Source organism: Mugil cephalus, chromosome 14, assembly GCF_022458985.1.
Source record: "Mugil cephalus isolate CIBA_MC_2020 chromosome 14, CIBA_Mcephalus_1.1, whole genome shotgun sequence".
Lineage (NCBI taxonomy): Eukaryota > Metazoa > Chordata > Actinopteri > Mugiliformes > Mugilidae > Mugil > Mugil cephalus.
In genome coordinates, this window is record NC_061783.1 from 18,539,788 (window position 1) to 18,683,966 (window position 144,179).

Sequence of the window (144,179 nt, forward strand, 5' to 3'; positions counted from 1 at the left end):
TTTTACGTGCTCGTGTTTTATCCATTTGCACATGTTTTGCTAGAGTTCCTGAGTTTAAGAGCTGTGTTGGCTGATCAGGGTCAGTAAAATCGTTGGTTATGATTTTCAAAGATGCAACCACCAAATTTTCAGTTCTTCCAATGAGTGCTGGGTTGATATTCACTCTCTTAACCCTCATACCTGATTTTACCAACATGTTGTTTGCTAAAAAATAAAATGTTACTGTTTCCCTACTGTGATTTGCAGCTCCCAAGTTTGTTATGACAAAGAGATGACGTTGTTAGGTCATGAGGACGAGTGGGTTAATAGTGATCTCTGCATTGACCTGGGTGCCTGCCTGAGTGTGTGTTTGCATGTATGCATGTGTGTGTTTAATTGAGGGTTTTTCAACTATATTTTTTTATCCTGTAACTTGAAAGAAAGAGAGAATGAGTCTGAATGTGAAAAGAGCCAAAGTGCAGCTTGCAAGAGCAGTTTCAAGTGGTTTTCAATGGGTTTTAATGGGAGTGATTTTTTTGAATCACACACTACAAATAAATAAATAAATAAAAACGCATCAAAATCAGTGTTGCTACTAATCATTGACACGTCCAAGACTCTAATAATCCCCCCTAGAAAAATCCACTTTGCATTTAGATTATTGAAAATATTCCAATTTTTGTGGAGTTTTTTTGTATGTTTTTTTGTTGTTTTTTTTTTTTGAAAAAAATTAGATGCCATCACAAACATTGTCATATAAAGAGTTAAAAGTCAGAAAATAATCAAACTTTTGGTATTTGTGTTTAGTACTGAAGTGGATACAAAAATACTCACATATGCTATTTTTAGGGTGTTTTTAAAGAGGACACTTTTGTCCCTTAATGGTAAGAGCGCAACTATTTTTGTAAATCAGGTACTACAAAAAAAAGGAAAATCCATCAACCGGCCCCCAGGAAAAATCCACCTTCAATTTATATTATTGAAAATATGTGTGTTTTTGCCAAACAATTTGTGATTCCATCACAAACACTGAACCCCATAATGGCAGTGGTGGGATTTGAACCCACGCCTCCATAGAGACTGGAGCCTAAATCCAGCGCCTTAGACCGCTCGGCCACACTACCAATAGATACCAATAAAAGGGTCAAGCTAATATTACCATGGTCTAATTATGGTTAAAAATGTCCAAAAAAAGGGCACGCATTCTTACCTAAATCAGCCACGTCCTAAATTATCAGCCTGAGTTGTGTAAACAACCATCCAAAAGCAACACAAATGTTACATAAATCAGTTTTTAAGTGAGTAAACGAAAAAATTAGCCATCCTGAACTGCCATATTCCTGCCCGCAGTGGGAATCTCATCCCATCAGCTTCTATTGCAAATTTGTGTGTTGAGAATCTCTCAACATGAATATATAACCACGTACAAGTATGTATTGTTGCCAGGACTCACAATTATTGTAATCCAGTTGTCTTTCTGGCTCCATTCATAGGTTAAATTATATCTTTCTGGTTATATTTTGACAAAAAATAAAAATAAATTATAAAAAAATCAACCTCTGTGGCTCAGAATTATATGATATACGGTAGATTTTGTTGCACTTGTGAGCAGAATCAGTTTATTATTATTAATGTGTTTTCTTTGGATTGTTTTGGTCCCAATAACAAACGTCCTGGATGTTTACAGACTTTCTGTTTGCGGCCTCCAGAGGTTTGGAGGTGTATGTGATTGACTGGCTGCCTGACAGTGAGACGTTGGTTTCTCCTTGAAGTCAGGCTTTGAAACGGTCTCCTCAGAAACCGGTTGTTGTTTTAGTTTTGTGATCTATATTTAAGCTTCTGCTCTTAGACTAAAAGTGAAAAAAAGGGGGGGGGGGGGTGATTCAGTTATAGCACAACAAAACAAAACCTCCAGATTTCTCTTGGCAGCTCCCGCCGTTCAGGAAAAGATGACGGTCTGAGCGGCTTCCAGCTCGGCTCACGGACCGCCGCTGAGGTTCTCGGCCTGTGACGAGGTTCAAAGATGAAAACCTTTCATACCTCAGAGGCTGAGTCACCCTCCATCTGATGTCCTGCTCTGGTCTGCCTGACTCATAGCGGCTCAAACCCAAACATGCTCACACTGAGTCACCCTCTCTTTCTCTCTCTCTGACTGGCTGCCGTCCACGTCGGCTTTTAAAGCGCCGTGACCCCGGGGTCAGGCCCCTGCATGCCTTCCCCTTTAGCTCAGCACACATCAAGACAATACTTTAAATTCTGGAGGCTTGGGCACTGGGGCAACTCTGCTAAACATATCAAATAGTAAAGCGGGGTGTTTTATGTGAAGACTTTCTCTATTCGCGCACACATACACACACACACAAAAAAAAATATTTTCCAACCCAGTTTTAGCCCCTGGTATGCTACCTCAAGGCCAAACTGGCCCACTTTGCCCAATGTGTGTTTCTAATACTCTCAGAGGGAGACTGTAAAAGCCTGGTATGCCTCGTCCTTTGTGTGCGTTTCCATTATGTCTTCGAGCTCTGGCCGAGGCGTCCGTGGGCGCTTTGTGCTCTCCGCCGCTGAAAGACACAGAGGGTCTGTAAGGTAGCGAGCGGCCACCAGAGACTCAGGTAACGCAGATGGGAAGAAGCAGCCATCCCTGCCAAAGGCCTCCCCCCTTCCTCCTCATTTGCAGCTCCACCGCCGAACTGTGACCCATCAAGCCGCTCGGCCAAGTTGCGCAACGACCCCCGCACCTCAGCGACCACCGCATGCATACAAATAAAGGGGAAAAGGGGAGATGAGAGGGAGGGCATCTGTTGTACATCTGAACCCTCATGAAATGTTTAAAGGGAACATAAAAGAAGCAGGAGGAGAGAAAACACGGATTCTGACATTCTCGTTTTTCCTCCGGAGAAAGTTGTTTTGACCGACAGCCAGTTCAGACACTATTACTTCTCGGGCAGCTTAGGAGAGCAGACAGGAAATGCTTTGTAAACGCAAGATTAAACTGGATCGTCTGCCTCGGGGTCACAAAAAAATTAGATAATCTTCTTATTCTTGAATAACAAACTGATACGCCGAGTTAAAATGGGACACGGCTAATCCGTGCTTTTTGAAAGTTTTGTCACAACAAAACCTTCATGGTTTTAAATTCACATTCAGGAAGAATAAGTCTGTAGCTTCTTCTATAATCGTGGCCTGCGGGGATAATATTTTTTAAACTGCACTGGATTTTTTCTGTTGCAATATCACAAGTGACCACTAGGATGTTCAGGGTTTAAAGGCGCGCACTCATTATGCTGCAGCATATTGTGTGCAATAATGTTTCTGTTGCAGCTACATTGCAACAGCAAATTGTTCAAGTCATGTATCACTTAATGTAGTGTAAGTTTCCTGCTGAGTCAACATTAGAGGGAACTGACTGATTGTTTTTTTTTTGTGTTTATGGGAAAGATTGTAGTTTGTCATAGTGCAGAAAAAGTCCACACAGTTTAGACACACAAACAAGTTTGTTTAAACAAAAACACAGTCTACTCTTAACGAGGGCTGGTTATCGTTGCTCATTTCCTGATTCAATCCAATTCCTCTATCAGATATTTCTGTTTTTAAACAATTTTCCCTCAAAACTAAAACTAATGTCGTCACTGGTTTGGTTGTCACACAGTTTTCAGGCTTGACAGTACTCCCAGGGTTTTTGATCTCCCTCACATGTGGACTAATCCCCTTTCAAGGTGTCACAACATTTATTTTGCGATATCAGTTTTATGAGATTTCCTTACGAGAAGATGCAGGAAATTGTTTTACAGCAGATTTCTCTCCAGTGAAGATCGACCAACCCTATTCTAACCCCCATTACTTTTGTAGCCTATCGACAGTCATTTGCTTTGAGTGCCCTCCATCCACCCCGAGCACCTCCTGCCGATTCCTGTTAATAAATGCACCATTCATTCATTTAAAAAAAAAAAAAGCTAAAAGATGGATGTAGAAATCCAGCCCGCTAATAAACAGCCAAAATCTTTTTTTTTTTTTTCTGCCTGTTTATTAAACATCAGGGGACGAGTCGCCATAAAACAACAAACCTCTGAGAGATTGTTGATGAGAGCAGTTGTGGAAACTGTAACCTAAGCACTCAAACATTTCGGAGAAGTGCTCTCTTAATCACACATGGCCTGCGCCACATGTTAAGCTATGAGGCTACTCCCACACTAAAGGAAATTGACACATATGTTACTGCTACTTTCCATCTGTTATGAAACACTCAGGCATCTATTTATAGCATCCGAGGCTCCTTTTTAACTAATAATAGCGTTTTTCCAAGTGCAGTTTCTTATTTTTATTGTCATACACTGAATCGGCGTCGGCGTTCATTCATTCAGCTTCACAAATCTTCTCTGTCCTCTCGACTGTTTGTTGCAGGTATTGGGTAATTCCAGGGTTAGCCGTCTTATGCAATGGAGCTCGTGCAGCGGCCTTATATGGAGCTAACTTGGTAGGAGTGTTTGTCCACTTAGTACTTGTACCCTCGAGCGCTGAATGGAGATTCTGGTAACAAAAGGGCCACTGTAGTAAGTTTTATTGTCCTTAAATACGCACTCAGACCTCATGAAATACGGCCAGGACAGTGTAATTTGAGCTCAGAAGGAGACACCACAACAAACAAAATAACCTCAAAAGCATCCATTCACTGTGTGCTCCCATTAGTTTGTAAGTTTAGATGTCTTTTTTTGTGATTTGTGAGATCGACTCGGATTTAAAAGGCACCATAACTCAGTCTACTTTCAGTTCTGACATCTTCTGGTAAATCATTACCCGCGTCCACACCTTCGCTGCTCCCTTCTGTTCTCTTGAATTGTCCTTAATAATTAATAGTGCTGCTTTCTTTATTCCTGCTGCGAGCAAATCCTTGTCTCACCTGAAATGAGTCTCTGCCTGCACCTGCCCCGACATTCCCCTTTTGATTAAACCGCCCAGGCATGAAAATGATCACACGTCTGCACGGGAAATTAAATCATTCGAGTGAAAATTTCACTGCCAGCACATCTGTTTAGATCTGACTCTTTTAAAGATAAATGGTCAGTCTGGAGCGGATAGGAGGAGGAGGAGGAGGAGGAGGAGGAGGTGTTGTTTAACCTGAGCTAAAAACTTCCATTCTTCTATGTGTGTGTTCTTGATGTCTTCCTAATTTGGAGAATTTCTTTCACATTGGTGTAAACACATGCTGGATTTTTTTCTAGCCACAACTCTCAATTGGAAAGGGACTTTTGCTTTCACATTTGCAAAAATTTAGCTGTAGCTAAGGAGCTATAGATAGATAGATAGATAGATAGATAGATAGATAGATAGATTAATGTAAATAAATAAATATATGGTAAATATATGGTAAGTATGTAAGGATATAGGCTTCATGCAATATACAAGGATATGAAAATAGGGTGTAAATATGAGGTAAATTTGCATGTTCCACCTATACAGTATACAGTGATTCAAAAATATAGAACAAATAGGCTATACAAATGTATAGTATGTAGCTAGTTTAAGCTAATGCTAACGGTACAGAGCTGTTAGCCGTTGTTTCTACCTGATAAACAACTTTGTTTTTAACCTGTAAAACAGTTTTAAACAGGTGGCGATAAAGCTAAAAAGCTAAAGCTAAGGCTAACGTCTAAACTAATGATCCATTTAGAAGCCATTAGAAAGGATTTTTTTTTTTTTTTATCACAGAGTTTGGCATACTTACTGTAATAAAGGCCTATTTACTGGAAGATTTGAAAGTTTATTGGTAGGTAAAGTAATAAAGCGTTAGAGAATAAAGAATGGCTGATGCAAGCTTGTGCTGGACTTGCTTCAGTGTTTAATTCCGCCTCAAAATGGGCTCATGTTTATCACTTTCAAAAGAAGAGACCATGTGAACATATGAGCCTCCTGTATTATTCAGAGTTCCCATCTCCTGAAATGATAAGCTGTAATTTATTTGAATTTCTTCTATTCCCAGTTAGACTCCGCATTTCCCAAATAAAGTTAGCTGGTCATTAGCTCGCTGACGTAGCGACAGTTGCCCGGCAACAGTGTTTTTATGACTTAACCCTTTATAGGGCACTCAGTGAAGAACTTTGTTACTTTTGTGAAAGTTTTCATTCTTTTTACATTTTCATGGAGAAAATCAAGATTAATATATTGAGACCATTAGAATATAAAGTGCTGTTTCTGGCACTTATGTTGTTATATTATCTCATTAGACAATGTTAGGCCACATCTTCATTTTACCTAATTAAACAGGTATGTTCCGTGATCATGTAGAGATGGACCTGGGAGACCACATTACACCCTGATGTGACCTTTAATATGTGTGCTGAAGTTACCAAATATAGTTCCTTGCCCCATAAAGGGTTAAAACTCAGAAGCACCAATCATTTTCCCGTTTTGTGTCACAAAAAAACTACTAAAAGTAACAAACTAGCATCTTATTGCAGTTCCATAACCTTTAACTCCATAAAACAAACATGTCCTACTGACATTCATAAACAGCTTAGTTGCATAAGAGCAGATAAACTCACAGTTAAATCATTTTGTTTAATACGTTTGGTCTTTGCCCCGTTTTCTTTCCTATTCTTTTTTTTTTTTTTTCTTATGACAGCCTTGGAAGAGACACCATCTGATAACTCCTCAGCCTTTCTGTTATTGGTCGTTCTTGTTGGCTGGCAGGTCGGTTACTGATGCAAAGTTATGACTGAGGGCTGAGGTTATCAAACATGGTTTTAACTGCTGTTCAGCTGGATTTTTACAGGAGTGAAGCCAAGAGGCGTTCAGGTAAAGTGAATCCATGTGTAGTTTGGGAATGTAGGGTCATTATGGGAATAGTGGACCAGAAATAGCTCTGTGGCTTCATGTCTCCACCAGTGACATCAGCTCAGTGTACGTCTTGTTTAGTCTCAGCGCTGCTGAATTTGTGGATGACTCACCCTGGGTTTCGTGACTTAATGAATTCGGAGGAAAACCTACAGTGCGTCCGAGTATAAACATTTGCATGGAGTCATACATTTTACTCCGACTGGATGAGCTACACACCCATAGCACGTATCATTACTCCACCTCTTGGTGGAAAAGCCAGACCAGATGTTGTCTCACGGAGTCTTGCTTTCTCTGACAGGCTTATCGGCGAAGACGGCATCTAGAGACGAGTGGCTCCGTCAAAACATGTCACATTGCTGATGAAAGATACAACTAAATGTCTCACTTCACCTGAATTAAAACAGATTATAGTATATTATTACACAAATGTGGAATTGTTTCATTTGGAACAAAAAAATCTTCTTTAGCTGTTTTTGATCGTCTGTGACGTGTTTTCTTTTCGTGATATAGCGGGCTGAACACCTCGGTGTATATTCAGTTTGTTTTTAATTCACAGCTATGCACATCCTAACCTAAATAAATACAGTGTCCATACATGTATTAGAAACATATGATCACTCTACACTTGGTGAACACTGAAAATGACAGAGTAAACGGTGGAAAACACCAACAAAGAGTTTTAAACATAAATAAAACTGGGGTGTTTTTCTAAATATTTAAATTCCAGTTGCCTCTCCAGTTACATAAAACTCTTGGTTGATGTGGTTTGATTTTTTTTTTTTTTTTTTTAGAAACAAACATGTCCCATGAACGGTGTTATTATTCAGTCTGTTTACCGTTTGGTGCAGAATAAAACATAGAAACAGATTGCTGTGTAATTAGAAATGTTATATTCATGCTCCCCACTGGATGAGATGTAATAACTAATTATCTTCTGACATTTCATATAGCTGCACCTTTATTCTCTAGTAATGAAGCATCTGTCTGTGGTGGAGAACATCAGCTAGACTCAAATTGCGAAGTTTTTATTTAATTGCAAAAGTAGATACTCCAAAGGCTGCAGATATATTCATTCATCTCTAATTTACAATCTAAAATTGTTTTTCTGAATATTTTCTATAATTTCAGTGGTTATGTGCATGTTAATATGTTTATTTTGCAACACATGTTCGCATGATAGTAACTTTTTTTCTGCAGCCGCTGCATATTGAAGACTGGCTGCACATTTCTGTTGAGATGAATGAAACAAAACTGCCAGCAGCGATGTGGCATACATGGCTATCACTAATGGTCATTCATCAATACCATGTCTGTGAACTTCGTACTTGACGTGAAGTTCGATACTGAAGTACAGATTCTGGAGGACGAGACGACGCTGGTCATTCTGTAATTGGAACAGCAGCTTAGCTGATGACACCCGGGAAATACATTCTGTAATAGTTGGCCGCACCACGTCCAAACAACTTACTTCCAGATGTATCCTCGATTCACAACTGGGCAGGGGCGCTGCTAGGAATTTTGGGGGAAAAAGTCACATTGGGCCTCATTGTAAAGGTTGAAGGGTCAGTCTGTGTACCATTCGTTCCTTTGAATTTCAATTTGGAAAATTAATAAAAAAAATGGACATATCAAGACTTTTTCAAAAGATTTAATTTTCATGTAGAGAATCATAGTTGCTTGACCTTATGTGACCTTGACCCACTAAGTCCAAGATTCTGTATTCAAGAAATACACAAAAAAACACATAGAAGGTCAAAGTTAAATGTATTTTATAACATTAAAACATAACTTTTTGAACATCCAACAGCTACGGACTTCTGGCTGCGCAACCGATGCGCTAAGGCAGGAACAAACCATTTCATGCAGAATCACGGGGGTGGTAGGTCATTATTATTTACCTTTTGATTAGTGGATATTTAACTTTTACTGACAAAATCAAGTGAAAACAAAGAGACCACTTATTTTACTATTATATTTTATTATTATTTTACAAAATTATATTTTTATGATGATGTTTTTTTTCTCTTTTTTTTGTTTACCTATCTTTTGGGGCCCCCGAGGGACCCTTGGAATTGTCTTAAGTTTTCCCCCTATAAGGCGCCTCTACAACCAGGTATTTGAGCTATAGTTGGTCAGATGGTACGTTGAGTTAGGAACCAAACTTGGGCAACGACTGATGATTGATAAACACCTCATGTAAGTGAGCTGCAGCAACGATAGACAGGAAAGTCTTTGGCGCAGAAAGTTGTTCCCAAGTTGTTCTAATTTCAACTTTAAGGTGACGCAGTTAAGGCCACAAGTATACGGAGCAACTCATAACAATTGACTGACACAAACACTCCAATTCACCGCAACTCTTTCCACAACTTTGCCTTTCCTACCATCAAATTCATTGTGGTGATAGACGTCCTGGAGGGTTGGGTGAACCCAGGTGGTGTTGTTGATGGTCCTTTCAATTTGAGAGCAGAGCAGAAAAGAAGATTGTATGTCAGCTTCTGTTTATTCTGCTTGTTTCACTCTGAAACATTTAAGTGTGGGAAACATACAAGAGGTACACCAAGTACCTCTACCATCGCTTTATACGCGGACTGTACTCAATGTGCTTCCAAAAAATGTGTTTTTCTGCATAAACCGAGCACCCAAATATCTGAGAGACACTTGAGAAACTCGTAGCCTAGATTAGAAGCTTATGCTGGTGACTGAGAAATTTCAGTTTTTCTTGTGTACAACAGGCGAACACAAAGGCATCACAGGTCTCACAATGCCCCCTAAGTCCCTGTGTTTGTCTAGTGTCCATTGAGTCTATTCAGTTGCTACGACTGACACATTCTTAGCCTGTGATACGGGTGCTGCTGAGGTATTTGTCCTCCAAATCACGCCCATCCCTTGTCTACGGCCCCTTCAACAAAAACACGAGGACTCTTATCTCGGCGGAGGTCTCTGCTGGTAATTCAAGAGCTTTTTGTCACAAACTGTAGATTCGTAATCAGCGGAAACTATAAATGCCTCGTAGTCGTCTGTTGAGGCTGCTCCCGTTAAGCCGACATGGGCCGCTGCATTTCATAGTTTTACCTGGACTTTGAAAGGAACTGTGGTGGAAACAGGCCAGGATCCTGATAGTCTGAGAGTAATCTACACAGCAGGTTTATACGGGCCATTGTATCCCCAACCCCCCCACCCCCCTCCTCCTCCTGCAGGAGGATCTGATACCAGACACTGATAGGACTGTTGGGACTAGATGGTCCTTGCTGCTTGACTGACTCAAAACGTGCCGGGAACATTTATGCTTCTGGAAAGTTTGGTGTTAAGCTTGTCTGCAGCAGCCACATACCGCTGGCATCTATTCCCCCACCTCCTCACTCCAGACAAGTTATAGTGGCCCCAGGATGGATACAGGCCTCATGGGGGGAGTTAAGTTAAAATAAGTGAAGTTTCAGATTTTGGCTGCTTCTTCTTTGTATGCTGCACTGCGGTTTACAGCCTCCTTTTAAAACATGCTGCTTTTACTAAACCGTGCTGGTCTCTTGTATTTAAATTTTGTGGTGCATTTGTCATACTTTTTGATGTGTCACAGCGAATCTTTGTGCAAAGATTTAAGTTCCACAAAGGTTCAATTCTACTTACGTTGATCATATCTAGATTTTAATGGTGCCACCGGGGTGATTTCATCCTTTGGTTTGGAGTGAAGTGTCTCTTTGATAACATGTAAAAACTACTATGGTTAAATAATTAAGTGTGGTCCAACCCTCACCTATGGTCGCGAACTTTTATCATTTGGTTCGGTTCTGCTTTCACACTGCAATTTCTGAAGCGCACCAAAGTTTCTGACCAACGTCACGTGGCTGAAAGGGGCGCTCGTTAAGTGGTCAATGTAGGAGGTACAAACAGCAAACATGGAGCAGCATATGAAGCAAGCTCTCTTGGGTATTGTGTCTCTTTTCTTTATTTATCAAATGTGACCAATAACTGATAAGTAACATTACCACTACAACAAATACTTTAAAACCAAAAGTTACATAGGTGCTTCACAAAATACAAGTGGGGGCTTTTCTAGAGTGGAGGTTAGCCATTAGCAAGTCATATTGTAGCTTCAATGCAACGGCCGTCAGTTGTTAACGCCACATGAGACGCACTGCTTATTGTGTCGCTTCCTGCTTTATGGTCCTGTGTTTACCACACCTGAGTTCACTTGCAGGAGACAGGATGAGGAGCTGGGACATCCAGAGGTAGTTTTGAAATAGAGCTGCTCTATTGTGGCCAATTGAGGTGGTTCAGATAACTGGTGGGGATCCCTCTTGGGTGCCTGGGCATGACCAGCTGGGAGGAGACTCTGGGTATAAACCTAGAAGTATAACTATATGTGCCGTCCAGCCTGCAGGACACCCCAGGATCCCCTGGGAAGACCCAACCTCAGATAAGCAGAAGAACCTGGATGACGGTCCTCAGAGATTTTATCCTAATAACTTCTTGGATTCTCCCACCTTCTGTCCAGCACCACTTTTGTCCTCACGAGTCCCCGTTGACCTGCCCAGTTTGAAATCTGTGAGCGTGAGAGTTCAAAATTTGTGCAGGATCTGATGCAGGAGAATTAAAGGACAGCAACCTCACATTCATTTGGAGCATCAGTATTACCAGGAAACCTCTTCTACTTGGCAGCCTTTAAAAAAAAAAAAAAAAGACGTGTCTTTTTAATAACAGACTCTGTTGTAACCTCCAGGATGGAAAAGCTTAAGTAAACTAACTTAATCATTAACTTATATTAAATGTTCAGTTTTTGCTTCTTCTTCTTCTTCTTCTTTTTTTTTTTTTGATTTACACTAAACACTTGCTCCTTATGCTACCACAACAGCGCGGTTGTGTTGTTCTTTTTGCAATAAAACCCCATCAAAGTGAAAAAGTTATTAATGAGGACAAGTAAATTACACTTCTCCAGTAGTGATTAACTCCCTGTTTTGACATTGACCAAAGCAGAAAGTCTGTGCCCTGAGGGAGAGTTTCCTCAATGAGAGACCAGATCCGCCCACGTGCTGAACATGAAGCAGCCTGTCCTCTGTAATGACTCACCCACTGCTAATGTTAGCTAAACATTTCTAGCCAGTAGTGAAGGTCTGGTTGTCTTTCATCAGAATTACGTTGCTTGAAGCAATGAGGATCTCGGCCCCAGTTTCCCACAGTTGAAAAGCCTCATTGCTGGTCATTCAACACTTTTTTGATGTAACCCTTCAAAGAGACATGATCCCTCTAATCACATAAACCCTGGCTTCAACCGCTCGCTGCAATGAGATGACATCCTCTAATACATAGCTGTTAATCAATTGTGTCGTTTCCCAGAATAAAAACGCAACTGAAACTATCTCAAACGCAGTGGTTCCATTTAAAAAGTAAACAGCGCACAACTTCACAACTTTATAAGGAGATTTCATGAGAGGATAAATAGCAGACGAGATGAAGTCAGCTGTGTCCTCGGGGTACATTTTGTCAGATACAGGTGTAGCTGTTGGTTGTGGTCAACCACCCGACCTCTCAGGTGCAGCTATTTTCATGTAGAGCCAAATAGAGATCAAACCGTCATGCGTTCCCCCGATATAACTCGTGCCACTTCAAACGGAGTCGGTGTTTAAACTGCGATTGTGAACACCTGCCTTTAGAGCGTCATCAAAGGTGAGCTACAATAACCCGGCTTGTGATCCTCCGGGAGCTCCTTGTTCTCACTACAAAGGGAATCGGAGAACCTGGCCCGCTGAACTCTGGTTGACTTCGCGTTTGTGTACCGGTACGGTGCTGCTGAACAATACAGATGGTTTTCTTTACTTTTCATAAGCGTACAGTTTTATACTATGCTGATGCTCATTCATTAGGACTCGTAAGATGGTAGATCCAAAACTAAAAAGAAGAATCGAGGTGTTATGTAATGATACTGACACATGCATCGTAGAAAAAACACAAAAAGAGAAAATAGAGTGTACAGCCCTTTAATAAGGGCAGAGGATGCTGAATGCAGCACAAACATTAAAAAGTATGCATTTGTTGCTGCTAACGTTTGATCCCTCTAACTTATGAAACAACTTTCCACTTCTCTTGTACACTTGCTGTCTGTGTTGTGGCTGCGTGAACTGTCTGTACATTTACACAATGCAAACAAGCAAATGCAAAAACCATGAACTGGATTTAACTGAAGGTTTACAAATTAGCCGCTGTAATTCATTGTCACAAGGCGTGAAAGCTCAGTGAGGTGCAAATCTGCGTCACAGTGCGTGACGTTTTGAGAGACTTGGTTAGATGGGAAGATGTTTCATCCTAGTTAAAACCTAGCTTAGCATGAATCTGCGGTAAACAACTAGCTTAGCTCTGTTGAGAGGTGGCAAAAACCGAGCGTTAACATTGGCACCATGGTTTGTAGTGTTAAAATCAGCTTAGCATTGTGTCAACAAGCGTTTAAAGCTCATGCATTGACACTTTGTTGTCTTCGTTTATTGTGTTTGGTTGGAAAAACATAACTTGGAAAAGACTTCTTAAAGAAAGCTGTGAGTTTGATGAGAAGATTGATGCCACTTTTATAGCGGTAATTAGCGGTAATTAAAGCTCATGCATCAAGACTTTGTTGTCTTTGTTTATTATGTTTGGTTGCAAAAACTTGAAATCAAAAGAACTGCTTACCAAGAAAAAGGCTGGGTATGATGAATAAAAATCACAACATCTTGAGATGCACTTGGAGCATGAAACAAACATGAGCTTTTCCCTTCTGCCATGGAATTGGGGCGTTTGCCGTGCTGGCAGTTTTTTGCAGTCTGCATCTATGCATGAAAAACATTGCAACCAAGAACTGGCCTTTTGGTCAAATATTGTTATTATGCTAAACCTAGCTTAGCATGAATCTGGGGTAAACAAGTAGCTTAGCTCTGTTGAAAGGTGGCAAAAAAACACCCACTTCTTAAAGAAAACTGCGAGTTCAGTGAGAAGATTGGTAGCACTTTTATGGCGGTAAATAATAAGCTAACATCTCATCCTAGTTAGACTTAGCTTAGCATTGAGTCAACTAGCGTTTAAAGCTCATGCATTGACACTTTGTTGTCTTTGTTTATTGTGTTTGTTTGTAAAAACATGAATTTGAAAAGTCTTTTTAAAGAAAGCTGTGAGTTCAGTGTGAAGATTGGTAGCATTTTTATAGCAGTAAATAATAAGCTAACATTTCATTCTAGTTAAACTTAGCTTAGCATTGAGTCAACTAGCGTTTAAAGCTCATAACACTTTGTTTGTTATGTTTGTTATGTTTGGTTGCAAAAACTTAAAAATCAAAACAACTACCTAACAAGAGAAAGTCTGGGTATGACGAATAAAAATCAAAACATCTTGAGATGCACTTGGAGCATGAAACAAACCTCAACTTTCTTCCTTCTGGCGTGGAATAGGAACGTTTGGCGTGCCGGCAGTTTGGAGTTGGACCGTATCCATACATGAAAAACATTGCAACCAAGAACTGGCCTTTTGGTCAAATATTATTATTATATGTCGTCATATGGGCGTACACGGCATAAGAGATACAAGACATTCACTCCAAAGGAATAGTTTTACATTTTGAGATTCGTATTTGCTTACTTGTCAACAGAGGATTCGCACCTCTTTTATACAACGCCAACTTTACCTCCTAGCTTAAACCTAGCTTAGCTTAGCATGAAATCTAGAAACCGGGGCAAGCAGCCTGTCTGGCTATGTCCAAAAGAAGTTAAATCCACCCACTAACACTGCTAAAGCTCACCCATTAACAGATTAAATCACTTATATACAAATAAAACAGTTTAAGATTGTTGGATAAGTTCTTGGCATTAGCGTCTTCTCTCTGCTTGTACAAGCGTGCCTTTTGTTTCCTGTAACTAAAACAGATAGAGCAACAAATAAGATAGTTCAGATGCAGATGCTGGTAGGCCTGCTAAGCTAAGTTCTTCTCCTGGCTCCCACTACAGAGACAACCTATACAGTATACTATAATACACTTTATATTTTTAACCTGTTCCCACTTGTCTTAAATTACCCCTTGAGGTATCTCATCAGGTCTCAGGAATTAATCTGAATTTTAATTTTTTTTTTCTATGAATTCAAGGATGTTTTACCTAAAAGAGAAAACAGCTGGAAGACAATTGCATGTCTAATCGTAAAGCAGCCGTACTTTGACTCATCTCACAGCCAGTTGGCTCCAGTTAATCTCCTCGCTGTGACAGGGATGTTAACCAGATGAAGGGGCTTTTACCAGTGACTCACCTGAGTCAAGGCCATCATCTGCCCCAGGGGGGATACAAAAACTAAAAAAAAAAAAAAAAACAAGAATAGAAAAACACGTTGAGAGAAAGAATGGCAGAAAACCCGCAAAAGAATAGGTTCAAGGAGATGCGAGAGGAGATATCTCACCTTGCAGATTCAGTTACAGAGAGGCAAAAACGAGCACAATGGGCTGAATGCACTTGAGGTCAAAAAAGCTGTGGGTGAGAGGTCCAAAATGCTGCGGGTCCTCACAGAACCTCGGGCCGAATGAATGAATCTGTCTGGGATACAGTGACATCTCACGTTGCCTCCAAAAAAATCCCCATCTGACAAAGCCCCTGGAGTAAAAAGGGGATTCATATAACCTCTGCATATTACTCCTCACTTTTCAAAAGCAGGGGCCGGCATTTCAAAGATATTCAGTGACAGTCGTCGGGGGGAAAAACAGTGACAGTGAAAAACCAAACACGGTCAGGTTTACGTCCTTCTGACCCACTAACCTTTTGGGATATTTGCTCTGTGGATATCTACGCATGGACACGGCTGCTGGAAGGGAAAAGCTCAGTTATGGAAAACTACCAGGACGGGAAAAATGGAGGAAGGAATCCACCTACTGGCCAAGTGGAGGTATCAAACACTCTGATCAAAGCCAGCGGTTTTCTAATTGGGATAATATTTCAAAGAGGGGAGATGTTTAACGTGACATTTTAATCTGCCCTCTGCCTTATTCAGTGAGGATCATTAATCATGTTTCTGACCTGATTCTTTGCCTGACCTTCATTCTTGCATCCAGCCACCACTTCATTAAACCCGCACACTGCATTTGATATGTTAATAACATGTTAGTTTTCCACGTGATCCTTTCAGTAAACAAAATTACATTTTCATGGGAATAAAACTTGATTATATTTGTTTTTTTTTTTTAGACAGGAAACCAAAAGATGAGAGAGTTTTTCCTTCATGCACAGAGAAAGATGAAGAAGGTGTGGGAGGGTCAAAGGACTCTTTCATCCCACGACCACCGATGGGTCCGCTCACATTTCAACCCCCCCCCACGCTGACCCTCCGTGGTGGTCGACGGAAAAAGCATGAGTGATGCAAATATTTAACAGAAACCTAACAAAAAAATAACTATAAAGTAGAAATAAAGTAGAAAAGTAGACTAAGTAAACCCTTTTCCACTCGGCTTACAAACCGGATCACACGTCACTGGTGGAATATAACTAAGTACATTTACTTAAGTACTGTACTTAATCCTGTAACTTCAAGCCGTACCTGTTATGAAAATCCACCGTTTTTGTTAATAGTACCAGAGAGTCAACAATTCAATAAAGATCTTATTAAAGTGGTTACTTATCTATTGCATCAAATTTGACAGAATTGCAGCCGAAGCCTTTTACAAACAGGTCTAAGATCATAAATGTTCCTCTTTGTCATAGGGCTGCTGTTTATCCTCTGAGAGTGTACATAGAGGGAGGCAAGTACAAAGAGTGATTATTGATTTTATGGCTTCATATTTACAGTATCACTAAATCGTCTCTAGACGCTCTCCAAACCCAACGACTGAACCGCCGTAGCATAGAAAGACTCCCTTTTAACAGGAAGAAGCAGGAAAAAAAAAAGTGAGATAAACACTTTTTTCTCCACTAAATTTAAGGGTATTTTTAATAAATCTCCAGTGGTGAGACCAGGTGGAAAGCTGGTGAAGATTGTTATTGCCACCACCAGGTCACTCACTGATCTCTATATAGTAGTGATGGTGTTTTAAATGTATTTTTGGCTTTGAGACAATCTGACTGACTGTTCACATTTGTTCGTTCATTCACTGAGCTGTTTAAAATGACCCAGAACAACACATGAGCACTACCACTGAGCGTTTTTCTGAGGTTAAATGAAAACTGTAACGGGTAAACAGCCTTTCTGAAGAACCCTTCGGTGGAAAAATGTGCACTGGTGGTTAATTCTGTTTGGAAAGTCAAGCGTCTACCGCTAACAAAGGCTGACATTTGCTCTGCAAACCAAACGTTGTCCTCATTGACTCCGTCTCCTCCGTCTCTTCCTCCGAAGCGAAGCAGCGCTGAGTTCAGAATAACGTATTTAACAATGTAATGCCACACATTCCACAGCTTCTTCAGGGTCTTTGAATCTATAAATATATTTGCTGGGAAGAGCTGATGAGTAGCTGATGACTGAATCACAATATGTGGGAAAGGATTTATGATGTGTGAATCATAGTTACAGTATGGGCCTCTAATGACCACATGGAGGGACGGGTGATACATCTAAAAAGACACCACCAATGATTTAAAGCTCCGAGGAAGCAGAAAACCCACACTATGTTGTTTGTTCTCCTTTAAGCATCTCGTCTGAGCTTTCTTCTCAGACTTCAGGCCCCAAGGGTAAAGAAAGATGCAAGAGGATATAGAAGACAAGTGTGACAAATGCAGGAAGAATGTACTGGAAATGTTTCACCAACACTCATCTTATTATTTTAGGGATACAAGCATGTATGCATGAGTTGGAATGATAATGGCTGTTAACAGATCCCATTAAAACACCCCACCATGGTTAACCCTCATGCCAATCACTTCAAGGACTTAAATGTACCTTAAATACATCCATTAGATTTTGTTAGTTTTCTATATAGTTATTTTACTTTGCAAAATACAGATAAAATCAGATACATCCTCTCTAGCCGAACATTTGAGCATGTATTCCCCCAAGATCCTCCAGCCTATTACTTTGTCAACCCTCTTTGCATTTAGAGAAAAACCTACAGACTCCAAAGATGTCAAATGTCAAACGTTTCCTCGCCCTCATACCTCTGAACTGGGACAGTTCTTCTTAAAATACTGCGCTCCTCAGAGAAATGTGCCAGAACATTCAGCGTCTGCATAACACCCCAGGTTCCCCCGCCTGCCTTCGCATTTCTTTAATTATTACTTTTAACACTTCATTGTGTGAGAAAAAGATGCCAGACTTGTGTTGAGGTTTTAAATAGCTTTCATCTGTTCTCAGATTTGGATGGATAAACTGTTTATCTTATTTAAGTTTTAAAATGATTTATTTTGCATTAAGGCTTATTGTGTTTCATTTACCTTCTTACCTATGTAATTTTTTTTCTTTTTTTTTTTCTGATAAACCTTACACCAGTACTCACTAGTGCTTTGCTCACATCTCACATCCACCTTTATTATTTATTATTATATCAGGCGTTTTTGGGGTGACGTGCTAGGAGCCAATCAGAGCCAAGCACACCTCTTACGTCGGTCTGTCGTCATGGGCAACGCCCTAGTAGTAGCTACGTTATTTTTTTATTTTAATATTTTAAAATAATAACAGTAAAAAAATAAATAAAACACAAGCACGTCAATATAAATAACATAAATACTAATTTCATGAAAAATAATAGTAAAAAAAATAATAATGTATATTTCGCGTTGCTCAGTTATGATGAGCCACCTGCGCCAACAGTGTGTCGCCTAGCAACCACGTTGTTTGGCTACTGGTTAGCAAGTAGCTAAAAAATAATAAAACAATAAAATTAAGCTTTTTTGTATTAGTCAAGAGAATTAACCTTTTGATTTTAGCTATATGTATGTTTCTTTTTGATTATTGCTATTTAATTTAAAGCCTAATATTAGTTTTAGTTGACGTGATTACGTTGCTAGCCGGAGGATTACGCGTATTTTCTGCGCAAACGCCACCGGTCCCGTCTTTTGTTCCCATTCATAAAGCCACTTGAGGAGCCCGGAGACGCGCCGCCGTAAAAACGGTTCACACTCCCTCTGCTCAGCGAAAGGACTGCTGGCCCTTTAAGGGTTATGTAGCAGGGGCCAGCCGATGTAGGACGAGCCGAGCCGACCGTGCGTCTCTGCCTGTCCGCTGCCATCCCCATCATGGCCTCCACACAGCCGCCACCGACGCCACCGAGGATGCACCGAGCAGCCAGCGGCCCTTCCCTTCCCGCAGCGGAGACGGACGTCAAGCCGAAGCAGAGGCACCGGTAGAGGCGAGCCGCGCCGGGGAGAGCCGCCTCACGACCATCCCATGCCACCCCGGTCTCCTCCATGCCTTCGTCTAAAGCCAAGTACAGCTATTCGATAAAGACGGGTGCGAACCCGGGCGGCGGCGGAGGAGGCGGCGGCGGCAGCGGCAGCAGAAACATGACAACGAGCAGGGATTATTCTGTAAATCTGTCGGTGCAGCAAGTGCTTAGCCTTTGGGTGCAGGGAACGACGCTGCAGGACTTCACAGGTATGCGTAATGAAAGGTGTCCTGTTATTCTGCTGTTTTCATGTGTTCAGTGGAGAAGTCATCACCATCACCACCACCACCACCACCATCATCATCACAGCAGCAGCAGCAGCATGCAACCTCACTAGAGTTGCATTTAAAGACCTGTGCTGCCATTTTAAAGCACAAATAAACGTAGTTATTTGATAGAGATGTGATGCTGAGGAGGGGATCTATGCCACCTCGCCCTCTTCCATCAGCTGGTGTGTAATTACTGGTGATGCTGGGCCATAACAAAAAAATAAATAAATAAATAAATAAAATGCCACTCCTCTGTTGACAGAGTCAGTGTCATGACACGGAAATAATCCCAACATGCGGTTAATTAATCTTTCTGTTCCATAAATGCTAGTAAATGAGTGTTGTCCTTCCTCTCCTCCGCCTCCTCTCTTTGTCTTGCAGTCCAGTAATCAAGGGGCAATTAAAGCAATGCATTTAGACTCAAGGGGTAGGGAGCACGAGATAAAAATCCACTGTTTTCTTAATGTGCCTTTGAATGGTACAACCAGGATATGCTATGGTTGCTTGATCATGCAACACAGAGCTGCTAATAAGTGGTTGAAATATGAAGTGTGACTCGCTGACGGAGATGATACAACTTCCTTTGGACGTACTTCATGTTATAACGAGGTTTGCAACAAGCTCAAACAAGTTCCGGTGGAATAAAATGTGCTTTGGGGAACAAGAAAATCAGCCTGCATGCATTTTATCGCTTCCTTCGCAGGCAGACTTAACTTCCCCAACAAATACTTGATACAGTTTTTTTTTTTTGGCCGCCATCTGTTTAAAAACATTTCTTCTTAAACGAAGGGAAATTGTAGCTGCAGACAAAAAACGACAGGATTGTTCTGTGAGGCTGAGGTGGAAATGTGGTCATAGCCGACTTGGCACAGACCCCGTTTTTTCTGAAATGCAGCTGACATGGTGTGTCACAAGAGAGAAGAAAAGAGCAGAACGCATCAGAGTCAGAGCGAAAGAGAAGTAGTTAATGGTGCTGACTCAGCAGGAAGCCGCTCTGCATGTACAAGTTTGCGGAAGCCGAGCTGCAGCGGAGAGCTGCCACCCGATCTGCCCCGGCTATACCAACCCCACAGTTCACCAACCAGGTGAAAAAAGAACCTCCCGAGACATTAGATAAGGTCAAAGCAGAGGGTGCACGAGCCCTGAACAGCAAGAGTGGCAACCTCCAGGAGCAGATGCAAACTTTTATGATGCATCACCCCCCCTTTTGACTTTATCTGAGGCCCCGGGGAGCAGCTTAAACAAATTGGTTTCCTGTTTATGAGATGTGTGCTGCAGCAGTTTCACTTCAACAAACCGAGCAGAAGAACATATTCAAATTAAACGGCTATTGTTGGAGACACACTTGAAGTTCACTTTCCGACAGGTCAACTTTAACGTCCACCCTGTTCAATCAAATTAAGAAAAGATAAATAGATAAATTGTTGTATCCCAGGATACATGATTGTCCTCTCTAATATTCGTGATCTTTATGGAAACATTGTCCTCATTAACCTGGTAACACAAAGACCTCACTATGAACAGCAGTCACAGTTGTCAAAATGATCCATAATGTCCCAAATCTGGAAGACCAGAATAAATAACTCAACCTAAGAACAGTCGAGTTGCTGATACTGAACCAGTATCTGGCTCAAATTCAGGTCACTACTTGTGGTCTGTCTGATTACACCTACTTCCATTGACTGTGTCAACCACAGGCTTCCAGGTTTCCTACCAGAACATTGCATTTATAACGAGATGATCACGTTACGACTGATCGGTGCATAAACATGGACAAACCCTCCATGACTCCACTCGTAGGATTCATGAATAGTTATTTTGAAGCTCAGTGGGGTTGGCTGCAATGGGTGCCATCTTGCCAGTGGATGACGACTTCTAGCTGATTCAAAACTGGGCAAAAAGGTGGAGTGTGAATGGCGCTCATGCAGCTGGTTAGCAACCTGAGACGCTCACCCCCTTAAAGATCAACAACTTTAAGTCTTGATATAATTCAGTCTTTAAAGTTGAGTCTATGGTGATTGACCTGCTTCTTGCTATTTGAGAAAACGGCACCACGTTGGTTTTTCCCTTCGACAAAACCTTCCCCAAAACTGTCCGCCATTATTAGACCGCCGACTCAGCGGCCCTACCTGGGTCTTGGATTTTCCTAGTCCTTATTTCGAACCATTTCTTCTACTGACAATGTTTGCTAAAGGCATGAAAGAAAGAGTACGCCATTGATTTTTTTATTTTTTTTTTCTGTAAGCACTACAGCATTGTCAGACTCAACAATTGACTGTTTAAAGAAAGGGCAGAAAAAAAATCAATGCAGCTAAAATGGACGTCTCTTCCACTCGTAGCTCAATCATGTGCAGACAGTGGAGATTCAGTTGTGTTTTGCTGCTAGCTGCTATTTTTGCCTCAAACTGCTGGCTACATCTGGAGATGCTGAATGCGCATTTTTTATATTTCTTACTCCTCAAACAGATGGTGAATTGCAACATTGGTGAACTTTCCCTTCAGATGTACATCCTGCTTTTTGGTCTTTTTTATCCTTTAACGAAATATTGGCCAACTGTTCACTTTCCCTGAAGCGTAAAACAGCGTTTTATTGCCTTTAAGCTCACTCTTTTGGGTGTACAGACAATAACGTTCCTGTTTTTTCGTCAGCTTTGCTGCTCCTTTTCAGTAAAAGACACAAATGTACCATCCCATCATGAAACATATAGCAGCTAAAGTGCTAAAATAACTGGTGTCGATGTTTTTACAGTTTGCCGCTTTGCCCCCTAGTGGCCAAAAAGCAATAACCGCATGCTTTGATTTAATAGTAAATCGTGCCAGAGTAGAAACAACATTGAGAGGAACAAAGTAACAAAGAACAAAGTCAAGACAGTAGCCTCTCTCTCTTCACACCGGGACAAATCCATCATTCTTCATCCTGAGAGGTGAGCTCAGCAGCCTGCAGAGCTCCTGCTATTCAGATGCTGCAGCTTTGAGTCGTTCTGCAGCAGCCTGTGTGCTCCTCGCTTCTTATCAGGCTCCAAAAAACATGATCCCCTACTCGTTTTCTATTTTTTTTATTTTTTTTTTTAAATCTCTAAAGCTGCCGTGCTGACAAAGACCTCGTCCTGTAGTTGCGGATTAGCAGAAGTTAATGCCCCGGGCTTTGACTGCGTTCGCTCGTATCTCTGAACGTGACACAGCACTTCGGCTGCCCTCATCTCTCACCCTGTAGGTGCATGGCCACCTGCGCCGCCGTCCCCTGAAATTAAGTGTGCACCTCAACCTTCCAGCATCTGCTCAGCTGCAAAAACAAAAAAAAAAAAAAGAGCTGCCGAGAATAATTTCTTTCAACCGGAGTAAATAACGAGCCCCGTGTCTCGAACTGAAACAGCTCATCCTGGCGCCCTGCGCTTTCTCTGTAGCTGTTAATTAAGATCTCCCTTTAACCAAATGATGCCCATTACCGATTTATCTGCCAAAGACAGATTTTACTGACATCAGCAGGTGTCGGTGTCAGACTCCGGCTGTCAGTGTTTGAGCTGAAGGACGTTGGAAGGAGCTCTCAGATTACTTGGAGACGAGATGACGCCGTGAAAATTACATTTAAAAGTCAGCAAAATGTAAAAAGTAAAAGAACCAACTGTGTAGTGTGTGGAAAAAAGGTTTTTCTGCACCTGTCAGCCACAACATTATGACCACAGGAGACGGGAGGTCTGCTGGGTTTGGACCTGTCATTGGACATGTAGCACCCACCCAGACCAGACCGGGACGCCCTCAGAAGGCCCGTGTCCATTCCCTACGCCTGTTTTCGAGACGGTTTAGACGGTAGATGTTTTGTGTTGAGTTTAGTGTTGCGTTTATAAGCTCTTCCTGAAGCCTCTCTCGTGTCTTCTCGCCTTTTCCGTTTAAAGATGGCTGGATAATTCTAGATAATGAAAATGTGAAATGCACTGGAAAGCGGCCACTGTTTCCTCGTACCTCTTACATCTCATCTCCCTCGTGTCCTCGTCCCCGCCGCAGATATCGCCCTCTCCTCTCGCCAGACGCTCGTAGCCTGAGTGATTGGATGGCGTGATTTAACTGTGCCCAGTCATGCGGGACAAAGAGCCATTGTGTTACCGCGCTGTCACATCTCTCTCCGCCTGCCTCGACACCACGGCCCGCCGGATCAATAAGTAGACGCAGGCGCTCGGTCGACCGTGGGGCCGCCGGCTCAGATGGATACGCTAAAGAGGCCGAGCTCTGAGAAATACTCGAGGTGTTTACACCGCACACAACAATGTCACGTTTCCTGTTTACATCGCATCGTCCAAACAAAAACAGGCCCAGATCTTCGCAGGGGGATTCATGTGGTTTGGATCGGTCGTCCTTCCTTCACTCTTTTCTTCTGTGGTAATCTCACGGCCAGCTGGCTTCTGCCGACTCCCACGGTGCCAGTGGTCTGAAGAAAAGAGATGAGGCCAGAGCTCTTTATGCAAAGCCGGCATGTGACAGAGAAACGGAACGATGAGGAAGAGGGAGGCTTTGAATGATGTTTACTTTATAGTTTTTTAGGGGAATTGGCCATTAAGGCAGCACAGTCTGATCCTTCCACGCTGTGTTTTTTTTTTTTCTTTTAAACAACTCTTGCGTTTGCAGGAAATTAATCAGATAATTTGTTGGCGTTTTGGGAGTCGAGCGAATTCAGCGTTCTTTGTTTTGAATCCGAGGAGCTCTGCAGAGTTAGCACCTTATTAAAAGCCTTTTATTATTGCTGTGATCTCGTCTTTAAGCACCCAGCTCCGCAAAACTGTGGATGGCGGTTGCGATGCTTTAGACATGTTTCAAATGCAGTGCAGCTGAAGACGCTCACACTAGGAGGCGGTGAGCTGTTGTTTTGCAAAGAGATTTTCCATTTACTTCCTCGTCCTCGTCTGAAATGTCACTCTGAGGGGTTATAGACATCGTCACCTCAGGTCCATTACCGTGGTCGGCTGCGCCCTCGATGGGCCCTGACTTCCACGGTGGCTGCCGCATATTGAAATCCTCCTTGTTCTCATAGACGTGCGGCTCCACCAGTATCTCTGCGTTATCAAACGAGCGCTGTAATGTATATGTACAGCAGCAGGAAGTCTGCCACATAACAGGATGACATTTTCCCCAGAGTAGTGACTCCAGGCATTTATGGAAAAAAAACAAAACAAAAGACAAACAGGATCTGAAAAACACCACAAGATATTCTCTTTGCAGGATTAAGACGAGCAGCAAACTCTCGTTTATGGTGCACAATTCCTTAAAGTGATAATCAACCGACATATGCAGCGCATGCACTTAAAAGTGAAGTGTGACTCTAAACTGTTAAATGACTCTGTCTTGTGTCCCTGACAGAGATGTGGTACTGGGTGTTCCTGTGGTGTCTCTTCTCCTCGCTCTTTGTCCACGGTGCGGTGGGGCTGCTCATGCTAGTCATGCTGCAGCGCCACAAGCGGGGCCGCCTCATCACGCTGGTGCTGGTCAGCGTGGGTTTCCTGGCCTCCCTGTCCGGAGGCGCCGTCACCAGTAAGTCCCATTATTCCGCTTTTGTTTTTTGTTTTTTTATTCTTTCCTCGTGGAGCGACCTCGGTCCGCCCCGTTCGGCGCGCAGCGAGCCAGAAGAAGACGGGAGGTGACAGGAAGGGGGAAAGAGAGCGGGGCGACGGCGGGACTCAGCGTTAACTGAACCAGAGGAAGACGGGAGCTGACGGAGAGGAAGGTTTCCGACTCCGACTCCGCCATCAATCTTTTAGCTCATCTGTTTGTGACGTGCTAGCTTCAACGTCACAGTGTTCTCGGGTCTATTTAAAACTTTAGTGACGAAAATATCATTTAGTATTCATGAAGAATAGAAAGACTGGAAATCTGCTTCTTCTTCAACATTTTTTCAGACCAAGGACCCACAAACTGGTGGAGAGATTAAATAGGGACCCACTAACATCTATATGTGTTCTATATTAAACCAGCGCTATTTATAAATCTACAATATTACTATCATTTTGAATGAAGCTACTCAAATAATAAGGTTACAAACAGGTACACAGTAGGCTCCGCCCCTATATAATTATGTCTGTGAAAGTACTTTTGGTCTAATAGCAAATACCTTTTATAATTTCAGAAGTTCAGAAAGTGTTCATCCTCGTGTCACCCCTTGAATTTGACTCTAGCCAGATGAGGTGGTCACGACTTAAGACATAAGAGAATGTTTATTTATCCCACGTATGGGAAACTACCTTGTCACAGAATTACGTAAGAAATATATACAAAAAAACAATAAAAGACAATATAAAATTTGAAAGAATGCACAAAATATACACAAGTATAACAGCACTGTAACGTCCAGTATATACAGTGTGGACTGGGCAAAGATGTTAAAAATATTTGCTTCCTCTTTTCTGTGTTCTTTCCCTGCTTCCTCTCTCCTTACCTTCCCCTCACTGTGCCGGAGTGTGAGCATGAGTTGTGTAAATAGACCTGAATGTATCTTAGCGTAGGGCAGGAGCTCTGCAGGGCTCCCTGGATGAATCACTCTCCACCACAGATGCAAGCTGGCCAACCCCCTTTATTATTAATGTGCAGCAATCAGGGTGAGCAGACTATTGACTACTTGATCCCACATGTGTAGGAAAGCCAGACTGTGAGTTAAAGTGTGTTTGGTGACGACTGATGGTCTAAGCCGAGTAGAAACACAGGAAGGGACGGGCAGAAGAGGAAGCGTCAGCCTTTTAAAAGCTAAGAATATCAGCCAAACCGGCCCCGTTAAACATGCACAATTAAATGTTACCGCTTCCTGTTTGCTTAACTAATAACTAATGATTAATAATTTAATCCTGAGGACGATAATGAGTCTCGGGAAAGTTCCACAGCTATAAAAAGCACTAATCTGATATATATGTTTATTCACAGTGAACACTGGGCGAAGGTGTCGAAATTACATTGAAGACACTCCTATTTCATGGTTTCACAGTTTTACTCAGAATTGTGAACACAAAACAATAATGAGACCTAGAAGTGAATTGAAAATGCACTTTCACTTTAGAAATGTCCACATCTTTTGTAAAAGTGCGCTTCATTACTCCTTTGCACTAAAACAAAGGGGAACATTTATCCTTATTTATGGGTTAATAGGCTGTTGTGAAACTGGTCCGGCCCCCTAGAGATCAAACTGGGCTGTGTGGCCCCTGAACTACAATGAGTTTGACGCCCCTGCGTCACGGGAACATAATCTATTAATGAGTTTGTTTATTTTGGTGCGAAGTAGCTTTAGCATGATTTGCCCTTGAAATATGCAGGAGATGAGACTAAAAACAAATGGTTTGCATTTAGGGTTTGTATCGTCAGAGCCTCCCTCTACCACCTGAGCAACAGAAACAGAATTAAAATATTGTTCTGCTGAACTCTAACTCATTTATCTCCTAAATCAGGCATAAAATGTCTGATTAATGTAGGTAATGTAATGAGAAAACACACTAAGCTGCCGGTTTATTAGGTTCACTCAGCTGAAACTACTGCAGTCTGATGGAAGCTGTGCTATAACTCATGTCAGATTATTCTGTTCGTTTTTTTTGTTGTCGAGTCAACTCTGGGATCATTTTGTTTCGTGGTTTTCGTTGAACTCTGTGAAAGGTGCAGCTGATAAACACAGCGCACACCTTCAGGGGCTTTAAATCCATATTTTTTATCTCTTTGTTTGGTTTTAAATTAAAAAAAAAAAAAAAAAATCAGACCACTCTGTTCTGGGATTAGAGATCCATTAAAAGGTCCTCTGTCGCTGTGCGTTTCCATGGCGGCGGTCCAAGCAGCACATTGTGACGATAGGCCTGAAAAAAGTCACACATGCTTTTAAATCTCAACAACTAACTCAACGGCTTCTGAGTCCTGATGGTGGAGCTGCACTGATTCATGGGGAAAGATGAGGAGGGAGGTGTTTGTGCTCATGGTTGTGACTAGAGACCGACCGATATGGATTTTTTTAGGGCCGATACCAATTTTTTTTTTCTTTTTTTACATCAGCATTGGCCGACGGCTGATACATGTTGTGATTTTTCTGAGCCGATATTTGGAGCTGATTCTGTTTTTTCTGCCTCCATTTACTTGATAAAATGATACAATGACAACAAAAAGTCTCTGCTTAACCAAAAACATAAACATTTATTGAACTCAGAGAATCTTTAATGCTGTTATGCATACACGCACTTTGCTAGCGGGGGAGGGGGAATGTATGGGCTGCACGGGTCCACAGCGCCTCCAGCGGCATAGAGTTGCCTGTGGATGCGCCTGTCTGTAAAACTTGCTGAAAAAAAAAGTATATATACATGTATTGGCGAACGCACCCAAGTATCCGCCAGTAAAAAATGCAAATATCGGCCTGATACATTGGTCGATCTCTGGTTGTGAGCAGTAATGGTGACAGGCCGGGACAGACAGCCGTGTTCGCATGTGTATTAACCGTGTGTTTTGTTTGTTGTTTCTTCCTCAGGCGCGGCGGTGGCCGGCGTTTACCGCGTGGCGGGGAAGGACATGGCGCCGCTGCAGGCTCTGGTGTTCGGCGTGGGCCAGACCGCCCTCTCCGTCATCATATCCTTCTCACGCGTCCTGGCCACTCTGTGAAGACGAGCCCACGGCGAGGTGAAAAGACGGGACGCCGACAGACACGCGAGAGCAGAGACTCAAAAGCCCGCTCACCGCGGCCTGCTGTTTGTGGAAGCAGAGGAGGGAAGGGAGGCAGAGATGCTCCGGACCTTTGGCGCTGGATGCGGGACAGAGCGCCTCCCAGTGTCTCTGTACTCTTACTGCCACAATCACGCTGCAGTTCAGGAGCAAAGAGCATCGCCAGGCAGAGACTCGTCCTCGGCTTCTGGACCTGAAAGCCATGCCTCTGTGTTTCATGTCACTTCTTTGTGCCAAAAGCCTTCTTCCTCCGGGACAACCAGATGCCTCTGCAGCCACTGACTCTTGAAGGCTTTGTGTTGCGCTCGTTGGAGGGGGGAGGAAAAAAATATATAATAATCTATTTTTAAAAAGTGACGACCCCGTAATCATGATCCGATCTGGTGATCAATGACGACGTTTGTGTCAAGGGAGCGACGACCCAACAGTGTTCATCAGCAAACCTCTTTCATCAGTGTCAAACAGCCGCCTCGTCTCTTGGGCCTACGTACAGATTATCACACAGTCGCTCCTTCTCTGATGTGAAATGACTTCAAAGCTGCAGCGTCCAACTCCGGGAGCGAGGTCAAGCTTTGAATTTTGCACCTTGTAAAGAGAGACGTTGTGAAGACGGTGGAGGTGGAGGAGAAAAACCAGCATCAGTGCGACGTTTTGCGTTGTCTTGTGTCGATTTGTCGAGTGCCAACAAGAAACTCTGAGGAGGGAGACGAGAGGACCACTGTGATGTCTCTGTACTCTGAATATGAAGACAGTTAGCTTAGCATAAAGACCGGAAACGAGGAGGAACAGCTAGCCTATGCTAAGCACCCACCAACCACCAGTAAACATCAGTTTATCAGATTTAAAAATCCATATAAAAATATATTACATACTGTTTCCAGTCTTTATGCTAAGCTAAGCTAAGCTAAGCTAATCATCTTCCAGCTCCAGCTTCATATTCACAGTAGACATCAGGGCTTCAGGGCCCCAATTTCTTGTCAAAATGTTCTATCAAACTAGACGGAGCAAGATCCTGACGATCCCTCAGTTAGAGATCCGATGTTTTTTTTTTTTAATTTGCTTTGATTCAAGATTCAAGCTTAAAAAAAGTTGTGCTTTTGTTGTTTTGCCGCTTGAGGTTTAGCTCTGACATATTTCCAAACATACTATCCTGTGAGGGTTTTCCGTCTGCACTGCTACTGCTACATCCCCCAAACCCTGTGGGAAGCCGGCCGTCACCCTCTCCTCCATGGTTCCATCTGTCAACCCATGTTCCTTAAGTTTAACTTTGCACGTTGCACTGGATTTAATCAGCCTTAGTTTTTAGCACGGTGTGCATTGATTCTGCTCTGGTGTGACTCAGTCCTGTAAACAAAGTCATTACACACGGAAAAAGGTGAAAACAGGAGAGTAGAAGAATGTGCTTGAAGTTACTGTATTTCCTCACCACTGATAGTTTCAAGTTTAATGCTCATCACTTCTTCTCCTCGAGAGTTAACGCAGGGTGAGAGGAGTGAGGTTGAAATGCCAAAGTATCGCTCACATTTTTAGCTTTATTCATCCTGTTGTGTTTATTCAGTCGTTTGATTCAGTTTTTAGGAACATTTGCACTTTGGTATCCGGACAGTTACAATGGTGTTTGCGTGTTTTAAAGGTAAATTATGTAATGGACACAGCTCACCGTCAGTACCAGCTTAGCACACATGAGGGCGATATTGCACTTAAATGGAAGTGGCAGCAGGAGCCTGGATGCCTGAGAGATGATTGTGGATTTGCAAAGTGTTTTAATTTAATGATTTAAAGAGAAAAATAAAGTAAAATTAATATTTGTAAGGGGAAAAAAAATAAATAAATAAGAAGTCACGCGCCACTGTCGTTTTAATCCACTGGATGGTCGAATGTTTCAGCTCTATTTTCAGGGACCAAACTTGAGCCGCTGCTTATGACTCACCTGCTGTCATAGCAATGAAATCTGTGTGAAGCATTTTTTTTTTTTTTTGGGATTGGGGGGTCAGTTTCTGCATGTTTGTACGTTTGACTCATAGGAGACGTGAGTGGTGTTGTTGTTGTTTGGTTGTGCATGTGCGTAGTAACGGCATCCCCTCACTGTAAGGGTGTCGCTAAAGGACGAGGACCTAATTAATAGGTGGGAGACTAATAAAAATGTGTTTTTATTTTCGCCAATAAAACTGCAAGAACTGGACTCGAGTTGTTAGGTCGGTGCATCCTCTGTAAATAGTCGCGCTTCAACCAGGAGAGTGTGAACAAACTAACCACTGAACAGTGTTTTAATTAATCCACGTATTCACACCCACGATCAGTCATGATGAATATTACTACTCCCTGCTCCAGGTTCTGTGACTCAGACGTGGCTGTGTGAGCGTGTACCACCACATCTAAAGAGACAACAAATAAGATGCCTGTAGACTTAAAAAAAAAAACAACAACAGAAAAACGCCGTCGCTCTTCGGCGAGACACCCAGCTTAGTAATAATCCTGTCCAAACGCCACATATTCAACCCCCCGGACAAATACTGTGTATCGGCCGAGTCTGCAGCTCACGTGATGACGTGTGAATGGATACATACATGGACAATCCAACCAGAGACAATGATGTACAAAAAAAAAGAAACAACCCAAAGTGGCACTTGTAGATAATGTACAAAATGTTCTTTTTTTTAATTTTGTACCAGCCAAACTGCTGATATTTATAACTATTGACTATTTATGTACAAACTGTCCTGTACATACTCAACAGTCGGTTGAAATAAAAATCTTTTGCAATATAAACGCTCAGTTGTTGTGGTGGTGTTTCTACTTTTTAATGCTTTCACAGATCTGCCTTTCCCAATTTGGACTAAAGGCAGCAAGATTTGTGTGCTGACCGTTACATTAAGTCAACCTAAAAGCTGCAGATTTCAAGCTTTAGCTTATTTCTATCTACTATGGTTTTGTAATTAAATCCAGTTTTAGAAGCAGAGAACCCATGAACCACCTTATTTACACATTCTCTTGTTACAGGGAAACATTATCAGTCACTCATATTCATGTTTCTACTGCCTGATAACTTAAAGTCCAGTATTTCATCTCTTTTTGACCCCCCACCAGCTCTGAAGGGAAATATTTGTCCTGTGGTGTTTATAGCTTCTTCTCTCCAAACAAAAAAAATATCATATAAAATTGATAAAAGCTCTGAAAATTGTGTCCAGTAAACGAATGAGATCTGCGTTCATTTTGTAAATAAAGCATTTACGACACTTCAAGGCATTTAACGGTATGTTAAGTGTGGTGTAATTCACATGTTGTCCGCTGTGGGGCGCCAACCCATTACCCAATATTAATTACAAATTCAACAGAAATGCTTCTCAGCGTGTAAATTGGCTCAATTATCGGCTAAAATTTATTTTGAGTTGTTTTTAAATATGGGAGTTTGAACAAATCATACACAGAGTTTTTTTTATTATTATTATTTTATAGCCAGAGAGTTAAGTTAAATCCTAAAGATGGCGCCTTGTTGGACTCCATGATATCTGGTTTAAAGTAGTTAAAAAAAAAGCAACAACAAACAGGCGGTTTATCTGAAGGAGGCGATTTTTATTTTGCTTTTTAAGAAGAAACCGAGGCTACTCTTTGTAGGATAATGGATGTGGAGATGTTTTTCTGCCAGATGCTAACTGGCTACAAGCTACAAATGAACCGTTGGTTTTGAGGCCACCTGGACTTAATGTGGACCCTTTACCTGGACTGGAACCAGACCAGGAACTGAACCAAGGCCTCTGTGGTTCATACTTACATCAGGTACATCAGGTAAGGTAATGTTTGCTTTTAAAGTGTTTGTTTATGTTGATTCTGGCAACTGGAGGTGATAGCACAGTTTAATTTATAGATGGGTTGTCAAATAAAATGAATAAAACTGTAAATATACTCTGGAGTTCCAGTTTTGAGCAGGCACAATTATAAGAATCTACAAACTTATTTATTTATTTTTTTAACCAATGCTAAATATAATTTACTATCACATCAACAACTATTAGTGAAAATTTCTGATTTTAAATGTGACTGTACTTGAGTCTTCATCCAAAGTTAATGATGTTTTGACCTTAAATGGGTCTCCACATAAAGATTTTACACTTACAACTGTCACTCTAACCTAGTGATGGAGACACAGAGACGTTTGTAGGTCTAAATTCACCCAAGTTTCCTCGACCCACCGAGTCAGAGCCTGTCTGTATGAGAGTATATTTAATTTTACAAGCGTCTTCTTCACCAGTAACCGTACATATACACAGTTTGGTATTAAATAGGTTCATGTCCGTGAAGGTTCTCAGTCATGTGGGTCATGGTTTATCCCAGCAGTGTTTAACAAGGCAGACTTGTAGAGTTTCTTGAAGACGTTTCATCCGAGTAGTTTCTAAGAGACTGGTGGGAAATTTGAAAACTCAGTGGGTCATAAACTTGTCTGACTTCTATAAGAACCAGAGATTGGTACAGTTAATGTCCATTAATGACTGTTGGTCCCTTGACCTTTTCTCTATGGATGGTGCTGTGAATGGAGGCTCAGTGTGAAGGGTGAATAAGGTTGAAACTTTTTTGGGGACAGAAGTTGGGGTTGGACTGTATTGTAAACCACCTCCTCTGTTTAGAGATGGCTTCCTTCACTCCTCTTTCAAACCACCTGTCTACTCTGATTCGTTAGGAGCTGACTCTCCTGTGCTGGGACATGTGTTTGTGGATGCGTTGTTTGGTTTCCTCACTGCACTCACTCTGCTTATTTTCCTGGATGTTTTGTCTTTGGTTGTCGACCAGTTTTTACCTAAGTGTGTTATTCGCTCAGTTCTAAGGTTTATTTCAACCCCTTAGAGCTGAAGAAGATACTAGGACGAGTGGTGAAAAGTCTTCTCTTTATTAAATAGGTTTGTAAAGTCTTAAAGAAATACTCCCAAAATCTGTCTCTCTGTCTGTAAATATTAAGCTTTAACGTGGTCCTGTGAGTGCAGAGGCAGCATCATGGCGGCATACGAGCATCGGGAATGTCTCATTGTTTGTCTTTCTCTTCCAGTCAAGACTCTCACGCCGTACGTGCCCTCCTGCAGCAGCCGTTTTTAGACGAGCTAAAGTTTTGTTTTGTCTGCGGGGCCAGAGGAAGCCGTCTGTTTTCATTTGGTGGTATGATGCCCAAAAAAAAGCTTCCAGTACGTGATGCCTCCTCCTGGTTGGAAAGACTCTTTCTGATTACTGCGGCCAAAGCTCCCGACACACAATGACCCTCCCTCCTATCTGATTTGACATTTGGTTGCTATTCCAGCCGTGTGTGTGATGTGCTTTCCCCTTCAGGTTGAAAGGAATTTTCTTTTCTCTACAGACAGTTGCCACTGGGCGTGATGTATTTCTAATAAGGCGAAGGAGGAGGGCTATGAATAACTGGGAAGGAATTTAATCAGCGTTCTTGCGGTTTCAAAAGGACAAAGGTCTCGAGCTGTTATCACCCTGTTTTTTGTTATTTTATTCTTTAATGACGGAGAACAGAGGCTGCGGCCGCGGCTCGGTGTTTGTGGAGGCTACCACTTTTATGGCCAATCAGAGAGAAAGGCTGAGCCGAGCTGATAAGAGGTCGACGACTTCTTAGAAGAGGGGAAGCGTTTCATAAGCGTCCAGGGAATGTGGCTTTGGTATTTATGAATGTTTGATGGATGTTTGAGTAAATGTTACAGCAGGAACAATGATGAATGCTCTTAAATGACTTTACCGTACACTGAAACGACACCGTACATTAAACCTGTGTCAGCACGTCAGCTCATGACACTTGCAAAAACATGAAACTGGGACAGTAAAAATGTGAGATAATGGCACTATAGCTTATTTAATCTTTTATTTTCTTGTGTTTCATACTTTCTCTCATTCTTTCATAGTTTACGGCTATAACAAATCATTTGAAACATATTAACAATTTATCAAATTTCCATTATCTTTACATTTTCTTGTTAAAGTTGTACAGCTGTGACCAGGGTTGTCGTGATTTATAATTGTGGTATTAAAAAATTAAATGTTAAAAATGAACATATGACAATACTGTCTTCAACAGGGGGTCCACGACCCCTAGTGGGTCCGCGGAGGTACTGCAGAGGGGTCGCAAAATCTTTGGTTGATTAGACATTTTTTAAACTTTTTTTTTTTTAATTTTCCTTAAATATACATTAACTTGAATCCAACATATTTTAGTAAAAGGATAAATGGAGGCAGAAGATGTCATCTTTCAGTCATCACTTCACTCATTCAGCGATACAGGAGCTGTCTCACCAGCGCACCGTTTCACACAGTACCACACTAGACCTGTCAATCAAAGCCTCCTGTACACAGTAGGCCACGCCCCAATTGCTGCTGATCCAATCACAAGCCTGCATAGTACACTGTGTCTCTGTCAGGTTCTCCACTATTGGCCGAGAGCCTTTTCAGCCCCAAGGTGAAATCCCAGTCGCACGCTGCAAAATTAGCAGAAGAGAAGCTAACAGTGCAGCTAAATGAATATTTAAACCTGTGTACTATTTTTACGGCTTAATATATTTATTAATATTCGTAAACAGCTCTTGGCTGAGCTACAGATAGTAGGTAGAGGGTCCCTATTTCATCTTTGGCCTGAATAACATTGAAGACTTCTGGTGTAAATGATCTGGCGCCACTTGAACACAGTGTGTGTTTTACATCTGTCTATGTTTTCTTGCATTCTACTATTATTTTGAGTGTAATTCTTTTCCTAATAGAGAGTAACAAACATAAATAAAGTTAAAGATGCATTTCCTGGATTTCGCTATTATTATGTAACTTTTTTTGTAGATATCATGATCGTGCCATGTTTTTGTCCACGATAATCGTGAAGTGGAAATCTGACATGGTGGCAGCCCTGGTTGTGACTCGTCTTTGGTGAAATTTCAGTCGCCATTGTTGAAAGCGAAGCAGGAAGTAGAAACAAAAATGAACCCGATTGTCAAAAAAGACACAGCGCCGACTAGTGTCTGGGTGGAGGTGTTACAGAGCGAGTGCACAAGTATGAAAGTCTTCTGATGATGGCTCAGTGCAGTGGTACGGCGGACGCCATCTTGGCTCCATGGATCATTCAGAACTGGTCAACGGTGTAACCGACAACCTCCTTTTTATCACTGCCCTTGGCTAATTAACAGAAACACCTTTTTAGCAGCACCACAGACTATTTCCTCCACAATGATCGTACCGTATTAACATCATCCTGAAACATGAACTGAGCATTATAATGGTCTTGAGGGTGGATTTAGCGCAGGACTGTTCAGTCGTTTTCACTTGAGCGTACCTAATGTTTTGAATGTATAGGCAGAAAATTGCAAACACGCCGGATGCCACGGTGTTGTTTACACTGCGTCACGGCTACTTTGCACATCAAATAACTCGACGATGAAGCCAAACCGCCTCCCTCTCTCGCGGGCCGCCGAGCCACTTGCTGCTATTGTCTTATTGTTTCCTCCACAGGAAATACTCAAGAGTTGAGCGTGAGTGCAGACAAGGAGGATTGCATGCTTGCTTTGAAAAAAAAAAACAACACGCCTCCCACAATGGCTGGCGGCAGACCAAGTCCTTTGACCCAGCTGATCACTTCACTTTATTGACCTTGCCTTTGTGCTCGTTGACTCGACTCCGCTTGCTCATAATGTACAGTATATAAAGCGCAGACAACAGACAAACAGGCGGAGAGGCCAGTCTCCATCGGAGGCCAGGCCCTCGCTGTCAGAGCAGCGCCGGGCGTCTGGACCAAGCTGTGATCTCCGTCTGGGTTTGGCCCGTCGAGCTGTAATATCCTAAACGTGGAACATATTCTCCTGCAGTGACAACACAATGAAATCTGAGTCAGGATGGGGAGTGTTTACCATCAAAACAATGACAAAAATGTCCTTTATTGCTTCATAGTTCTGCAGTCATTTATATATTTAGGTTTCGTTCATTCACAGTTTTCTATCCCTGATAATGATCCCTTTGATGGAGTCATCAATGTAGATGATGATGGATTAAAAATGGAAAAGTGGAAACTGAAATAGAAGAACTTAAAGACGGTAAAACACAGGTTAAAATGGAAGAAAATGAGGCTGACTTTAAAGTTTAAGCTTTAATTTTAGTTAATTTTAGTTTAGGAGGAAAATTGTTCATTAAACATTTGAAATCAGCTTTGAAAGAATTAGAGATGGAAGCAGATGAAGCGTCAGTGACTGTGTAATGTTGTTACCTGTGGTTAATTGTGTGTAAAACGAAGGGAGTTCTGCCTTTTGTGACAGACTTATTTTTAATCTGAACTCCCATTTGTGGAAAGTGCTGCAGCGGATGGATTGTCTATTTATAGGTGATCAGATTAAAAGTAATCAGATTACAGGATGCGTGTTCACTTTTGATGACACTAACTTCGCGGTGACCTCCTCTTTCCGTTTTCTGGTTTAATACTGAGCGATGCTGACGAGGAGGAGCAGCCTGTTTCTTTGCCTCCATTGTTCTTCAGAGCGTCTCCTCCTTAATCAGTGATTAGTTTCTGATGAGGGACTATTGTCCTGTCCAACAGTGGTCGCGTGCGAGGGACACTTTGACATATATACAATAAGACCTGTGGCTCTGTCTCCAGGAAGGACAGACAGGAAGGACTAAATATGAGGACGTATAAGCTTCGCATCGTTTAACGTCATTCACGTTTACTCGGGACGAGCTGATCTGGATCTGAACAAACAAAAAGTCCAAAACATATTTGAACGTGTTCCTTTTTGTGTGTCTGTCTACAAACCTCAACCCAGCAAATGTGTTTCTTCTGTTTGTATGTTGGACTTCTTAAATTTTACAACTCTATACTCAAACTTTACAACTTTATACACAAACTTTACTACCTGACACAAAAATGTTACAATTTGATAGACAAACTTTACAACTTGATACTCAAACTTTACAACTTTATACACAAACCTTAAAACTTGATACTGAAAAATTACAACTTTATACTCAAACTTTACAACTTGACACAAAACTTTACAGTTTGATATATAATCTTTACAACTTTAAACACAAACGTTACAACTGTAAACACAAACTTTACAACTGTAAACACAAACTTTACAACTCAATACCAAAACTTTACTATTTGATACACAAACTTTAAAGCTTGATACTTAAAAATACAACTTGATACTCAAACTTTACAACTTGATACACAAACTTTAAAGCTTCATACTCCAAATCAGTACGAGCTAAATCATTAGTTACAATAACTTCTAAATAAGTCAGATTTAAAAATATTTAAATAAATTATATATGGAATAAAATAAATGTAACCGAGTAATATGATGTGTGTGAACAAGTTAAATGTATGTAAGATGAAAATGACAAATGGTTCTTAATCATTACATTAAACCTTAGTCAATAAAAACAACATGGTTTGCAAGTTTAGAAAATAATAGAGATATTAAAGCATCAGATGTCATTCCTCATTAAGTCCACAAGAGGGCAGCATGACACGGCTCACCAGTGAGCTTCAGTGTTCAGCCCTGACTGGTGTCACCCTGTGGGATCCCCACAGTGATTCACCCTCAGAGACCAATGAGTCAGAGTCCAGAGAACCCACCGCTCATTAAACCACTCAATATCTAATTCACCTGTGGCACCGTGGGACCCGGAGTGTTGTGGAGGAATGATTAGTGAAATAATTATTGCTCCACATTCACATCAATGCTGCTGACAAGGCGCAATTAACATCCCTGACTGACAGGTAATTATGAGTCAGTCCTAGATAACATATGGAGACAGGTGGACTAAAGAGAGAACACAGTTCACGACTGGAGAATATTTAGAGTCGATCACAAACACAAGAAAAACATTGATGGGCACTTTATTTATCCCAAACTTGGAGATTTCACCATGTGCAGGCACTCAGCAAACCGCAAAAAACTAAATTAATCAATACTAGGGAAACAAAAATCTATATACACAATATTTACAAGAATAATATAATAATTTAATAATAAATTCCAACTAAAGACAACTTTTACTAATTTTGAAAATAATTTTAAGCTAAAAATCACAGTGTCAGTACAAACAGTTGTTCCAAGGTGGACAAACATCTAGATGCTGATCCAGATTTGTGCTCATATATTCAGCTACACATCTCTTTAGATCAGCTTGTTCCCTGCTCATTGAGCTGGGAATCTCATAATCATCTTTTCAGAAAGAAGCTGCAACATCGTCCATTTTTTTTTTTTAGAAAGAAGCATCTTTTGTGAAAAACCAAAAAACAAAGGATTTGTTTTTTGTGGAAAATTCAAAAATATAAATAAAAACCTTTATCGGGCTATTTCTTCTAAACATATTGTGAAAAATAAATTAAACTCGTGTTTTCTAACCACGAACCGATCTCGAACGTAGCCCAACATAGAGTTGACGTCATCTGGAAAATGCTTTTTCTCACTTATCCATCTCTGGCGCATCCCTTTACATTAAAAATCCCTAAGCTCTCTCTTTGATTGACTTGTCTCAGTCTACGACTTTGCATCTTCTAGACGGAAGCGACCGGCCGTATGAGATGTGTGTCTGTGATGTTGACACATGTTACTCAGAGTGGTGATGACACGGGGACACGTCTCACGTCTGACTGAGTGTGTGCGACGGCTCACACTGAAGGATTTCCTCCTCCGTGCGCTCTGCTGCTCCCTTACGTAACGCGTTCGCATCAGTAGTAAGTGCAGAGGGCTCTGCTGCCTCCGTGATCCTGATGCGTTGTGCTCCAAACAAGCTTCCTCCTCATCAATAATGGATTCACGCCGCGGAAAAACGCTTGTCGTCGCTGCCGTTCGGGGGCCGCCCCGTCTAAACTCGACATCCCACGAGAGGAACTGTTACGTAACGCGGACGGGGTTCAGAGACTTCTACAGATGAATAAAAATGGAAAACAGATGTACTTTTTTAAAAAATTGAACACAATATAAATATGAATGTGGTCCTTGTCTCTGGTTTGTGGCTCTTTGGGGTCAGTGTGAGTTTGCTTATTGTAGGTATTTTTATTTCCCCTTTTTTTGTGTGTTATCTACTAGTTGTTTTGCATCTCATTGTCACTGTGTTTGTCTGTGTTCATTTGGTGGCGGTTTCTCAGAATTTACATCTCTCTTTGGGGATTTAGTGGAATTTGTGGTAATTTCTTTTCATTTCCTTTGAGTTATGTGACAATTTGTGGCCATTTTATCGTAGTTTGTCGTCATTTTAGGTCATATTGTGATACTTTGTGGTAATTATTTGTCACTTTCTCTAAATTCTGTGTCAGTTTGCAGTTGTGTTGCATCTTTTTCTTTGTGTCTCTTTGCATTTTTTCTGTTTTGCATCTCTCACTGGTCACTGTGTGTCTCCTTGTGATCATCTTAGGACACTTTGTGGTCAGTTTGTGTCTCTCCGTGGTTGTTTTTTGTCACTTTCTCTGCATTTTGCGCCTATTTATGGTGACTTTGCATCTCTCTATGGTCACTTTTTGTCTCTTTTGACAGGTTGTGGTCACCTTTTGTCCCTTACGCCTGTATTTTACAGCCCTTTCAGATAATTTCTGGTAATTTTGTATTATTTTGCATCGTGGTTGATTTACCGTCATTGTTATCATTTTGTGCCTCCAGGGGTGGCCACCCTTTGTGTGACTGATGAGTAATGTGCCATAGACAAGTCGGCCTTATCTTTAAGATGGCGGGGACAATGGCTGTCCCCTATCAGGCGTCCTCCAGACCGGTCTGCTTGGACCTCGGTCTTCCTGCCAGGCCCTGCGTCTTGACATTTTGATTGAGCACACGGGGCCGGTGGCGGCGACAAGCCACCGCTGCGATGTCGCTGCCGATTTAGGCCCCGTGACTTCCAACTCAGCGAGCGGAGGGACGGGGGCACTTTCACCCCCGGCCGCTGACCTTTCTGCCACTGTTGGTTTGGGAGTAAATGCCGATTAGCGCAGTTGTGGTTCGCAGGAATGTGACAGCGATGTGCTGACAGGTGAGAGCTGAGCCTGCAGGTTTCCTGACTGTCGGATGAGAGAGTTTCAGGCAGGTGTAGTGTTACATAATAAAAATACGGTGGTGGATTTGTGCCGACTGCCCCAGTCTCTTAAAATAGTGACTTTGCACCAAATCTGATCAGTTCTTGTCAGAAAGCGTGAGGGGAGACGATAGAGCTGGGAATTGTTTAAATTCTTTTATGGTACGATGCCAATTTCAATATCTTGGTTTTGATACCGGTTCCAGAACAATACTTTTTTGATACCATATAGATATGATATCGATATATGATATGATATGATATAGACTTTGGACTATATTCTGGCAAAGACTCCACGTAGCACCTGAAAACCAGTCACACCGGTGTGTTGAATAGTCCCAAGTCTATACATTTGATGTGAATGAACAGGTCACAAGAAGTAATTAGCAAAATTCTTGAGTTTATTTATCACTTTTGCAAAAAACTGGCTAATTGACAACTCCACATTACAACGCCCATGCTAAGCTAAAGCTAACAGTTTAGTTTAGACCTGTATATGGTCATTATATTTGTGTTAAATAAATGCAACGTGTGGAAATCTCTCTTCGATTCACTTCGTCTCCTGCCTTCCAAGTTTTTTATTGTTGACACTATGCTACTAGCATCTGTGGCTAAGCTTCACTCCAACTCCACATTACACCAGAGACTTTAGCACTGAAATCGAAATCATCCCCAATCCCTACATAGGGCCCTTATATAGGGGTTAGGCCATTTTGTAGTGGTGTCTGAAACCTTGGTGATCAAATACTATGTCCTACATAGGGCACTCTAAATTTCACATAAAGCATTGAAAAAATTAGTGACCATCTGACGGTTACTCAACAGGTGGTGGATATCCCATCATGCATTGCTTCTCTAGTGGCCGTTAGCGGCAGTTAGTGAGACACATTTTTAAGTTTTGGCGCAAAAATATGAAATATTTCAAGTACATCACACATTTTGTTTACAAAAGTGATGTAAAAGTTGTAATGGGATGTAACAATGCGACAGCAGTGACGTCATTAACCTTACATCAAATGATGATACATGTAGAGTCTGAAAGCTGCTGGGATTGAGCTCATTATATGGTGCAACCCTACATAGGGAGTAGGGGTTAGAGAGGGATTGAACGGTTTTGGACACGGTAGATCTTGATACACATATGAAAAATGATCATTTGCTCGCAATTGCTAAGATTTGCATTCTTGGATATTGGAATTTGGCACTGAAAGATAATTTGTTTTTTGACATTCGACAGGATCGGAGCATTTCGCTCAATACCAGAATAGTATCGAAGTTTGGTACCCAGCCCGAGGTGGGGATGATATTCTGGCTCGTCGATGAAATATTTGAACTTTTAAGGTCTTAGCAAGTATTTTCACATATTTGTGTATTCCTGATTAAGTAAATCTAGAAAATGGGTTTAAGTCTCAGGTGACAACACCACAGCTTCAGATAACAGAACCATCTCACTACAAGATACATCCAGGTTTTCCTTGTCATCATCGAATTATAAGAGTTCAAACATGATTAAAGCTGAAACATGACTCACACGTATTGTTATTTTACATTATAATAATACATTTAAGTGTTTTACAGCCGAAGATACACAACATGTTAATTCAAGGATCTAAAATTGACGTTAGAAGATCCTGTGACTGGAGGCAGCTTCAGGTTGAGCTTCAAAAAACTACAGAAATACTTTTTTTTGTCAAGTTATTGGTAGAATTATCATACTGCAGCTTGGTTTATGTTGGAGAATTTTATCTTTTTGAGATTATTATATTATCTTTCCACCTCATTCAGGAAATAATCTGTTCCCACTCAGATAAAGACGCAGTGATATTATAACAACACTGTACAGTTGGGAAATGTCTAAACTAATACACTCTTCTGCTTTCTTTCTTTCTCCTTAGAAATAGGCGGTGGGTGGGTGGGCAGATTGTGGGGTAAAAATAAAGAGCAAAGAGAATGAGTCACCGTTCCTTCAATCTCAGTCTGGATATAAATACATCCACATAGGCACACGTACATGCATACGCTTCTCCACGCGTGGCTGACATTACATAAGCTGCAGCGTGGGAGGTGTGATGCGAACCATGTATAATTCATCAATGTAGGACCGAACTGAGGGGTTAGCTATATACCTTAGTGAGCCGCCACCCCCCACGCCAACCCGCCAACCCCGACCGCATCAGCGGCGTTTTAGGGTTGATTCTGTTGCTTGGACGGACCCAGGAACCGTGTTACATCAGCGAGTGTAAACTGACAGACGACCCAGAGGCTTCACGCCACCGCTCAGAGCTGTTATCAGACGTGACTGAGTGTGAGGAGACGGACGGGGGCGTCACACAAGTGGAAACACGAGGGAGGAAAATAGTGTTGCTTCATTCTAATACATTATAATAATCTCTTTATCATCATTTTTAGCCACTGGAAACAAGAAATCAAACTGTAAACATCCAGTAATTTGCAGCTAGGCTCATTTCTTATCAGAATATTACTAGAATTGTATCATGAGGTGTCTTTCACATTATTCAGAAAAAGACAATACTTCAACGCTCTAAAGCCTCTTTCGCACTCCATGAAAATCCTGCCTTATCACAGGTCTTTTCTCAGTGAGAAAAGGTTGTGGCATTTCTTCCCGGGTCAAATGAACCTTCGGGAATTTAACGACTCGGCTAAATTACCCAATGTCGTTGATGTACCTACCTGTGCGTTCTGATTTTGTCACTGTTCAGCCTATCAGACCGTCAATGTAGAAGCTCCAGGGCTGCAAGAGCTGTTCACTCAGATGTCAATACAAAGCAAAGTTTTGGTCCAGTCCCATTTCTTCCATTTTTTTTTTTCAAACAAATCAAATGTGCAGCTACATGATCTTTAATGGAAGCGTGTACATGAATTTAGCCCTAGGTCATGCTCAGGAAATCCCACTGATTGGGAAATCCTGATATATTCACAGCCTGACTAGTGGTATGGCACATCTTTTTATTAATCATGACAGCGCTCAGACATTTTCCAGTCTACGTTGAGTTTGTCTACTTTGAAAAATCCCTACTCCTTATGTAGGGTTTCACTGTATATTCAGCTCAATCCCAACAGCTTTTGGACACTACACGTAACATTGTTTAATGCGCAGTTGATGCATGATGGTATATCCACCACCCGTTGAGTGACCATTGGATAGTCACTACTTTTCACAGTGCTTTATGGGAAATCCCGTAGCAACGCGCTATTTTCAGTGTGAAAGCAGTTTAATGCATAGTCCTCTAACCAATCAGAGCTATTTTGCTGTAAATAAATTTAACTCTGCGGTGCTCAGATGTTGTCCAGAGTTGATTGGGCCCTGCACGTCTTTGTTGACGATGGAATGACTAAAGATCGAGTTTTTCCCTTTAAAAAGTTTGTGGACAGTTGTAGCTTGAGCTCCAGTTACCTCAAACTCTTGATCCATCTTTTAGCTCTGATTTGGTCTCCACCAACTCCTGCTAAATGCTTCCTGCTAGTTTGAATTTTAGAAGTGATCAACTAAAAACAGCTGCCTAAAGTTAAACTAGTTATACGTTGAGTTGCGTACCCCACATCCTGACCTGAGTAATGAACTGCTAAACTAACCAGATCATGTTGAATATGGACCAAAACGTCGTCTCTCAGTGGCCTCGACAAGGACAGAAAACTTCACCTATAAACCATCTCCTCAGATCATTTCTCTTTTGTGTCATATCAGTTTCAGTGACATTTATTATCCTTCGCTTGATTATTATCTGCTCACTTGTAACGGCCATTGTCAGAAGTAAAGGAAGCCACTTGTGTAAACTCTGATAGATTTGATGCAAAGCTATAAGTTTAAATAAAAAAGTTTTGAGAGTAAAACCAGAACAGTGAGACTAAAGATACAACCGGTTCAGAAACAAGTACTCATTTAATATAAAAATTTAAATTATAGCTGCTTTACTTTAATTAACTTCAGACTAGAAACATTTTTAACCCTCAACACGACACACAGTTTTGACAAAATGTTATTTCTTTGCGCAGCCTTTGAATCATTAAATGTTTCGGTTTATTTTATTTATATAGCACCTTAAAAGCAAAGAGCATTTCATACATATTCAACATGTCATATAAAACATGTTAAATACAGATCATCATCAATATATCAAGAAATAAAATTCTGTTAACGCCCAGGGTGAAAAAATAAAAACAGATCAAATACTACAGAAATTCAAGGAATTAAGGTGCTTCTGAAAAGCCTCAACACAATCAAATATCTTCTAGTCTCTATTTAAAAAAAAAATAAATAATAAAAAGCCAGAGAAGACTCTCTTATTGGCCATTTGATTAGAAACACAGAGATCTAGTACAACTTATATAAATAAGTATATAAATAATACAGAAACATCTTATTATGTAAAAGTCTGACTATGATCTCTTTTACCTTTGGATCAGATATGAGATATGCTGCTGCTGCTGCTTTATTACTCATATAAATCCATGCACAGAAAACCCAGTAGGTGTAGTTTTTTTCCACAGGGGGCGATAGAGAGCTGTGAACACAGTGTGAATCTCCACCGCAGTTTACAGAAAGCCCTCCTACCTACACCTTCCTGCAACCGTTTTAATTAATGATGTGGGAGAGCAGCTCTGGGGAAAGCCTCTATTTGATTTTGATTACGGTTAATATACTTATGCTGCATAAAGAAAACCCCTGTTTCCAGTCCACAGCCTTTAAATGTGAGTGATTTATTACCAGTGAAGATTCAAACCAGCACAAGAGGTGAAATTCATTTTTTGATTGATGGGACAACAGACATGAATCAATATTATCATTTCTTTAATTTTAAATACCAGGGAAGTAGTTTAGGGTCCTGAGCGACGGCGACAGTGAAAAAATAACCTACTTTCACACACTGGTCTTTTTGGGGAAATACTACACGTGTTGTATGTCACCAGCAGTGACCAAGAGAGTTTCACTTCCTCATTAATGGGAGATGACAGAGCGGTGAAGGGATGAGGAGAGAAACACAAACAAAACAAACCAGTTGATCCGAAGTGAAACAGCTCAGTGAGAAGTGAGGAGAAAACAATGTGCAGCAGCGGCCTTAGATTTCTGCGGTTTCTGTTCTCAATAAACAAGAAGTGATCGTTTGACAACTCTAAAACACACTGATCAGCATCTTGGCAGTTTAGTTTGAGCAAGAAAGGATTTAAAGATTCTGGTCGGCAAAACTGTGTCCCCATTTTTTTATGTTAAAGCTATAAGCTAAACGGCTAAAAAACGTAGCTTCATATTTCACGGTTGTAGCCAAATGCTAAGGTTAGCCAGCTCTGTTTTAAAGATAAAATGAGGATGAACTGCTCTGTCTCCAAGAAACTGTAGTTTATAAACTATTGTTATTTTTTAGTGAATGAACATTTAACAAATCACAGGTTGTCGGGGTCGATGGTGGGTGCACAAAACACATGACTTTCAAACCAGGGTCAACAGTTTACAACGTGTGAGGTGATTAAAAACAATTAAGTTAAGCTTTAGAAAAGATTTAGTCTAATTTAGTGTTTTATTTAGCATTAAAACAACACCACAATGTCTTTCCTTTATCCAAAATTGCAAAATCTTTGGTTGATTAGACATTTTTTATGTATTTTTTTTTTTAAACAAATTTAAATTTCTTTAAATACACATTAACATTAATCCAACATACTTCATCTCCTTAATCTCTCCATCAGTTTGTGGGTCCTTGATCTGAAATACATTTAAGATTTAGCCAGCAAGGGCAACTAAGAATTATTAATTATAAATTAGATTTATTCACTCATAGTACTGCTACTACTTTATTTAATCTTACATACATTTATCCCTAGAGCACCTTGTTTCAAAGCTCATGTTTAGTATTAATAGTGCCTTCAGTTCGTCCTAATTCAATATCCGTGTTATTTTAATTTAAAGACAGACTGAAGTAAAGTGCATGCTCTTATTTTATGTGCCATATACTGTATAAATGGTTTGGTACAGTTGGTATAAGCATTATAATTATGACTTTCATCATCAAAAATGCCAGTGAAATTTTGCGGGAAACACTGGAATGGACCTTTTACTGCAAGACAGTACATTAGAATAACACAACAACAGTAGTTACCACATCAGACGTAGGGCACATCTGTACGGGTTTGCGTAGAAATTTGCATCACTGGTCTTGAGCGGGAAAGCTCTTCCTTTATACTCAGAGAACAATTAAGAAATCAATAGATGGTGCTGAGGAGGTTTCCCAAACACGCTGACCCCCGGGTGCTTTGATGTTTCACGAAGGCCCACGCTCACAGGGACAGTAGAGGGTCATTAAGAGCAGTGTGTAACCCATAAATCAGCTGATGTATGAGGTACCAGGGGGGGAGCTGCATCCGGCTCCTCCTCGCCTCCTCCTCCTCTAATGCTGCATTTTCCGAGCTGACCCAGTGGGTTTCCTGCCCTCTTTCCTTTCCACAGAAGCTTCTAAAAGTAGCAACAGCTGACAGCAATTTTTATTTATTTTTTTATCTTCTTCCCGCAAATGGTTTCCAAGCAATCGCAGTTCAAACAAATGACAGATCCAAGGCTTAAATTTAATAGGCGTTTGTGCCATTTGTCATGAAATATTAAATTAGGAAGCATGAACAGTGATTGGATTCAGAACTACTTTAGGTTTTTTATTTATTTTTTTTAAATTATTATTTAATTTTTATCGTTTACTTTCTTTTTCTGTGTTAAAGAAACTGAGTATACGCCAGTTTTGAAATCACCTTTTCGACATTGAGTGATTCTGGAAGTAACCTTGTTAAGAAATAGTGATTTAGTCGAAATCCGCCCCATGAGTCATTTGTGGAGGTTTGTATAAACAAGTCTGACGATCTATACGTCACAAGTTTAAATGGAAATATAAATTAGGAAAGGATTCATTACGGATACATTTTTCCTCCTCATCTGTATGACTTCTTCTTCTTTGGTTTCATTTTCTTGGTGTTCTGCTTCTTCTTTGGTTTCTTTTTGATGCTGCCGAGATCCTATCTTTTTAGAAATGCCTGGATCCTGATACAGATCGTCACTAGATACAAGATTTTCCAATTAAAGCCGGGGTCTTCAACGTTTTTCAGACTGATGGAGAGATCAAGTAGGAACCCCCACCTACTATATGAGTCCTATATTAAACTAGTGCTATTTATAAATATACATCCCTTATCCCTTTACTAAAATATGTTGTATTCATGTTAATGTGTATTTAAAGAAATTTAAATTTGTGGGGAAAAATAAAAAAAAAACGAAAACACGCGGGCTCCCCGTGAAGACCTATGAATTAAAGCTAACACAACAAACCAAGACAGCCAGAGTGTAGGAGGCGGTGAATAGTGGGTTATACCCTCAGTGAAGCCGTGGCTTTATTTACAAGCGCCGCTATTATAACTCTTATTTGCCTACAGTCATCTGACGGAGAGCAGCTACTCTCTTCAAATATTTACTTTCTGCTCCATGTGAGCGCGATTATCAACGCTGTTTCCCTTCCCCCTCTCAAAATAACTTATTATATATCCATACACTGTCATATAAGCGGACACTTTTTCCCTTATTAGCAAGGCCCTGGCCTTCCTTCCCTAACTGCTGGGATTTTTCCCTCCGCGGTAACGTCACTGGAAATGTTGACACAACACCAGGCTTCTCCTCAAAGCTCCCTTCTGCTCCGGGATCCAGGATTCCAGTCTGGCCTCCCTCACCCCCGCTCGGCGATGCCGCGGAGATGTCGTCACAGCCTCTGGCTCGGCGTCGGCGTGCGCTGGTCCGCAGGTTCCCGTCGAAAGCTGAATGGAAACTCTGCAGAACGGCAGTGATTCACTGGCAGTGATTCAACGGAGGGCAACAAATCCCAGAGAAGGAGGATGTGCTTGGAAATGCTTGAAAGACTTGGCTTAAAAAACATTCATTTATTTCCCCCCCCCCCCCTCTGAACTATATGTAGGTCACAAGGGGAAAAAAAAAAAAAAAAAAGGGGGGGGGGATTTATTTTTCCTGAAGGCTCGTTTTGCAGAGGGTTGGCCGGAGCCGCTGGGGTTGAACAGGGCACAAATATGGAGTTTACCTCAGCTGTACTTTTTCCGAGAAGGGCGGCATTTAAAGCTGGCATCGGCCGAAGTGATTTTTTTTTTTTTTTCTCAGTGGGGATTAGTGTAGGGCGGCGCAAAAATCTTTTACTTAACACAGTCAGCAACTTCTTTCCACTTGCTGATTAAATCCACACACACTGCACCGCGCTTAAAAAGTGAGTTTAAATGTGGGACCTTTAACCGACCAAACCTTTAACGTCTTTTGCTCGGTGCCGCACACGTCTAGAGGTGAAACAAGGGCTGACGCTCCATCGTGCATTCGCTGCACGGCCGTGATGGATGCTCACACACTAACACACACACTGTCCTTGAGGTTTTCTTGTTTTTGTTTTTTTTTTTAGTGTCTCTGGATCTGTGCCCCGCTCAAAGCTTTGGGACAGTTTCATTATGATCCCTACGTGAAAACAGAAAACAAGACCTTGAGGTTCCAGGGTTGTTTTTCCGTGTGAAGATGTCGTCGTGGTTCGAAACCTTGGAGTTCTCCAGAACTATCTAGATTTGGTGGTCGGGCTGATCTGTCGTGACTGCGGAAGTTTATTCATTTTCCTTTTCAACACACCCAGCCCTAATGTTTTCTAATTGGCTCATCTTTCCACACTGTGACACTAAATTGAGGATGGTGGTTTACACTGACTATTCACACGCCATAAAAACTCGGAGCAGATTTGTTTGATGTGGAGCGTCGAATCCGTTTTAATATTTAAGATTCACGACGGATTTATTGTCACTTCGACAACATGTCAATGAAAACATGAGGAGGTGTGAAGGTACAAGCCCCCAAGACACAGACAAGAATGTGTTTGGTTGTTGATGTATATTTATATATGTATCTAGTAACGTATCAGCTGATCTGATCTCAAATAACAACGTCTCTCCCCTAGATTCATGAAGGTTTTTCTTCTCTTCTAAATGTCCAATAAAAGTCGAAGTTGATACAGTGTGGAGAAGGTAGCTCGTACCTTGGCACCAGAAAACCTGAGTTCTCTACTCCAGATGCCATAACCTCCATAACCTCTGGAGTATTTTCGTCTTTCGACTCTTCTTTCAAGTTTTTAGTGTTTGTTTTTGGCGGCTCTGTGTTTCTTTTTTTTTTTTGTAGGAATCGAATCGAGATGTTTGTATTAAAACCCTTTATAACCGAACGTTTTTTTAATTACCGTAAGTCACAGTGGACAAAACTGAAACTGTGAAGACCTTCGTCACATCTCAAGGCTATAAGTAACTAACTTTATTTTTACCATCAGGTTCTTCCCGGTCTTGCGTCAATCTCTCAACCTTCAGCCAGTGCGTCATAATTACCGCCACACTTTGAATTCTGTCCATTGATGAGTTATGGGACTTCAAATACCGCAGGTTTTTTTTTTTTTTTTTTTAAATCTGTGGGCGGATGATGATGATGATGATGATCATCTCCTGCTACCAGCTCAACAAACATTCAAATTGCACAATTTATACATTTTTCTCACTGACTTCATTTGTCAGAGTGAAGTTCTTCCACATGTCAGACATTTTGTTCCCTCTTCTTCTGTTGTTGGGAGCTTAGATGTGAGCCAACCGCTATGAAATCAAAAGAAGAAGAAGAAATTTCAGGAGCTAATTTAAAATTTTCCTTTTGAACTGGATGAGGCATTTTTGTTCTGATTAGGCTGTTACTCCTTGTAAGCACGTCACCGTCATTATATGACCACAAACTATTGATAATCGACAAGTCACTGATTATTTTTGCGATAGTCGACTCATTGGATTGTGTGTAAATTGCAGCTTATCGCATCGACATCCTGCTCTTACATAATCATCATCAGCTTTCAGCTTGAACTGTTTAAGGTCTGTGCAAACCAGGGCCCAACCGATAAATCGGACGATCAGAGAATAACCGTCAATCGGCCAAAAGTTGTCCGTTTAGAGGACACACGTTTTACCAGAGAGTTTATCCACCTGTCTATTACCTACGGATGATAATTCATTAAATATTTATCATGTTTTTGATTGTTCAAAGTGTCCACATGCTCCTTGTTCTTCACAAGTTCTGATAATGAAAGTATTTGAAGACAGTAAAATATTCTCCTTTCAATTTATATCTTTGTAACAAGTGTTTGAAGCTATATTTAAGCCACCAGAAGCAGGTATTTCCTCTTTTTTTAAATTGAAAAATGTAAAAATTTAATCAGCTGATATCTCGGTTATCGGAATTATTTATGCCCTAATATCGGAATTGGTATCGGCCCCAAAAAATCCATATTGGTCGGGCCCTAGTGCAAACTAAAAATAAAGACAATTAAGATGATATTCAACTTTTATTGAACTTTACGGTTTGTACCATCGTTTCTGACATTTTTACATATGATTAGGTAAATTAAAAAGAACATTTTTAGCTGTAAATGCTATAGTTGTATAGTTGTACTATGAATTAATTAGCTCACTACTGTTGACGTTAGCAGCTAATTAGCCAAATTGCTTTAATGAGGCGACTGTCCCCCCTTCGTCAGAAATTGATCCAGCCATAGCGAGCTTCCTTTTCAGATGCTCCTGCTTCACCGTCGTGCTGCCGTGAAAGGCACGTTCGCACGTTCTTCTCTTTCTTATTTTTTTGGCGAAACGCTCCCATGATGCTGTTTGACCATGACTGACCCCGATTACCGCTACTGAGCATGTGCGTCAAGGACGGGAATACAGATAAAGCAGCGGACGGAACAAAAACAGTTTAGAGAGAAAACCAAAACAAACTGGAGATGATTATTAAATTAGTCACGGTTGATGTAATCGTGACTAGTTGACTCATCGTGGCGTCCCTAGTGACCAAGTCCTTCCGTCGTCGCCTTTAGTCAGGAAACCACTTTTAGTCAGGGACCGTGTTGTCTGTGACAGACAGAGGGTTACAGGAGAACAACACACCACCAGTGATCAGTTAATTGATCAGTTCGTTGACAGATGCAGCAGCTGTTGAGACCTGGAGCATCTGGACCAGGAGCTGTTTCCTGATCGGCGTCGTTCAACACAAAGAGGCAGCTCTTGTGTGTGGGGGGAAACCTGGTGTCATTGTTGTACGTGTCAGTGAAGGCAGCAGCGCCTCCCTGACCTTGAATTCATGAAAACTGACTCACGGGGGCTGGTGTTCAGCCGCTGACAGCCTGCACACTGTGCACGGACGGTTTAGTTGTCAGTGCTTCAGCGGAAACCCATAAATAACAGGACTGTTTGTGTGCAGGTTGTAAAATGGAGCGAATGTTTAATTTGTTTATCAAAACAACACCGGGGTGAGCCATCATAGCCGAGATGTTTCCCCTCCCGAAGACCATAAACTATCTGCTAGAGAGGCCGTCTCATTAATGCTGAGTATCGGAGAGCATTAAATCAGCCGGTCGGGTCAAGAGGCCGGAGAACGTCCTGTTGCTCGAGCAGAGCGTGTGTGTAAATGTGTGTGTGTAAATGGTGGTCGGGTGTGGGTGGAGTCCTGGCATTGCCGCGGCAACAGCCTCAGTTATGTAACATCATATGGTGCGGTGTAAACAAAAGCATCCAGCAGCGTGCGTACACCAGAGCCGAGGAGAATATACGGAAACAGGCATTTTCCTCAAGCTGACGCACAACAACAGCTAAATCTAAACCCGCCTCTACGTCGGCCTGATGGAAAAAAAAAAACATCCTTTATGGATACAAATGATTCTCGAGAGCCGTTACGGCCCCATAAGTCACCTTTTTACAGCCACGCGTGGCACCTCTAATTGCAAAAAATCCTGAAATACAGTTCGCGAGGGAGACAAGCGTCTGTTTGCCTTTCTCGGGGTCTGTGATGGTGTTTAAATGGAAAAGCCGTCGGTGTCATATGTGTTTAACGCAGAGCTTATCGCCTCAGGGCAGCTTGGATGCCAAAACCATTGTATTATGTTTATGTGTGGTGTTCAGGGGCAGTTTGTTGCATATCTGCAGCGGTAGAAAGTGTACAGAGGGGGAAAAAAAATAAATAAAAACAAAGGGAGGATGAAAGGACGCCACCATATAAACGCTTCAGCAACATCAATCTTTATCCAGACACCCTGCTGTGTGCCAGGAGGAATAGGACACTCAGGCATTCCCTCGTGAAGACTCTCTTTGTTTGGAAGGTTGTGGTCAATAAATGTCTATTTTTGATATGAAGGGAAACAAAAATAGGAAAAGAAAAAGCACAAGCAACCCCATGGACATCAGTTAACAGGGGGACATGAATAGCGGTGGCTTCCCTTCACATAAGAGGCCATTGTTCGGGACAGTTCTGCTGGGCAGCTGTGCTTATTTTCTGTAACCACTCCAGGATATTAATAGCCCCCGCTGCCATTCACCAACGCTGCTGCAGGGCCGGCTGAGGAAGTCCCCTTCTTTTTAATGCGACCTAACTGAGATCATGCTGCTGTCAAAGGGCTGCACGGTATTTAACTTCAGAGAGATGGGGAGGTCTGTATTATCTGTGAAGCATCTGTCCTTCATATCCACAAGTTCAAAAAGGAAATATTTTAGCTTGAAAACAAAATGTTAATTAAGTCTAGGTGAGAGAAAAGAAACAAATCATCCTCATGTGTTTAAATAATTAAATTTAAATATAAATTAAGAAAGTTAGCTGAAGCTGAACGTTAGATTTCATTCTTCTTCTGCTTCTGCTTCTGCTTCTTCTTCTTCTTCTTCTTCTTCTTCATTGGTTTCTGTTTTGGCAGCTTTGACATTAGCCAACCGGTAGAGACGCTGCAGAGACGCGGTTTTGGTTTATTGTGGAAACGTGAAAGATGTTTAGCTGGTAGACAATAGTTAACATTTCTTTGAGGTTAGATCATCAAACTCTGTGGTTGGTTGCTGAGAGTTGAGACTTTATTTATTTTAATTACCATTACTTCATGTGCAAAGCATTTGCACGATTGAACTGTCTGCAGAGGTTAGCATTCCCAGCTAATTAGCCATTCATCTACACAGAACCGGTGCATCCAGCTAAATAAACAGCATCACAGAGTTTTATTTTAGTGTTTCTGTTTCTAATAATTCTTTACTTTTGTTAAGGCAAAGCATATTGTTTGATAATGCAAACACTGAAACGTGAATATGAATCTGTTTATCACCTGTCCAAGTTTAGTTTTCCACAGTTAATGTCCAAATCATCCAAAGCTAAAAGTAGCGTAAATTTAACGCCATAGCTGACGTACACCTCCTCAGGAATGTAAGTATTGGTTCGCTTGGTAGTAGCATTGCAGTAGCAATAAAGAAGGAACACATTGAGGAAAGGTTAACTGAGGAGGTTTTGGAGATATATTTGGATGACTTGTCTTCGGCGAAAGTTTCAGTCGCCATTGTTTAAAGCGAAGCAGGAAGTAGAAACGAAAAACTAGTGTAGGTCCTGTATCTATCCTGTATTATCTTAAATGAGCCTGCGCTACACTTTTTTATTTTTCCTCTAGTTTCACATCTTTTATATGACTATGACTGAAATCAGCTTTCCTCTCAGAGTTTCTTTACCTTCTGTGAAGTTTTGGGTCTTTATCACGCATTGACGATTTATTTTTTAATTGATACCGGATCTTTAACCTCCGTCCTCATATGGGGACATTAAGTTTTAGGTTTTATTGCAGCTTATTCTGCTTCATTTAAACCTATTGTCCTCATTAGTGGACGCTTTAGTCTGCCATGTAGTGGTAGTAAAAGTGAAAACTTATTTATTTATGCTTATTAACATTTCTAACATGCATATTTAAAATTAGCAGTTTTTGCTAATTAGCAAGTAGACGTTTGAGGACATTGTTTGCAATTCTGTCTTTGCTCAGCCATGTTCAGGTTTATATTTTGTCACACATTGGTGTTTCTTAATTAAATAATCTTAGTGTCCACATATGAGGACAACGTTTTTTTTTCCCCCCAAAACTACAACTTCCTGTTCAAAGATGATTCTTAGTTTTTACGCATCTTGGCTGCTACTGATCCCAGATACTGTGTCGTGATTAAAAACCACCTACTAAATAAAAGCTCGCGGCTCAGAAGGTTTAAATGAAGAACGACTGGAATCCTAAAATCGAAATGTCTTAAACGCAGCCCTACATTTAAATACGTGCGTTGGCTAGCTAACCCGTGTTGACATTTTCTAGGTGTTGCTGTAATGTGCTGTAAATGTCAAATAGAACAAATAAATTCACTTCCCGCTTATTTGTGTCGTATGCGTCTATGACGAATCTGAACTTTTAATGCTACGAGATGTGAAAACGTGCCCCCTCAGACACCCCTGCACACACACACACACACACTAAGAAACAGTTTTTCACAAGTATAATCATCCACCTTCAGCTAATGACATGAATTCATTGTGTATTATACAAGAGCTGAATTATTTAGAAAGAGGAGATCCACCTCACAAGTCTTCCAGCGCCTCCAGCACATTTCTGCTGATCGTTGAAGACACGAAGGGATCGAGTCCAAGTCCGACCACAGAAAAACTCTTATCTGACCCTCGCTAGCGTTGACTTTGGGAAAGAGACGGGGCAGCTGAGGCCTCAATTAATAAACAATTGTCCAGCTCTTGGCATTGCATTAGCTCAAATCAAATAAGCTGTCTTCTCAGGGAAAATGCGGTTATGTAAAACACTCTATCACACATACGCATGTACACACACACACACTCTCCTCATCCTCAGCCTGTTTCATCAAAGCAAAAACATCTCAGCTCTTTATGTGGGTGTACAGACAAAAAACAAAAACAAAAAAAACAAAAACGGCATCTGCCATTTTAGGTGATGTCCAAAAGTCTTTGGGGAAGAATGAAATCAACGCCGTGGTCCGTCCATAGAAAACAGATCCACACACAAAAAGAAATGACACGTTCTGATCTGCGACTTTAAAAACACGACGTCTCAAAAAGAAAAAAAAAAGTTTCACTATTCAAATGTGCCATTTAAAGTTGATGCAGTTGAAACAGGTGAGTCATAAAGCTCAACTGAGCCAGGAGTTCCACTCTGCAGTCTGCAGGAAACCTGTGATAGGGTGGTGGGCGGCTGTCACACAATAACTTATTAATGGGTAGATTTGCCTCACTGCAGCAAAGTTTTTCAGCGACACTTTGTGCAGCAGCTGCAGATTCAGAAAAAAAAAAAAACTAAACAAAAAAACAGTTCAGGCTGCAGCTTGATTCGAAATCTAGGGCAGAGGTCTTCAGTGTTTTTCAGGCCCTACACTAATGGAGAGATTAAGTAGCAACCTACTATATGTGTTCTATATTAAACTAGTGCTATTTATAAATATACACTATTATTATCATCATTTTGTATCCAATATTAAGTTATTCAAATAATGCACAGGGTCAGATCTTATTTTTTTTTTTTTTAATTTTAAACATGTGCTACAGTAGGGTGCCGTGCAACCGCCGTAAACATAAACATACATACATACACAGGATTTTACCTGGGGACTGTATAGACTCTATTTAAATTTGAGCGGGAAAATTAAAAAAATATATAAAAAATGTCTTGTCAACCAAAGATTGTGCGACCCCACTGCAGTACCTCCACGGATCCCCTAGGGGTCACGAACCCCATGTTGAAGACCTACGATCAAGGTGATCTGTTCCTGTAAATGATATTGACGTTAGTGTTTGTGTATTAAATGAATAAAGTAAATTAAACATAATTTAAGGTATTTTTACTTTAGTTACTCATATTATTCTTTGATACTAGAGCTAAGTGGTCCTGGAATTTGCATGGAATTCTTATTTAGCGTAATGCTTATGAATAAATATAATTAAGTAGTAATTTCCAAGAGAATTAATTTTATCAAAGACATGTTATCCTCCTTAGACCCTGCGTCCTCATATGGGGACATTAAGTTTTAGGTTTTATTGCAGCTTATTCTGCTTCATTTAAACCCATTGTCCTCATTAGTGGACAGTTATTCTGTCATCTAGTGGAAGCAAAGGCTAAAACCTATTTATTTATGCTTATTAGACTCAACTTCATTGATCCCTTTGGGATGACGCCCTCAGGGAAATTGTATTTCCAGCAGTTACATACAAAACAGAAATAAGAGAAATAAACGATGTACAACAAACGACAAACTCTTAACATAATATCAAATACTGCACAGTGGGTGGGTGACTACCACTACTGTTTCCCTTCTGTCCTCTGTGACCTATTTCCTCCTTCCCCCTTCTAGTTTGATATGACTCACAAATTTAACAAATTTGCTGATTAGCAAGTACTCATTTGAGGATGCTAGGACTTATTATTTGCAATTTAGTATTTGCTTCAGGTATTAAAATAAACTGTATAATATTTTGTCACACTTCTTTATAATATAAATAATGAAAAAACCCCTTTGTCCACATATGAGGACATCGTTTTTTTCAAAAGCTACTACTTCCTGTTGGAAGATGGTGCTAATTTTTTCATACTTCTTAGGTCCCACTGATCCCAAATACCTCGGAGAAATTAAACATGCAAACCAAATAAAAGCTCGGGTCTCAGGAGGTGAAAGTCATTTTTACCCTCAGGGTAGAATCACCATGACTTCACTGGACAAGTCTCACATGTCTCAGGGACGAGTGGAGTGAATTTCAACTTCTTTGCTCCATTTTTAAAAATTTTTTTTTTTAAGGAGCTATTCCTTAAAGATTCCTACATTTTTTCCTCTAATTTTGCAGCCATTTTTATTTCCCCCCTGTGATTTCTTTATTTGTTTTACGAGATGTTTCATAGTTTAAAATAAAAGAAACAATATTGAGTAAAAATACACCCGATAAGTTAGTGGTGCTGTCGCTCATTATAACGTTCAAGATGCTTCACGTCAATTCCGCTCTTTCCTGGTTGCCTTTTCGTTTTCTTATTTATCTGGGGAGCTATTTCTGGCTTTGCGTGGTAAAAAATAGCATGACCTTTTGCGTTCAGCGGTGTGTCATCGCTGGACTGGACCAACTCACCGTGGCCATAGATCCAGGAATACAGTCTCGGGGTAAATATAACGAGAACCCGTGCACCCAGGCAGCCGCTGCAGAGAACTCCTGCTGCAGATCACATGGAGATAACCCCGCTTTAAATATAATCACAATATAATCAACTTAGCCGCAAATCAAATTGTGTTTTACTCGCCGTGTGGGCTGTGACAACATGTAGCATTATTCCTTGTCACATGCTCGTGAACGTAAATGTAAAATGTCCCTCCGTGTTGTCACTACCGCTTTAAGAATGCTTTGCTGAGATGAAGCTGCTGTGGAAAATGTGACTTAAAGCTGGGGGAGAAAAAAAAAAGTGCAAGAGTGAGTGTGAATTCACAAAATGTCATAACCCATCTGACTCTTTACAGTCAGTCCTGTGCTTAATCAGGAAATTCAAACATCAGCTTTAAGGCATTTGTATGGTCACAAATGCTTAAAGGTCGTTTTATTCCTTGGAGCTGATGGCTACTTGTTTGACAGTAAGAAAACCAAATCATTTTATTTGCTGATATGTTAAGGAGAGATCCGTCTAATGTTGACTATGTCTAAAATGACACATTTCCACAGAGGAAACAGCTCATTGTGCCTCAGAGCCTCTATCTTAACCAGCTCAGCTGAAAATAAACAACGTAGTTTGTGTGCTGATCCCGACGGCTATTTGCTTGCTCGCTCATTTAAACGAGGCCACAGGGGAGAAAGCCTGAAGATGCATCCTTGCTTGAAGACTTTTTGTGTGTGTGTGTGTGTGTGTGTGTGTGTGTTTTGCGACTTGGCAGATTTACAATTATGTTGCGTTTACTTGTGTCGCTGGCTTCCATTTGAATGAATAGAAAAGGAGTTGTAGCCCGATCACAGATTGAAACATAGAAAGAAGAGTTTAAATTAAATGTTTTGATTGGCCGCATGCAGATGAGGTAGAAATAATCAAATATTTTCTGTTTAATAATATGTATTGGCTCATTACTACGGACATGGGCCTTCTATGGGTGTCCTGTGGTGTCTGTGGCCGTGGGGGCCTTTGAGTCACATGGTTTGAGGGGAGGGGGCTCTATGAATAATCTCACAGATACTTGATCAGTTTGGGATCTAATGAATTTAGAGGTCAGGTCAACACCTAGTGATGTTCTTTATGTTGTTGTTTTTATTTTTTAAATTGTTCTTAAACAGTTTTTGCGTGTGCGTCTGCATCCAAGGAGTGTCATTGCTATGGGGTCTGGTCTAGATGGGAGCTACACATCTAAGTAACATCCACATGAATGAATGTCAGGTCCAAAAGTTTCCCAGCAGAACATTAAATTGTCACAAGATGTTATTTACTTCTCCAGTCAGTGGTCATAATGTTTTGGCTGCTTGGTGTGAAACTGAAGATTATGACAGTCACGAAGATAAGATTATTTTATTTTCACTACTGTGCCTAATAATTTGGCGACCAGATCTAACACTATTTTAATTAGGTTTTCTTTGGGAATTAAAATAATATAATGAACCTGGAGAAAATCTAAACCTTTATTTTCTATTATTTATTTACTTAAATATCTGTATTTGACGGTGCTGTTATTTGCGAGGACTAATCACATAAAATAATCCCTCTCCGGGAGTTTACATTAACCGCAGAGGTGGCCAGGCACCGGTTCCTCCCGCTTTGTTGTCATCCACCGCCACGGGAACCGGTCCTGGGGCACCGAGACTCGGTGTTGAGTCCCTGTTGCGGGTTTTGTGGCAGGGGAAGCCCGTTCGGTAGTGGCGGAGGGGCACAACGTGACCTGACAACAAGGAACCTCCGGGAAAACCGTCAGTCCTGAAGTATGTGCAGAGGAGAGGCTGGCTGGGGGGGCTGCAGGGGGAGTCACGACGCACGACACGGCTGCGCGCAAGGACGGAAACACAGCCCGTGATACCGCGAGAAGTGAAAACAAATGCGTTCTGATGTAACAGTCCTGCGCTAAATCTTCTTCGTATAATATTTTTACTTTTATAAAGTTCACTAAATCGTCTCCAAACGCTGTAAATGGTTTATTTATAAAATGGAGAAAGCCCTCGGATATTTTACTAAAGGATACATTTAGTAAAAAAAAAAAAAAAAAAAAAAAGCAAATGTGCACAAAAATATACCATGTTTTCTTGTTTTTGGAAACCGTCTTTAACTACACACGCTGCACTTGCCTCTCCTGTGCCAATTCATTAGGTACATCAGTGAAAACACATGCATTTTAGCAATAACAGTCCTGCACTTAATATTAGTTTTGTGACTTTCATAATGTAATAAATACTAATAATTAAATACTGCAAATCGTCTCCAAACGCCGTATTTACAAAATGGAGAAAGACCTCAGATATTTAAGAAAAGGAAACGTTTTAAAAACACCTGGTTATGGGTAAAAATCCTGCTCTTAAGTATTAAAGTAAATGTTTATATACATATATATTATAATTAAGGATGCACCTTGTTGCATTGGGTAGTTGCAGGGCTAATTTTAATCACTGTCACTAGTGAAAGCAAGTGAATTAAATTTAAACATGTAATAGCTTCATGAAGGTTATAATATTCAGTAATGGTTGTTGAACCGTGTGATAATTTGTGAGGTTGTAGTTTGTGCTGCTGTTGAATTGCATTCGTTATTTAGCCCAGCCCACTGACTACCGATGGGGTTGTTAAAATAATAACAGATAATAACAGGAGGAGGAGGAGGATCGACAGGTGAGAGTTGGGCTCGCCGGGTTTGAGGTGGAGGCGGAGCGGCGGCCCGTCTGAAGCCCCCCTGCTGGCCTGGGAGGACACCCCCGAGGCCGGGAGGCGGAGACGGGACCCCCGCTGACGTCAGTGGTCTGTTTCCTGCAATAGAAAGTGAGAGAGAAGGTGAAGAAGAGAAAACAGAGCTGGAACCTAAAAGGTGAGTGTGTGTGAGCGTGAGTGTGAGCGTGAGCGAGTGTGTGTGTGTGTGTCTACCCCGACTCCGTCTCCACCCGCACCTGTGAGTATGAACACCTCCGCTCCGCACCTCGCGTCGCTGCGCCTGTTCGCGGCCGGAGGAGCGCGCCTCTGTCCGGGTGATTATAGGTCGACCTCGGCGGCTGCAAGCCGGAGAGAGAGAGATCCGAGCATGCTTTTAAAATACACGGGCCGAGCGTGTCTTTTAGCCCGACGCGAACTTTGAGGGTTTCTCCAGAGAGAGGCGGCTATTTTTAATTTTTATTTTATATTTATTTATTTATTTTTTAAAAATTTTGCGCAGTGTTGTTTTTGGACTCCTGCAGCAGACGGAGACAACTCTGAGCTCCCCGGCGCTTCTCTCTCTCTCTCTCTGTATCTCTGTATCTCTGTATCTCTGTCTGTCTTCGTCGCCCCTTTATTTTTCAGCACCATATATATATTTGCTCTGCAGACGAGCCCGAAGCCGCCACCTCATATGCCCATGTCGCCATAAACGTGCATGTACGTAGGTAGGGCTGGAGCCGTGGCGTTTTGTTGGAGAGGGGAAGTGTCCCGTCGGAGGCTGTTGCAGAGACACTGAGGGGTTTTCCCTGGCTCCTCCCTCGCTTACAGGGCGTTCACGTGTTGCAACAGGCACCAAATATACGCTATTCCCATTCACGCGTTGCCTTCGCTGACTTCATTGCGTTGCGTTAAACGCCTGATTATACATTTGAACCCGGCTGCGTTTTTTTTTGCCAGAATTGCACTCGATTGCAGCGCTTGTGCAAAACCAACCAATAAATAAATAAATAAATAAACGAGCAAACCAAACCCCCATCTCTGCACCGCTGTGCAGCTTTGACAGAAAAAGCTTCAGGTGTGAATCATCACCGGCTTAAGACGCAGCCTTATTTTTCCCACCCCCAGGGTGTTTCCCACCCCCCCTCAAAATATATTTGTGCATTTTGTGCGCCCACGGACTGACTGACCGACCAGGGAGATGTGCACGTCTCTCTCCTCCGCCTCATCCGAGCCGTCGACCCTGCACTGAAGCAGCGGCTGTAGCAGCAGCAGCAGCATCAGGAGGAGGAGGAGGAGGAGGAGGACTGAGGCATCCAGGTGAGGAGCTCTTCGTGTGACCGTCGTGTGTGCGTGCGACTTCCAAACCGACCTGCATCTCTCTTTTATTATTATTATTATTTATATCTATATATATATATATATTATCGTGCGTCCCGGTGCACCGACCGAGACACGTCCACCGTGAGATGATGTCATTGCTGTAGCGCCACATGTACCAAGTGTGTATGGAGACAAATCATCCTCCAGTTGTAGTAAGTGTTATGTAATATCGGTGGTGGGAGGAAACAAAGGCTGAGTCCAGGCTGCAGCATGCATGTCAGAGGAGAGGGGTGATGCTTAAATTTTATATATAGAGAGAAAGCTGAGTGAGATATTTATTCCTGATTGTGTTGAGTTCCTGTCTGTGCAGAGGTGGGCTTTTTTTTCTTTGCTCTGCGGTTGTTTGTGCTCATCAGGCAGCTCTGTGGCTTTGACATCTTGGGGTAACATTTAACTCCTTACGCCCACCTTTTTTTTTTTTTTTTTTTCTTCAAAGCAGATTTTTTTTGCATCAAGGCTAAATTAAGCCTCTTAATATTCACTTCGCAAAAAGCCAAAAAGGGACATCGAAAAACAAAGTGGGAAACCAGTTCCTGTGTGTGTGTGTGTGTGTCCAACTCTTTACTGGAAGATATGTGACAGCGCGCTGTCGTCCGACCATGACCGGCGCACACCTCTCTGTCTTTTGCGGGGGATCAGAGTGGCAGATAGCAGCTGCTGCAGAGGTTATACCGATATGAGAATTCACACCTCCCTCCCGCTGACAGCAGGCGGTGGGCCGAAGAGGACACGACCTGAAATGAAAAGTGAGGCCGGGGGCACCTGTTTGAGGAGTAGACTCAATCAGCCGCTCTGTCCCGGACTCCCAGACAGCTGCCAAACGGGAGCGAGGGGAGACTCTGACCGCACAGAGCCTCATTGATCCGTGGAGCTCACGTTCAGCCGCTCCAGACTCGACACATGCAGTATGTGTTTGTCTGTTTATATTCATTCTTTGTTTTTTGTTTTTTTGCAGATGTACCCAGATCGTGGCTCAGGAGTCGACTCTCCTCAAGGTTAGAATACGCTTTCCTCCAAGATGCACCTGTGAACTGAGGCGGAAAAGATGCCGCGCACCAAGCAGAACCACCCGAAGAATCTGAAAGGTGAGTCCCGGGAAAACGCTTTGTGTTTTTGTTTTTAAATGTGCGACTGGAGCTGTTGTGGTGAGTTGGATCAGACTTGCTGCCGGTTTTTCTGCTCTGTTTGTGCAGACGTCACCGCGTTGTGTTTGTGTGCAAGGAAACCTTCAGCTGCACACACTGCCACTCACATGCCAATTCATTAGGTACACCAGTGAAAACAAATGCATCGTAGTGTAACAGTCCTGCACTAAATCTTAGTTTTCAGAAAACACGTCTTCAAACGCTGTAAATTGTTTATTTACTAAATGGAGAAAAAAACTCAGATATTTTACTATAGGAAACATTTTAAAAACACCTGATTATGAGTAAAAGTCCTGCTCTTAAGTAAAAGTAAATTTATATACATACATAATATAATTACGGATGCATTAAAGTGTGAGCACCTGGTAGTCGTCGTAGGGCTCATTTTAATTAGGTTAATCTACACTCACTTGTGAGCTCATTACTAGTGAAAACAATTAAAACATAACGGCCCTGCACTAAACCTGAGCTTCATAAAGGTTATAACGTACAGTAGCGGCAGTAATAATTTAACTGTAGCTTGTGCTGCTGTTAAACTGTATTGAATTAACAGGGTACTTATGTTCTTTAGCCCAGCCCATTTACTACCAATGGGGTTGTTAAAACCCTAGAAACGCTAGAGACACAACACAGTACAACACAACGGTGCAAAAACAACACGGCCTCCGCAGTGAAAACACGGATGAATCAAGGGCTCTCTCCAAGTTATTTTAACCTGAACCTGGAAATCACAACTGCCACGGAGACGGGATTGGGTGCGTTCACTTGTGTACCTAATAAAGTGGCTAGTGAGTGTATAATACCTGTTTATTCTGACTGAGCTGTTGTTGCAGACGGTCGTGTTCATCGCGTTCATCATTGCGTTTTTAGTGGGTATTTGTGATTTAGTTGTTTGTGTTTTCTAGTAATTTCCTACGTCTGGAGAAAACACCCCCCCCTTTCATTACAACTCTGCGTTTTCTCATGTTGCGTTACCGAGTTAGCGTGATAAAGTGTGCGTAAAGTCAGCGGCGTAAGAGCTGTGAAATCTGCTGCACTCGTGTTTAAAGACGACGGGGAGACGATTAGAGGGTGTAGTGGAGAGAGACGTGGCGTTTCCTGGATCACTAACGAGTCGGGGAATTTCATAAAAGCATCTTCTCCTTTTTGTATTTCAAGTTTTAGTCAACGCCAAGGTGCATTTTGGGAAATCGTTCAGTTTTAAGATTCAGGTTAAACTCTTAAACATTTCAAACTAATGGAGAGATTAAGTAGAGACCCCCTTCCTACTTATATGTGTAATTTAAAATATGTGCATTATGTTGCATTAAATAATAAGATATTCAAATAATGCACAGGTCCAGACATTATTATTTTAATTTCAAACATGTGCAACAGTACGGTGGCGTCTAACCGTCATAAACATAAACATAAATGCATACATGGGATTTCACCTGAGATTCTCTTTAAATTTGTGGGGGAAAGTTAAAAAAAAAGAAAAAAAACCCTTTTGAAGACCTATGACTCTGTAACGATGTGTTGCAGCAGCTACATGATTTTAATGTTTAACCTAACGACGCGTTTTGGAATTATTTCCTCCTGCGATTGATTCCTCTGAACCGTGCAAAGGTGTCAGTGTGATTTGTCAGTGTCGCCTTCACTAGAAGTCGGATTTTGCATTTCTTTAACAAGAAATGGGAGGATGTGACAAATGAGTCAATCAATGATCATATGTTGCGTTAACTTTCTTTTTTTTTTTTTTTTTGTTTTGTTTTTCATGATTTTAAGTCATTTCCAGTCAGAGGTTAACGGCAGGTTTTTGTCCCACGCACCCTGAAAGCGGCGTTGTGTAATTTTTCATGTGAATCCAACTCAGCTACAGCTGCGGTTCAACTTTCACTTTTCTTGTGAAGTTGATGTTTGTTTTGCTTTTTTTTTTTCCTTTGTTTTTCCTTTTTTCCTCTTCCTCTCGTTAACAGACAAATCCTGCAAATAAGCGATAAGAAACTACTGAAATAACATTAGTTTTGTGGAAATCTCTTTCATAACAAAATAAAACAGGTTTGAAACGGAAATATTTCTAAATTAATTGACTTTTTAAAGTTAATTGATGCACAGTCAGAGAATTGAGACGTTTGTCTCCAGATGCTTGAATTAAGCCGCTCTGAGCGTCTGTGGCTGCACCGTTAGCGTCGTCATCTCTCTCATGTGGTCGGTGGCTGTTGTCTCCTATCTGATGAGGCCAACAACCAAGCTGTGACTTTTATTGCGCTCCTGCTGCAGCACGAACCCCAATAAAACGTAAATATAACCGGAGATTAAAATCCCTGACTGGAGCCCGGGCTTCCCGCCGCGCGTGGTTTCCGAGCGCGGATTGGCTCCGACGATTCTGTGTTATGTTGAGAATTGACAGATTTGCGTGTCAACAGACGTTTGCAGTTCACAGATCGAGGAATTCGAGGCGTTACATGCTGGGTGTGAAAGTGTGCATCACTGCCATTCCCCAGCAGTCGATCCAGGCGCCACATTTCCTCATGTGTGTGTGTGTTTGTTTGTGTGTGTGTGTGTGTGTAGTGAGCCGCAGTCTCTGTTTATTTAAACGTATCAACGCTTCCTGTGCGCAGGGGTTTTAATTTTTTGTTTTCATTGAGTTTACTCGGTCAAACAACATTAATAATTCAGCTTGAAGAACAGTGCATTACTTTTCCAAATAACACGGGGCTCTATTTTTAATCGAGTGTTATTTGGTTCCCGTGCTGCAGTGTCACAGCTGCTGCAGCGTTTGTAGCTCAGGGTGAAATATCTGGACGTGATTCAGGGTTTGCAAAGTTTTGAACGAAGGCCAAAAAGGGGTTTCCAAGGTCGCTTTGTGTGTATTTGTCGTAATTGGTTTGTCTTAGTGTGTCTTTTGGGATCACGTTGTGTCTCTTTGAATTCATGTTGCATCGCTGTAGGTATTTTTTTTTGTCCTTTTTATGTAATTTAATTGGACGCTGGGATCAGTTTTTGTGTATTTGCAGTATTTTTTGGTTATTTTGTGTCTATTATAGTCATTTCTTTGTTGTTTTGTGTCTCTTTTTAATATATTTTTTTGTCTTTGATGGGATTGGAGGTTGTTTGGTGTCTTATTGTGGTAATTTTCTATCCTTTTATGTCACTTGTGTGTTCTAGAGGTTGCAAAATCTTTAGTTGATTAGACATTTTATTATTTATATATTTTTAAAAAAATCCCCCACAAATTTTAAATTTCTTTCAATACACATTAACTTGAATCCAAGTTGTTTTAGTGAAGGGATGAAGGACAGCTTAATACTTAATACTAAATGATGATATTTATAAATAGCACTAGGCTGAGTTTAATATAGAACACCTATAATAGGTGGGGGGGTCCGTCTGATTTACTAAATTGTCCTGTGACCGTGTCCAGAATGAAGTCTGTTTATATTTCTATGTTTTTTTGCGTGTATTCGAGGTCATTTTGCGTCTCTTTATATTGATGTTTTCGTGTGTCTTTGGGATTGTTTCGTGTTTAGTCATATGTTTGTCCTACTTATGCAGTTTTGTTTGTCTGCTCGAGGTCATTTTTCTTCTATTTGAAGTTGTTTTGCATCCATCCAAACTAAATCTGTCGTACTGTCCCGTGAAAATCCTTCACTCTGCACTGATTTAAAGTCTGAAAGTGCCGGTGTTTTATGTAATTTAATGGGGTCACTTTTTATTTATTTTCTGGTCATTTTGTGTCTGTGTATAGTCAGATTTTTGTTATTTTGTTATTATTTTTAATATTCTTTTTGTCTATTAGTTGACAGTTGTGTCTTTGATGGATTGGAGGTTGTTTGGTGTCTAATTGTAGTCATTTTCTATCCTTTTATGACACTTTGTGTGTTTTAGAGGTTGTTTTTTGTCTATTTTTAATGATGTTTTTGGTGTTTTGCGGGAGTTTTAGGTCATTTAGTTCGGTGTCTGGTTTGCTGAAGTGTCCTGTGACCGTGTCCAGAATGAAGTCTATTTTTATAATTATATGGTTTTGTGTGTCTTCAAGGTCATTTTGTGTCTCTTTATATTTATATTTTTGCGTCTCTTTGAGATTGTTTCTTGTTTAGTCACATGTTTGTCTGTTTGAGGTCATTTTTCTTCTATTTGAAGTTGTTTTGCATCTAAACTAAATCTGTCACACTGTCCCGTGAAAACCCTTCACTCTGCAGCGGTTTGAATCTAAAAAATCTCGTACGGATTTTTGGGGTTTTAATCTCGAAAACACATTTGAACACGGCGTATTCAAATTTTTTTGCTCTATAACGTCTCCGGACTCCTCTCAGTTTAAGCGTGGTGCGAAGAGTCTGAAGGCGGTGTCACCTTGAACTCGACGTGACTTGCCTCCTTCAGTTCTGGTGAATTTTCTGAGAATGCGGTGGGGAGAACCCAGTTCACTTCCTTATCGCTCCGCAACTTGTCGAGGCATTTTTGTTTGGCATCTTGTTGTGCCTTTTGCCCCAGTTCATCACATCTCCTGCCGGGCCTGCACTCGAGGCGTTGCCTTTATCAGAAGGGGAGAAAGCTAAAGTGCGTGGCGTGCTATCACATGCTCAAGACTCGGCTGTGGAGAATGACTTTCCTCAGACTGGCCCGAGGCCGTCACATGACGACGCTTAGTGGCCGAGACCAGCGTTTAAAAAAAAAAAAAAAAAAAAGAAACACCGACGCTAATCGAGACGTTAACGCTGCTCTCTTTGCACCAGTTGACCAGATGTCAGGGAGCTTTTTTAACTCATCTGAACGCTGATAAAGTCTCTTATCGGGTCTTTTCCATCTCAGGGGTTTGGCAGCTTCTGACTCCCATATAAAAATAACGCACAACTCCCTCCAGTCGTCTGAAATCTGACTTGACACAATTTATTCTGTCAGAGGACGGAGAAAGATTTATTTTTCAGGCCCCGCTGACTTATTCATATTGAATAAATATCTTCTTGAATGTAGTTTGTAGAAACCTGAACAATCTTTACTTTGCTGTGGGATAAAATAAACTGGTTGTGTTTTTAAATATTGCATCTCTTACGTATCTTCGTTTTGAGCGCGACTGCAAATAAGAATCCGATCCAGTGACGTTGCACATTTGCAGGAATCTATATTTGCAATCGATCACTATCAGATTTCTGTAAATGATGATCAAACAAAGTCAGAGCAGATGTCTGAGCCGAGGCTTTGTTTTGTTTTCCTCTTTTTAATTTTTTCCTCTTAGTCACAACAACAATCACTTTTTTTAAAGAGAACAGCAGACAAGACGCCTGCTGTTTCCTTTTCCTCCCGTGGGACTTAAAGAAGGAAACCCCGGGCCGATCGATGAATCACTCAGCCTCCAGGGGCGGCTCTGAGGTTCATTCATGAAACCCGACGTCTTGATGAAATCGCTTTTTAATAAGCTTTATTGGCAGCGCCGCGGCACGGTCGGCCCTTCTCTAGCCCCGCTGAAGGCGGTTGTTTGCGCGCGGTGTGTTTATGTGTAACCTCCAGGAATGACGGCGTGACGCAGACTGTGGGTAACTGTGCAGGAAGTTAGGAACTCCTGTCCCCCGCTCTGTTTACTTCTGTCAAACAGCTGGTTTCTAAGGCTAAGAAAGCCTCCACATGGACGACAGCAGAAACATCACGCTTTGAATAATTAATCGTGCAGCTTAATTAGTTCAGTCACACTAAACCGGTGAAGCTAACCTGATCTAAATAGCAACCACAGAGTGTTAACATCTGTCCTGGAGGAAACCGATATAGTAGCTGTGAACACAAATGTTAATGCAAAGTTTGACTGAGGCCAAAATAACACGTGGATTTATTGATTTATCTGATTAAATCACAGGTTCTGCAGAAATCTTTGGTTGATTAGACTTTTTTATTATATTTTTTAAATTTTCTCCCTCAAATTTAAATTTCTTTAAATGCACATTAACACGAATCCATCATATTTTAGTAAAGGGATGAGGTATAGCTCAATACTGAATGCAAAATAATAATGTATAATCATAAATAGCACTAGTTTAATATAGGACACATATAGTAGGTCGGGGGTCCCTGCCCATGAAGGCTCCTGTTTTAAGGTTAATATGTAAATCCTGCTGTGTGTCACGACTGGAGCTCTGTTGATAAACTGCATCTGAAGTGATAGTTTTAAGTCGTGGGCCTCGAATACACACGGAGGCAGCGTTTGTGAAGCTAACGTAGGATGCGTGTCCCACTTAGTAGCAACGGAAAAATGTGACCCGGAGTTAAAACCCACCGATTTAGAAGAGAGCGCGGTTCATTAACCTTCCTGACAGTGTGCGCCGAAGCTGCTGTCTCTCGTCATGTATTTACAACCCTGCTCTGTGCAGGCGACACCTTCGTTTGGTTTTTCTCTCGCCTGTCCCTCAGTGCCCCTGAAAATGCCCAGACGTCTTGTTAACAGTGCCAGTGTTTATTGAACGGACCCTACATTCCTCTTTGTCGTATAAAAAAAAAAGGAACCTCCTCGCGCACAAGCCCAACAGGTCTGGTCTGCGGCTCCGGCAACACAACACACGCTGCGTGATGATGAATTGTGAACAACTGCAGTGAACGGGGGGCTACGTTTATCGAGGTGGAAAAAGTTTACCTTATAAAGACGGTATGGAGGAGACGGAGGTTTCCACCGCTCCACCGTTTCCTCTGGACGCTGGTGTTTATGCACAGAGCTGACGTCCGCGTGCGTCGCCGCTTTAACCTGAATTATTGTGCAGTTTGTCAAATAGCTGCATTTTATTTAAGCAGGTGCGACGTTAGCTTTACAAGCCGAACTCTGGGTTTGATTTCGTCTCTGGGCTCACGGTGCATGTCGCCGCCTCAGTAATCTGCAACAAACCGTTTCCTGTTAATGATCAACTGTGTCTCTGAACTCGGCGCTGACTCTGGTTAAATATGTGGGGCCAAAATAAACTACGCCAGCAACCCACACTAATCAAAGTTACACGCTAACCCGAACTCTCAGAGCTCTTCTCAGGCCTCGGCCGTCTTTATTTTTAAGAGAACTAAACTTGTTTTGAAGTGTTTCTGATGCCTCTTTGTCAGCTCTCTGCTCTGATCGATCTCTTTTAGCTGCAGAGTCAGATGATACTCAGGATCTCTGCAGACTGACCTGAAAAACGATGAGTCTTCTTTCGTCTGAATCCTGTAGCTCCGTACGTAACTCTGGTTCAAGGGGAAAATTACAACTTGCGAACCAAACCGACATCAAACATCTGTGACTTCTCCTTTGTCTGAGTCAAATAGTTGCCCTTGAACGCACCACAAAAACCATAGTCAACAAACAGCTGGTACATATGTTCAGCATCTGCATGAAGTTAAAGAGCTCTTCCTACCAGCAGGGGGCAGTGTTCTGTATTTATAACCGTACAGGGGAAACAGGAAGAGCCATAGTTAGCTCAGAGGCTAAAAGAAGGTACAAACCGTCATGCAGATCTAATTAATAATAGATTACCATGTTATATTTAAACACAAGAAGACTCTCCTGTGTGATTTATTTATTTATTTTCGTCACTACCTTCTAACGCTCGAAGCTAATCAGCTGCCGTTGTCACGTAGGACCGGGTATCACTACTGATTTTCTGAATCGTTTCGAGTCAACGTCGATTCATTTAGAGATTTTTCGGTTTCGAAGTCGTTTTACTTAAATCTCACTCCACAGATTTGCGGTATTTCCACTGATTTTTCTCTTTACTTTTCGCTTCTTTGCTCTTGTGCAGCTCTTCGCTGTCGTTAATCGGGTCTGACGTTGCCCTGAGTCGTGTTTTCGATCTTGAATTTATGGATTCGGAGGCCAGGTCAACACCTTGTGCTGTTCTTCATGTTTTTTTTACGTTGTTCCTGTGACAGGGAGTGTCATTTCTATGGGGTGGGGGGGTCTGGTCTGGTCTAAGTTGGAGCTACATGTCTAATTAACATCCACATGAATGAATTCCAGGTCTAAAAGTTTCCCAACACAACATTTAATCGTCACAAGATGGTTTAAATGTTGTTTGGTTGTCCTGCCGGTGGTTTTAATGTTATGGCTGATCGGTGTGTAACAGGTGAAAGTGGTAATAAGAACAGATTTTACAGTAACGAACATGATCCAGACTTGTGACCAGTGTTAAGCCTCCTGAGTGGAGCAGAGAAGGAGTTAAAGCTTCCTGCCTGAGCAAATGGATTTTTACATGTTGTGTCATGCTCAGGCAGCCAAACCAGTGTTTCCGTACGGTCCCTTCAAATTACAGTGTGCGACTGCAGCGAGATTCACACAAAGGGAACTTCTCTCCCAGAGGCAGGAATAAACCGGGGTTTTTAGCAACAGTAACTACAACAGACAGGCTGAAACTAGATCAGGGATGTCTGTTTAACTCGGCGCTAACCTCAGAGCAGCTTTCACTTTGACGGAGGCAGAGCTGCGACAGGGAGGAATGTTTATGGCCGCAGTTTGTGTGAACCAAAGCGAATATGGTGAAAAGAGGGGGGGGGAAAGTGTGGCGGCTCCTGAAATGTGGGTTAATGCGTATTCCTCGTTCGTAAAGCGGAGAAATGAAGGTTTTGTGGCCGACTCCCTGCAGGAGGAGTTTTTTGATGGTGGAAAATGATGATGTTTCATTTTGCGTGAACTTTAATTTGCGAGCTGTGTCGGTGGGTTTTAATCACCCCGGGGCTCGGCTAAGTGGAGGGTGGTTTCTATCTGACACGTCCTCCCTCGGGGTAACTACGCTGTGGTGGAGATCCTCCCCAACACCTGGCAACATCTGGTTTGGAGGAAACCAATTTGTCAGACGTGGGCTAAATGAGGGAGGTTTATTTATGTGATTTATTAGATTATTTTATGATACGCGTTGAACATCGTCTGTAATCCTCTCAAAGAAGGTGGTGGTCACATAAATATGGATTCGTTGATTAATTAATTTGATGTATACATGTATATTTTTCGATCTTGAACTGTGTGATCGGTTCTGATCTTTGTCTATGCCATTAAATTAAGATTTCTATATTTTTCTAAACAACATTATTCCCAAAAATAAAATAAAATAAATGAAATAACATAAAACAAATTTTCAAATAAAATAAAATAAATAAAATATAAAATGAAAAAAAGAAAATAAATGAAATAACATAAAACAAATTTTCAAATAAAATAAATACAATATACAATGAAAAAAAATAAAATAAATGAAATAACATAAAACAAAATTTCAAATAAAATAAAATAAAATAAATTAAATCAAATAAATGAAATAGAATAAAACAAAAATTCAAAAATAACAAAGAAAATTCTAATAAAATAAATTAAATAAAAAATAAATAAACAAAATTAAATTAAACCAGATAGATACAATGAGTACACACAAACACAGGAATAAATTTAAAAAAAATAATAAGGGGGAGGAAAGACTTAGAATTAGAAGAATTAGTTAAATGTGATGATTGTGAATGAATTGTTCGGTGGCTTCGTTACTTCCTGGTTTGTTGCAGTGTCTCGGTTTGAGTTTAATTCTCTCACGTTAGCTTCTCTCTTCCTCCCACCAAACCTAAAAGCCTTCGCTGTGGGCCGACTCTCAGTTTGAATGTCTGTCAAACTCGGCCTGTTTATCAGACGTTGGTGACTAATACTGCTGCCAACACCGCCCGCCTGCCTGATTGTGCAGAAAAGGTCTCGGTGTGTCTCATGCCTATATGTACGTATGTGTGTGTGTGTGTGTGTGTGTGTGTGTGTGTCTTCTTCACTGTACTGACGGCATTTTCTCCTGAGAGGAAATCTGCTGCAAATGATCAAAGCGTCGTTCATTAGCCTTTTTTTTTTTTAACCTGCCATCCGTCCACTCAGGACCTCGGCGTTTTGCGTGTGTGCGTGTTTGTGTGTGTGTGGGTGTTTGTGCGTGTCCTCTGCTCCTGCTCCTCCAATCAGTCAAATTACCGGGCTTAAACTTTTCAAACCGAAGCGAAGGGCTCAGACAGGCCGAGTTAAATTAGAGCTAACGAACGTTGACCTTCTTCTACACACACACACACACACACACACACTTTTCCCCTCCACAGGTGAGATCTCGTGGCACGCAGAGCCACTTCCTGGAAATTTGGTTGAGCAGCATTGATGTTGGCAACCCAGAAAGGTGAAGCGTTGGCGTAGGAGCGGGAAGTATAAAAAAAAATAAAATAAAAAATAAAAATCAGGGTGGGGGCTCGGGCTCGGAAGGAGCTGGACCGACGCTGAGCCTGAGCGTGTCGCATTATTTGGAGACTGAGCCTGAGGAGGCGGAGAGGATGTGCGGTGTGTCATCTGCACACATCTGTTGCTGAGACGGGGTCACGGGCTCCCGGGGTCTTTATGATGGGGGGGAGGGGGAGTAAAAAAGTAAACAAACAAATAAATAAATAAATATAGAAAGCTCAAATTAAAAAGAAGCCGGAAACCAACCCTTAAAAGGCTGGTTCTGTGTGTGTGTGTGTGTGTGTGGGGGCGCCTTTCTAAGTGTGTGTGTGTGTGTGTGTGTGTGTGTGTGTGTGTGTGTGTGTGTGTGTGTGTGTGTGTGTGTGTGTGTGTGTGTGCAGAGCTGGCATTGCTTAATGGTTTGCACAAGCAAAGCCCAATGTAGGGGTTGCCAGGGAAACTGAGCAGCATGAGTCTCGGTCTGCAGGTGCTGTTCTTGTGTCCTACGGCTGGAACCTCCTACGAATGAGGAGGGAGAAAAGAGTGAGGGGGGGGGGAGAGAGAGAGAAGATGGGGGTAAAACTGCCCAAAGAGGACGGGGGGGCGGGGGGGGGGCTACTGTGTTTAAGTTGGAAAGTCGCAGCGATCTTATAAAGAATTGAGCGCAATCAAATTAACGTGAAGACACAGAAGAAGAAACACAGACGCTCGTTTAATCATTAAATGCAAAGAAGTTTTCAGTGACTTTTCCAGCAGAAAAACTGACGTATGTTCTGCTTTTATTCCACATTTATCAACTCAAACTAGATCAAACTTTGGATTCTGAAGAATCATAATGAGATTTCTTCTGCTTCACCTTCTTCTTATTCCTATTCTCCTTATTATACTTTCTTATTCCTCTTCTTTTTGTTCTTCTTCTTCTCCACCTTCACCTTCCTCTTATTCCTATTCTTCTTCTACTTTGGTTTCTGTAAAAATGTTTAAAAAAATTTAAAAACATGTTCTACTTCTTCTACTTTGGTTTCTGTAAAAATGTCTGCTTCTTCTCTTTTGGGTTCTTCTTCCTCTTCTTGTTCTTGTTCTTCTTATTCCTTTTCTTATTCTTCTACTTTGGTTTCTTCTTCTGTGGTTTCTTCCTCTCTTTCTTATTTCTATTCTTCTTCTACTTCGGTTTCTTCTTCTTTTTACTCTAGTTTCTTCTTCCTCGTCTTGGTTTTGTTGTTCTTCTTCTCCTTCTTCCTATTCTCCGCTAAGCAAACCGCAATTAAAACAGTAGAAGAAGAAATGTTGGCGCTTCGTTGCTGCTTTTTGCTGTCTGATCTCATACTGATGTTTTAATATTCAGATCTTAAATGAACAACATTTCCTCTCCTATAGATTCATAAATGATTTTCTTATCTTCCTTATATTCTTCTACATCACATGTTCACTGCGCTCCTGAATTATCTCCCAATAAATAGAGATTGTACCGACCGTGGGGCGTCCCTAGTTGAGAGTTTTCCATTTAGCGTGTAGCATGGAGCCACATTAGTTATAATTAAGGGAAATGTGCAGGTTAAAATAAACTGTAATTATCCTTGTATGTGAAACACACCTCACTAGTCGGATAAATCCAGGGTCTGAACATAGTTCTCGTGTGGAGGACTGCGGCCGCCCGGCAGCGGGGGATCGTAACCAAAGTTGTACTTATGCTGCCAGAGGAGGTTAGAGGGAAAAAGAAGAACAATCTAACAGGAGGAAAGGCAACGGCACTGTCAATCTAAAAAAAAAAAGAAAAAAAAATATGTTGGGCCTGTTTTTGTGGCTGGGAGCAGGCTGGGTGGAGGCAGCTGAGCAGCAGCGGCTGAATGTGTGGATGTCAGATCAGATCTACGGGGAAAGCCGCCGTTTCCACTTCGTACCCTGAGAGTGACGAGCCCTGCAGGAGCATTCAGACAAAAACAAGCTCCTCTGTTAAACCCCCACCACCACCTCCACCACCACCTCCACCACCCTCCTCCCTTTCCTCGTCATTATTTCCCAGTCAGCTCTCGTCTGGTCCAGTCAGACTTTGCCCGGATCATGCATCGATTCATATGTGTACTTAAAGAGCTGCTGATTCTACGAGCACAGACACGCAGCTATTAGTATTAACGGGAGCAGATAGCTGCTGCTGCTGCAGCACAACGGCTCTCTGCGTAATTAATTCATCTGTTTACGCCGCGGATACACGCGGGACATTAACGTCTCCTCTACGGCGATTAAACATACGCTGGATTCAGGATGGACGCTATGGGGGCATAGATTTATATAGTTTTAAATGGTTCTGCACTGAGCCAGGTTAGCGGTTTATGCTAAGCTAAACATGTCTATGATTAATGCAAATAATAAAACAACTTTATTAGTCTTCCTTCCTTGTCAGAGGTCGGAAATCTATAATTAATTTAGCACATAAGAATAGTTTTAACCAGTCTGGTTATTTATGCCTTTATTGTGTAGTAGAAAGAGAGCAGGATCTCACGTTTATGTGACTCACCGCCTCACAGGAGTTTAACTGTAAACATCCTTTTTAAAGACGCAGAATTATCGAGGAGTGTCTGACTGAAACTGAGAGACCCTCCTGTGCTGCTGCAGATGTTGAGGTTTGACTGTGCTGGTTTCTTAAGGTCACACCGTGGGCTGTATTTATCAACACTGACACTTACCGTTGGTTTCTCCGCTGTGTGGGACGTCGGCCATCTTTGCCGCCGCAGGCCAATCAGAGCGCAGCTGCTTCGCGCGGCCGCGTGCACCAGGCAGGGGAATGACTAACTGTCACCCGCTCATCCTCTGAAAAACATTAAACCCCCGTCAGACGACAACATGTCACTTTGCTTTCTTAAAGACAGTCAAAACACGTAGAGGTTCCGCGGAGAAGCTCAGACGTTTAGCAACGCAACGAGCAATTTGAAATGATTAGAGAAAATTGCAGCGAGACTCTCTGCCGGTGGGGGACGTTCTGTTGATGTGGGGCTGCGGAGACAATAGATGCTTGTGGCGGCGCTTTCACTGAAACTGCAACACTAAAATTGTCTCTGAGAGAAAACAAAACACTATTTAGAGGTTTGTATTTTGCTAACAGCCCCAGAAACTAAACTAAACTAAACTAAAAAAAAAAAAAAAATCGTGACATTTAAGAAGCTGCGTCTCGTTGATGTTTGACTATTTTCTGGAGGAGTGTTGCTCAACCGGTGAAGAGTCACCAAACGAGTTGTTGATTAATTGACGGAGCGTCGGGTCAACTTTCTGGGAATGAAACTCTTTCTTAATCGAAATGAAACTAAAACAAAATTCAAGTTGTTTAGTAGAAGGAGATAGAAAAATAAAATAAAACTTAAAGGGAGTGGAAATTAATAATGTGGATGAGATAAAGTTTTTGGGAACTATAATAGACCACAAACTAACCACATGTATAATACACAAAACAAAAATGATCCAGGTTAATGGCTGTTCTCTATAAAACAAAGCGAATACTAACTAAAGAAAAGCTTATATCTTTTATTTACTTATATACATGACATACTGTGTAGAGGTTTGGGGAACTGTTTATAAATCAAATTTAGATCCCACCATTAAACTACAAAAAAAATATAATAATAATAATAATAATAATAATAATAATAAAAAGCCAACTAATAGATTATTTATTGAATGTGTCACATTAATTGATATATTTCAATTAAAAACATTAGAAATAGTTTTTGAAGCGAGGAATAAAAACCTCCCTCGTGGTGTTTTTTCAACGTTTTTTCAAAATAAGAGCGGGAAGACATCATGTAAGACGGCTCTTTATTTTTGAAATATGTAAAGTAAGAACTAATGTAAAATACAGATGTGTTTCAGTTCTCTGTGTGTAATTATGTAATGAAACTGAAGTTATGTTGTTATATATCAATTCGCAAAAAAGCCCCGAAATGTCAGATTGTAAAGAAAGGACATTTGTTTGTTTGTTTTTTATTTGAATAGTTTAACTTTTGTCTTTTTCTGTACATATTCAGTTGAATGATTACCTAGGACAGGAATATAGTATAAGCCTCTTTAAGTACTAAGTATTAAGCCTTTAATGGTCGATGATTAAGATGTGTATTAAATCATGGAAAGTGAAACTAATGACCAAAAAAAAGAAGTGAAAGATAAATTATCAAAGCTATAGAAGAAAAATGTGAAAACTTTCCATTAAACCATTTGACCTGATGGTTGTAAAGCTCGTCCCCTCGTGGCCTCACAGTCCGTCAGCAGAAAGCAGGAGGCTGAATAGTGGAGGTGAAAGCTGTTTAACTCCAGACTGTGGGCGTTTTATAGGAATCAGTGGACCCTTCGCATGTCAGCAAACAAAATCCTCCCTGTAGGGCCTCTTAAAAAAAAAAAAAAAAAACAAAGGCCCTGCCTCATATCTGGAAGCGGCTGCTTGTTCATTCATAAACTCTTTGTTGTGTCTGTTTCTGAGCTGCCATCAGCAGGAGATCCGTAGCTGCGTCCGTGTGTTTGCATTTGCACGGTATCGACTGCGGAGGAGTGGGAGGAAGTGAGCGTTTGCCCTGAAGGGGGTTTGTCGGTGTCGGGGGACGAGGAATAGGGTGAGGAAAGGGTGAGGGAGGGAGGAGGGACTCGAGCAGATCGATGGAGAGAGATTGAACGTCCCCCAACGCTCGTGAGTCATGAGGAATCTCTGAGCGAGGTCAGAGAGGTCAGGTCAATATTTTTAAAGTTTGTATCCGTGAACACATTCCTGCTTCTTATCTGCTTCCCTTAATCACTGAAACCATTCACAATTACCCCTTAAAAATACTCACTCACACTGTTAGTTACGGTCGTGACGGAGCGTAAAGGGAGTTCGTCTCGGTCAAGAGGTCACATTACAGCTTCCCTCTCTCAGATTAGCCGACCACAGAAATAGCTTCTGCTTCTTCTCTGGTTTTATTATTATTTATTTTAAATACTGTGCAGCAGCAGCAGCAGCAGCAGCAGCAGCCGTGGACAAAGACGAATGCCAATGACAAGAAAAAGAGACGGGAAAGCACTGGGAAGGACGGGGATGGCGGCGTGCCAGGGCGAAGCAGAGCGGGAGTAGGCATAAGGGAGGAAGGGGGAGGCTGCCTGGGAGAGCGACGGGGACAAATGCAAAAAGGTTTAATAAGGAGGCTGTGAAAATATGTGGAGGAGGAGGAGGAGGAGGAGGAGGAGGAGGAGGAGGAGGAGGAGGAGGAAGGGGTGCTGACTGCTGGCAAGGCTTCATCCTCTTGCGTAACTCGGGTCGGCTCTTCCTTTAGCTGCTGTTGCCATGGGGAGAGATGGTGGTGGACGAGGTGGTGGTGGAGGGGTTGGGGGGTGGAGGGGGGGGTTTGAGTCTCCAGGGAATTCTGAGCAGCGACAATCCCCGACTTCCCTCCTCCTCCTCCTCCTCTTATTCGTCTAGAAAAAACTGGAAAAAAGTCATCCTGGTTAATTTCAGTCAAATCTCTAAGCAAAGCTCCTGCCCGCCCCCAGACTCATTTCAAATAAATGATTTTTAAAAAAATAAAGTGTGCACTGAGAGCGTAGGGGGAAGTTGCGCGAGCGGCGGCTGCAGGGCGCCGACGTGTTACTCAGACCCTGGTTCAGGTGTGCCTCGTAAAAAAAAAAACGAAAAGCAGGCGTTGTTTATCGGCGCGCGCAGCGTGACTAACGGTGAGTCTCAGGCTGAGTGTGCAGGTGTTGCTGCAGTCGTGAGCGGTGGAGAGGAACCTCGTCCTCACCTGAGCTGCTCGTAGTCTCAGTTTGTGGCTTAGCTTAGCACAAACACTGGACTCTAGTCTCTGGGTTAAACCTGGTGTGTCGTCAGTATCAGTTCATTTAGAGAGATGGAAGCGATTCCACTTAAAACTAATGTTATTTTTAGAAACTAGTCGTTCATCTCTGGCGTGTAGCTTTGTTTTCGTGCAGCTCTTCCCTGACGTCACACTTTCTAAATCCAATCAGCTTCCAGGTCTGACGCTGCTCTCAGGGTTGGATCTTCCTCACATGTTGGATCTTGTTGTGCAAAGACCACAGCGAGCTTTTAATGCAGCAAATGGTTGGTGTTTTAAAAGAAGCTATCGGTGGATTTTAGGAGTTAATGTCGGATCTGTCAAATTAAGATGGATTTAATGGTGGAAATGTAACCGCACTCTTCTTCCTGCAAACCATCTACTCTGACGTCTCTTCTCTTCTTCTCTGGTTTTGTCGTTGCACTGATTTTTAACTGAACTTTTGATCAGTTCTCGTCTCAAGTCCTGAGGAGACTCGACAAAGCCGACACAAACAAGTGGCTCTGTTTAAATAGAGATTGATTTACTGGTCGAATTAACTGATCTTTAGCCTAATGACATGAAAGTTCATATCTTCTCACTTTCTGACATTTTTATGAATTAATTAATTAATAAAAATTGATTGATTTCATTAGACAGAACAAGTCCCGACCAAGAACGAGATTTTAATAGTTTTGGACAGAGCCAGGATTCTCCAGCATTTATGCTAAGCTAAGGAAGGTCTCTACGAACATGAAGAACCCTGATTTACTGCAACTAATATTGACATGAATCCAAAATATTTTAGTAAAGGGATAAATGGAGGCAGAAGACGTTACATGTATGTTTATGTCAGTTATATCACGTATGTTTATTTTAATATGTTAATGCAAAATAACAATAATAATTATTTATTTATAAGGCCGATGTTAATGTAGAACACATATAATAGGTAGAGGGTCTCTAATACTACCCCCTGATATAGATCTTAAAGATAAGGTCTATCCTTATCTTTTAAGAAAAAAATAAATAAATTATTTTCCAGCAGTATCTCTGTATCTTTATGTATTTTGTGTTAAAGTCGACTTTTACTTAATGCAAATCCTACCTTTGTCATGTTGGGTTACGTTTTGTACCCATTTTGCACAGAGGTCTTAATTTAAGTACTTTTAAATAGTTAATTGATCTACAAAGTTGTTGCTTGCATAAGAATAGGTCGTTAACTAATAATTTTTCTGCGTTTTGCGTTTTTTGTTGCTCTTTTTGGGGCTCTTATGTCGTTATCCTGATAGGCAGCAGAGGAAGGACACGCTGCAGCTCTGGTTTCTGTAGTTCACTGCCCCGGCGTTAGTTTGACTGTAAACATCTGATTAAAGACGGGGATAAATGCGACTTCCCCCGTCTGACGACGTGGAGGCAGCGCCGCGTCGGGTCCAGGTTAACCGTGTTCATCACTGCGCTACAGATTATTTGTCTTCCAGCGGCGTCTCCCGTTAGCGTCTTCATTAGCCCCTGCGCTCACCCTGCACAGATCGGATCAATGCACAGAGCAGACAGATGAGTATTTATAGCCGGCGCGGGGGCGTGGGAGGTTGAACGCCACAAGTAGGTTAGCGACTAATCTGATGTTGACGGTGTGCATGTGTACAGAGGAATTAAGAGACCTGTGCTGTTTTTAGAGCTTCCATCCTGCTTTGTTTTGCTTTGCTCAGCTCGGGGAAGTCATTGCTCAGGCAGGGAGGGCTTTCCCTGATTTAGAGTAGGGATTAGAAAAAAAAAGAGAGAGAGAGAGGAAGGAGGGAGGGAGGGAGGGAGGGAGAGGAGGGGGCAGAAGGAGGACGAAAGGCAGGCAGGCAGGCAGGGAGGAGAAAGAAGCGTGGTTGCTACACTGACAGTGGAGAAACCAGGCAGAAGTGAGAAGTGAAAGCACAGAGACACAGCTGTGTTTAGTGCGTGAGGACAGACGGCAGCCAGACGCTCGGCTTCAGCCTCCTCCGTTTCCTTTTCTTTTTCCTCCTTCTCCTCCTCCTCCTTCTCTCCGGGAGACGGTCGAGAGGCGCAGGAATGTCAGCGGGTATTAGTCGGGGAAGTGTCTGTCTGGGTCGGGAATGTCAGGTGTTTCCCCGTGAGCGCGTCTGACTCCGGGAGGGAAAAAGCAGCCGGTAGCAGCAGCAGCAGCAGCAGCAGTGTCGACTTTCTCTGGTTCTCCTCCGCCTCCAATCAGGTACCGTAGAGCACCGTGAGAGCGCGTCTTTGTGTTTTATCCCTCGCTGCAGGCTTCGGTCTCACTGTGGGCTGCTTTTATTGTTTTCTTCTGTCTTCCTCCTCCTCCTCCAGATTCTCCCACATTTTTTTGCTGAACTTTATTATTGCTCCTCTGTCTGTGTGTGTCTGTCTGTGTCTGTGCTGCTGCTGAACATTAAACTTATTTCCAGAATTGATTTGAAGCTAGAACATATTAAACATAAACAACCTCCTTGAGCCCAGAGGAACATGTTGCATTTTCTGCTCCGGTTCAACAAGTGCTCAGATGGTCGTAACGTACGAGAAGGTCATTTCCTGTGAATTATTTCAAATAAGAGAAGAAGCTGATTGTCAGTAGCAGAGTTTTGAAATATAATCTTTCCCATGGTCGTCTCCTCTGAGTAACAACAATGTCGGTCAAGGGGTTAACAGCTCCGACCTCCTCCTCCTCCTCCTCCTCCTCCTCCACGGCTGATAACCCGACTCAGTGGCTCCAGCGAGCGGTGAGTTTTTGTCCTCGTTGGTCGGACAACAACAGCAGCAGCAGCAGCTGACGCATAACATGAGCGGGAGAACGGGATAAGTCTGAGGATGAGCTGGAGGCGTTATGCAACAGCTCGTCCAGAGATAGAGCAGGGCTCAACTTCTTCTGCTTCTTCTTCTACCATGAGATCATCACTGACCCCCCTCCTTCCCTCCCTCCTTCCCTCCCTCCCTCCTCCCCTGCTTCATGGAGGAACAGAAGTACTTGTGATGGAGAAACAGCAGGAGGTCCGTTAGTGTTGAATTAATTGTTTTGCTTTAGTTTTAGAAAAAAAAAATGCATCATCTCTGGCTGGAAGCGTCCAGCTCTGCAGCAGTTAATCCAGTGGCTCCGTCAACATGTTTGACAGCTTTTATAAACATGGTGAAGTTTATAGAAGCTTGTTTAATTGGATGGATGTGGATGAGCTCCTCAGCAGAAGCAAAATACAACGGAAATAAGCTAAATAAATAACAATGTGTTGAAAAGCAATGACGGATGAAAACGTCGTCCTCCACCAACCGGTTTCTCAACTGTTTATTTGGCAGATATTTAGCAAATTTAGTTTCAATTTCTCCTTTGCTTTCCAACGGGGTGGGGTGGAGCAGAGGAAAATGTCATGATTAATTAATGGACAGAAAGCTGGGGATTGATGGAAGGAGACGAGGAGGGAGATAAAAAGAGGTGAGGGAACGCGGGTCGGCGTGGTTATGTAACGTTGCGTCCTGCCCACTGCCGATGGCGAAGGAATCGGTAAATGAGGTGGAGGTGGGCGGTAGAATTAACCTCACAGAGGAGGAAGGAGAAGACGTAGTGGTGGTAGTGTCCATCGGAAACAGATCGAAGGTCAACCTTGGTGTAATTCCTAAATGGATCAGTCTTTTAAATAAACGGGATGCTTGTAGCTTTTATAGTATAACAGATTTGTTGTATTTGTTACATTGGAGTGAATTGAATGTGTCTTTGTGTTTAGGACTGTTTGTTTAGGAAATAAAAGTCATTCTTAATTCTTGTTGTCTCAGATCTGTCTCTGTGAAAACTAAACGTACTGTAAAGACCCGGAGAAGGTTGATTTGCGGCCCTGATTCTTCGCTGCCTGTCGTCTGTAGCGCTGTGTGTCGAGACTTGTCCCTCCGTGTTTACATGCAGGTCCGACTGAGTATATGCAAGAACCTGTACGAGCTACATGAGCTAGAAAAGCAGATGTTGTTCTGGTGGCAGAGAAACCAGAGAGAGACTCAGAGCATCTGCAGGAAAACCCAGTGGGAGTCGACAGAGACGGCCACCGGTCTCTGTGGGCACCCGACAACACACTGTAACAACAACACACTGTAACAACAACACTGCAACAACAGCACACTGTAACAACAACACTGCAACAACAGCACACTGTAACAACAGCACACTGTAACAACAACACTGCAACAACAGCACACTTTGACAACAACACTGTAACAACAGCACACTGTAACAACAGCACACTGTAACAACAACACAACACTGTAACAAGAAAACATTGTAACGACATTGTAACAATAACACACTGCAACAACGGCACTGAAACAACAACACATTGTAACAACAACAACACACTGCAACAACGGCACTGTAACAACAACAACACATTGTAACAACAACACACTGTAACAAGACACTAACAGCAACACTGCAACAACTGTAACAACAAGACTGTAATAATAACACACTGTAACAACAGCAACACTGTAACAACAGCAACACTGTAACAACACTGTAACAACACTGTAACAACAGCAACATTGTAACAACACTGCAACAACAGCACACTGTAACAACAACACTGTAACAATAGCAACATTGCAACAACAACACACTGTAACAATAGCAACACTGCAACAACGGCACACTGTAACAACACTGTAACAACAGCACTGTAACAATAACACACTGTAACAACACTGTAACAACAGCACTGTAACAATAACACATTGTAACAACTCACTGTGTCAACTCCTACACACTGTAATAAGTCACTGTCACAACTCCCATACACTGTAGCAACTCACTATGACAGATCAATGGAACAACACTGTAACTGTTACAACACTGTGTGTGTGTAACCCAGTGTGAAAGGGCTGCAGTTTTGTTGGACTATATATGTGAAGAACTTGGTACAGTACGAGGTTAGTGCCACAATTACTGGTTGTTTTCTCAGATCAGCTCGTAAAATGTCAGTAAATAACAACAAAAAGTCCCAGAGGGTAGTTCCCTTTTAAAAGTGATGTCTATAAATATTTTAAGTTGTTTGACCAATGGCTCAGAATCCTAACGACACTCTTGCTGCAACAACAAAACCATCAATCAAATCAAAATCAAAAGGGTTTTTATTTTGGCACAAACGATTAGAGACTGACTGATACATTTAACACTTCATCTGCTTGAAATAAGAATGGTCTTCGTTGTAGTTTGAAGAGAAGCAAATATAAGACCAGTTTAAATTAAATCATAGTGAGTTTTATGTCGTTAACGTACTTTCACATCACAGCTGCTTTCATCAAACGCTCCCCTCCTCGCCTGTGACAGTCAGCCGAGTGATGAAGATGGCTGAGCCTTCTTGAGTTTTTACATCTAAACAGAAGAAAAGAGTGAGAAAAATCTTTAGAAACCGAGAAGGATCCCTCCGCTGTTCTGTAACCTGATCAATGACCTCGTCTACCATCAGATCCTTATTTCCTGTGCAGACTCACTGCCTTTTGTCACTCTGGCTGCCTCTGACTGTACTCAGCCTCATGAGCTCCAGATCTAATTAAGACTTGTCTCCTTTCCTAGAAGGCTTGGCGGCTGTAATAGTCTCTCCTCCTGTAGTGAGGATGGCACAGTGATTAGATTCAGAGATATGAAAGCAACAGCTGCCAGCTGGATGGAACTTATTGGCCAGATCATGTAAGATTCGTCTGATTGGGCCTTCGATTGCGTCAAAGCCTCTTGAGTTAAAAGTGGAGAGCGGTTGCGTTCAGACTTCTATGGAACCCTATTTTTTGACCATTTTACCAAAGATGACACTCGGCAGTTGGCCGTTAGCAGTAGGAGAAGAGGTACTTTTACTTTTTATTAGATGATTAGATGAAAGTGTGCGGTTAAATCCTGCTTTAAGTACAGTCTTGTTGAGGTGAGGCTAGTTCTGAGGTTTGACTGATGCTGGATTGTCAACGTCTGGCAGTCCGATGACTATTTGGTTGGTGTATCCTGCAGCGTTGGCGCTAGTCAGACCTTTTCGGCTTCATCTTCATCTGTACATTCAAATGTACTAATATTTCCACAACAACGTGATCATCGAGAATGAATAAACTGTAGGCGAAGAGGACGGCTCTGTCCGATAAGTTTGTAGCTCTTCCTAGCCTTGTAGCTAACAGTAGCTCTTCCTAGCCTCATAGTAAGCGGTAAGCTCTTCCTAGCCTCGTAGCTAACAGTAGCTCTTCCTAGCCTCCTAACCAACACTAGCATTTCCTAGCTTCGTAGTTAGCAGTAGCTCTTCCTAGCCTCCTAGCGAACAGTATCCCTTCCTGTTTATCCTTTTGAGAGATGAATAAAAACTACTGTCACCTGCTGATACAAAGAGGTTATTTCATTTCACTCAGGTGCAGAAATTAAATACACCCATTTTCCAGCGAACAGGTTCCAGGGCTTGTGCCGAGCCAGTGCCTGACTTGGCACAGGTTCTTTGTTTTTACAGACTTGTTCCAAACAGGTTCCAGGCAACCACCAACTTGGAGTTGGGCTAAACAGGGTTCAGAGCTAAGAACCGAGGACGCGACGGGTTACAGGGGTTACAAAACAGGAACAGCGAACGCTATGAACCGCCATTTTTAAAGCTACAACCAGCAGGTCGCATTAAAAAAAAGAAAACAAAAAGAATTATGGACGCTAAAAACGAGCAGTGGTTTCTGGTAGCCTCCATGAATGCGTCGGGTAGCCAGTAATGTTTGTGTTTTTTGTCTCTGGATTGCAATGTCGGCTGGTAAAGACAAGAGCAGCATTGTTACACTGAGGCCATCCATGTTTGTTATTGTGCTTCGAGCGTCCGACACACCCATAGTCACATGATCTCATTTCATGCTGGCGTACTGACACGGCTCTGACTTGGCTCCGCTTGACCGGTTCTTTGGAACCACTCGCTCTAGGACCAGCACCGAACCAGCACCAGGTTCTCTTTGGTGGAGTAAGGGGTATTTGCGGTGCATTCAAGTGCAACTGTTTGGTCCATACGCCGGAGACTTCAAAGTCGTAGCCGTTGTTCCTCTCAGGACGGTTTGGTTTGTTTATCCCTTTTAAAGATTTATGGTTTGACAACAGTTGTGCGGTTACTTTCTGAAAGCAAAGGGGATCTCTTTTGTTCCTCATGTGTTCCTCAACCGTCTCTGGCTCTTTTCCAAAAACAACACCTTGAACGTATCTCTATCTAAAATTGTTCTGGCAAACATTTAGTTCACATTCAGGGAGGGAAATATTGGAAAACCGAAGGCGTTGAAATGAAGTTTTGAAGGGAAGTGTTTCTGCTAACAACTTGTGTCCACAATGAGATATTGATAGTGTTGTTAGAGGTTTATGAGCTGTAAACAAATGTCATGAAGGGGGATTCAGTGCAGGACTGTGATATTACGAAGCATTTCTTTTCACCAATGAACTGGCTAGTGAAAGTATTTTAGTGGTGTACCATTTTGTTCTTTGTGGAGGGTCAGAGATCCCTTTTTAAACTCAAACTGAGCAAATGTTCTTCCCACCACTGGCGGTCCCTCAGTGACTGTGTTGATTTCAGTTTCACATTTAGCTTCTGATTAAAGTTTATTTCATTTGGACCAAGGAATGTGTGTCTGTGGCCCTTTTGTGTTGAATTCATTTCTGATTGAGACTGTATGAAATGAAATATGAAAGCTTTGAGACCGGAGCCAAGAGAAAAGAAAAGCGTTTAAGTGTGTGCTTTCCCTCCTCACATGGCTTAGATTGGTTTCTGTTTGGTATTTGGAAAGCGAAGAGGTCAGCGTGGGCGACGGCCTGTGTTCAGCCATGTTAGTAAATTTTTGGCAACAGTGTTTGGAAGCTGTACCAGGATGCGTGTGTTTGTAGACATGTTTAACCTAATGGACGCCTGGCGCACACAGTGAGCGTATTAGAGGTTACTAGCTGGATTAGTTCATTCAGGACGTGCTGGGTTATCACCAGCTCAGCGGTCATTAACTCAGATGTTCCCACTCAGAGTGTCCTCACATGCGTACACACACACAAAAAACTCACTGTAAATGTTGCGGCCTGATCCCTCTTTAGGTCGTTTTTTTGGGGAAAGCGGGGATTGAACGCTAAGCCGTCAAAATGAGTCACTGCTTATTTTTTAGCCAACACTAACTTTACGCTGCAGTTTCGGGCCAGTCTAATTACAGAGCGCTTTTTTTTTTTTTTTTGCCTATGAAGTATTTATCTTCTCTAGCCCAGCAGTGACTCTGCAGAAACTGCCTGGTCACGCTGTTTGTTGTCCCTGGCCTGGGTAAATATTTATCTGATTTTCTGAACCTCTTTTGCGGCCAAACTGTAAAACCCTCAGAATTCCCCATAGTGACTAACCCAAAAATAAAGCAGAGGGAGCTTCCTCTTTTTTCCAGGCCAGGCTGCAGTACAGTGAGGTTAAACATGGAGGCCAGAGCCACTCACAGAGTTGCTTCTGTCATTTAACGCGGCTTCTGTTTATAAAACGCAGCCTCCTGAGCACTTGTTGGTCGTCGGCCTGCTGGCTCAGAGTCAGGGTGAATCCCTTCCTTTAAATCAGCCTCGGTCCATTTAAGCTCACAGGTTAATCTCAGTCAACGTTCACCAGATGGATCTCATGTAAAAAATAAAATTATATATATATATATATATATATATATATATGGCACAATTTAGACTCTTGGCTTTGTGCACACATATTTGTTTTGGTGTTTTTGGAGTTAAAAATAAAACCAAGCTCTCTCTCTCTGTGTGTGAACGAGTAAGTAAAAGTCAGGGGGAATTTATTATTTATTTATAGACGGGACGAACCAAATCAGATTTAACTTTATTTCCTCTTTTAACTCTTTAAGACCTGAACATCCGCCTGCTCATAAAAAAAAACAAAAACAAAAAAAAAACCTTGCGGTATTTGAATTACCGTAATTCACAGATTCAAAATGTGGCGGGACACTGGTTTAAAAAAAAGAAAAAGCTGCCATTACGGTAATTTTGACGCATCGCTGCAGTCGGCTGCAGATTAGGAAGCGACGCGAGACCAGGGAGACCCAGGAAACAGAGAGTTGGTTGTTGGTAAAAAAAAAAACAAAACAAAGTTAGTTATACCCTTAAGATGAGAACCAAAGGTCAGTGTTCAGACACACTTGAATTTTGTCTATAGCGCAAACGGCTGAGTTACGGTAATTCAAATACCGGGAGCTTTAACGTATCACCAGCGATGCGTTCAGACGATAAAGGGTTAAAAGGAAATTGGCCTCCATCATTTTAAAAACATGTGCTCTTAATTATGTTAAGCTAATAACTGCTCGTTATTCTTTTATTTATTTATTTAGAATATATTCAAAAGAAGAGGATGAATAAATAAAAAAATAATAATAAAAGAAAGAAACTGGCAATATATTCAAAAAGGAGTGGGAGGAATTCTCACTTCACACTAAAATTATTTCTCCGTTCTCAAAGTTCAGTACAAATCAGTACGCGACATAGAAAACTCAGATCTTAAATTCAAGCTAAGTATTTACTTACACACTCGCCTGTTGACTTCATTAGGTACAATCACGGTGACACTAATACGTTGTAGAAACACCGAACATCAGCATTGTTTGAATGTCGTTTTGGAGGCTGCGTCGACACATGTTCCTGTTACTTTGACATTTTAGGGTAAATCAGGCTAAATAACAAACACTTTTTAATGTTTAGTGGCTGCGTTTCTGTCAAACATTCATATATTTCAGGATTTAGTTCACATAGTGTACATTTATTTTATATACTGGACGCAATTAAACATTTTCACGTTAATAACCACATCAGACATAAAATAATTGCTCAAAGCAGACCATAATTATGTCCCAAATGTCGTCTAAACCCAGAAGAAAAACTTAAATCAGGAAGCGATTGGTCAAATTAAACCAGCGGCGTCACGACGGTTAAAACCAGAACCGTCCAGATTCTATCGGGGTCACTATCGACAAAAAAGGAACCGAAAAAAGAAGTTGTAGGATCAGAAGCGGAGTCAAAGTGAAAAAAGAAAAACCCTGCAGAGTGTTCCTGGTCTGGTGAGCCCGAGCTGTTAGGCAATCAACAGTTGGCAGGACGCACTGGATTCCTCCCCCCTCTGACACAAACAGGGAGGGAGGGAGGGAGGGAGGGAGGCTGAGTGAGAAGGATCCCCTGGAGGGTGCCAAAGCCGGTTTCAGTGACGTCACCCGGGCTGCTCTGTTTGGCCGGGCCCTCCTCGCCCTCCTCCTCCTCCCCCTCCTCCCTCCTCCTCCCCCCTCCTCCTCCTCCTCCCCCCCTCTCTTCCTGGGCCTTACAGGAATTCCCCTCCTCGTCACATTATTCTGAGGAAACCGCAGGCAACGCCCCGCACCGCTGCACAGCCACAGCTGATAGGGCGGAAACGCTAGACTTGTGACTGCTTGTGTTGACACAGAGTGTGTGTGTGCACTTGTTGTCTTTTTGTTTTGTTTGCTCCGACAAAAGGAGTCACTGAACGATGTTTGAGCGTATGAAACATCACCACTCTTGACCCGGAGGACATTTTGTCCTGTGAAAGGCTTAAAACGGATAGGCACATTTAACCAAAAAAAAAAGAAAAAAAAAAGGGGGTTGATAAGAAAGGAAAAAGAGAAACTCGGCTTTGTTTCCTGTTTTTGCTCCGAACGTATCCGAGGTTGGAGATTTGTGAAGATTTGACTTTTCGGGCTTTTAAACAAAAACACAAACTCCTGCTCTCGTCAAAGCTGAATGAGACGCCTCCGTCACAGACAGGAAGCAGTCACTCATTCATGGCGCCACGGTAACCAACAACAAGTGGGCAGTGGGACAGTCGAGCCGGAGGGATCCGCACCGACTTCGAAACTCTTTTTTTTTTTTTTTTTTTTTTTTTTTTGTGCGACGTTGTCGTACATCAAGTACATCAACAAGCAGCAGCAGCGCCGCTTTCAGTTTTGGTTTGACAGACCCTGCGGGACTCCGGGCTGCTCTGTGCACTGATGAGTAAGTTAAGTCCTGCGTTACATTTGTGATTAAGTTTAACTTTCGAACTCTCTTAAAAAAAAATGCATTTCTGTGAATTCGATGCTCAGAAACGTCCGCGACAAAGAGTCTGGGCTTCGACTAACAAAGGATAGTTTTTAATCTACTCAGGAAATCATGAAACGGTCTCTTGTTCAAGGAGCAGTTTGACATTTTGAGCTCATTTGCATGTGTGTGCATTAAATATAAAAACCACCTGAAACCATCTGCTACTTCACTTAAAAACCAAATAAAGAAAAGATTATCAACCTTTATCATTAAACCTTTTTTTTTTTTTTTTTTTTTTTATCAATCATCTCTCATCTCCATAGTTTAATTTGTCGACAGTTCACTACAGCTAACGTGTTTCTCTCGTTCAGCACCGGTTACTTCCGGGAGTCTGGCGCTGGTTGCCTGGCAACTGGTCCCAACCAAAAGACACTGTCAAGCAAATAAAACATAACTTTAATTAGAAGCGTTTGTAGGTGGATGGTTTTTTAAGCTTAGAGCCGTGCTAACTAACCTAAATCACCTGCAGGCTTCAGACACACACACACACAAAAAAGAAAATGTCAAATTATTCCTTTATTTGTTAATTTCTTGAAGTGCTTGTCGGCCGCGATCAAAACCTCTAGTGAAATTGTTTTCGTGTTTAAAAACAGGAAGATTCAAACCCCAGTATTAAACACATTAATGGTCCAGTGAGGTGTGAGCTGCATGTGACTCTCCTCACTTCTTCTTTCTGTGTGACGCACGGAGCCTCAATGCATGCGTGCAAAATTTGCTTTCACGCCGAACTGAATTAAATGCACTTCCTGCCCCGCGAGGCGTCGCTTGACGACACCGTCAGGCCGTCAGCCGGTCGACGAGCTCAGTAAAGTGGAACCGCAGCCCGAGTCGTTTTCTTTTTCTGTGTCACAGCCCTCGACGCCGACTGGATGCAGTTTGACGTGCGGCTTGTTTTTACTTCCATTTTTTTTTTTTTTTTTTTTTCTTCTTGCCTCCTCAAAGGAAGAAGTGGGTGTTTGTGTACAGTCGAGAGATCGCTGCCGAATTTCAGTCACTGTTTCACGTCAGACGTCCGAGTTCAGTTCAGTCGTGGCTTGAAGCCAAAACATTCATATACCTGCTGGTTAAAAATAAGCATAAGAACATTTAATAGAGGACTGTACTTCTGTAATCAGTCCAGGTACTTTACACCGATCAGCAGTAACATTATGACCACTGACAGGTGAAGTCATATTGATGTTAGCAGCAGAATAAAAGGACAAGTGGAAGGATTTGAGCAAGTCGGTGACTTGGTCAGTGCATCTTTGAAACTCCAGCTCTTGTGGGGTTTTTCTGCTTTGTACAAGTCAGACCACAGACACTTTGGCCTCTTTCGGCAAAACAGTGGATACAACAGCAAGTTCAAGGTGTTGACTTTAAAGATCGACCGATATATCGGGCCGATATTTGCATTTTTTTTTACTGATATCATATCGGCCGATACGCGGGTGCTTTCGCTGATACATATACATATATAATACATATATATATATATATATTATAATATATATATATATAATATATATATATATATATATATATATATATATATATAAAGACAGGCGCAGCCACAGGCAGCCCTGTGCTGCTGGAGACGCTGCGGACCGTGCAGCCCATACATTGTCCCTCCACCACTAACAGAGTATTTGCGGCTGGATGCTGGGAAATATTTGTACTCACAGGCATATTTAAAAAAAACAAAAAAAAAACAGTTACCAAACAAAGCTCCATTTACTTCATCACTCAGCGCCAACACATTAGGATCATTAGCAACAGTCCTAACTTTTACTGTTGTTTGCTAGCTGACGTTTTTTTTCTCTTTCTAGTAGACTAATAGTACATAAATGATTATGTCTTTGGTTAAATTGAGACTTGTAACATTTGTTATCATTGTGACAGTTTTATCATGTAAATGGAGGGAGTAAAGGCGATATCCGCTCCAAATATCGGCTCATATCAGCCCTAAAAAAAATCCATATCGATCGATCTCTAGTTGACTTTGCCTCCGTGTTACCCAAATCTCAATCCATTCAAGGACTAAAATGATCTTCTGCTAATGTCTTGGGAGCAAATGGGGAAACCTGCGTGATATCAGGCAGGTGGTCTTTATGTTATGGCTGACTGGTGTATACTTAAGTGTAACCATTTTCCTTTGAACTATATTCGAGAGGAAACAAAATGTGCTTTCTACATTTTTCTTTGCATAAATCTTTAAAACTCTAAACTAATTTAATGCCCTGTTAAAAAGAAAACTGCGTAAACCCCGAGAGTTAAATGTAGTAGCAGTGGTTATATATAATAGCAGAAGACTGGAGAGGATCAGCTTTTCTTTCTTTTATATATTTGTATTTTAACTTTTACGTTTTTTTTGGATGTTAATCTGACGAGTACTTTAAAGAGCTCAGGAAAATTCAGCCTCTCCGGGTTTAATCATTGTTTCCAGCCTTTGTGCTCAGAGTCGTGGGTAAGTTTTCCAGCTTTGTTCGGAGCCAACTGTGCACAGGTGCAGGTGAAACACAGGCCTGCGCGTGTCTGTTATATCTGGCAGGTTATATATTTTTTCCCTCTACAGTCGACTTCAATCAGAATTGGCTGATACGTGCAATTTTACAACCCGGGTTTTGCAGATGAATGTAATGACAGAGGATTTCTTAGATTTTAAATTAATATCATAATCTACTGTAAAAATAAAATCTAAAAACCCCTCAGCTTTCATCTTTGTTTTCGTTGGAGGGATCGATTAATCCTGCAGTTCAGAACTTGGCTACGAACGCTTTAAAGCAAATGAACGTCTCATAAATCACTTAAATTACTCGGCAATTATTCTAATGAATGCGCAAATGAGAGGACGTCTTGACTAAAGAGGAGACTTTTTTTTTTCTTTTTTTTTTTGGCGTGGTAGGATTTTGGGAACCAGATGAGGATGAATCAATAACGAAAATAAGTGTTAGTGATGGTTTGCTCCTTTCTTAATGGTCCTGGGGGGGCTCGTGATTTATTTTACTACATAACAAACAGGCTTTACAGGCTTCACACCTTCCAATGATTTGCAGCCGCGAGGGAAGGAACTCATTATTTATCGGGTCCTGGCTCCGTGTTGTGTTTGGACGTCTGGCTCTTTGCTCGTCCGTTCTGGTGCAGGCTGAGGGGGGGTGGTGGGTTATGAGTGTGTGCCTGAAAAAGATATTCTTCTTCTCGTTCCTCTCCGCCCGCCACCATTAAAACCCCTACACATGGACACAAACGCACGCATCTCTACCCACCCGGTAGATTTCTCGTTATATCAATTTTTCACAAGGGTGCCCACGCGCACCCAATAATCAGTGGCCTCCAGTCTGCTTCTGCTGCCGCTGCCGCTGTTGCTGCTTCTTCCACCTACAGTTTCCTGCGGGGGCAGCGCTACTGTACAGATACGGCACAAAAACCTCTGTCTTTGTCTGTGTGCAGGAGTGGGATCAATATTTCATGTGTTGACTGGCCGGGGCAATAAGAGACGAGTAAATCCTCATCGCCGCATCCTTCATCTTGTGTTTAGAGCTGCGTCGTTACCCGGTTATTTTTTTATTTATTGTTTTTGTTTTATTTTTTCTATTTTTTTTTTACTCGTACCTGCCTCGGTGCCGTCGTCGTATCCTTCAGCCGGTGGAGGTTAAACAGCTCCCTTCATCCTCACCCTGCTTTCTATCGCGCCGCCCCCGAGTCGACCGTGGGATGTTTAGCAGTCGGCAGCTGATCTCCAGGCTGCAGAGAGACGCAGGAGGAAGGAGTTGATTCAGTGTTTTAGAAACCACAAACCCTTCTGCTCCTGGTTGTTTCGGTTCCTGTACTGAAATATGCGTCCACTCCCTGTGCGTCTAAATAAAACTTTATTATCATACCTTTCTTTTTATTGACCTACCGTCATTAGTGTTGAAACAGCTGTGGCACTGATGATTGTTGGAGTGACTTTTAAAACCATTTTTATTGTCACTTTTCTGTATTTTGAGGAAATGAGCACGCGGATGTGAAACACACGAGAAAAACATAATAAAATACGATATATACAAACTCTGACATGTGCAGCACATATACAGGGTTAAAATTCCTTGATATAGATGTAAACATAGATGTTTAAATATATATATAATATATATGTATAAAATATAGCCTGTGTACATGACAGTAAACATAAAGTGACTGATGCAACCCCTGAAAGATCTTAATACTAAAAGCAGTTTTAAGTTATTGTAAACTTGCTTTGGATATTTTAAATACATGTATAAATATACTAATATATGTATATATACTAACGCTTCAAACGTTAAACATTTAACCAGTTAATTGAGGAAATAATCAAAGCAATGGTGATTTCTTTACGATAAGATTAAGATCTTTAAGTATTTGCGATAAGTGGGACCTAAGAAATATAAAAAAATCAGCTTCATCATCAAGTAGTTTTGGTAGACGCACAGATTTAAGTCATCAATGTGAACTAAAATATAAAACTGTTTATTTTAATGCAAAAGCAAAATTGGAAACGATGTAATCCCAATGTCCTCAAACGTGTACTTGTGAATTTGTTAGTTTTTCATGTCATATCAAACTAGAAAAGTTAATAATCATATATATATACAAGTTTATAGACCCTTTGCTTCCGGTACTTGGCAGAGAACAGTGTCCCCTCATGAGAACAACAAGTCTAAACGAAGCAGAATAACAAGCTGCCACAAACCTGAAACACAATGACCCCGTGTGTGTGACTAAAATCTGACTCATGCAATGAGCCGTCCGATAAAGATTACACTTCCTGGCACTTTGGTTATCACTTAATTTTCTGGACAGATTGTTTTAACTCATTCAGATTATTCCCTTTGCAGTGATATAAAACGCATAAATGAGTAAATCCCGGGTTTGGAGAAGCTGTTAGCGTCTATCTCTTTAGCGCTGATTAGATCTGATGGAGTGATCTAATGCGAAGGGGAGGACTGAGACAGGAAGTCACAGAGTGGTTGGCTCTGAGCTGACTGACGATGATGGACTGCAGGGTAATGGGACACTCTCGGTTATTGCGGGGGGATTCCTCCGCTGTGCATCATCGTTTCGTCCACCGTCTCTGCTTTCAGAGCGGGGCTCGCCTTACCTCGCCTTACCTCGCCTCAACTCACCTCACCTCCCTCCCCCTCCTCCGAGGGCCGCTGGCTTTATCTTTCCACGGGCGTGTCCGCGGAGATAAAGTATGTGTCAGATGCTGACAGTAACCCTTACGGCCACTTATTGCGTCTGTCAGCTGCTGAGGGCTGCAGAAAAAAAACAAAAAAAAACACGGGGGGCCACAGGAAGAAAAGCCCAGATAAGATCATCCACTTCTGACCACGACAGGAGGAGGCGTCCATCTTGTAATTCTAGCGTCACTATCATGTGAGAGATCTGCAGGAAAAGGAGACACTATCGTTTCTGCCTCTGTTATACAAAACTGTAATTACATGAAAGGACCGACTGGATGTTATCACAGTATTTGGCTCTGTGCTACAGCTGCCGCAACTGGCAACACGTCAATTTCTGTCTATTTATACGCCTGTGATCAGAGCTAACGACATTAAAACACTCTTAGGAGAGGCTTTGTACAGCAGGGCCGCGACTAATGATCGCTCTTGTCATTATAGCTAAACACTTTGTTGATTAATCAATTATTTGCTCCGTAAAAAATGACAGAAAGCTGTAGAATAATTAATCGGCTGATGTCCTCTGGATGTTTGCAGGGGAAAAAACAAAAAAAAAAAACACAAAATTTACTACGAAAGAAGAGAAAATCTTCAAATTTAAGAGGTTTTTGTGTGTGAAAGAGGATGTTTGTCTCTTTGTTTGAGCTGGAAACTGTAGTTTAATCTACAACCAACTGATCAGTTATTCAAATCGCTGTAAAATGGGAGAAAAGTAAATGCTTTTGATGAACGTCCTGAACTGATGCAGTGACTTTTTATCGGCTGGTTATTTAGTTGGAAATGACCTTGTCAGTGAGAGAGAGAGAGAGAGAGAGAGCGTGAGGGTGCGTTTGATGTCGGGCGGGTGCAGCCCGGCTGGTGGAGGTGCTCCGGTTACATAACCTCCATCTCCCTCCCGCACAGCGACAGCGAAGAAGAGGCAGCTGCCAACTCCCATCTCGTCATCTCCATCCTGCTGAGGCATCGCTTCACTTCTCTCCCTCTCTCCTCCGTTTTCACCTCTTTCTTCTTCTTCTCTTATTTTAATCATCCTCCCACACACTTCTCCTTTCCCCCCCTTTTTTTTTTCTTTTCTTCTCCCGTTGTCCTTTCCTTGCACTCTCCTCTCCCTCTTTTTTTTCCACTCTCCTCCTCCTTGTCCTCTCCTTGCACTTCCCTCCTCCTCCTCCTCCTCTTTTCCTCTCTTCGTTTAGTTTGATCAGATAAACGACTTGACCCTTTAAAACTCTCCTCTAAATATATAGTGTATTGTATGAGCTGTGGTCCAGTTGTGTTGTTGTTGTTGTTGTTGGTACTCTAGTGCAGCTTCACTCCCTCACAGATGCTGTTTTTGCCCCCCTCCCCTCCTCCCTCCCCTCATATCTTTGATGCTCACAGGGGAGCTGAAGCCAAACGGTTTGTGCCATCTGAAACATGCGAACGTTGGACATATGGTTGACATGAAAAGCTGCCACTGTGTTGATGGTCGCTGTCTGCCGTGGTGAGGCCCAGCAGGGCAGGCTGTTGACAAAAAAAAAAAAAAAAAAAAAAATGTGAATGTGTTACGAGCTTGCGGCGTGGAATCCTCCTCCCCCCCTTTTTTTCTTTTCCGCTCTCTCTCTCTCTCTCTCCGTCTCTCAGCAGGAACCTGTAACGTGATCTCATTTTTCTTTAGACAAAGTTACCGCTCGTTAGCACGTGATGTGAATCTGTGTCTCTGTTGCCGTCTTCACCGATTGTCAGAGGCCTTAATGGACGCAGCTGATGGGTCGTAAACTCACATCAGGAGACGTTGGACGGGGATGGGGGGGGGTGGTTTTGGGGGGGACGGACGGGGATTAAAAAGCACACGTTTTCCTGTGCGATTACGTCAGTTTTGCCCTCGGGGTCCAAGTAATCACATTTCCCACTCATCCTCGACAGCGCGCACAGAGTGACAGAGAGGAGTGGGCTGGAAGACGCAGGGAGGAGGAGGGGGGGAGGATGCAGCAGCAGCAGCAAAAGATTTGTGGTTGTCATGGCAGCGACAAGCAAAGACTCCATCGCCCACAAACTCCTGATTAATTGACATGCACCTGCCCACTCGGGCCCCGACCCCGGCGCATCCTCAGATCCTGTCACGTTGCGCGGATCAAAGACCGATGAGTCGACCACCGCGAGGCCCGAGGGAGAAGCTCGATCCCGCGTTTCACCCCCCTGCGTTTGTTGCTCTGGACACATTTACGAAAACAAATGTTTTATTTCACAGTTAAGTAGAACTGTTACAAGTGTGTACGTTGTGCTGCTTTATGTCATTTCCAGGCTCAATATTCCTGATTAACTGAAAAAAACAACACACACTATAATAAATTTTCTTCTTTTTTGAAGAAGAAGAAGCTTCAGACGGATCATGTGATCGGTTTTGGCCAATAACACCAAGTAGCCAAGTAGTTCAACGTGCCTTTAAGGATCACTTATTTTGTCATGGAGCCTTGCAGTGCGTCCTATGAATCAGGCCGAAGCCGGGGCCTCCTCCAGGTTCCCTCAGACTCTGTGGTCGTGTTCGCTCTGGTTTCCATCAGCTGCAACGTTTGTGGTGGATTCCTCTTGTTGTTTTCCGTGGTTACGGGACAATTACACAGCTTTCAGATGGTTGGACGAATCTCCACAAACTCAGCAGTGAAATATGTCGACCACCACCACCACCTCAGCGAATAATGAAGGAAATGTGAGCGTCCCTGTAATCAGTCCCCTCTGCCTTAGAGCCCAAAGGTTGCGCTGCTTCGTGTCTTTCCACTCGTTGAGCTGGTGTTTCCTGTTCCTCTCCCAAGCTTCATGGGCGTCCTTCAGCGTGAGGGGTCTTGTTTGTGGCTTGTTATGTAAGAAGAGGAATATGATCTATAATCGCTGCCACTCTCGTCTCCCACCGCACACAACCGCTAATATGATTTTTGGTGGGCAGTAATCACTTGCGCTTTGGTTTGCCAGTGCGGTCTAATACGAGACATGTGTACCAAGCTGTGCAAACAACGAAGCGTATGCTAGCGAACAGATCTACCTCCAGCCACTAAAATAAGCGTTCATTATCTCAAATCGCTTTTCGCAGTAACGCAGCCGCGCACAGGAGGAAGCCGTGAGGTCGAGCCGTGACTCTGAGGGAAGCTTTCGGGATCATCTCTGTGCGGGAGAGAAATGCGCCACGCCAAGAAAACGGAAGCCGTCTCTCTTTTTTTTTTTCAGACGCCGAAGGGCGTTCACGCGATTTTTACATGTAAACAGAGCAGACGCACATACCTCTCCCTTCTCTACCTTCTTTCTGTCAGAGACGCGCTCATAAACAAACACTCTGCCCCTCTCCTCATGTGTCTCGGTTGCTGTGTTTCTGCTGGCAGGGTGCCTTTGTTTTGCTCCACGGCAGCACAAAGGGGTGGGGACGCGTTATGTAATCCACGGCGTGCGCCTGGGATGTAATACAGAGAGAAAGATAGGGAAGGGTGTGACTATAGTAACGCACACACACACACAATATGACATAATCCCTTGACCTCCTCTGTAGTGTGTGTGCACCCCCTCCTCTGAGTATTCCCAGCACTGCGCTGTGAATTTGGGAACCACAGAAGAACATCCTCTTTCACCCTCCATTAACGCTGATGCAAACTAGGGCAAAAAGCTGCAGCTCTTCGTCGGCCCCTCCAGGACCGGTCTCGCACTCTTTAATGTCACATGCGGGGCAGAGAAGCCTCGGCTGTTTTTTTTTTTTTCTTTCTTTTTTTTTTTCCGTCCAGTTTCCATGGTCATGCTACAGCGGCGCTGGAAAATGTGGGTCGCACGCACACACTCGCTGCAAAACAAAGCTGTCAAAGTTAAAGAGACAATGGAGGAGAAATTTAAAAAAAATGAGAAGTTCACCTTCTGTTTAATTTGAGCTAGTAGTGAGAAACCAGAGGGAACGAGTGAGCGCATATAATTAATATTGATTAGAGTAACACCATCTCCCACACATCCATACGCTTCATACAGAAACAGGTTGTTCACCTGGTGATGACTGGGGCGTTTGAGTGGATGTGTCGTTCCCCGCGAACCCACGGACATTTACCTTTCGTTTGTAAACACACTCCCAGTTATTCCTATAAAGTGGGTGTGCCTGTGTGATTGTGTTTTAGTGTGCGCCCCCTTCGTGATTGCTGTAGTTTCCATAATGGAACGGAGTGGAACGCTCTCTGCTGTGGAAGAAGGTCTGTTTTTCATTTGAAAGACCTTCATCCCGCTGCAGCCGAGTGGGAAGCATCCCCAGTATCATTAGTTACATTTCTGCACCGCCTCAGCCATGCGGCGCACTCCTCCGACGCTAAAATGGTTTCTGCTCTTGTGTTACAGATAAAATTGAGGAGGCACAGAAGGAGCTTAAAGATCCCAAAGGCCCAGAGAAAGGTAAGAGATGTGTAAAATGTACTTTTGTTTCTAGAGAAAATAGTGAGTTTCCAATAATGTTGATGTAGTTTTATTTTTTATTCCTGGGTGAATATTGTTTTTATATTTTTGCATGAGCTCCTGTCATTTTTTTTCTGTTTTAATCATATGCAGTATGTGCGATAATAGTCGGTCTGAATAAAAAAATACCTTTGATTAATTATTTGATGCACATAAAACCAGAAGATTTTGTTGGGGAAGAAGAAGCATTTACAGCTAATATTCAGATGCAATATTAGACTTTATGACACAGTTTACATCTAATATTAACTTTCTCCTTTTTTGTTTTAAAGTAAAGAATAAAAGAAAGTAGTTTTTTTTTTTATTTAAAAAAATAAATTAAAATAGCAGCAGTTTTTCCAGCTTAAGTTTCTGTTTTTAAATGGCATCTAAAAAAAAATGCACGGACTCTGAACATATAAAGAACTGTTTTATGTGTTGGGCGAGTTGTTAAGTAACTACACTCAAATAGAAAAGCCAGTTTGTTTAAGCCGTGGCTGAGAATTAACCTGCAGTGCTTACCTCATCGCCGCCGCAGCGTTGTGCTTTTAAATGAAACGCACAGCTTATTTACAGGACATCGAGCTTTGATTGAATTATCTGCTGGTGATTATGCTGATTGGGTGGAGACGCTAAATAGAAAGAGTACACCAGGTACTGAACGCATGGGTTAATCTGCCCACCACAAGGAAGAAGTTAATTCTCATGAGGTGAGGTGTATTTCACTTTAAAATAATTATATGGTCACACAGTTATGGGGAGATTATGGTGTGGAATAAAAATATGTCAGGGTTTACCCAGTGGCTGACAAAATGTGATGATTGGATAAATTAAATTTTTATCTGAAAGTATCTTTTTCTTCCTACCAGAAGACACAGGCTCACCAATAACGCTTGTTTACTTTTTATGATGGAAAACTTGTGGTTAAGTCCCAGAGTCCTGTTTTGTAGACTAATCTTTTTCCCATGTCCTTCAACTGTAGCTCAAATATGTTATTTTTAAAATGTCTTTCAGAATAGTCCATGTTCCATTAGTGTGTGTGTGTCTTTTAAAGCCTCCCCGCTTCAAAGTTTGCGTGGAGAACAGATTAACTTCTGTAAAGACGAGGCGTTCCTCAATCTAATTATGCCGCGAAGGCCTTGAAGGAACCCTGACCTCATCTTGGGAAACACCTACATAAGCCAGGAAACTGTGACAGGGCACTGCTAACCTTACGCAACATGCCCTTTAAAAACACTCGCTTGAATCTCTATTGCAGGGCACTAAATTACGGGACACCACAGTATGGGTGCGCCCTCTTAAAAACACTGCTCCTATTATAATAAGAATGCAGTTTTGCAAGCATGTTCTGTACTTCTTTGTCTGTGACGTTTTTGAGAGAAACATTCCTCCATTACTCATATGGCTAATAAGTTACGGGTAGGATGATGTGGCAAATTAGTGGCATTAACTGATGAACTGATTAAAGCTAAAAGAATTCAGCTTCAGTGCGAGATTACCTTTTTGTTGCAGCTATTAAATAGATGTGACAAATCAATTTAATAATCACATTTCACTGTCATTGAAATATTTTAATTTGATACATAAACATGTGAAAGACGCCACTTTTTACAGTAGTTGAGCAGCGTAAAACACACAAAAAGTTGTGCATGTTTATACTTATACTCACTTTAGTGGGACGTATATCATTTTATAATAAGTACAATTTCATGCCTTAATGTTGTCTTTTTTGTGTGGAAAACATTCATAAATCAGGTTATAAATGATAAATACTCTGTTAAACTTAATTGAATCCTAAAGTAGATTATATATGTTTGAGACGTATTAAAATGTTTGTTATTAGGAAGAAAACTCCACCTGTTGTTTTCTTATTTATGAATCAATTTTTTAATATTTTATTTAAATATGCACTAAACTATTAAATACCTAAACATAAGATCCCTAAGATTAAATATAAAATGCATTAGAATAACATAAACTGTCACTGGAGCTATAACTTAAATTAAAATTAATTTCAACTGTTAGCAGCAGCAGAAATAGTATTTATTTTCTTGATGGAGCTCAGTCTTTACGGTGTTGGTACAGCACAGCTGTGAAGAGATGGTGTTACTGTACCAACTCTGTTTCTTATTTCTGTCTTTCTCCACAGGGCTTTCTGAAAGCAGTCGAAGAAATGCAGATAACATAAAAGGCCTCAAGAGGAAAAAGGTTGTTGCAGAGAATCAACTTAAGAAAATCCCCAAATCTCCAGTGAAGAAGCCCCTGCAAGTGAAAACATCTGAAACTATTCTCCACGGGTCATCGTCCCAGGAAACTACACCTTCCTGCTCCTCCTCTTCCAACAGTCCTTCCCACAACCCTGCCACATCACCCAGTGGAAAAAGAGACGCACAGTATGCCCAACCAGTTGCAGCGTCCCCTGAGAGGGGGTCATTTTCCACGGATGCTGAAAGGTTAAAGCAGGAGAAAACGTCACTTGAGGCCACAGATGGTGAGGAGTGCTCTTTGATTACTGCTGAAGTGACCCAGCCCAAAGGGAGCGAGAGCCAGGACCCCAGCTTTGAGGGAGAACCCTACCACAGCAGTGCTCCGCTTGATGTCCTACTTAAGGCCATGGAGCCTGACTTTAGTACTCTGGCTGAGAGGAAACACTCCTTGCAGGCCACAGCCATTGCTAAACCAGCTGCAGCTCTTCATGCTCAAAGCAGTGGTGAAGTAACAACAATGCCAGCTGTCAACATTGGTCTCCAGACGCAACCTTCCCACATGCAGACCTACTACATTGACAAACAAGGCAACTTTATTGGCATTGCAGCACCACTACAGGGAAATGTGCAGACGTCCACACAGGGTAACTCTCCGCTTGCTGCAACACAGTTTATGCCCATTGCGTCAAACCCAGAAAAGCCTAGCCTGCACATGAACTTTAGTACTGGACCATCCACTATAACCCATGCCCCTGTTCCTTCCGGCTCCAATGCTTTGCCGCAAAGCCAACCACCAGTTGTGCACACATGCCAGTCCCTCTCTGCAAGTGTTCCCAGCACCATTCAGGTCCCAGTTACACCGGGTAACAACCAGGTCCAGATGACCACTGTAGTGAACTTTAATGCTGAACAGGTTTCTAAAGACCAAAAACCTAAGAAGCCAGGAAAGTATGTTTGTGAGTACTGTAAACGGGCGTGTGCAAAACCCAGTGTGCTGCTCAAACACATCAGGTCTCACACAGGAGAGAGGCCATATCCCTGTGTTACATGTGGCTTCTCGTTTAAAACCAAGAGCAACCTGTACAAGCACAAGAAATCACATGCTCATGCTATAAAACTGGGTCTCATTGCACGCTCTGAATCTGGAGGTGGGTCGCTATCTCAAGAATCTGATAAAGCCGCCGGAACGCATTCAGAGGCAGAGGACAGCGGGGACAGCGATGAGGAAGGTAGCACTGCAGACTTGGACCCTGACTCGTCGCAGAGCAGCGTGGCAGCTTTGTCTGAAACTAGTTTACAGGGTGTGTACACAACACAAGCAAGCCATGGAGAAGCAGACTCATCGGGTGTGTTTGAGTCAATCAAATCATCCCCGGGTCAGAGGGCACACGAGCCTAAAGTGACGGCAGCTCTTCCAAAAGTTGTCGTGTACCCAGTAAATGTCTCGCCTCTGAGGGCGGACAGTCCGAGAGTTACAGGCGCAGCACCTGAGCAAGCTGCAGCACAACGGCAACGAGACTTCCAAACTGCAAATCTGAGGTCGAGCATCACAGTCCTGTCGTCTCTGAAAGAGGTGGATGGTACAAATCCCTCACTAGACACCGTGAGTGAAGATGAAGACCAACAGTGCAAGTCTCCGCTGTTAAGTGGACACGCACAGCTTCAGCGGCAACAAGCAACAGACTTTTCTCAGCAGCAACAGCCCAAGTGTCTCCTTAGTCCCCGCAGCTTGGGAAGTACAGACTCTGGCTACTTCTCACGCTCTGAAAGTGCTGATCAGGCCATGAGTCCACCCAGTCCGTTTGTAAAAATAACTCCACCAGTGGACATTGATATTGCCAAGAATCTTCCCAACGTTCCTGCTGTAGTCGCTACAGTGATGCATGTAGCAACTGAGCAAAGGCCACGCGCCACAGAAGGACAGATGCGGCCACCATTAGAAGCCAGTGCACGCTCTTTGGAAGAACACATTTCAAAGTTGATATCTGACAATGAGGCAGTAGTTGACAACAAGCAGCTGGACAGTGTGAAGCCAAGAAGGACCTCCCTCTCAAGGAGAGGTAGCATAGACTCTCCTAAATCGTACATATTCAAAGACTCTTTTCAGTTTGATCTCAAACCAATTGGGAGAAGGTCAAGTTCCAGCTCAGACATCCCAAAGTCCCCGTTCACTCCCACAGATAAATCAAAGCCAGTATTTCTTCTCTCTGTACCTTCTCAGTACCCGCCAATGGACTGTTTGCCAATAACAAGGAGCAACTCTATGCCTACGACACCCGGACACTCTGTTGTTCCCCTTAATGTGCCTCCCACACCCCATCCTTTGCGCATTTACCATTCATTTGATGACAAAATTAGTTCACTGAATGATGATGTATTTTCATCGGCCCCATCCACCCCAAATCCTGCAATACATCCTCGCACCTTAGTCAGACAAGTGGCCGTGGAAGACTTCTCCACGACTGAGGGGCACTGCCTCCCAACTGTTCGTTCCATGGATGAGGGCTATCACGGTCCAAGCAATTCTGCAGAACTGATGCAGAGAAGCAGATCATTTGAACACAATCAGGACAGAAACAGAAAGCCTCAGCAGAATAAAGGCACAATGTATGAGTGTGAAACCTGTCGTAACCGGTACAGAAAGTTAGAGAATTTTCAAAAGCATAAGAAATACTACTGCTCTGAGCTCCATGGTCCAAAAAATAAGCCTACGCCTGTCAAAGAAACGGAACAGGATGTACTTCATGTTAGCGTACAGCAGCCCATGGTTGCTAGATCGACCGGTGGTCCAGGAATATTGGATCAACAAACGTCAATTAGGAAGAGAAGAAAAATGAAAAGTGTTGGTGACGAGGATGATCAGTCTCCAACGGATACCATTCCACCTTGCTCAGTCAGTTTTGAGCTACCATCAGCTATGACAAACAGGACTTTTTCTCAGCCTCCTCTAATCGTAGACATACAGCCCAAAAACAACCAGTCAAAGCTACCTCAGATTCAACTTGTAGCAAGAGGCGTCAATGCGGCTGATTCCCGACTGTCACCAATACGGGAGACCCAGATGAGCACCTCTACTAAAGGAGAAATGCAAAGACAAGGCAGCGGTACATCAGTCATTAGACACACCAACTCGCTGAGCAGACCCAATTCCTTTGAGACAGAGTCTATCGACAGGGTCTCTCCTGTTGACAGTATGGAGAAGGATTCCCTTAATAAATCCAAAACAGACGTAACAGCAGGTGTCTCAGCTGACAGTTACCATGAAAAAATATCCCACCCCAAGAGTGTTGACTATGGAAAACAAAGGAAGGAGCAGAGCACTGATGGCACAGTGGCAGCAGCTGTTGAAAGCTCCACTCCCGTCCATCAATCTCGCCTTGTTCGCCAAAACAACATCCAAGTCCCAGAGATTTTGGTCACAGAGGAGCCTGACAGAGAACATGAAACACAGACTACTGAGCCAGGAGATAAGCCTGCAGATCAGTTCAGCTGGCCTCAGAGAAGTGAGAGTTTGTCAAAGTTACCTGCAGAGAAACTTCCCCCTAAGAAGAAAAGGATTCGCCTGGCCCAAATGGACCACTCATCAGGTGAATCCAGTTTTGAGTCCAGCCTCACACAAAGCCTCAGCAGGGACAGTAGTCTTTCTCGTTGCTCCAGCATCTCGGCCTCTTTTGACAGAGATGAGCCATCTAGGTCAGAGAGTCCTTCCAGAGGGGAGTGCGTTGGCAAGATTCCTGAACCTCACTGTTTACCAGCCGCCTTCAACACCCTTGGCGTGCCAGGAATTATGAGGCGTGCCGCATCTGAACAGATCACTTGTACTCAACCCTCTGTGGAGATTTCATGTGACTACCGTAGCAAGTCCTTTGACTGCGGAAACGTATCTCCCAGTAGGTCTCTGTCTCCTGTTGGTCAGCCAAAAAGTGCCCAAATCTCCCAGGTGCCACTTATTGAAAGGAGGCGGGGGCCATTAGTTCGGCAGATGTCCTTAAAGATAGGCCCAGAGAGTCAGCAACCTGTTCGAAAAGCTGTCCAACCTCTAGATAAACCTCTAATTGCAAATGTAAGCTCTTTTACACACAATAGATCCCATCAGATTCACATTGCCAATAGGCGCGCTATAGCTCAGCCTTTCATTCTGCAAACTGGTGAAGCACCATTACAAAAGAATGAGCAAATGGTGCAAAGCATTAATTTGGGTAGCCCAACCCAGCAAGCTCAAGTCCATGGCCTTCCACACCCTTGGCATCAAACATCAAGAGTTCAAATTTGCCAAAAGTTACAAAAGCCACTCAACCAGATCTCAGTTTGTCGCGAGAATATTAAAAACAAACCAGTTGACTCTGAAGAAAAGAAAAGTTTTGTGCCCAAATACCAACTACAGTGTCCCGCTCTGAGAACCAGCCAAACATTTTCTTTCTCCAGCACACAGGGAACTCAGATAGCCTTGCCAGTTTTGACAATACCTATTGCCAATCCAATGTTGAACATTTCCAAATCATCAGATGCAATCCAAAATGTTTATGTTGCTCAACATAATCAGCAGTCCTCTGACATTAAGACACAGACTGTTGTTTTGTCAGGTGAACAGCAAAGAGACCTGTTTGATCAAACCCACACAGGTGCTTTACCACTGCCACAGATCCTGATAACACACGAGCAAATGCACTTACCTCCCTCTATGTCCAGTAAAAATCTCTTGCCATCCAGTCACAGTGTAGAGGGTGATACTCATGCTGTACCAACTGCAAAGACAGACAGAACTCAAACAGTGAGCACTCATAATCATACAGGAGAACCGACACCTTCTCTTGGATCTTTGCATTGCACACAGAAGCTGGCATCAGTAACTCTATGCCCACAGCAGGAACCAACAGCTTCGAGTAAACGAATGCTGTCACCCGCCAACAGCCTGGACATATACATGGAGAAGCACCAAAAGCGGGCTAAGGATGAGCACGGTGTGGCTTGTCTAACCGATGGCAGGTCGGTCAATTATCTTAATTCCAAGATGTCAGAGGTGACCCGACAACGGAAGCTGACACTCGTTAGGCAGGTTTGCACAACAGAACCAGTGGATAGTCCCATTGAAACTGAGGCTCCACCTCTGCCCCAGGTTAAATCAGATGGGGAGAAGGACTCTGAGGCTACTGATGATGTTAAACCGATGTCACCTGACAGCACTGGGCTGGAAAAAGACACAAGAACAGTTATTCACGAGGAGACAGGTCCTGCCCTGAATACAACACCTGGAAGCCAGGGCACCTCCATGCCAAGCAACAATACTCTAAAGGCCCAAGAGAAAGCTGAGGAATCGAGATGGACTCCTTCCAAATCTCCAATCAGGCCCTCAAGCTTCCACGGCGGTCAGGTGAAACTGACCACATCTGTGTCTGTGGTTAACACAAAAGACAGCCACCGCCTGTCTTTCCCCAGCCTGAAGACTGCCACCACTTTCACATGGTGTTTCCTGATGAAGAGGAAACCCCTTCATGTTCCACAGACTGACTTCAAGACTTCGGCGTACGCTTCCTGGACAGTCAACCCCAACAACCCCAACCCGCTGGGCTTGCCCACCAAGGTGGTCATGTCTCTGTTTGACTCCAAGCAGAGCACCAAGAAAATACACTACACCTCAGCCATAAAAACCTGCGGGAAATCCGATATCTTGTCTTATTCAGGCAAACTGAAAGAGGTCATGTCCAAGGTAAGAACTACGAAAAGTATGCATGTTACATTCCTGCCTCATTTGTTGAATGAGGTCACTAAAGACGATCAATTCTTCATGCAGGTGCCAATAACCCAGAAGTCTGTATCAGTTGAAACCAGAAGTAAAGTGCAACCAGAAACTCAGGCCAGCAACGATTCGGACAAGGACTTGGCCTCTGCAACGGAACCGAGACGGGTCAAAATATTTGACGGCGGGTACGATTCAAACCAGTTAATAAACCAATCATTCATTTTGTTTTAAATGAGTACTTTTTTTCAGTGTATGTCCCTTAATGATTACATTGCAAACCCACAGATACAAATCTAATGAGGAGTATGTTTACGTACGTGGGCGTGGACGGGGTAAATACATCTGTGAGGAATGTGGGATTCGTTGCAAGAAGCCCAGCATGTTGCGCAAACACATCCGCACCCACTCTGATGTCCGGCCATACCACTGTGTCCACTGCAACTTCTCCTTCAAGACCAAGGGTTAGTGTCATATCTTTAAATACAGACACGCACAAAACAGTCATTTTAAATGTCTTGTTCCTTAAATTTCCCTTCCCTTAAATACACAAAAAGACATACAGCTATCTATGGGATTTCTCTAATTGTAATGTTCCTTGCATTGTCAATGCAACATACATACTTGTAACTAACCCATCATGGATCAGTGTCACTTAAAAAGATTTGCACCCCTCAGAATTGTCGATAAAGACATGAGTCTCTAATTTATGTAAAATAATTCTATTTTGGTGTCATCTGTCCACAAAACATTTTCCCGATAGTATTGTATCTTCTTCTATCTTCTCTACACGATGTTGATCAAACTGCAGACAGGTAAAACATTTTAGCCACTCACACCATAGTGGTTCATTAGTTTAATGTGAAAGACGTCTTTAGCTACTCAGAAGTTACCCTGGCTTCTTTTGGGACCTCCCAGACTATTATGCATCTTAAATCGCCTCCATTTCTTCTCAATCTGACTGTGGATTTGTGAATTCCAAACTCTTTAGAGGTGGTTTTGTAACCTTTTCCAGCCAGATCATCAACAACAACTCTTTTTTTTCTGAGCTCCTCAGGAAGCTCTTTCATCCATGTCATCATACACTTCCACAGACTTGATGATCAGACTGTGATAAATCCCTGATTTTATTAAATAAAAACATGGCACTGAACGTCACCTAAGACTCATTACATTGATTTGGAGACACTTGTGAACAGATGGACTCTAATGTGGAAGCTAACTTCAACTAGAGGTCCTCTTACGTTTGAACCTCACAGATTTATTAATAAAAAAAAAAACAAGCACAAGCATAATTTCTGTTCTCACTGTCTACTGTCCAACCTTGTATGAAAATCAGTTGATGTTTTTATTTACTTTTTATGCAGAAATGTCGAAACCTCTGAGTGGTGCAAATACGTTTAAGTGACACTGTACGTCTGCAGAGACTGATCTTAAAGCCAACGACGCTAATCGTGCTTGAATTGAAAGAGTTAATGCTTCCTTTTACAAGCTATGAAATTAAAGATGTTGTTTCACCATCTCTTAAACCAAGACAGTGTGATTCACCGCTCTTTATCGAACTTGCCTACCCACGCGACACTGCAGAACAGTACTTGGTGTCAGCAGCCCACGTTCATTTAAAAATGTCTTTATCAGTTACTCACCCTTTACGTACAGCTTGCCCAAAGACCGCACTCTTACATAAACTCCTTCTGTGCTTTTGTTCAAGCTCCACCCACCTGTGTGACCTGGTTGCCTCTTGTTTTTGCAGGGAATCTGACCAAGCACATGAAATCCAAGGCGCACAGTAAGAAGTGCATGGAGATGGGGGTGCCCGAGGGTCTCATTGAGGATCAGGATGCAGAGGACTCTGGTACAGTGCTTTACTGCTCAAGCATATCCCAGAGGGAAATACAGTAGAGTCACTGTGGGCAGAGGAGCCATAATACATCATAAATATTTAACATTTTCTCTGTGAAATCTGGGGGGTTTGTTCACATCATGACATATGTGACTTCATGTCGACTTGTTAACGCAGTCGTCTTTGGTTTAAAACAACAGGATTGCCCCTCTTTAAATAGTTTCCCCTGTTAATGGCATGAGATATAAAACACAAATTGTCCCTGCTTGTGCTCTGTTGCTATGTCGATCAATAGCTTTGCCACGGTCTAATTAGAAATTCTAAATGCAGCTTCTTCCTCTGTTAACTCAAAGCGCATGTGGGCGGCATGCACAGCGTTTAGAAAGAGGAAATTGCTGCGTCTAATTTTAGAAAAAAGACAGAGAGGCTGCCTGAAAGCATTCTATGGTCCAAGCTTGTCTGAGCATATTTATTTTTCCCTCTCTGCCTGTGATGGAGCTCAGGGGCATATGGTGGTGTAGGGTGTGAAACGCCGCCTGAATGGGATTTTAAGTGGAGGATTTTCTTACTTTGGGAAAACAAATCTAGATGATAATGGGAGGTCTTTAATGACACGTTCAACTAGAGCTGTGATGACTCATGTTTTTCTGCGGCGTACCTCTTTACACGTTGTCTCTCGCCCTGCAGGAGATCGCAGTCAGGTGAGCAGCGCCGACCGCCAAGATTCAGACGGAGACGACTCCGACGGCCCCGACGACGAGGAGAATGACGACAACGAGGAGGAAGAGGAGGACAGCCAGGCCGAGTCTGGGCTGTCCACCAACCCCTCCGTCTCTGCCAGCCCGCAGCACATCCCTTCCAAAGAGGCCGACATCCCCCCTAGCGCTCTCCTAGCCCAGATGTCAATCAGCACAGTGTCCCTCTCCTTGTCCCAGCCTCCAGCTCCTGAATCGCACACATCAGACTCTGAATCTGTCCCCATGATGAGCCCCGTTTCCCTGAGCAAGCAGATTTCCATCTCGGGGTCCTGCTACAGTCCCATGCCCTTCCCCAGCTCTCCTCCTCCTCCTCCTGTAACCACCACCACCACATCAGACTCCTACACCTCAGACACAGAGTCAGTGCACATGATGAGTCCAGTGTCACCATGCAGGCAGATGTCCATCGACTACCCCGACTTTGATGTCCCCCCTAGTCCCCCAGTGCCAGGCAAAGGCTCCAAGCTAGGCCAGGTGAGACCCACGTATTCTCATTGTGTGTCTTTCCACCCTTCTTTGTCTGCATCCCGTCCGTCCTACCCGTACCCTTACGTTGAATCCTGCATGCGAGGATTTGAATTCCACAAAGCTCCTGTGAATTCTCTTCCAAAAGGTGACTAGTCTTACAGGCTTGTTGGATTGATCCATCGTAGCCTATTGACATAGTTTAAATCAAGAAATAAGATTGTTTCTCCATGTTTTTCCAGGACACTTCTACTCCTCCTGCTGTGGCGACCAGTGAGTCGAGTATACCAGTGGACCGGAGCACGCAGACGTCCTCCTACGTTTCTCAAGTCCCGACGCACTTTCCCCTGCAGGGAGTTTCCCAAACACCGGGAACGGAGACCCACCTGTTCAGCCACCTGCCCCTGCACTCCCAGCAGCCTTCCCGCTCCTCGTACAGCATGGTCCCGGTTGGAGGGATCCAGCTGGTGCCCGCCGGCCTCGCGGCTTACTCCACCTTCGTACCAATCCAGGCGGGCCCCGTCCAGCTCACCATCCCGGCGGTGAGCGTCATCCACAGGAACACGAGCCCGTTGCCGGCCCCCAACACCCCGCCCCAGCCGGAGAGCTTGCAGACCCAGCCGCTGGTGGTGCAGGAGCCGGTCAGCAGCGTCGTTCCTTGCTTCCCCCTGGGTCAGGTCGCCGGCCTCCAGGCTCAGACGATACAGCAAGTGGGTCTGGAGACGCTTAACCTCATGGGTCTGACTAACACAGGCCTGGCATCCACGCAGCTGCTTCCCCAGCAAGGCCTCACCTTAAACGCCACCCTCGGGCTGCAGGTTCTAGCTGCCAACCCCACCTCCCAAAACAGCACGGGCCCCCAGACACACGTCCCAGGCCTGCAAATAGTTAACATCGCCCTCCCTGCGCTCATCCCTTCCCTCAGCCCCCTGTCGGCGCTCAGTCCTCTCCCCGGGTCCTCCGAGAGGCAGGGCAGCCCCGAAGCTCCCGGGGGGTTGCAGCCATCTCAAAATGAACACGGGCTTGGCTCCGCTCCACCATGCGCCCCTTTGAAGGTCAGCAGTTCTCCAGAGCTGACGTTGGGCAGCAGCAGCAGCAGCAACAGCAGCAGCAGGCTGAGCCCCGGAGTCAGCGGCGGAGCAGAGCTCGCACAGACCGTGGAGAGAGAAGAGAGAGGTAAATCCCCACAGCAGCAGCAGCAGCATCCGTCACCAGCTCCGCAGCGTCAAGCAGAAAGTCCGAAACAGTTGACAGCCGAAGGAGCTAATGACCCCGCACCTCTAAGACAGCCGCCAGTGACCAGCTGGCACAAGGCAACTGATGACTATAATGAGGCATCCAGTGACGATGAAGACAGGCTGGTCATTGCCACCTGAAAAACCCCCACATGGAAAGCTCTTGTTCTCTTTTTTGTAATTCTTGTCACTTTGTAAGACTGAAAACACTTTTCAGGGGTTTGTTTCTTTGCAAATCACCTTTCAAAGCACAGATGCTGACATTCATATTGTACGTGCAATCATATGTTATAATTATAATGACGACCAATAATTTTATTTTTACTCCAGACGGTTTCTTTTTTCTTCTTGTTTTGTACATGTTGTATAGACGATTGTGCCTTTATGGAGTTTCTTGTTTAGGAACCTGTATATATATAATTCCTTATAAATTCAGTAGATGCTTGTGTTTATTTCAGAAAAAAAAAACGAGTAGAAAGAAGCATAGCAATGGAGAATATCAGGTTTTTTTTTTTTTTTGGAGGATTTGTCATTCGTAAATTTATGGACTTATAAATGTTGTACTGGTATATGTACATTTCTATGGATTATGGGGCGATGTTTCTGTGTACAGATGTTGTGTTCAACTATTTATTATAATCCATCTAGTGCCCATTATAATTCATAAGTCCATAAGTATGTGCATTATGGTAGCTTTACATTGCTGTATCAATATTCTTAACTGTATCAGTAAAAAATTTGTTTATAAACCTTTAAAATGTGTTATTGCCTTTCATCGTCACCACATGTATTTAACTGGTTGCGCGCTACGGGTGTTAACGCTAACTGAATAGATGAGGTCTGCTACAAATACGTCTCTGATGTGCTTCCTTGACACTTCCTGTCTTTGACTTGTAATATTGATTGGTCTGCTTACCACCAATCAGAGGGCTCGTAGCCTCTGTTAAGTCCTGCTACATTACACCAACTATATCAATGCAGGTCCACTCCTGTAGACCCCTTCATGGCCTACGTGTGACGTCACGATGTTAGCTGGAGGCAGAACAGAGGAAAGCTTGATGCAAACACGGTCACTTTCAACCATGAAAATGCTTCTTGCTGTATTTTTAGCGATTAAAAGAAAAGATTGGAGTGAGACAATCAACGGGAACACTTCATATCAGGTCAGATTAATATGTAATGCATCATGACTGAAATTACGTTAAGTTAATCATTATTTGGGGGATTCTTGCTACATGTAAATGCTAATGCTAACTGCGAGCTAACGTAACATTAGTTGCGTGTTTCAGGGATGCCCAAGCAGAAGTTGCATTTACTACGTTACTCTCCACAGTTGCTCCACTTACTTCTTGGAATATCTTTGTTGAAGAGGCTTCACTTGATAAAGACGGACCAGACTTCATCCCCTATGGGTCAAATCGTCCATCCAGCGAGTGACAGTGTAGGGGTCATTGAATAAAGTCCCATCAGTCAGAGTCAACTTTTTAAAATAACACAATAGTATATTCTCTAAATTATGCGTTTTCCTCATCAATTCTTGCAAAAACAATCTATTGAAATATGCTAACCACCGTTTACAGGCTACAGTGTTTGAGATGTGTTGCATCCAGTTAGGCCCCGCCCCTCAAATAACGTCACATGGTTTACAAACCTCAGGGGTCTATAAAGGACAGTGAAAACCTGTGATAGTGGAGTGCTGGCAACCCTGCTAATGTTGATAGACGTTGGAAATAACGACTACAAAGATTACTCGTCTTTCCACCAGCTGGATGAAAACACAATAGGATCAGACAGATTAAGTTAACAGGTTTTCACCATGATTCTCTTGGAAATGACCCTTTCGTGGCTCTTATCTGACTAATCTGGGAAGGCTGGCCGTTTGACGCCCTCTGTTTGGTCGGCACAACAATCCGGGGGCCAACAAATGGTCAACTATACCTGCAGTGATCAGCTGATTGGTTTTAGCTTTTCAAATGTGCTTCTCTTATAATAGAAAAACAAAACAGTTTTGACCTGTAAAAGATGCACATTTCTACACAGCACACAAAATACTAACGAGACTTATACTCCCACCTTGCGCACAAGAGCTGTGTGCAATATTTTGAAGTCAGTCTTATTAATATTTAATTGTTTTCAGCAGCAGGACGAGGTCTGAACCATCAACATTCCCTGACACGCTCTGCAGAGCCTAAATGGAGCTACAGTCAGTGCTGGTAAGACTTAGCAGCTCGTTGTGGTTATAAGACTTTAGCGGCTTTACCATCACTAAGACTATTTTAAGTGGGTGTGCTCGTCAGTATTGTTCTGCTTTCCCCATGTTCACAGCAGAACGAAAAGAACTGCACGGCCACTGGATCGTGTTAAACAACCGAATAAACAATGAATCTTGAGCCGCTCACAATAAAAAAAAACGAGTTAATCTCCTCCAGCGCGACGCCTCCTGTAACGAGGCAGAGTCAATCCCCCGGTGATAAAAAGATCCTTAAATATCATTGTTTGCAGATTGAATGAGTGGCACTTGATGTGACATAATTAAATCCATTTTATTTTCTCGAGGACGGTCGCAGTAAAGAGCTCTCAGAGGTCCTGGACCAAAACACGGCAATCTGGCCTCAATGAGGGAAACATCCCTCTCATCTTAAGAGGTTTTCAGTGATAACCTCCTCGTTCCACCCCATTCAGCGGTGACTCATCCATCTACAGTAGAAACACCATCATTCAGCCCCCTCCTCCTCTGAAGGCGGATGGAAACCTGTGGGTGAAGCGATAGCGAAGCGAACAGAGACCCCTGGAGGCCAACTCCTGCCATTGCAGGGTGAATAAATAAAAGCAGCCTGAACAAAAGCTTCTTTCTCAAACCTCGCAGCACATTTATCGCCTCAGCACCACAGCAGCTGCATCGAGCAAACGCGAGCGGTCGACATTTTAACCAAGTCCACCTCTAACGTGGCTCTGCTGAATTGTTTCTGTCCTGGATGTGCTGTTTCCCAGCCCCACTCCTCCCGAGCAGTGGAAACTCTTTTAACACCAGCTTCTGATTAGAGGGGCCTCGGAGCCACAGCGAGACACTTTACCTAAGACTTTTCCACTTTGAGCATGAACACACACACAAACAAGGTCGATTTTTCCACCGGTGCCTACAGCGGTGTGTCTGCAAATGTGATTTAGGGAAATGAAGCGGCGCTCGTTTTCCACAGTTTGTTACGAGCGGCGGTGGAGGGAAACCATTAGAATAAAAGGACTTTGGAACCGGTTTAGCACTTACAGTCACTAGTATCAAGGCTATAAATATTGATTTACATTTACATATTAACCCCTTTAATTGCTTTTATAATGGAATCATTCACGATATAATCCAGCTTTTCATTTGACTAAACTAAAACAGATTTCTTCCGCGAGTAATGTCAATAAATTAAAAATATAAATGTAAAATTAGTGTGATGGATTCACACCCTTAAAGTCACTATTTACTAGATACACCTTTAGGCACGGTCACAATCACATATTTTACATGATATATTTTTAATTTATTGACAGGCATTTTCAAAAAGCTTAACCTGCCTCTTTTTCCCAAATAAAAGACCTAATTATGTCAAATTACTGCTCGGACTAGGATTTATTTTTAATCAACAGGGATGATTTTATCTACGAGAGCACAGGGGCGACAGATAAAGATGTTTGCATTGGTTATGTAATATTAGGTTGTAGGTTCAGCCTTTCATACAATAGTACAGATAACAAAACTTTCATTTCTCATACTCAGATTTCAGGAAATCCCCTATGATCCTTGTTTGCAGCAGAGAAACTTACACCCAGAGTGGACCAACAACACGAGGTTATAATGTTATAATATAAGTGAAAAGATCCCTGATTTGGTCACGAGATCAGGACAAAGATGCAATAAAAATCACTGTATTACACTAGTAAATGGAATAAAGTTAAATTATACAGTTAAATACCACAGATGAGAAACAATATGTCGTTCTTCTCTGCATGACCTTGAATCTTAATTAGTGCAAACAGGTGTCAACAAATATTTAAGGCATGTGAAAGAGATTTTTATGCAAAACAGAAGTGTAGGAAGTACACAGGTAATGTTACTTTACCTAATATATATTATGGGTGGAGGGTATCGCAGTATTTATTAGTGGAAACTATTACATTTTTTTATTTTTTTTTTTTATTAACTGAGCAACAAATAGAAACAAATTATTTATTCTGTGTTAACATGTACCATAGTCTTGAATTTGGTCAGTCATGCTCTTACTTGCCACTTTATTAGGTACAGTAGTAGCAACATTCAGCCCCAAATCTCAGCTTTAGGAAAATTATTAGGTTTAATGTATGTTTAAAATAACTGAGAGAGACGTTGATTCACCTGTGCTTTTATTTTGAAGGCTGTGGTGTGAAGTACTGTTCAATACTGAGTTGTAACCTTACATGTTTCTGTTATTATGACAACCTGAAACTACATCCGGTAAAAATGATCATCCAGTTTATGTTTTACCATAAACTTGACATTACACTCTACGTCCTGAGGAAGCTGAAGATACTGGAGATCTTCTACCAGTCTGCTGAGGCCAGCTCACTTTTTCTCTGCTGGCTCTGTCACTGGCTGCATAAAGGAAACTTTTCAGGTAATGGTGGAGAGGAGGACACTAAACAAACTGTTATCAGTCACGGATAAACCTGAGCAGCCTCTCCACCAGATGATAGACAGATAACAGAGCTCCTTCTCTAAGAGACTCAGACAAGTCAAAGAACGAATCTTTTCTGTCTCAAGACATGCGCCTGTTCAACTCCTCATCTGTATGTGACAGAAAACACTCTGGACATTATTTCTTTTTCCTTTTGTATTCACTTATTTTCATTGTGTATATAGTACTCTGTGTTTTCCTGTTATAAAGTATGTATGGGGTTGAGTGCCTGTACGATGCTGCTGCGAAATTTTGGGATGAATAAAGCATCTATCTATCTATCTATCTATCTATCTATCTATCTATCTATCTATCTATCTATCTATCTATCTATCTATCTGTATTTAGTATTTTATCATCCTAGTATCTCGGCCAGGTCTTCATTGTCAATATGTTTCAAATTTTGCTCAATTAATAATAAATAACAAGCTACTATCAATCCACTCTCTACTTCCTACACTTCTGTTTTGTATTAAAATCTCTTTCACGTGTCTTAAATATTAATATTTATACCAGTTTTGCAGTAATTAAGATTCAAGGTTATGCAGAAAAGAATGAAATATTGTTTGTCATCTGTGGTATTTAAGTGTAAATATAGGTCGTTCCATTTTACTGTGTATTACAGTGATCGATCTATCTATCTATCTATCTATCTATCTATCTATCTATCTATCTATCTATCTAACTAACTAACTAACTAACTAACTAACTAACTAGCTAACTAACTAACTAACTAACTATCTATCTATCTATCTATCTATCTATCTATCTATCTATCTATCTATCTATCTATCTATTAATTAAAACAGTCCTGAAGGATGATTTAGTGCAGGACTTTTATATTATTAAACTCTAATTTACACTAGTGTACCTAATGAAGTGGGTAAACTGTATCCTCTTTACATATCTCAACATACTTTATTTCAAATAACTGAACACATTTTCATGATCGTTAACCTTGAATCCTGTCGCTTGACTGCCCCCTGCTGTCTAACCAGCGCAACAACCTCTCAGCACCGCGCAGGTCGCATCCACTGCAGCCGGCGCGTCTCCCCTCCACGCCCTCCGCCCCCTCCATCCCCTAAACTCTCAACCTAGTGGCATCTCAAAGTCCTCGGCCCAGGCCTGCGCGGCTCCTTATCAGGGGCCGACCGCTGACAAACATCATTGTGTGGGTACAAGTCAGAGAACAAAGGTGTAAGGCGCTGCTGCTGCAGGAGGAGGAGGAGGAGGAGGAGAAGGGGGGAGGAGGTGGAGGAGGAGGAGGAGGAGGAGGGGGGGAGCTGGGAAGCGCTCGTATAAAGTCAAAGAGCTGCACATGTGGGAGAGCACTGACAGGAGAGACAGCAGCCGGACGCCTCTGCGCTCCTGCGACAATCTGTGAGGACGCTCGCTGAAACTTTCTACCGAGGACTGATATTTTTCTTTTTTTGCCTTTTGTTTGTTTCACTTCTGAAGGATTATAATTTTTTCTTAAGCACTATTTTTTGAACCCGCAAAAAAGAATGGATGTATACGTTTTGATTTCCGTGTTATCAGTGATGTACTCCTGGATTGTCTGCACAGGTAACTTTTACGTGACAAGGAAGCAACTAATTATACCCTCATACAGTTTAGATATAAGCATAAACAACACGCCTGGACTAATTAAAACATTACATAAGCAATGAGAGATGAAACTTTAATTATACATCTTTCGAGGTAAAAAGAAAGAAAGAAAGAAATCCAACGCAGTTGTGCAGATTAGACGTCACCTGATACATGATCTCCACTTAATTGCACGCAGACAGTGTTTTTGATAAGCGTGATTTCATTACAGCTCTATCGGCGCCTGGTGCAGAAACGACCGCAGCCTCCGTCACTGAGGGGCGCCATGTGCGGACCAAACGCTGCTCCTGCGCAACTTTCCTGGACAAGGAGTGCGTCTACTTCTGCCACCTGGACATCATCTGGGTCAACACGCCCGAGTAAGACATCACTGTTCTCCCGCTTTCACTTCATTAGACAGACTGGTGGGAACTTATGCTAAATCTCAGCTTGAGTTTGCTTAGAAGCTGTTTAACTTAACTGTGTTGCATCGTCAAGTGTTATTTTATCTTATGGCAACCAAAATAACAAAACCTCATTCTCCAAAAAGTGATCACAGAGTTGAAAAAACGCATTTCTTTCATTGTTTCTGTAAACTGAACACTGTGAAGTCATGAGGGAGGATTTGGTGCAGGACTGATATAATATAATGTACATATTTCCACTTGTGTACCTAATAAAGTGGCAAATGAGTGCATTTTTCTATTGAAAATCAAACTATATAAGCTACATAAACAGTTTTGGGAACTGTTTATATAATGATGAGGGTTATATGTGGTTATATGGTTTTATTTTATGAAACAAAAGTGAAACAAGCTAGCCTGAGCTTTATTTTTTGTTGATGATTACATATAAATAAGTATTATTTTTTACTCTGTCCAGGCGTGTGGTCTCCTACGGACTGGGCAACGCTCCCAGGAAGAGGCGTGCAGCCGGCAGTGGACCGGGACCCCGCTGCAAGTGCCTCAACACAAACGACAACACATGCAGCGACTTCTGCCGCCTGGAAACCCGGCTCAGGTGAGTAACCGGAACACCCGGTAAACACTCCGCAGCAGCAACAACAACAAACCACAAACTCCATTCACCGAGAGCGATACCAGACCCAGACATATCATTTAACGTTGTCAACCACTTGTGAGGACACGTTCAGCTTTTTGAAACAGCCTCCGTATATGACAGCGTGTCTAAAAAAAAAAAAAAAAAAAAAATGACACACCGTGTGATCGCGCTCTCCCTTCTTCTTTCTCTCAGGCGTGACGCATCCGCAGACGCGCTGATCCGCTCCCCCGAGGGCCGCGCTGAGGCCCAGCGCAAACACAAGCTGGCAGCCGACACGGGCGGGATCAAGAGGTAAGACGACCCGGCCTGAGATTGTATCTGCAAATAAATAAATATAATAATAAATAAATGCACAAGTCCGTTCACGGCCCCACGCAACACTGAGGTCACGTGAGCAGGGTGGAATATTTCTGTGGTATATGCATGACCAACACCCTGTGGGAGGCAAACGATTTCACAATTAACACTAAAGTGATTAATTTTCTAGTAATTATGACACCTTGTGACCGGAATAAACGCTCAGAGGCGAAGTGGACTACTTAGTTTTTCCACATTAGGAGCTTTAATGGAGTTTCTTCGCGGTGTCAGGATGATCTATCAAGTGGCATGAATTTGCAAAGTGCTTAAAACTTGAAATCAGATGTGGCCTGGAGAGATTGAAGGTTCAGATTTCTGACCACTTTCCGTCTTTGTGTGCAGGACGAGGAACAACAGCAGCAATCAGGTGTCGCCCCCGATGCTCAGGGCCGCCCTGAAAACGCGCCTGCTGCTGGAGAAGTGGAGGGCGAGACAGCACCACAGGGCGCGAGCGCGGGAGGGCGAGAGCCCGGCGTCCTAAAGGCTGAGGGGGGACGCATCTCACCTCCACACCGAGAAGGAGAGTCTTTCAAGATCCTTCTCCCCCCCCAAAAAAAACAAAAAAACATAAAAAGCCAGCGAGGGACGGCGCCGGAGAGAGCCCACGCGAGGCCGGCGCGCGCTCCCTCCACGCTGGCTTCACGGCTGCTGCATCTACAACTCGACTGAGCTGCACTTCTTCGCGCGGACAAAAACGAGGTCGGACACAGGAGATAAGCTGAGAGGAGGACTATGTCTGGGACAAAAAAAAAAATACATAAATAAACAAACAGATCACAGTCTTTCGGACTCAATATAACATTTCAATAAAGCTGGAGGAGGTCATATAAATCCCTCGGTTACAGAAAGTTTAACCACGGACGTGGCTGTTCTGCTACTTATATTTCAAAAGTCAAAGAGATCATGTAACGCATCATTTTTTTTTTTTTTTTTCCTTCACTGACTGAAACTATTTACTGCATTCACACAACAGGTTGTCTCCTGTATGTCAGCTGCTGGGAGTTTCTTCACACTGATGTCAACACAGATGTCTTTGCATTTATCCTAATTTATGTGTATGTTGTCGCCTATTTATTTATTCTTTGTACACGGTGTGATTGATTTGATGGCCATATTGGCCCGTCGTCTGTTCGGTTTCATTTCCGTGAAATGGTTTGTCACTACGGGTGCCGAATTCTGGCCAAACTTCAATAAATTTTTACACTTATTTAAAAGGGAAACGCATCGACTCTTTCTTCTTCTTCTTTTGTTTTTTACCGTCACGTGTTGTTGATTAGCTTAAAGCGGAGTAAGTGAATAAAAAGCAAAAGTGAAAGAGTGGCACAGACAGTTTGGCAGATGAGGATATAGAAATGTGATAACAAGAGAGCGTTGATGTGGAAGAGGAGCAGGCAGTGAAACGGGCGGCTAACCCTGCCCTTTCATGTGGGAGCCAAACCAGAGCATACGCGGCGACTTCTACCTCAGCTGAAAGCAGATTTAAGGTTTCTTTCGGCAGCTTGGATTTCAAAGACGCATGCAAGCAGCTTTTGTTTGTTTTCAACCCCGTCATGATCTCCTTTAAAACCACTTTCAGACATGCGCGCCGTTCCAGCTTGAGCTTTTCCAAGCCGCGCTGACGTGTGACTCAGTGAAATTGAACATGAGTCACTCCCATGTTATTCTCTTAACAAACCTGACACGGCCTCTGACGATTACTGCAGGTAAGGACCATTGTGTACAGCTGCTGGCCTTTAAACACCATCCACCACCTCCTCCTCCTCCTCCTCCAGGAGTCTCACATGTGTTCTACTCGTCAAGCTTCCACCACTTTCATGGATACGTTAACTTTCATCTCGGCTCAACTTCATTTAATATCTGGCTAATATCGCTGCAGAAACAAACACTTAACAGAAACCACCAAATTAAATGAGCAAAACAAAGACAGTTTTCTTACCACACAAAGCAGCACGTACTGAAACTCTTCCTAACACTGGACGCAGCCAAGATAAATTAGAAAAACAGGAATGTATACATGTGTAAATGCTTTTAGATACGCTGATTGTGGGGTTTACATACAAGCAGCCGTGGATCAGTCCCTCCTATATAACGAATGTCATACAAGTTGTTCTTGGGTTCAGTTCAAACAGTGGCATGCCATGAGTCTCGCCGCCATCACTCATCGGGGAGCTGCTTAACCTGGCAGCAGAAAACAATCCGGCGCACGTCTTATCTGTCCAGCCCATTTAGCAAACAAATCCACGGAGGAGGACTCTGCGCCCTTGGGCGCACGGCAAAAAAAAAAAAAAACACGTTGCCGCGTCCTCCGGCGTGGAAGAGACAAATCACGCTAATGCTCGTGTCACGGTTTCCACACAGACACGACGGCTCGCGTGCAAAAACAAATACGAACACGTCTGCTGCAGGAGACTGGAGATGCAGACAATGGAGGGGAGGTTTAATGCGGATTTAATTCCACGCTACAGGTGACCCTGCAGACAAACAAATGACTTATTGGGATTTTTTTTTGGAAGGGGGGGGTTTACACAGAAATGTCCACGAGAAAACATCATCACGCTTCATCGAGCGCAGTAAGGTACATTTACTGTAGTGACTTCATGCTGCCTTGTAGGTGTATTCCACGCCTTTCTAATCCACAACACAGGGATGTTTTTTTCTATTATTAGCTCCATTGCAACATTTTCCCTGCATGTCTGCTCAGGTTCATGATTATGATCCACGATATAAAAATAAGCTGAACAGCGGGTGATGGAAAAAAGGATTTGAATTGAGTAAATGGAGTTCAATAAGGCTTTAAACGAAGGCTGTCAATATTTAGTCACCTCATAGCAGTACATGAAGTGCACATTAGTTAATCTAGGGAACGAATTTTGAAGTCTTTATGACTCTTATCAGCGAGCTTTATGCAAATGTGTGATATTATGCAACAATCCAAAATGATAACAAATGTCGTCTATATATGCTTCTATATGCTGCAAACTATCTGATTTACGAACTTGGGTCATGATCACGGAAAATTTAATAGAAAAATGCTCTTAAAGTGCAGAGGAAACTGTAGTCTGTCAAAAAGTGCTGCGTAGCTCTGACATAAAACGCTTTGGAACAAAAGTCATTCTTGCGCTCGAGTGTAAATTTACTTTGTTATAATCCATCACTACAATTTTAATAATTAACGCGCGCCCACAGAGGAATCGTAATCACTGCGGCCCTTTTACCAAACAGACTCCAGGGTTTGTTGTCTGATTAGTGTTATCACAATCACCGCTGCGTGTTTCAGCCTTATCTTCATTACATGTCCCTCCACAATGATGAGTCAGCCGAGGCTTTATTAAGCTCCGGGGCTCTGCTGAGGAGAAGCATCGGCGTATGCGCACGCTGAAGAGGTTAACAGCTCGCTGACGAGACCCAGCACAATGGCACTTGCTCTCTGCTATGCAGCTCTATGCACAGAACTCCCCCGAGACATTAGCTTTCGGCATAACTCATTAGTCTATTGAATAGAGCGAGCGCCAACATAATAGCCCATTACACGGCGAGGAATCTCCTCAACTCGACAGGAATTCTCGAGCTCGGGAGCCGAACAATAGGACTCTGCGCAGGGAACGTCTAGGCGGGTCCGACCGGCCTCGACTTCTGACGTCTGACCAACGCCTGCCTCTACCTCCACACGCCCTGTTTTTCCAACCAACGCTCCCAGGTGTGCCGAAGCATCTCACGAAACCCGGCTGCAGCCCGACCAGAGGGGATTAATTACCGAGTCAAACCCAGGATTTGTCTGAAAAGGTCACCGGGAGCCGGCTGGATGACGGAGCGCGACAAGAAACCTGTCAGGGAGGATTTTTCAGCGGGGTTGTGGTTGGGTTAGCGGGGGAAGATGGTTTGCAGGAGAAAGTCGGACTGTTAACCTGAAGGATGGTGCGATTCATCTCGTCGAGGGGAAGCTGACGCGGTTGTCAGAGGGCTGATTATGGGAATCCGTGGAGGTATCTTTCAGCGCTCTGTCTGCCTGTAATCCCGCTCTCGCTCTTACCTCCCTGTGGGGGGGGGCATGACAAATCCTGAAAAAGCATTACGGGAACATCCCCGAGATATTTAAAAAATGCTCTGCCGACAGACATGATTGTGAGGATGAGTTGTGTCTACCTCTGCTGGCTTTATTTAACTTCGCTGCGCCTCAGTCCGAGGAGAATGTTCAGAATGCAAAGAATTATACAACGAGCTTCAGAAAACAGCCTGAACTTCTTTCAAATGAACTCCACGTCAGGGGCCGTGATGAGAAACACGCGCGTTAACATATACAGTACACTTTACGTAACACGCGTACAGACTCTACGCATGTATATCACGACTGTACAGGCGGAAAAAAAAAAGTTCATGTATGACATTTAATGTAAGTGTTTGCATTTTTGTTGGTGTGGACAGCAGGTGTTAGTCTTGGTGCTTTCCAGCTGGACCATTTCACCCCGTTGACCGTCCATCAATGTGTAACGAGAAAAGGCCTGAGGCTGAGCCATCTGGAGGAACAGTTTAACCCCAATTAAAGCTTTGAAAACAGAAGAGTTTTGCACTATTAGCTATGTTCAGGTTGTTAGAAATTTTGATTTAGGCAACATCAGTCAGTCCGCCACTTTGATCTAAACTAAACGCTCTGATTGCCACGAAAATTTGTGCATATGTTTATGGTCCCCTGAAGATTAATCCACCAAACGATAGCATGGCTTTTTTTTTCTTGTTTTTGTTTTTGTTCAGCACCTCCAGAGTCAACATTTGTTTCAACCGATAGTCACAATCCCCTGAGGATAAATCTTAAAAGCAGGAAGTAAACATTTATAGTTACGATGACAAAATCTGGGCAGATTTCATCCACGATCCCAAGAGGACCCGTCCATCTTGACAAGAGCTGGATGGAACAAATATTTGTATTAACATGCATGGCCTCAAGAGGGTGAATCTCACAAATTATAGCCTGACTTTTAGTAAACATTTGTAGTGTCTTGACAATAGCTGGAAGCATCCACAGCATTTTTGTTTGGATGGATTTACAGCAATTCCTGATCACCAGAGGATAAATTCTGTGTTTTTTTTGACAACAACTGGAGGCATTAAAGCAAATGTTTATCCTGACATTCGTGCTCCACAAAGGAGGAAGCCTAAAAAGATGTATACCTGACTTTTTCCTCAAGTGCCAATATACGAATCACATGCATGCGGTGGTGTGAAAGTGTTGTTCCCCTTCATGATTTCTTTTTTTTTTTCTCGAATGTTTGTCACACTTAAATATTTCAGCTTAAAAAGCAAATTTAAATATTAGTCAAATGTAACACAAGTAAACAAATAATGCAGTTTTTAAATTAAGGTGTTTTTTTTTTATTACTAAAGGGAAAACTAAATCCAAACCTACATGGTAATGTGGTAAAAAGTGATTGCCCCTAAACCCAATAACTTGTTGAGTCACCTTCAGCAGTGACAACCGCAAAGATATCACAAATGTTTCAAAGCACTGTGGAGGAATTTTAGCCAACACATCTTGATAGAGTCGTTCAGTCATTCAGTTCAGGACTTTGACTAGGCCACTCCAAAGTCTTCATTTAGTTTTTCTTCATTCATTCAGAGGTGGACTTGCTGGTGAGTTTTAGATCATTGTCCTGCTGCAGAACCCAAGTTCTCTTCAGCTTGAGGTCACCAACAGATGTCCAGACATTCTCCTTCAGGATTTTGTGGCAGTGTTCATGATTCCATTTATCAAAGTAAGTCTTCCAGGTCCTGAAGCATCAAAACAGCCCCAGACCATCACAATACCAACACCAGATTCTACTGTTGCTATGACACTCTGTTTCTGAAATGCTGTTGTGTTACCTTTACTCCAGATGTAATGGGACACACACCTTCCATAAAGTTCAACTTTTGTCTCGTCTGTGCAGAGTATTTTCCCAAAAGTCTTGGGTCTTTTTGCTCACTTATAGATTTCGTCTTGGAACTCAATCACACATTTTTACACCACTGTAGTTCTTAACTAGATGGAAAGGTACAAATGTTTGTCCAGACATTCATGAACTCAGAGGATGAACCACTATGACTTTGGTGATTCTCTTGAGTTTTCCTCTAGGACTATCATTGGGTGAAAGTTTTAACGTATTCAGTAAAATATCTTATTACCTTCGTGATGAAAAGTCAAGTGCACAGATTCTTGGCGCCTTGATGATAAACCCCACTGACATTAACGATCTTTGTCTCCTTTCCATGGGGATTAACTTTAGACGGACTGAACTCATTCAGTCAGGGTTATCTTATTCAAATAATAAAATTGCCACTAAGTATTGTGACCTATATTTCTTTCACCTCTATAAATGTAAACAATAAAGCGCTGAGATATTGTTCCCACAATAAACGCTACACTATCAGATAAAAACACCAGGCCAATACAAATATGAGAACAGATAATGGTTTCAGCTTCCAAAGACAATTTAAAAGAATAATACATAAAGAACCGGAGGCGTACAGTAGCATGCCTGGTAACACATTCTCATATTTGTTTTGCTCTCGTTTGTCGCTGTGTTTATTTACATTGCTAGGCAGGTGGAGATGACGTTCTCATTCCACCTTTTTTCTTTTTTCTTTCCTCGTCTCTCTCTCAACACGAGAAGAAATCGCCTTGTGAAGACCGCACAAGGCCCATGTTGATGGATACGACTTTTTCTTTTGTGTGCTAATCACTTCAAATAAAGACATTTCATCAACAATTAATTCTGTCCACTCCCACTTCATGTATGTAAAACAAAAACGCCCAACAGTAGGTCCTTTTTTTTTTTTTTTTTTTTTTTTTTTTTTTAAATAAGCTGGTGAAGAAAAACAACCACATTATGCAAGGTATCTAATATGACAGAGTCTAAGCAAACACTGCCATAAATCTTTAGGTTGCTGTGCAGCGCAAAGCTTTGGATTTCCAATAAGTCGAATGCAAATTATCTAATAGGTTTATAAAGGATCTGAAAATGAAACCATTTATTTAAGCGCCACTGAACGGTGTTGGCCTGTTGGATGAGCACCTGTCATCCCAGTTTTGTTAGTTTTGGTTTGGTTGGAGTGTCTTGCATCACTGATCTGGCCCGTCGGCTTTTTTCAGATGTTCAGCATACTGAAAGGATGCCACTGTGATTGGTAAATCGCTTTAGGCTCCGTTCAGACCTTGCATTAATATCTGATCTAGTCAATCCAATCACAAGTGGACCAAGTCTGGAGCAAGCTCAGAAGTCGCCCTCAAGCACAGAAAGCACATGCACACACTGAGCTATTATTTATTTACCTCCCACCTTTATGCTGAGTTATCTTACTGAGCTGCACAGAACAGCTCTCTAGTCTGAGGACGTCTCGGGGAATACAGAAAGCACCTCATCTTTATCACATCTGAATGTTAAAATATGACAAATCTTATTTATTGTGCCTTTAATTCTCTGTGTGACATGTTGCCCAACAGTAGGACAAATCGTTACATCAAGTCTTTTATTCTTTCTGCTTTTGAACGCAGACCTTACTCATTTACTTTTTAAGGTTTTATCTATTTATTTATTCAATCTATTTTTCCATGGGATTCATTTATGTATTGGATTTTCACAACTGATTTTACTGATCTTAATGAGCACTGACCTTGCGATCGATTATCATGTGCCCAGACACTCATTGTTTCCTTGGCATTTATTTGATTGATTGACTGTGTGTTTGATGCAGATGGAAAAGCTAAAAATTAATTCCCCTGTTGGGATAAAAAAAAGTTCTTTGAATATGAATCTGAATGTTGGGAAACTCATTTGCTTTTCCGTCAGGTGTTGGATGACGATAATGCTAATAATACAATCTACTGTCCGTACAGGAAATAATAATTAATTTACCTCTGCTGGCCTAAAACACATAACCCACTAAAAAAAAAACTCAAAACCTTTTGTGTTTTTCACTTTTCGTTTTGTCTGTTATTATATGTTTTATTTAGGATGGCAGATTTTGCCATGCATTTTTTATGCTAACACAAGCTAATCTTCTCCTACTCATAATGCTAAGCTAGGCAACATTCATCTTTATTTTAGCTTTGCATGCAAAATACTGGATTTAAATTGATAATTAGAATTTTACATCACTTTCATAACCAGTAATGTTGCGTTTCCTTCTATACGCCAGGCTCTTCCTGCACCAGATTTGTCTGCAAGCTTTAAACCAATCTAAGGCCAATCCAACATGCCTAGACTCCTCAACACTAAACTAGACGCTAAACACGCCTAACTAACCCCGGCCTGTTGAGGTGAATGACCTGAATCTCTCTGCCATCCAGCTGCCAGTAATTGTCAACCTGAGCTGGGACAACAGCTCCAAGAGTCTGGGTTGTTGTTTTCACAGGACGGCAGCCAAGTGATAAACTTCTGGGTTCTACTCATTGTGTCAGGTCTTTTTATATACCCCGCCATCGTCCCCTTTCGCTTAGCCCTTTCATTGTATACGGCCATGCCAAGATGATTGTTCATGTTGGGACTTGGAATTCTGCATTCCCATCTATTGTCAACAACAAAAAAAAAATTTGCGGCTGTATCTGACAGCAGTCTCTGCCAAAACAATAACACATGCCGCTGCCCATTATGCTTCAACTCCACTTTTATAATTTCTAATAATGTAATCTCAGCTCCATTTTTGCATGTTTTTTGTTGATACCGTCTCCTAAACACCACATTTTGGTCCAGTCCTAGGGAGTGGTGGCTAATCCTAAGACAATGCGATTACACAAGAAATTAATCGAACAAATTAGCTTGCTGTGGCAGGCTTCAACAGATGTAATGGACTGATGTAGTTCAGCTCAAGGGCAGAGATATAATGCAATCCTGAGACGGGAAATAAGGCGGTAACAACAATACGGGATGAGCCGCAGAATCTGCTTTACAAATACGGGATCTCGCAGGAATGAGGAGGCTGCGGACATGTGTGCACTGGTCCAACGAAGGATGCAGCCCAGGACGTAAACATACGCATTCTTTGAAGTGAGAAGGGCAAAAGGTTGGAGCGTACACAAGCAAGCACCTATGGGTGACGGGGTCATTGCTTCCTCTCACGCTGTTTAAAGATTTTGTGGCTTCCCTTTTGCCTAAAAGTGACTAATTACCCATTTAACTGTTCTAGTCACAGAATTTAACAGATGTTCCTTAAAAGGAGTTTGACATGTTGAATATTACGCCCACCTGCCTCGTAGCAGAGATTTGGATGGTACATAAAAACTAAGGCTAGTGTTGGTAAGTTGAAATGTCAATTATATAGTTATAGTTTATTTTCTATCTAAATCTAATCTATGTCTGGTGTGACCACCCTTTGCCTTCAAGACAACGTCTGTTCTTCTAGGTCCATTTTCACAAAGTTTTTTAGGTTCTTCAAAACATCTCAGAGAACCAACCACAGATCTTCTGTGGATGTAGGCTTCCTCACATCCTTCTGTCTCTTCATGTAATCCCTGACACACTCCATGATGCTGAAATCAGAGCTCTGTCGGGGGCCATGCCATCACTTCCAGGACTTCTTGATCTTCTTTACTCCGAAGATGGTTCTTAATGACCTTGGTTGGGGCCAATCGTACACCTCATGGATAAGTATCTGCCTGTATTTCCCAGCATTGAGGACACTATTAATCATCAAATCCCCAACTCCATTTGTAGACATGCAGCCACAGACTTGCAAGGCGCCTCCATTGTCGCATTGTACTGCTACAGCCAAATATTTCCAATGTTGACTCATCAGTCCAGAGCACCTGCTGCTATCTTTCTGCACTCTAGTTCCCATGTTTTTGTTCATAGTTGAGTCTCTTCGCCTTGTTTCCATGTCAGAGTGATGGATTTTTGGCTGCAACTCTTCCATGAAGGCCACTTCTGGCCAGACTGATGGCGCTAGTGGACACCTTCTGATTTCAAACAGAAATAAGCTTGATGTGTTTTTCATCTGCTGCACAGAGTTTCCTTGTGATCCTAGAAAATCCCTGACTTTGTGGAGGGATTGATGCTGGTTTGAAGGCAAAGGGTAGTAACACCAAATATTGACATAGATTTCTCTTCTGTTCGCTCTCTTTGCATTTTGTAAATCGATAAAAATAAACAATCATTATTTTAATTTTATGAATCAGCCTTTGTTTACAGCATTTTTTCACACCTGCCTAAAAGGTTTGCGCAGCACTGTACAAGATAAGCTGAACAACTCCTGGCTTCGCATTTGCCAAACAAATGAAATGAATGTTATCCATCTTCTCATCAAAGAGATCTTTGGGCTTGGTCTGGACCTCGCTCTCTGTTAAGGTTCATCTTAGATCATCTGGTAATGTGAGACGTTTACAGATTCCATCGTCAACCTAAACTGAGACAAACAAGTTTACAGAGCAGGACGGTGTTGTCGAGCAACGATACACCGCTGACAGTTAAAACCTCACCTACAGTTCTCGCTGAAGGACAGACATCTAGACACGATCTCTAATCATTTCCTCATTCCCAATCAGGCTTCTTCTTTTGTGCTACTATGCTACAGGTCTCCTATTTGTTCACTTCCCTGTGAGATAACATGAGGCGATGCATTCAGCGGCACGTACATTTAATTAATATCCAGCCGTGTGTGTGTTGCACTATTTATTTCTCAAATCCAATCAGGTAATGTGTGCAAGTTTGAGATTAGAGAGAAGGACATCTGTGATGTTTCTCCTCAAGTTTGTGATCTATTGCTCAGCAAAAACTGACTAAGTATGTCTCCTTTGGACAAAAATAAAAGCATTTACAGTAGTACGCATCTTAAAAAAAGGGACCTGCATGGAAAATCTGATGCACAACCTTCACCCTGGCAGGCTAGCGTAAGTAGTTAGATTACAGCTTCCAGGAAATTACCTGTAGGATCGATGGGTTAAACACTCACTGAGAAATTACTTTAGCTCTTAACCTTCGTCTGGTCTAGTTCTAGTTTAGTTATGAAGCCATGTCTCTTTTCTTTCTCTTTTTTTTGTTCTTTCTCTCTGGGGTACATTCCAGACATATTTTCCGCAAGAATTTGTCCCATTTCCCAAACCGTCTGTCAGTGTCAGGCTGCCGCTGAGGCCCCCGCATGTCCCCACTCATCACCGCGGAGACAGAGCAGATGTCCATAGAGATCCAACATATAGCAGGTCCTGGGGTCCCATCACGTGAGAGAGCATATATCACACTATTTTTTATCATAATTTGTTTTAATAAAACATTTACATGCTCTTAAAGTATGTGTTTATAACGATTCAGTCTAAAAATTCAAGTCTATTGGACGCCATTTAAATAACAGACAGTGAGCACGTTCTCATTTTCTTCAGTTTCATGAGGTGAGGGTAAAACCACAGAGAAAAAAAAACAAAACAAAGTATAGGTATTCATTTTGTTCTGCTGTCTAAACATCTGCACCTTTTGCTTATTTGTGGTCTAAGTAAATGCTGAGCTGTTCCTCAATCATGTGTAGGCTGAATTTATGTAAACATCCATTACAGTCGGCTCATTGGAGTATCTGCCTGCACCGCTTCGCGTTTTCCTAAGTGAACCTGGACTTTGTAATCCTGCAGAATGGCTGTAAAAATACACTTTTTGGGTGCTTTCCTTGTTTAGATCCATGTGTAAATGAGGGTGAAAGGTGCCCAACAAAGACTGTACACTGTGGCCTGTAATTACGAGAAGTTTCTGACTTCCAGACACATTCGCACACAATGTGAACAACAAACTGAAAGTGTTTACACATCCTGCTATCGCTCCATCACCCCCGCCCTGACGCTCAGCTACAGTATAATCCCGCTACTACTACTACTGTCTATGTGGAGTTCCGATAATGTCGCTTTGCCCCGTTTCTGAATAATACACCCTCTTCCTCACTGCTTTGGTCATATCTCCCTGAAACTAAACAACATTGTGTGCACCTGTGAGCATGTTGAGGCAGCCGTTCCCAAACAAAACTCCAACTCTGTCAACAGCGGGCGAGTCAGCTGGCAACCAACACATCCTCAGACGTCCGTAACCCAAACAACGCGGAGGATCATCACAACCCAACGTTAACTTTGACCCAAACTGATGAATCTAACAGAACAATGTGTCGATCACATTTACAACTAAATACTTGGTCTTCTACTGGCTTTTAAAAAAAAAGTGTTTTTGTTCTTTGTCTTCGCTGTGAAGTTACTAATAAATCCACAAAGTCAACTGCTGTGTTTCCATCACACCTAAAAATGCACAAAACACAAATATCACAGTAAAAAATTCTGTGACATCGTGAGACGAGACTTTACGAGAGTTACAGCTCATTCGCTAAACACCTTTCAGTGGAAAAATGTATAAATTGCAATCGTACTTTATCGAAATTTCAGAAATATCGCTTTTGTTTTGTGAAAAAAGTGGAATGGAAACACAGTTGGGGGCCCAGAAATTAAACCACCTGACAAAAAGCACACCACAATCCATTTTAAAACAATTTAATATTGATCTTTAGAGGCATTTATAAACTTATTTTTGTTCCTTTTCAGAGCCAAGCTAGGTGTCGCTAGTCTTCATGCTAAGCTAAGCTAACTTAGAGACTCATATTCATTTTGTTGGACAAAACAAGAGATAATCTAGTAGAACAATATGCTATACTAATCTAAGTAGACAAATCTACAGAGTTGAGCCTGTGTTACTGGCCGAACTTTTCAGCCCCACTATATTTGCCGCCACCTGTAGATATCTGTGGTGACACCAAATGTGGTTTAATACAATGGGTGAAATAATTCTGGGGGTAGCAAAACAATCTATGTTAGTTTTAATCAAGACGTCAGACAATAATTTACCCTTTCCCATCCTGTGAACAATCCTGATCTAAATTTACGTTGCATGAATTTGTCTAATGCAGCTCCTCATATAACAGCTCACTGCAGCCTCTTCTACTAAACAGACAAATGACAGGTTCCTTGAATTGTAGACGTACTTTAGATAAATAACAGTGGTAAATATGAAGTAAATTGACAAAACCCATTGCATTACATGACAGTACGTTGTAATAAAAGTCAAAATGTGTTAATAAATGCTTTCAGTGTGCAGGTGTAGTAGTAGCAAATGTCCTATTCGAACTAAAAACAAACTATTGACATTTCAGGATTGGAATATAGTATTTTGTTAATTAAAATTTATAAATAATGCATTTCTCTTGCTACACGTCCAAAGGCTCAGTCACTGCCTTAGTGACCCCTATTGTTATTGAGCGACAGTGGACTCCAAATTGATACATAGCTTTCATTAAAATCAACAAACGGCTTTTAACTGTGATCAGTAAAGCCCTTTGGTCCCGTCTGCTTGTCACCCAGTTCACCCTGAGATCACAGCCCCAACAGCTGGACACTGGGATGAGGTCTCCTCATTTGGTTCAGGGGCAAATTCCTCCTCAGCTGAATACAATCACTTAATTTAAATGTGTTTGCTATACAACGACATTCAGAGTCAGATAAGAAAAAGACACAAGAAAGACGCATAATTCTATAAAAAAGACACAACAAACATAAATACACATATTTAAAAAAGCATAAAACCTGATATAAATCAGCTTTAATTGTGGGAATTTTACAGACTCAGCGATTCATTGAAAAAAAAAAATAAATGAACCAGATAAATCCAATAATTAGTTGGACAAAGTACCAAATGACATAGGGCGTGTTTCACTCTTCTCTTTTATTCACAGCTGCTTCCATGTCTCCTAACGGGCGTGAACATTGAGGCGTCATGGTCCCAGAGTTCACCCTCCTCTCCCAAACCACCAACCTTTCATGTCCTACGCACCGCCTCGTCTCCGGACCCTGATGCATTACCTGATCCCTGCAGGGGTCCAAGACCCACTGTGGTCTTTATGGGGGCTATTTGGGACACCATTCAGGTCATGATGACCTTATCCTGGGGTGACATGGCCTCGGGGTTCAAGGGGGGGGGCAGGGAATCAATGGGGTCAAGCTAATTCTCTACTGCAGTGAATGGCATCCAGAGGACCAACATTCACACGCTGGGGAGAAATATAATGGACGGCAAGTTGGAGATTTTCTTCTGTTGATTTAGTTTGTCTCAATGTGTTCTCATGAAATCACAGACTGACTCCGCGATGTTAAGATCAAGACTCTCTGGGGTCAGACCATCTGTTCAAGAACTCTTTGTTCTTTTATGACTCTGGCTGTATGTTTGGACTGCAGCAGAATTAATGTGGGTACGCACGAGATGCCTCTTTAACGGCGCAGAGTGACGAATAACAATTTTAACGTCTTCCCAAAACATTGACTGATAACTAATGGAAACTTGTGCTTCGTGGCAGCAGGTGGAGATGCATCTGACAGCTGTGAAACCACTACTGTACCATCTGGTACAGTAATATTCTGCAGGTGTGACCCTCAAACGCAAAAACATGTGTGACTCTTTGACATGCAGCTGACTGTAGATTAGACGCGTTGGTCTGGAATAAATGACGGGAGTACACAACTCTTGTTTGGGTGCCGCAATAGAGATAAATACCGAAAAATCACAGCGCTTTGTAGTAATCATCTGACGTCACACACTGTACCCAAAACAACTCTGTTTTGTTGTTGATTAAAAGCTCACAATAAGAGTTGTCGTCGTGTAAAGACTGAGCAGCATGTTCCATAATAAAAAGTACGGTACACAGTAGTAAAAGAAGACAGTCTAAATAAGAAAGGGGACGTTTGAAAGCTCCAACATCAGCCCCATACAACAAAAATACAAAGCTTGTCCTAAATTCCCACAATATAGTCTACAGAAAATCACACTACAACTTATATTAAGCATATTTTTGTAGGCTGAAGTTCCAGTACTTGAGAAACGAATGCAAACTTAGGGATGACTGAACTTAATTCCACTACAGATGGTTCATCTGACTGATTCTGGGGAGAAAGAATAAAAAAGAGCGAAAATACATTGTCAGTGGAAGCTGCTGCAACAATAAGGTGACGATTTGGGTGAGTGTAGCGTGAGTTTAGGTGGCTTTAACCTTTTTTGTGTCAACCAATCATTTGCTTCACTGGTTGCTTTGTTATATTTACAGTCAATCCTAGTTCCAACTTAGCATCAGTTGTGGCTTAGTCTCAATTATCAATTAGTTTCAGTGAGTGGACATAATACGAAATATGAGATGGACAGGAGGTGGACACTGATTGAGGACTTTGTGGAGTGGTCCCAGGCAAACCAACTACTCCTGAATGTGGACAAGACCAAGGAGTTGGTCACTGACTTCAGGAGGAAGAGGACACCAGTGGAGCCTGTCATAATCCAGGGCCTGGAGGTGGAAGTAGTGGACGGCTACAAGTACATGATAGTCTACATGAACAACAGGCTGGACTGGAGGGACAACGGTGATGCTGTGGACAAGAAGGACCTGAGTAGACTCTAGCTGCTAGTTTCTGAGGAAGCTCTGGTCTTTCAATGTGTGCACCGAGTTACTGGAGACTTTCTACCAGTCTGTTGTAGCGAGTGCCCTGTACTTTGCTGTGGTTTGTTGGGGAAGGAATACCAGCAAAAAAGACATCAGTAGTATCAACAAACTGATCCAGAAGGCTGGACATGTGATTGGTAGGGAGCTGGAGACATTTGTCTCTCTTCTTGCTCTATCTAGCTGTATAACAGCTCATCTTTTTGTAACAACTGAACTACTATAAGCTATAAGTCCAGTCATTTTAACATTCCACTGGGTCGTACATAGGACAGCAGTAGCTTTTTTAACCAATGCACCAAACAAGTAAATGCTGCATGATGCAATATGTAATTTTCTTCTGATTGATAAAAGTCATTATAGCATTCAACCAATACATTTTTTCAAAACAACAAAAATTCTGGCAAATCCACAACTTTTTAGTTTTTAACTATGCACCAACTTGATTACTCAAGGACAATGCCACTTAGGCCACGTCCACACGTACTGAAGTGATATGTTTTTCCTTGCAGTCGTGTTATTTCTCTGTATTTTTCTTTTTCACCCTGGGACCTGGATTCAAAAGGGTGCAGCTCCAGTCTCAGGAAGATCCGGATCCGTCATTGACGGCAGGCAAGGCCGACGCGGCTTCACCCAAAAATCGGATTCGCGTAAACGTGGCCTTAGAGTGATTCTGACTTTTGTGATAGAAACTGCAGAGTCTTGGCTTTCAAAGGAGACTGAGACAGTGCATGAGCTCCAAAATGTTCATCAACAGCATTCAGTTTACTTTGGTATGTCCTAAATAGACTGGAATGATAAGAAGTTGATGGGGATGATTTTAATTATGTTGCGATAACAAAGTATAAATCATCTTCTGGGGACCATGAGTCATTATATCTTCCTTGTGCCAAAGTATTTCATGGGCTAACCACTAGTGGGATGAAATAACTAATTAGAAACACCAACAAATGTTATTTTCTGAATGAATATAACTAGAGCAGCGCGGTACAAACACGGTCCATGAGGCCAGACTGAGATGAGATGATTCAGCTCCGTCACACAGTTTATTTAGTGATAACGCCACAGACAACTGGCTCTGCTCTTCGTCTTCCTTTCAGCCACCGTACTTTGGTGTGTGACAGCGAACAAACCAGTTCAATTAAGCAACATCCAGCTTTCAACGTGAGCAAACAAAAAAAAAAAAAAACACTCGATGTGCAGAACTGTTGCCATGCACCTTGGTAGAGCTTATTTTTCTTTGAATATTCTTTCACTTGTATTTGTTGTGCTTTATATGTAGGCTTTAGGCTTGATCTTGTCTTTCAGTGTCCTTTGAAATGGAAGTAGTTAACCGCAGTGGCACAAAATAAAGGTTAAATAAACAAATCCAATTTAAAAAATCCAAATCGTTTTGCCTTTCCCAGGAACAGAGGTAACTGACGCACAAACACTTCCCATAAAAATGAGTAACCAAACTTGCTTGACTGGTTATAAATTGGGTGGCGTGCTAATCATTATCTACTCCTTCTAGCCACATGAAGATTGGGAAACTTGCATAATATCACATCATTATCTTCAAAATGGTTAACTTTTTAAAATCCACTCTACTCGAGTTTCTACAGGCTTCTATAAGGGATGTAAATCCGTGAGACTTTGGTTGGTTTGGTTGGACAAGTGGAAAAAGTGGCAAAAATATACGCGTTCTTGATTTGAACAAGTCTATTCTGTCCTGAAGATGTGAATGACGTTCAAACTATAACAAAGTCAGATTTAAGTAATTATTATTCACATGAAAATAAAAAGTCAACTCAATTAAAAACAGCCAGTTCATTATCTAAGCTTTCAGAGGAATGAACCTTTCACACTAATTAATTTTCAAAATAGTCAATACCGTATATATATGTGTGTTAAAATGTGTGTGGTTGTTCAGTTAAAAAGTGTGGAAGCCAGCAAGAGTCGCTCACATGACTAGTGTCTATTAAGATCAATGAAGATCAATGATACAACTGTTTACAAGAACGGATCGGATTTTGCAGTTATTTGTTTTTTTATTTGTATTTTCTATCAATCTGAGAGCAAATTGTGCAAACCGTGGGTGTTTGGTGAGGCGGTAGAAGGAGATCATCATCATCATCATGATCAATGGATTACACCAAAAAGGCTGCAGCAAAACAACAACAACAAGTAGGGCTAGGGAGGTTTTCTGGAGCCATGGTACCAGCTAACCTCTCTACACTACGTTAACTTTGACAGAAATCTTTACTGGACTGAAACCCGGATGCACAATGCACATATGATCTAGGACAGGGTTCTTCAACGTATTTCAGGTCAAGGACCCCCAAACTGATGGAGAGATTAAATGGGGGACCCCCTACCTACTATATGTGTTCTATATTAAACTAGTTCTATTTATACATCATTATTATTATTATCATTGTGCATTCAATATTAAGCTATTCAAATAATACACGGGTTCAAATATTTTTTTTTATTATTTCCAACATGTTTAACAGAAGGGTGTTTAAGGGGGAGATTAAAATATATATATATATATATAAAAAAAATGTCTAATCAACCAAAGATTTTGCGACCTCCCTGCAGTACCTCCCGGACCCGCTAGGGGTCACGTACCCCCTGTTGAAGATAGAAGATTAGGAAAGTTTTTATGATTTTATTTAAGATAAGATCACACCGTCCGACTCTGAATATTAAAATATGGCTCAGAGAGTAAAAAAACTTTATTTCCAATAGTCTCAACAGACCAGTGAACATGAACACAACCAGGTTAAATGCAACACCGAAACATTATTTTATCAACTGCACTCGGAACAAAATATAACTACACATATTTCATAGAGTGAATTGCTTCAGGCCAAATACCAGAACACTCCTTTAAGGCTGTAAAAACATTCAAGTTAGACATTCCAAGATTGTAAAAAGGGAAAGTGCTGTGTCGTCTGCCGGAGTGATAATGGCCTTGTGACACATTTATCAAATGCACCGGTCATATTTGTTTAGCAGAGCATGTCCTCTCCATCCAGTCTTCAGTCCGCCGTGTGGCCTGCTCCAGCTCCTTTATCTCCTTAGTAAAACACCTCGTATCTCCTCTCTGTCCGCTTCAATGCAGACATCCGGACAAATCAATGTAAATTTCCCTGTCGCTCTCACTGGGCTGCAAACTTTCCGTGTGTTTGAGGCCGAAGGACAGACACACTTTCTACACTCAGTGAGTATCTTGACCCTTTATCTGCCTGAGGAACCGCACAGCGAGGATGACGGCAGCGTGATGAAACGCCCGCCTTCGCAAGTGGAACTGAAAAACAAGGCACGATTTATCTTGGCAGCTTGTTTGTTATTCTTGACAAAGCATTTAAGGGCCACGAAGGAGCGAAAAATAATCTAGTGTCAGTGTGTAGAAAGGCGCTAATTTCAATGGTTAAAACCACAACAGCCTCTTTTCCGAAGTGACGAATGGGAAGAATTCTGGAGTCTCTCCTCACCTGAGTGATTTTTGTTGTTACTGCAGAGTCTGGAAATGAAAGATGGCTGACGGCGTGACAGTTTAGGACACAGAAGGAGACTGGTGGTTAAGTGGAAGAGCCTGAGCCTGTTTGTGTGTCACCATATCTCTTTATATCTGTCAGCTTTTTTAAATGCTAGAGAGACATTTAAAATCATTTAAAATAAACAACTGATTGTGAGAGATGAGTTGATCCAAACCGTCATCTTCACCAGTAAACCAACATCAAAAAAATTCCGGCAACAACACGACAAATCACTGCACGTGAACACAACATACAGCACGTAGTCTGTGTTCATCATTGAAAATAAGAAACAGGAAGAGCTACTATTAGCTGGGAGCATAGACAGTATAAAGATGGATGGCGGAACTGCCCCTCTAAAGTCAAGACACAGCAAGTAGAGCTCCCCCTGGTGACAGGCTGCAGTATAGCTCATAAGCTCCGCCTCCTCCATGTTAGTGGATGGGACATAAGCCAAACTAAAACAATAAAATACACTTTAAGGACGCTTTCTGTCATTTTAGGTAGTCAACATAATGTTGATGCATGCTCAAGTATATATATTTTTTTGGATAAGTTTCAGTTTAGTTATTAATTTGATGCTGTAACAGGATGTAACATAATGGCGACCACCTGTTGCCATGCCAACCGCCCCGTAAAGCTAACTAGTGGAGTTAGAGCAGAGTTTACTATTAATTAAATGAAAACACGAGTGACTCTGGAGGAAGTGTGGTCGGGTCATTGATATCGTGGCTCCACTCTCCCATAGTTATAGTCTATGTCTGGAAGTTAGACTCTTCTGGAAGAGCTGCAAAACGTCGAATAGAGCTGGTCTCGTCTAATCAGCATAGTAGTTGCAACTGTTTTTGCACTTTCATTAAAGCATTTCATTAAACAATCCAAGGCGCTCCCACTGGAAGCACTGAAGAGGAGAAGGCGTTCAGAAGAGCACCTTTTTGTTGGCGCTTTGAGATGTTTGCCCATGCTCCCTCCGAAGACCAGAACGTTCTGTGTGATCTGTTTTAGATGCGGTTTATATTTTCACATGAGGAAAACGTTCACGTGTGGGCTTGTTTACTCTTATTGAGGTGTTTATATGGAACATTTTTATCTGGGTTTGGGCTTCAATGATTATCTGGTTCCATGTAAACTCAGCTATTTTAAGTATTTGAACGTTCAGATAAGATGCAGATGATAAACGAGAAGAGACTTCTGTTGTTTTGCTGCCAACAAAGGTCCGACCAGTGCCAACAGAGAGGGACACACTGCCAAATCCAAGAACACCTACAGTCAGCATCCGAGTCCCATGACCAATTCAAGACTGAATCTCTGTTTCAACTTCTGTAGAAAGTGCTTCAACTTCAAACTATATACGATTTTTTTTTTGGGTGTTGATTTACTGGCCACTTTTTCTTATATTGCCATCATGTTGGTGCACTTCTGGTGCACGGACAAACAGTGAAAAGTAAAAACGCTAGCGGAGATCACTAGCCAGCTTCAAATGCTCAAAAGCATCCCAATCAGGAAATATTTGTGTCAATGGTTGTTGAGGAAGAGGGAAAAGTTGTGGGAGTGAGGTTACATTCAGTCTATGTAGAGACTGCAGCCAAAGAGAAAAAAGCCAGAGATTTGGGACTCTTAAATATTATTACTCATTGTTACACCTGTTTGTAAATGGTTGTAAATAGCTGTACAAAAATGCGTGATGCATTACCTTTATTTTAGTGCAAATGGTTAAAAATAGGTTTGTTGTTTGTTAAATTTGTTCATAAGCTTTTGAAATTTACACTTTAGATTTGCACTCTAAGTTCTAAAAATAGTTCATTAAATACGTTTGTGGTTTTCACGGTGAAAAATCTAACTTTTCCCTACTCGGATTTTTCGGTTTTGTTGTCGTTTTAGGTCCAATGTGTTAATGCAGTTTGTCAAAATGAAAAAATAATTGTAAAATGACGTAGGCGAGGTTGAGCTGAAAAGAATGATACCAAACAAGGCAAAGAAAACCATTTTTAAAACTAAAAGTAGTCAAAAACAGCCAATTGTACTCTGGACTGCAGACATATCAAGTTACTATTTAAAACAGTTTTAACCACACATATCAGTTTCAAATGCTTCAAATGTTTTCAGCACCAACGTATAAAGTTATATCAATCCATATTTATTTTTACTGAAGAAAATCACAGAGTGCAGTGCAAAAACAGTTTGTTTTTTGACAACAACAGAGAAGAAGAGGCTGCACCAGGCTTTAAAAAGACTAAAGCCATCATGGTGACAAAAAGAGAAACATGCCAGACCCAGACTTGATCCCTAATAAGTGGCCTGTCACCACAGGAAAGTAAATCTCCATCTTCTGTCACTTTCAAACTGGACACAACTGGATTCCTCTGCACAGGAAGCAGGTCGAACCCATTTCTCAGACTTAAACTATTGCTGGTCACTGAACCTGAAAGGAGCACGCTCTCCTGAAAGGCCGGAGGAAGACAAGAGTCAGGGACAAAAGGCTGAAAGAAAGAGAGGAATGAAGAGATGAGGAGGGGGTAAAAAAAAAAAAGTGTCCAGGAAGGTTAGAGTGCAAAACGCCAGCATGGGGTAAAGAGGAATCAAGTGGGCTTAAAGCAAGAACTACACACGGTCTAGATTATCATTCATTTCCTCTTGGTGTTACCACAACACCTACACGCTGCTAATAATGAGTGGATTTAACGTGGGCATGAATGTGGTGAGGTTTTAACACTTTCTAATTGCATGGGATGCCTTCTTCCCGTCTGTGGTGAGATCACACACACACACATATACACACACACAACAGAAGCCTGTTATTATTTCAACACATTTCACTGTGTTGATGTTATCGCTCGCGTACCATAAAGCAGGTGAGGCCTCACCTGATGTTGAGATAAATGCCTGAAATACCTGGAATCCTTTGCATTCACTGTAATTGTAGGAATAAGACAAAGCCGAGAGAGATACTGATGGTAATCGGATGGAGCCGTTATCCCGAATTCTTTCCTCATGCAAAACACGCCTGGAGAAAAACACATTTCAAAACAAACGCGAGCGACGCATCAGTCATTCCATTCATGCCGCGCTCACTGCCACTGGCCGGCTGCGCTGTAGGAAGATGCAACAGCCGAAATGTCACATATTCGATTCACTGAGCTTCTTCCAGCTCATTTGATTCGCTGAATGGGAGCTGATGCGGCGTTTGTTCAAAGTAATTCACCTGCAGACGGCGAGAGCAGCTCTGTTACCAACATCACTGTTGTCAGGTTCTGTTTATTAGATACCAGAGGGTCCTCCTGCCGATCGGACGGGCTGTCAAGTCCTGACTTCACGTCTGTTTCTCATCACTTTTGTCTGTAAACATCTGGCCTTGGACAAATCTACGTCATGCTTTATGAAATGAAGAAATGAGCGTGTTATGTGGGTCCATGTACTTTTTGGTATTTGGTTCTAGACAAGTGCAAAAAATGTAATTTACCTTTTATTCTGTAATATATGGAAGAAAAAGAAGATATTATTTGATTCATATTAAACCACCAGTCCAGGGTTTTGAAGCTGAAGTGGAACAATATTCAGGTGTTGTTTTAGATTCATGACATAATGAATTTATCTCTTGAACACAGGGAAGCGTCAGGTTTATTTAGTGCTGAACGTGATAATCCATGCGTGTGAGAGCGGTGTTCACATGTTCCAGATGTAGGTTACTTCTGGTTTCACTGAAGGAAAAAACAGCTGTTTTTCTTCTGCACTTTCATTTTCATTAAAATTATAAATATAAAAGATAAAACAATAAAAGAAAAGTTGTTTTTCTTGTCACTTTTTTTAGCTGCGGATTTAAAAATCTAAATCAAATAGCAGTTCGCTCGCAAATTATCTGATGAGGACATAAAAACAAAGCTGAGGTAGTGTAACACCCCTATCACATCTTACATGAAGAATAAATAAATTAAATTAAATATAAAGTGTATGTGATACAGTCCTGCACTTGAACATGATACTTAAAGATACTTAAAGGTGAATAAAAGGAGAAAATAGGATTTTATGAGGTTAAAATTTGTTGCATTTGATGTACATCAAACTAAATCCTTCATGCAACAAGCAAGTAGTGTCTATAAAATTAAAGATACTAAACAAAATGTATTTTTTTCTTTGAATCTGACTAAATCAAAACATGTTCATTGTATCAGTTCTACGAAAATGATCAAACTCCATCTGCTCATTATTTGACACAACCACAAGTCTCAGAGCATGAGCTCATTGTTTAGTGTGTCACAACCTACATTTAAAGGAATTAGGACGGTTGCCTGTTTCCTCATGCTCCTGTGTAACAATTACACATATTAACACACGCTGGTTTTAAAAAGGAAAGTGCTGATGCTGGGAGATGCAGTGTTTTTCATCAGGCAGCGTCGTTCTGTCTGCGCTCTGTTATTGTTGGACGACGGAAAAAATAACGTCAAATCCTGCTGATAGACTTTCTAAGTGCAGATGACTCCATCTGGACATTTGTTATTTTTAATTTCATGCAGGCAGATCATTGCAAACAGCGTTATCCACATTCTTCATCTGATGCTGGTGTCACCGGCGGCGCAGGCCTCCTCCCTCCTCCTCCCTCCTCCTCCCGCCTCCTCCCCTGGCCTCACTTAGGTAACGATCTCTCCGGGAAGGCCTGGTTAAGCGTGAAATATTCTGGCAGAGCGCTGGTGTTTCGCCGCCTGCTTGCAGAAGGAGCGTAGCTAGCCGCTAATTCCTGACCCCGTCCCTCAGGGATCCCAGGCAACAGCAGCCCGGATCAAAGCTGCACCCAGAGGTCACAGAGTTCAGGCCCCCGGTTGGCTGATTAAAGTCGCCAAAAGATGCGGCCGGAAACAACCGCTACACAAGTGCAATAAACTTTAATAGTTTCTTGCGCCCCGGCTGCACTGTGAAACATTTTTCATGTTGCTGAGGCAATCTGTGTGTGTGTCTGTGTGTGTGTGTGTGTGTGTGTGCTGACAATGAGGTCACCCAGTCAGCTCAAATATGAGGAAACGGCCCCGGCGCTCCGCTGTCACGCTAATCCCAAAGCCGTGAGCCTGCAGCACCGTGCGCCGCCTGACAGATACACACCTCAAAACACTCTTAACTGCTCCATTACCTCGCCGCCACAGGCCACGGGCGTCGACAGACGGCTCCTAGCTGCGGTAATCCTGCGGCTTGCAGCGGGTTCGGGGAGGTGAGGGGGAAATTAATGGAGTGGTGCATGGAGGGGGTGGAGGGTGGGGTGGGGTTTAAGGGTGAAGGCTGGAGGCGACACCCAAAGGGAGTCGAGAAGACCGACGCCACTAAGCCTCTGGCACGTTTTCCACTTGTTCATGACTTCATTAATGATGATTAAACAGCAAAAAGTTAAATTTGTGAACCACACACAGGATAACGTTAAATCCCAAAGAAGCAAAAAGTGGAACTTAACATTTACCGCGATGAGATTTCTCCGCCTGTGGTTGTATGAAGGGGAAGTAAACTCCACAGAAAAGGTTTAAAAATAACAGAATGTGTTTAAAAACACCCGCATGAGGTAAATGAACTCACGATAAACCGATTCCAACCAACAAATATTTCTTCTCTGTTCAAATCCCGTTCGTCTGGTTCTGAGTCATCGATGTTTAAAAACCATTAAACCCACATCGGTGGAGACGTTTCACTTCATCACCGTGAACACACGCAGTCACTCGCCATCCTGAAGCTCCGAGTGAGCACAGACGAGCCATAACATTATGACCACTGACAGGTGATTATCTTGTTGTCATGGCGGCTGTTTGTGGGTGGAAGAAGAAGAAGCTAGAAGAAGAAACAGTTGACTAATTGTGATGGACAAAGGACGGGAAAGAGATTCAAAAGACGAGCTGAGTTAATGCAGAACACACAGTGGATCACAGTTTGTTTTGTAAGTTGCGGTGTAGCTCCAGATCAGTCAGGTTGTCCATACAGTCCCACTGATGGACACGTCAACATCTGAACCGGACAACAGAGCAACAGAAGCAGGTGGCCAGATGCCCAATGTGTCATTTATCTGGGGAACATGTGACAGCACGATGCATCAGAAGAAACATCTACATGAATAAAAGGTCCCAGGTTTCCCAGGAGAACATTAATAATAATAAGTAATAAAACCATCAATGTCATTCACTTCTCTGGTTGGTGGTTTTAATGTTGTGGCTAATCGGTGTCTGCATCATTATCATCATCAGGAAAAAAAAAACTTTGTCTTTAAATCAGTTCTCCAGGAAAGAGT

General features: G+C 42.1%; 3 protein-coding genes and 1 non-coding gene across 9 annotated transcripts; 3 read left to right on the forward strand and 1 right to left on the reverse strand.

Moving 5' to 3' along the window:
* Positions 1–1,021: 1,021 nt before the first annotated feature.
* Positions 1,022–1,103, reverse strand: trnal-uag. Its single transcript has one exon. It is a non-coding gene; the product is annotated as a tRNA-Leu (tRNA).
* A 17,674-nt stretch (positions 1,104–18,777) lies between these two features.
* Positions 18,778–30,819, forward strand: tmem170b (transmembrane protein 170B). Its single transcript, XM_047605769.1, has 3 exons — positions 18,778–19,326; positions 24,736–24,906; positions 27,860–30,819. Exons 1-3 carry the CDS (start codon positions 19,140–19,142, stop codon positions 27,988–27,990), a joined length of 489 nt encoding a protein of 162 aa, XP_047461725.1. The 5' UTR covers positions 18,778–19,139; the 3' UTR covers positions 27,991–30,819.
* Positions 30,820–59,770: 28,951 nt separating this feature from the next.
* On the forward strand, positions 59,771–111,992 carry hivep1 (HIVEP zinc finger 1). Of its 6 annotated transcripts, none has more exons than XM_047605869.1 (9): positions 59,771–60,009; positions 62,170–62,299; positions 98,897–98,950; positions 101,139–106,903; positions 106,988–107,121; positions 107,222–107,397; positions 108,687–108,788; positions 109,464–110,147; positions 110,242–110,431. In XM_047605869.1, exons 2-9 carry the CDS (start codon positions 62,260–62,262, stop codon positions 110,274–110,276), a joined length of 6,990 nt encoding a protein of 2,329 aa, XP_047461825.1. In that variant the 5' UTR covers positions 59,771–60,009; positions 62,170–62,259; the 3' UTR covers positions 110,277–110,431. The 6 variants fall into 6 exon arrangements, with proteins under 6 accessions (XP_047461825.1, XP_047461819.1, XP_047461821.1 ...); XM_047605863.1 differs by having other exon boundaries at positions 59,787–60,009; positions 109,464–110,008; positions 110,242–111,992; XM_047605865.1 differs by lacking the exon at positions 59,771–60,009 and adding an exon at positions 60,011–60,090 and having other exon boundaries at positions 109,464–110,008; positions 110,242–111,992.
* A 5,245-nt stretch (positions 111,993–117,237) lies between these two features.
* edn1 (endothelin 1) lies at positions 117,238–120,151 on the forward strand. The gene is made up of 5 exons (XM_047605260.1): positions 117,238–117,497; positions 117,751–117,898; positions 118,401–118,538; positions 118,773–118,871; positions 119,280–120,151. Exons 1-5 carry the CDS (start codon positions 117,437–117,439, stop codon positions 119,416–119,418), a joined length of 585 nt encoding a protein of 194 aa, XP_047461216.1. The 5' UTR covers positions 117,238–117,436; the 3' UTR covers positions 119,419–120,151.
* Positions 120,152–144,179: the final 24,028 nt, after the last annotated feature.

Bases quoted from the DNA above. Each gene is read 5' to 3' on its own strand.
- edn1 (XM_047605260.1), top strand. From the start codon at position 117,437: ATGGATGTATACGTTTTGATTTCCGTGTTATCAGTGATGTACTCCTGG. The intron at 118,539-118,772 runs GTGAGTAACCGG...TCTTTCTCTCAG, and splicing joins CGCCTGGAAACCCGGCTCAG to GCGTGACGCATCCGCAGACG. The intron at 118,872-119,279 runs GTAAGACGACCC...CTTTGTGTGCAG, and splicing joins GACACGGGCGGGATCAAGAG to GACGAGGAACAACAGCAGCA.
- tmem170b (XM_047605769.1), top strand. From the start codon at position 19,140: ATGCCTTCGTCTAAAGCCAAGTACAGCTATTCGATAAAGACGGGTGCG. The intron at 19,327-24,735 runs GTATGCGTAATG...TGTCCCTGACAG, and splicing joins GACGCTGCAGGACTTCACAG to AGATGTGGTACTGGGTGTTC. The intron at 24,907-27,859 runs GTAAGTCCCATT...TTTCTTCCTCAG, and splicing joins GTCCGGAGGCGCCGTCACCA to GCGCGGCGGTGGCCGGCGTT.
- hivep1 (XM_047605863.1), top strand. From the start codon at position 62,260: ATGCCGCGCACCAAGCAGAACCACCCGAAGAATCTGAAAG. The intron at 62,300-98,896 runs GTGAGTCCCGGG...CTTGTGTTACAG, and splicing joins CCACCCGAAGAATCTGAAAG to ATAAAATTGAGGAGGCACAG. The intron at 110,009-110,241 runs GTGAGACCCACG...ATGTTTTTCCAG, and splicing joins AAGGCTCCAAGCTAGGCCAG to GACACTTCTACTCCTCCTGC.